At 38.9% G+C, this 144,179-nt stretch overlaps 1 protein-coding gene across 3 annotated transcripts; it reads right to left on the reverse strand.

The window, feature by feature from the left end:
* Window positions 1–772: 772 nt before the first annotated feature.
* Window positions 773–71,789, reverse strand: MAPK10 (mitogen-activated protein kinase 10). Of its 3 annotated transcripts, none has more exons than XM_058837881.1 (12): window positions 71,724–71,789; window positions 62,135–62,304; window positions 47,021–47,150; window positions 45,079–45,137; window positions 43,966–44,104; window positions 42,844–43,009; window positions 29,878–29,949; window positions 18,285–18,467; window positions 15,936–16,060; window positions 6,523–6,586; window positions 5,941–6,018; window positions 773–945 (listed from the first exon to the last, which is right to left on the reverse strand). In XM_058837881.1, the coding sequence occupies exons 1-12, from the start codon at window positions 71,787–71,789 to the stop codon at window positions 803–805; spliced, it is 1,395 nt and encodes a 464-aa protein (XP_058693864.1). In that variant the 3' UTR covers window positions 773–802. The 3 variants fall into 3 exon arrangements, with proteins under 3 accessions (XP_058693864.1, XP_058693863.1, XP_058693862.1); XM_058837880.1 differs by lacking the exon at window positions 29,878–29,949 and adding an exon at window positions 39,668–39,739; XM_058837879.1 differs by lacking the exon at window positions 29,878–29,949 and adding an exon at window positions 39,668–39,739 and having other exon boundaries at window positions 62,135–62,360; window positions 71,720–71,789.
* Between the last annotated feature and the right edge of the window lie 72,390 nt (window positions 71,790–144,179).

Raw genomic sequence — 144,179 nt, forward strand, 5'->3', positions numbered from 1 at the left:
AATAAAACTGGTTATTATTTCAAAAGATATATATACAACTCTCAGCAGAAATTTGGTGTTACATCTTCAAGTGTCTGAGGGAGCCACAGTTCTGTGTGGTTATTTACACTTCCACAAGTCCTCATACAGTATATGCAACCTCATCAATGAGCAAACAGATAGAATATGTACTGTAAGATCCCATATGTAGTTAAGCAGTTCACCTGGAATGGGCCATTTATAGCTGTGGAGTGCACACTAAGTGCCTGTGCAGAGGTGCAGGCACACACCTGCATGCACTGCCAGGATTCTGTTGGCACATGTGTGTGTATGTGCTGCTTGTGTGTGAGGAAAAATGCATGGAGATCCCTGCCTGCCTCACTGGGCAGATGGCAGAATAGAGAGTGAAGGCAGACACACACTCTATGGTGGAGCGTGGCTACTGCACACCTTGTCATGCCAGTGTGAAAAAGACAGTTGCAGGTTGCTGGTTTTGCAGCCATTCATTTTACATCTTGTGGGGAGGGGGATAGAAAAAGGATTTTTTCAGTTCCTTTTTTCCTTTTCCCCCCCAGTAAGCATCACTGGAAGAAGACCAAAGCAGAGCAAATATAAGTTAAATACACACTTGAGCTTAGCTGCATTACATAACTCTGTAGGAGAAGCAGGCTGAAAAGATTTTTGTTTGCTTGTTTCTTTGTTTGTTTCACTTAAATCTTTGTATTTTATTTCTCTTTCTTTTCATCTCTTAGCTCCCATAATTTTTTCCTCCTAGGTTCCATCATCCTCTGAAGAACGCTGGGTTTCGCAGGCAGGCGGCTAGTCACCTGCAACAACCGAGGGGTCCTGCAGAAGCTTCCAGGCTGCTGTCCGTGTCAGACGCCAGGGTTTGATCCGTGGACATGGATGAGATGTCGTTGACAGATGAGGATGGAGGGAGGCTCTCACTGCTGTTCACTGCTGCACCTGTGCTACGAAAACGAACACCAACGTGATTAAACCCGAAACCCCACAAGGTGTCATGCGTTAAAAAGCAAAGGGTTCTTACCTGGTGGTACACAGACTATTTCACCTAGTGGGAAACCTCAGCAGAAAATGGGCCATACGAACATTAGACATTGGACAATATTTAATATCTTACCAGGAAATTCTGTCCTTCACCAGGCTGCTTTGAAAAGTTATAGCTTATACAGTGTTTGTCACCCCACCTCATTCTAGCCTGCTTGGAGTTCCAAAACACACAAGAGCCAGAGACATGCCAGGATCATACAATGCTTGATCAGAACTGAAACAGACCCCACCTATTCCTCCATATTCTTCTCATAAAATTCCAGTTTCCATAGTGGCAGTCTAATGAGTGGGTGGGATCAAATCAACAGTAGAAATTGAAGAGTGGCTTCTTTCTCTTAGCTAAGGATTAGGTGACTAAGCCCAGGATTTCAGCTGTTGACTGCATTTTTGTGCATCCAAGTTTATCTTGCCTCTCTAAAATTATGACAGTACCAGATATTACACAAAAAGATTTATTTTGACCTTATGAAATGAAGAACCTTCCTGAGATTATCATTAATGCGACTGAACATTCATCAGCCTGAATATTATCAGAAGTTATCTGTCTGATAAATTCAGACAACCAAATGACAAATACAGAGCCATGTAAAGAATGTATTTATTGTGCACCTGTGACTGCTCAACTGTTACTGCTTATTAACCTCAGCTCAAACTAAAGTTCTCAGAGTAGCAAAAATCTGTTTGATTGGTATTTTTTTTCCACTAAACTTTCAGGTGATTTTTTTTTGCTCTTTATACCAAAATTATCACTGTCTTCAGTTTGAGAGGGATACGTTAATTTGCATTAAATATTCATCACAATAAAATGTGTGACTTTGTATGATCTTGCATAGCTAGAAATTACAGGTGGCAATTGACACAGGTCTTTGTTCTGCAGATAGGTGCCATTTCATTCTTCTGTCAGAAAAATGTGCTCAGCCAGCACAGACTTTCATTTCCACTAAATGGCTAGAAATGAACATCTATTACCTAGTAAAACTACGCAACTCATATTCCTAATACAGAGATTAAAAGTTATCTCTACAGCCTAGGCAAAATATATGCTGCTATGGGCTAAAGGAATGGATTTTTGTCACTTTCCAGTTTGCAATAAAAACATTACTTTGAGTAAACAAGCCACCATACCATACCTCCAACCACTATTCTATATTCCTCAGCTTTTTCTTCCCCTTATAGACATCCACTGTAAATATGCTCAAAACAGTTATAGACATGCTCACATTTAGAGCTCCAGATGGGAACAGCTTTCTGCTGTTCTAGTAGTACATTATGGCATCGGAACCAACCTCAAATTAATTTACTCTCCTGATACATTTGGAAAATAAAATAGTCAATTTTGTAAGTGCTGCAAAAAGAGCAATCTTAATGAAGTCTGACTGGTGACTGCAGACAGCAACCATCCATCCTCTTTGCCAGAAAACATGTTTTTCAAAGGGTTATTCACATGTACCTCATCATCCAGTACAATGCTGTTACTTCATGTTTACATGTTATTTAGTCATGTGGCATTTTATAAAAATACTTATCAGTCAAGACAAGTTCATTTATGTGTAGTCAAAATATGACTGAATTAATTTATATTAATGACTAAACAATATATTACCTTTCTAAATGTTTACCATGCTGGGCAGAAGCCTGCCATTAAGTCATGGATACTGTCCCAAGAATCAGATGGAAAGAATTCCAATAGGTTCAATCAACTTTTGATCAAACTATTTGTTTGTGCTTTCTTGGATGAATATGCTCTCAACTTAGCTAGGCAAAATATCTGAAGAAATAGGTGCAGAAATCATACAGGTGAAGATTTTATTACAGTCTGTCTGATTCCGCATCACTGAATTCAAGAGACCCTGCTGTGCTCTTCTCAGCAAGTATCAGTGCAGCCCATGAGTTTGTGGAAATTGCATTTTTTTGGTTATTCTTAGCTTTCAGCACAATTTCACGTGACACAACACACAGACATGATGCTGCAGCCCCAAAGCACCCAAACTCAGAGAGTATCCACAAAAACAAATGAAACCACATTAAATCTCAATGACAGAATTAAAGAGCTCAGCAGCACAAAGCAGGACTTGGGCAGTAACACTCAGAAGCCCAAACAAATGTGTCCCAGTCAGTGAGGAATGCTCCATTTGCTGTGCTCAGCACCTGCCTGGTGCTACAGCAGCTTGCTCCTGGAGGGATGTGTTCCAGGTGAGTGCAGATATGACAGTGGCACACTCGAAAGAGAAAAAGAGCTGCATTTGTGAAGTTGCTGTTAGACAGAAAGCTTCTCACTGGCTGCAGGACTGAGGAAAAGTGCTGAAGGTTAGAGCAGGTGAGAAACAGCTCCTGGGATCTGTTCCTGGCTCTGCCATTGCCTTGACAGCTTCTCTTTTAAAGCACACGTCCGCTTGTGTGCTGTATAGAAGGGATGACTTCCTCAGAGAGCTCCTGGGAAGAGCTATTAAATAGCACCAGTGGACATGCCTCTGAGACTTCAGCTGTGAAGTGATACAGATTTTGGGGTAAAAATCTGAAAGGAGAACTGCAGCTTTTGCAGTTTTAAAAAAGCCCAGTGTCTGTCTTGGGGATCTGCTCAGCTTCTCATAAATTGTGTAAATAACAACTCTTGGTATCGAGTGTTGCAGTGCTTGGCAAGATCATCAGCTGCTTAATTTAGAATCTGCACATGACAAAGAGGGCTGGTAAAAGTGTCCAGTAGTTCCTGGGTCATGGCACCAAAACTGTCCAAATCAGACAGCAAGTAAAAGCCAGGAAAGGAAGAATAAAAAATCCATTTTCATCTAGAAAGGGAATGCTAAAAATAAACTGCACTAAGACCTGTGCTATTTACTATATTCCATACCCAGAAAGACAATTGAAAATGTTATGTATGAAACTACAGCTGGGTAGTAAAGGCTAGGGGAGAGTGTGAGAGAAGGTTAGATAGCATGGACAGAACTTAAGTTTAATTCCATGCTATCTAACCTTCTATACAGCCTTGTATTATTTTTTTTTCTTTTTTAAATTGAAAATTCTGCTGTTTGATAATAACAGAAACACTTTTTTTGGGACAGGCAGAAGTAGCCTCTGCTGGAAACAATTTTTGACACTGTTGATTTTGTTCACTGAACATAAGCGTGAGGGGCAGGTACGTGAATTTCCAAGCTGATATGTTGTACTAACCAATTCTTCACAGAGCAGGAGATTGACATCCTGATACACAGGCACTCTAAGTGGCTCTATCAATGGGCAATTATTATCCCTGGTGCTGTCAACTTCAGCAGTCTGAAGAACTCTGATCAAGTAATCAAGGAAACTAATCTCCAGCTTGCTTGCCATGATTATTGATAGAGCACTAAATCTCAGCTTTCTGAATTCTTTCCAAGAACACCAGCCAACGAGTAAAGTCTCTCTTATTTTCCTTATGCTCAGGACTGATGTTTTACCTCTTTCTTCCATTATTTCATTCAGCTGAAAATTTAAGTCAGGCACACAAAGTGAAGAAAAACAGGAAATCTACTGTTTAATGAAACAGCTTCATCTGAGAGCAGTTTTAAAATACCTTCTGAACTTGTTGGTGCCTAACATTCAAAAAACAGCCAAAGGGAAACAGCAGAAGAAATACTAGGTTAAAAAATGACATTTTGGTATGTCTGAAAATGTTTTATATAAACAATAAAAACCTTCCACACAGCAAAACCAGAATATGAAATAGATAAAGAAATCCTTGGGTAGTTAATTCCTGAAACAAGCAACTACAGTGTTTCTTGATTATAAATCAACCTGCAACCACAAGGGAGAAAAATTTAAGAATGGGGATTTATCAGATAATTTTTAGGGCCACAGATTTCTTTTCAGTGGTGGCACTGTAGTTCGGTTAATTAAATCAGCAAGTTCTGTTCTTTGTTTGCTACTTGGCAAGAATGCAGTGGATTTCTTCCAATATATTACTTCATCCATGTCAAAATCCAGGTGCAGGGCTTGTGCTCCAGCATCACCACCCAGCACTTTATTAACTCCCTCCATTATTGCCAGGTTTCCTCTTTTCCTGTCAATTACTTGTGATACATTCTTGTTCTAACATTACTTTGGCTCAGCAGCAAGCGAGAAATGAGAGTGCAAAAAAAGTATCTCTGAAAATATGCAGAGAACACTGAGTTAAATGATTATACTTTGAGGAAAGGCAGTTTTACTCGTAAATACTGCTGGAACACTGTGTTCAAAATCTGGGCACTTCAAGTTTGCCAGTGAAACTGTACCTTCACAAATATGTATTTCTGTGTACTGGCAGTAACAGTTTTCACTCCTGTGAAAAGACTGCTGCTGTGAATTTGACACAAAAAAAAATTAGTTGTGATTTTTTTGTGACAGGACTTCAGGAGTCAGTGGTTGAAGACAACTTTCCCTTCTCACTGAAGTATCATCAGCCAGCTATTCTAATGTGATTGGACTTTGGAGAGGATAGACTACCAGGTTAGTACCAGACACCTGCATGGGGCTGGTGTGGGGGTCAGGTGTGCAGTGTTGTGTGTCCAACAGATTGATGTGTGCTAACATCAGCAATTTTGCTTCTTCCAGCTAGCAAAGTATTGGTGCAGTTACCCACCCATAATCAGCATGAAAATACTGGTGTAAGAAAAACCTCCACACTCAGAGGAATATAATCTGTAACCACTGACAATACCAGCACAACTATCTCTCAAATTGCAAGAAGACCATTTTTAAATTATTATATTAACATGACACTGGGGTACAATTAATAAAGGTCATTAGAAGAACGGTATCTCATAAAAACTTCTTCACTGGCCTACATAACTGCAAGTGTAGCCCAAGTGCTTCAGCAATCTCCATTCTCTCTTTGCCAGTAGAGAACACACGTCAAAGTTATTCAATGGGGCTGAGTACCTGAAGGAGAAGGCTGTCCTTTTACTACGCCATTTTTAGTCTTTTCTTCAGAATTCATTACTTCTTTGTAGATGAGTTCTGGAAGAGAGAATTGTGACAGTTACTGACAGAGGCCAGTGCCTGTGATCAGGAACAAAACAACTCCCACACCGTGCTGTAGCCCTGAGCTCCCTAAGTCAGCCCTGCCGTGTCTTCCCAAGTCTGACAGCTCTACTCACCTAAGACCTCTCTCTTCCACTCCCCTCCTCTCCTCTCATCTCCTTTTGGAGCTGAATTGAGACAAATGGGATTCAGCCAGAGCAGGAGAATTGTTTGATGCTGCACTATCTAGCATAGAAGCAGCACAAAAATACAGCACCTTTTACTGTGGCTAAAATGCTGATGCATTGCTCTGCTGAACAGTATTCTGTTCTCCAGATGATATCCTCAGATTTCAGTAAAGCACTGGAATCCACACCTCCTGTGTTAACATCAGCCTATGTAGATAATGATAGCCCTCAGAACATTTTCCATATTTTTGCTATGTTTTTGCCATTTTGCCACTAAAATACCCCTTCCCATGTAATTCTAAACTGCAATTACCTTTCCATTCCTCAATTGTATGTTCCCTTTCATCCAGCTGTTTATCATATATCTGAGGAGGAGGCTGCAGGAAAGATACACAGCTGTTTAGACAATTGTCTGTATATTGTAAATAATTAGGAGTAATTACTTAATTAGAGATAATTTCTCCTCTCTCTCTTACAATCCATCCCATACATGCAAAAATATCTGAAACACAACTGAATATTAAGAGGATTAACACTTCTGGAAGTCAACTGTTGTAGAAGAAATCAACATACTTTTCTGTTCTCCTTTCTTTAAAAGGACACATAACTGCAGCTGAAATAAAACCAGGTCAACAGTGTCATTGTGCTTGTACTGAGCCCAGAAACTCCACACCCAAATTGTTTGTACCTTGCAGAGAGGTACTGTCAGAATACCAAACAAATACCCATCTTGATTAATTAATAGTAACATTAACATATTAATTTTAAAGTTGTTCTTTAGATTTGCTGCTATACAGACTTCCCAAAATAACTCAAATTTTTAACTAAGTCTCCCTGCCACAGTTTCTAATCCATATTCCAAATAACCAAAATTTCCAGTACATGTATTTTTAAGTAACTTTACTTTGGGCAGAAAGACTTGTTTATTTGTTTCTTTCTTTCTTTTAGTTGTTGGGAATGTCAGAGATCCTGGAATTTAGTGAGACAAAGGCAGCTCAAAAAAAGTTTCAAGGAGCCTGAACACCTGCTTTCATTGGGCAACTAAGCCATGTGTTAATTGCCTCTCCTGATGTTGGCTGCCAAGTACAGCAGCCAAGGAAGGCAGAAGACTCTCCCTGCTCCTTCCTTCTACCAAGAAGGTAGAAGATATTTCACATCTGAGATAAGAGTACCTAATGAAGTTGGAAACAAGATCCACAGCACTTTCCTTGCTCATATTTATTTCCTCTGACTTCTATCTTGGGCATTTGCCGTTGTGTCCCCTTCAAAACATCTTCCTATTAAATGCGTATTTACCAAGCTGTTTTCTTGAATCACTAAGAATTTAGAATTTTTCTCTCAGGACTCCTACTCCTTCTGTCCATTAAGCCATTTGCATGCTACAAATACAGCTGAAAAAATAATAGCTCAGTGACTTGATTCGAACAAGGATAATTATATGATAGTTGAACTGGACAAATCCACTGAAAAAAGGGAAGTTTCCCCAGAGTGATATTTGTATCAGGGCTGAAGATAAGGGAATTAGGTGAAGTCATGGATTGCCAGTCTCATACCTGAGAAGGTGCTGAGGAAACATGTAATGAATTAAAGTGAGTTCCAGGCCTCAGCATGGGTACCCAAGATTTTGTTATATCAGCAAAGACATGACCCTGTAAGGGTCTGAGTCCCAGACCAATGCAGCTGTTCTCTTATTTGGCATAACAACCCTTCTCATTCCTTTCCAATGAGTCCTGATGCCACCAAGATTGCACAACCTCTCTGGGGATGCTGTGTTCCTGCTGATGGTGCTGTCAGAGAGCTGGATGTTACAAGAGTACAGGTGATCCTCAGCACTGACCACTGGGGTGTGATAAGTGAGCTCCACTCCTGGGCTCCTGTTCAGATGCTCAGCCAGCCGTGGAGCATGCACTTCCTACTGGGCAAAGCAGAGAAAGCTGGCCAGCCCAAGAAAATTGAGGGGCTAGGAATTTACTGGAGCAGCAGGGGAGGTGCTTGGCTGAGCTGCAGCTGAACCACAGTGACAGAACCACCTCTTCTCTGCCAGTTGCAAAGGGGACAGGCAGACCAAGTTGGAGAAGAATGTCCTGAAAGTAGCTCTCTAAAAGCTTCAGGGAGAAGCCTACAAAAAGCATAGGTGAGGGAAAAATTGCTTCAACCAAGTATAAACACTCTTTTTACAACTTCCATAAAAAAACTTGTATTTCTCACCCAGACAGAAATAAGAGAATATTCCGTCACTACTTTAATTCCCAAACACCAGAAGAATTCCAGAATTAAAAGGTACAAGTGATCAGACGCACATACCTGTTCTCAATTCACAAAACCACAGAATCTTTGGCTAATTTCTCTTCTAATTTATTTCAGCTACATCTTCAGGTGGGGTAATTGGTTAATAAAAAATAAGAAAATAATTTCCTAGATAATACACTCTGGAAACAAAGGTGTTTTCCAGGGAGAGAGCCCAGAATAATCTCAGCCATTACTGAGCTGCTATTTTTCTATGGAGTCAAACAAGGGAGAGCAACCAAACTCTCCTTCACACGCTGCAGGATGCCAGAAGCTGCACCTGCACAGCGTTCTACTGCTCTGCCAGTGCTTACATTGCAGATTTTTACTTGTGAGTTAGCAGAACCCACAGCTATGAAACACGGCTCTCGGCAGGGCAGGCATGAGGGAGCCAAGGGTAGCAAATATTCAGGACAGTAGCATGAATAAATCCCTGCTCTTCACAGAGGCAGGGTCTGGAACCTCTGAAGCCTGTGCAGAGCATAGTTGAATGGAGCTCTGCTGAGAGGCCAAGCCAGCACTTCACACTGGGAGAAGTGAAGCTTTCCCATCAAAATTCCCTGAGTCCTCATCTTTTATTGATTCAAGGTGCAGAGATGAGCTGAGAATACTAAAAAGATTTTGAGAATTTATTTTCCCACAATTCTCATTAATTCTTATGTGAACCACAAAGCTTAATACACTGTTATCAGTAGACTGTTATCTCCTCCAGGCCAACCACCCCTTTCCTCCTAACTGGTTTGTTTTGTGGCTTTTTTAAAAACCAATTTCTAAAATTAGAGGGAAGATGGGAGGTTTTTGAAGATAACATGCAAGTATTGCCACAGCAATGGAACAATCAGAGCAGCTGCCATGCCCACGTCCTCCTGGACGCTTGATTTTAGTCTTAGTGCGAAGTTTTGCCTAAAACTGACTTTGCTACCTAAATCAAACATCTTAGAAAATTACTGAGTTCATAATCATTAACATTCCATGTGGATGCAGCTACAGTGTTATAGGCATTGTTATGAATCCTTCATCCTACATGTGCCAACTGAGAGTTACATAGTTTACTCTGTTTAGGTGTTTAAAAAGGGACTGGATGTGGCCCTCAGTGACATGGTTTAGTTGATAAGGTGGTATTAGGGTCATAGGTTAGAGTTGATGAGGTCTTTTCCAGCCTAGTTGGTACTGTGATTCTCTAAGTCTCAGAAGTACAGAGTTCAATTAGCATTTTATCAAGGCAGGGTATGGAACAATCCTATGGGTGGCAGCATCTAGCTTCATTTTAAGGTAGCCATTTTCTCCCCAAAACAGATTGATTTGCAAGCAGTTGCATTGGCAACAATAACAAAGAATAGAATCTATTTTTGGATGTGGAAGCAAAGGAATGAATTATATTTTTCTTGTAGATACTAAAAAAACCCCCTGTTGTTTCAAGGGGTCTTGGCTTTTCCATTTTACATATTGATTTTCAAAATATTTTTGCATCAAATGTAATATTCATTGGACATAATAAAAATTACCAAAAAAACCAACATAAAATATCCACATGGGTCTCTTTTGGGCCAAAAAAACCCCAAACCCAAAAACAAACACACAAACAAACAAAAAAACCCAAAAAACAAATAAGCAAAACCAATCAAAAAACAAACTACAAAGCAAAATACACAAAAGACACAAAATAAACAGCAGTAGACTACTGGATTTGTTAAATACCATTCTAATATCCAGAGAGGGGAAGCTTTTCACTAGAGAAAAAAGCAAAACATATGTTGAAACTGACGTATTCTCACTTTCCCAAAGCAACACAGACTGGTTTGTGTGCCACTGCTAGAAAGCAAAGGGAATGGGCTGAAGCTCACACTCGAGCAAATCCTGCCATCTCTGTCCCTGCCTCTGCAGTGCTAGTGCCAGCACAGTGGAGACCTTGGGATGAGCTGTTTTTAGAGACTTGGCAGAGCAAGGCCTGAGTCTGCATCTGTTCCCAGAATTGCAGGGTCTGGGGCAGTAGTTGTGGAGTGGCACAAGGCAGTGATGGAATTAACAAGATAATGAAGATAAAAGAGGGACTGGAGGATGTAAAAATTAGTAGTATGAGATTAAACATTTTGTTAAAAGCTTAGATACTCATAACAAGTTAATATAAAAATTCCTTGGTCCTTTGCTACATCTAAATTGTGTTATTGATACCATTCATATATTTATTTCTGCAGTGCAAGCCCAAATACACCAGTGTGCTTGTCACAAGAAGTCTGGCATCTCTTTATCTACAAAGTGCTTGGGATTTCACCCTGTATTGCCAAGGGGTTCCACAGAGGGCTAGAGATGGTCTCAGCTATGGATATGGAAGAAGAGATGACTCTGGGCCCATTTGTTCCTTTGAGTTTCTGGAGAGGCTTTTGGAAAACTCCACACATAATGTGCATCAGTGAAATTGTAGCCTGAGCTATTTCTGAGCAGCTGGACTGCAAGGATCCCATGCAGCCGGAGTCAGGATTACTCGGCTACAAACAGACGATTGAACAGCTTGAAGGTACAACAAGCAAGCTGGAAAAAGATTAAGTTTAGTTCAAACAAGAAAAAGAAGAAATGCCTCTTTCTTCTCTAACCACTCCTCTTCATTGACAGTAACAAAGATTTTTGTGGAAGCTGTGTTCAGCTTTCGTAATCAATCAGCTATGAATGGATAGATGTTGTTGACTAGAGGAAATATCTGTGCTTGTGCACAAAGCAGAGCTGCACACTTCTTTTGTGAGACAACAGATGCACACCATCAATCTACAAGCAGAAAACCAAGCCCTATAACTGAGTGCTAAAAACTGTGGCAGCTCATGGAAGACTTTCTATACATCATCTATACACACAGAGCTGAGCAAGACAAAAGAACAGCAGAAAAGATGCACAACCTGACAGCCTTGCTTTTGTCACGTAGTGAAGGTGATACCTTCTTTGAAGCGTGTTTGTCAAGGCCACAGATTTCTCCAAAGTGCTTCTCCATCATAAAGGATGCTTAGCACTCATAGGTAAAATAATAAGAGATGGGTGATTTTTTTTGTTTTTTTTTATTCTGATGAAGTATGGACCTTGAAGTTAATTAAAAAAAATTGTATTTAACACAGATAGTTTATATAGGGCTAAGACAATACAGCAGCAGTTTCTGAGTCCCTGACCTGAGATTGAGAACCATGAACCTAGTTGTTTTCATTATCAACATTGGAAACAGCATCACATTAATAAAAGGTAAAGCACGGATTGGCATGCACAGCAAAATGAATGATAATTCACAACTCAGCCCCCTGTGGATGGTCCTTAGATGAAGAAATACTCCTGTGAAATATAAATCCTATGAAAATAAAACCAGGAATGAAAGCCGTGTGAGTTAAAGGGAATAAAACCCCACAAAATCTATCACAGCTATAAAATACTGTCAACATAGAGGAATGCCTGAAAGGAATATTTTTAATACCTGACTTTTCTATTTCATAGAAATCTCTCTTCTAATGAGTGGCACATATCAGATAACAAACAATAACTGCAGGTAAAGGAAAGTTCAAGACCAATTTTGAAACCAGTTAACAGAAAACATCACATAATGATCTACAGCAAATTTTGCTACTAGATTTGTTCCCATGAAATGGATGAAGTTTTCCCAAGTAGGAATCAATATGACATCATACATACATTCAAAAGGTTCCCAAATGGAATCTAATAATACATGAATGGTTTCTTTGATCAATAACAAAGAAAGGACTTAACTGTGTAAAAGCAATGTGTAGGAATCCATTTTTTTCAAAATTTGATCATTTTGGGATAAAACCCAATGAGCTGCAAATAGGCATAAACATTAGGGTGGTGTAGTGTACAAAACCAACACAGGTAGATATGAAAAATTAAATACCAGATTTGAGATTTATTCACAAATCATCTCGATGAAGAGTGAGAATGTATAGCAGCTTCCAAAACAAAAGGTAGCTGCATAATTGAAAACAGTCTCAAGTACAGCATTTTCAGACTGAAAAATAGAGAAGTTAATATGTCATCAGGGAGATACCAAGATTATCTACAATAAACAGAAGAGTCTGCATGTAGAGGCAAGAGATATTGGAAACCTCTTCTTTCCTAGAAATAGAACAAGAGCAATTTGAGGGAGAAAAGGTACTGTGTCTGTCATTTATTCATATAATAGTCCAAATGCTGTTATATAAGTAAATATCCTAACATGAAAGTAACAAACATAGTATTTGTTCAAAAGTGGATCTGGGACAGTCTGTGACTTCCAGGAGAGTCTTGAACTGAAGAACAGAACAGAGAAGGTCTATAAGTTTCTATTCTGATTTTACAGTAGATTTCCTGCATAAGATTAGTAAATAATATTTTTTCCCTGTGAACTCTTGTTTCCCTGCATTTAAATTAGGTGTGAAGACCAATAACAGATTTCAACATCTGGGAATTCTACACAACTCCAGCCATACATTATCTGCATGTTTTCTTATTTTTTAAAACCACATATTTTAGTTGTCATTGGCTGAATACAGAAATTATCTTAACTGTAATGCTATTCAAAATAACTTCAGAACAATGGTGCATCCTCTGGAGAACCTAACACTGTGACTTTCTTATCAGAGATACTATGGCAAGCTGTGTGCTTAAACGAACCTGGCAAACTACCTATGTTAGACATAAGAATTCCCTGTAAATCTAAAATCCACAGGTAAACTCAAAGGCTGTGCAAGGCCTGTTTCTAGCTGTGAGTATGATGCTGTTTCAGAGCTGTTGAGGGCTTTGGCTGTGCTTTGTTTCATGCAGAAGTTTTGTGGGAGAACCACAGCACTGTTTGAGTAACCTCATGTGACTGGTGAATAGCAAGTCCCACATCTAGTAACAGCTCATCTTCCTCTCTGTGTCACAGAATCACACTTGGCATTTAGGGCCACCCAGAAGAGTTTAATGCTGTGACACATTGCAGGGGAAAGGGTATTGCACTCCTAGCACTTCTCATTTGTGCACAGTGTTTGCCCATTCGAATGAGACATAATGGTTTTATAGCCCCCACACAGTCTCTGAAAGACCATAAACTTATAATAGACTTGTAAAAAGGGACTGCCTCACTAGTCTGCTTTTTAACTGTGTAGGGCTGGTTTATCTGTTTCCCTCACATTAACAATGCTGTAAATCTGAACAGACACAGAAGGTTGTTACCTGCAGGTTAAACTTTGACACCAAATTCTCTGCTTATTCCTTGAGCTGGCTTCAGTGCTCTGCATTGTCTACTCCAGCACATGCTGACATTTAACGACATTGCAACAGCTCACTTCAAAATTCCTGTCACATTAAATGCTTTCAGTTACCTGTCCTCTCATGCTTCCAAATGAAATGGACACTGTACAACAGATTCCTGGCTGCTTTTGATGAAGCCATTTACTGGGGGAAGGAGGAATCTAACTAGACAGCAGAAGTTACCTAACTCCCCCTCCCCAGTACTGTACTGGCTAAAAATGTCATCTTGTTTAGTACCTCTGTATCCTAATTTCTGTTATCCCTACTGTACAGGCTTATTGATAGTGGAAGGAATCCTGTCTCATGTTATACTGTGGGAGGAGAACTTTAAAAAACCCCAAAAATATCTCACTACCAAACCTTTAGCTGTATGATGAAAGACTTCTGTATAAAAGTGCTTATCAAGTACTACCTAAAAAAAAGAGTGCAGTGAACATGGTTAGATGCAACACACTGCAGGCTTCTAAATCCCAGTGGGGAAACCAGGAAAAATAGTGGGAAGTTAAGCAGTGTGCAAGTGACCAAGCACTAATTTTCCCATTGCTTTCTTGTCAGGCTCCCTGGTTGCACATTTGTAGGGCAGTCTGTGAGAAAGAAGGGTTGCCTCACAGAGTCTCATCATGCTGCAAATCCAACATTAACGAGCCACATGGCCATTTTTAGGCTTTGAAATGTCATTCAAATACTACTTCTTTGTTCAGTTGTACCCTATTATAACTTCTGTGGTTTTGTTCAGTATAGTCAAATTCACAGAGTCAGATTATTAAGTGAATGAGCAAAAGCATCTACGTCTCAAACAGCTAATTTGTTGGATGTTTTAGATGTCTTCTAAGTCTCACCCCTGCTATAAATTTTGCAAGATCTAACAAAAATACTTGAGACGAGTCATTTCCCCATTGCCCATATCATGCTTAATGCATGGCATTAGGAAATATCTACTGAATTTGATCCTAACTCTTCTGCAACTCTAGCAGGGCCAATATCTCAGCGGAGTACTTGCTGGAGAACACCCTTCTGAGCAAGAACAGAAAAACACCAATATCTTACAAATATTTTTTTTTAAATTTTTCTCCAGAAAATAATTAGCAAATGACTTATAGCTAACCACTGAAGGTATGTCAGCATGAACAGATGGATATTTATAATTTAATAAACTATTCATTGCAAAAAGAAAGTCTTCCAATTTAACTTCCCCTCTGAAAAAGAGATTGGCAAAATGAAGCCCTATAAAGTACTTCTAAATAACATCCTCTGAAAAAATCCCATGTGCTGGGAATTTGATGGGGGTTTGAACATTCCATTCACTTTTGAAGTGTACTGCACTTTCAAGAGCTCAGACTGAATTGGAGCATATTGCTAAACACTACTGATATAATTTTACAAGGTCTTCATTTCCTATGGTGGATAAATAAGATTTCTAAACCTGGTTTCATACATTTCATACAGAGCACCTCTCTGAATTTATAGCTATACCCATTATACCATACCTTTTATACCATGTCACTGAAGTGCTGACAGATTGCACTTATCTGTGTTAACACCAGCCTCACCAAGGCTTACAGAGAGGTGTCTAGGGCATGACAAGATTATTATAAAAGATCCATTTTTGTTTGCACACAGTGTACATGATACTGTACATTGAACCTTAGCCTAGGAAAACATGTGAGCCCCTGCTTCATTTTATGGAAGAATATAAGTCCTGCTAAGATTTTTCTGAATTCTGACTTCAGGATTTTTATTCTTTTTTTCAGATTCACAACCTTTTTTTTTTTTTTGCTTAATTCTCCTCCTCTCCACATATATCCTTGAACACAAACACAAAAAGTGATGTTTCCTGTCTTCCACAAGGAAAGGTTTGGAAAGAAAGATAGTATATTTTGCCAGATTGAGTTCTATAGCTAAAAAGGTGAGCTAGTGGATTCAAAATCCTTTCTAGAAGAAAGCAGAAAATGGCTTCGTATGCTTGAAGTGTTTTTGTTCCTCCCACCTATTATCAGTTAATCTAATAAAGAGAGCTATCCTGTGCCTACAGACCTCATTTCACGTCAGTCCCCAGACCATGACAGTCCCAGTATTGTTTCTTTACAGCATGCTCATTATTGTGCTGCTGTGTAGCAGCAGGAATCCCTGAATCACATTTGTGTTTGGCATTCTGAAGGAAGGAGTGCTGCATCAACTTACCGCCTCCACCTCTGCTGGGTCGTACCAGACATTAATGTATGGATGCTGTAAGGCTTCATCTACTGATATCCTCTTGGCCGGATCAATGACCAGCATCTTTGATAAGAGGTCCCTGGCTTGGCTGGCTGGAACAAGCAAAGCAGAGAAACACAGTGTTAGTACAGAGCAACCACTGCCTCCAGAGGAGGGTGGGAAAAGAGCAGTAGCACAGCCCTTTTAGAGATTGGTTGTGTATGTACTTCTGCTCCCTTGCCTCCTCGTAGCTAGACCTCTTCACCAGACATTTTAGGTCTGATTCATTAGAAAGGTGCCAAAAGCAGGGCTGACACCATAAGTTACCTAACAAGCCTTAGTGACATTTTACATACGTGCAGATTCCACACAGAGGGATGAATAATATCCCCAAGAAAAATGTGCTTGATGTATCTGTGATTATTACCAGGATTAGAGTACAAAAGTTCACATAAGAAAAGTCTAAAATCATGCCATTACTAAATCAAAGTCTGAAACTTACAGGCACTCTTAGACTGGCTCAGAAAAACATCCACACTTCTCTGGATGTTTTAAAGTTTCTCACCTAGCCTGCTGTGAGGCATTAAATATTTTAATGAGGCATAGAGACTAGGGAAGTCATAAGGCATCCCCTTAGAGGCAATAATTTCAAATCTGTAGCCTTGGCACCATAGTAATACGGAAGTGTTTTGGAACTGCTTGAGTCTTGTTTGTCTTGCATAATGAAGTTTAAATCAGTGGGGCACATCATCCTCCACTACACACACACACACACACACACACACACACACACACACACATTGAATTTTACTTTGCAGCACTGATTTTTAACCTGATAATTATTATATTCCATTGTGCCTATCAGGCAAACAAAGCCACAACAAAGCCACAAACTCGGCTTTATATTACCCAAATGGATTTTCCTAGTTGGAGTTTGTAAAAAATATAACACCATCTCAACCCACATGAAAAAAACTATAACAACATATATTTCTATTATTATTATTATTATTATTATTATTATTATTATTATTATTAACCAGGTAGTGTTCTAAGCTCTTGGGTGCTGAAAATTATTTGCTGTGTGACTGAAAATGACAATGAAAGTAAAAAAGTCGCAAAGAGCAGTAAGTGCAAAAATATTATTAGGTATCTCATCATACATGGGTGAGTATCTAATTAAACCATTAACATTATATTATGGTGTATATTATATACATGTTTATATTTAGGTAGGGCATGGGATGATACAATGCCTCACAAATAGGGGTTTCTGAATGCACTCTTTCTTGCTTCATGGCTGTATTTTCAAAACTAGCATTCAGGATGCTCAAATGTATGTGCTTTCTGTATTGTAAAGATAAAAGCACTGTTTGAAAGGCATTTCTATTCATTAGCTGCAAATGCAGGAAAATTCCATTATTCAGTTGTGTCCTGGTAGGAGTATAAAATTCTGTGTATCTGAAAGCATCTGCTCAGATCTTTCTCTTTACTCCCAGGGCCAGGACAGCAGCTTGGCTATGAAGCAGCTGTTAATGAAGAAAATTCTGGGTCGTGTAATGACATGCAAATTGCAAGCAATTGAAAACCATTAGACACCACTGTGGTGAGTGGACTGGAATGGTGCAGAGCCAATACACAGCACAGGTCTGCAGGGGCTCCAGGGCTGTGTACTAAACACACAATAATCACTCTTTCCCATTGAAGGTCAATGCCCCGTTCAAGTGAAAAAATACTTCAATATATGATTAAAATCATGGCAATTTTTCTTCTACAGGGGAATATCTAGTCACACTGTAATTTAGTTTTCTCCTTCACATATCTTAAGTGACCCACAGGATTTTTCAAAAGAAGAAATCCACCCCAGTGGATATTAAACCTTGGATACTTAATTTTAGCTGATGTTGATAATATATTTGTATTTACTAGAAAAGGTATGAGGCAGGCATTTGGCTGAACTGGTATTTTTCATCTAAAAATACCAGTGCAAGTGCTGAGATCTCCCAATCGAAGTTCCATTGTTCCTTTGTGTTACAAGTTCAAGAATAAGAGCAAGGGAACACCTCAATTCCTTGTGGTACAGGATCATCGCATGGAACACCACGGGAATATTCTCAATGTATCAGTGGTTACATTCCCTTGGCTGCCCAAGCACCAGAATCTCCAAAAACCATGTCCAAATGTTGTTCAGCTACCTCTCAGCTGAACAAAACCATGCAGTTACTGGTCTGCAGCTAACTGCATTAAATGGAGTGCAGCTAGAGAGAAGAAAAACTGGAATAGCCTTCATGCCACTGAAGCTTTTGCACATGAACCACGTCCCTTTGCCAGACATACCTTTGAGTTTGTTGTGTTCCGAGTCTGCTGGGAAGAGAGAGTCTGGAAAAAGTTTGGGGAAAGTGAGGCCAGCATACTTGGGTCTGTTCTCAACGTAGTTCCGTACTGTGGGCTGCAGCTTCTTCATGAATTCTGGACAGGGTGTTCCCAGCTGCTCAATAACTTTATTCCACTGATCAATATCTGAACACCAGTAGTTAAGGGAAACAAAATTCAAACCCCCATGTAGACTCCTGACATTTCTGCTTGTGTTCTCTGAGAATCCTCAGAGGTATTTAGCTCCCTTCATAACACCTTTACAGCCACTATTGCTCCTTCTCTTCTCACTATTCCTCCAGGTCCTACAGCCTACAAAGGGAAAAACTCTCTCACACAACTTCAGGACATTGTGCAGTTCTAAAACCATGACCACCATAGAACAATACACAGATTCTTCTCTTTGGGTCAACACTTGTTACTTTTTTTTTTTTTTAATCCAGTGACTTAGACTCCCATTTTTTAACATGCAGTTAATTTTCACTATGTCAGCTTGAAAGAACAACGTGTGCATCTGCCTTCTATTCAGTCTGTGGAGAGGAGACCTAGCTGGCTTAAAGAGGTTCTGCACAGGACAAAAAATCTTCTTCCACTCATCTGCTTTGCACTTTACTCTCTCCAGTACCTTCATCGATGCTAATACCATACAACCAGCAACCCCTCAAAAACAATTTGTTTGAAAACAAAAATAAAATAAGAATGCACCGGGACTCATTTTCTATAGATAAATGATGCACAGGTGTAGACAGATGTTTCTCTTTAACTGAAAAAGTGACAGCTACATTGCTAAACTGATACTGAATAATGAGAAACAAGTTCTAATACTTAAAAAGAAAGTTTATTACAGGTATTTTTAACTGAGCTTTTAATTTGCTGAGATGTTATTTTAGTTTTTTTGTGCTAACATTTAGGCATCTAATACATGTTATGTAGCTCTTTCAGCCACGTTCAGAACAAGATTTACTGCACCAACAGAAAAGCAAAATATCAGTAGGATCTCTACATCACACTAATTCACAGAGCTAAGAAACTGATTACTACATGGGGGGGAAAAAAAAAGGAGGATTACATGCAGCCATGGATAGATTGATACTAAGAAATATGATGAAGGGAATTTTGTTAAGAACACACTGGAAAGAAAAGGCTTTTAAAAGACAAACATTCAAAGCATTTCAGCAGAGATTTCTTTTTAAAAAATTTTCCCTTAAAGTTATTATTGTCATAAGTGTCATAAGTGTGGAGGAGTGTTCCAAATATTAAGACAGATAACAGAAGAAAAATAGTCAAGCAAAAACCAGTTCTTGGTTGCAGTAGCAATTTCAGATTTTAAAAAAAGTATTTTATTTAAGAGGAATGGAAACAGTCTTTTCACCTACCTTGGAAAGTAAAGACAGATTAAATTTGGATTTACCTGATCTTATTTGAACAAAAAAAGGCAAATAATTCATTTAAAGATTGCAGGTTTACTAATCAAAAGTGCTTAAAGGAGTGAAAATCATTTAAACATATGCTTTAAGAATTCTAAAATAGCGTTTTGAATGCTATTTTGAACGATTTTATTCTTAGCTGAAAAAAGGTTGCTAGAAATAGCAGAAGACTGGAAAGATATTTCTGAATACCACTTATTTTTTAAACTAAAGTGAAGATTTATGTAGAAAAGCCCCTCCCACACACACCCCCTGTAGGTTGTATGTAGCTTGTGTTGTTCATGAAAAATATCTTTTTCTCAACAGAAAACCAAACAATTGCAACAACAGTAAAGTTATCTAAGACCACAGTTGCTTGGAGCGAAGCCTGAATATTTCAATAAATATTTCATTAGAAAATAAAGTGGTTTGACATTTTAAACTTGTGTTCAAATCAAGACACTTCGTGGCTGCTGGCTGGACTGCTTCAGATGTAGGTCTCTCTGAGGAACTTGCAAATACAGCGTGTGTAAATGCTTTGCCGAGAAGAACACAGAATACAGAAATGAAGATGCTGTTAGTTGCGCCAAGAGAAGCTAAATCGTCACTGGCAGCATCACCTGTGCATGCTGAGTGAAATGTTTGATAAACAGGGAGGGCCAAACACAGGACTTGTTTCAAAGAAGGCCACCCCTGCACAGAGCAGAGGAACCACCTCCCAGGCATTTAGTGAAGGCCAAAGGAAAAATGATCTTTGGGATTACAGGATTATGTGGGGCTCGGACACACTGAGAGGGAAGATGTAGCAAGATGCCCTAGACATGAGCAATAAGGGAAAAGGGGTACAAGAAGTTCCCAAAATAGAGTCTATGTGATGGGAACCATTGTCAGCGGTGATGGAAAAGGGAGAAGGAAAATTCACAGACAACAGGTCAGCTCCTACTGGACACATTTCTTCTAGGCTGACAGACAAGCTCTCACTAAGAAACAACACAAAAGCAGACCACCACTCACGACTGGGACATTTTGAGATGGAGTCATCAGTGCAAAAATGAGAGCCAAATGCAACAGAACTGGCAGAGCCACCATGTTCTGCTCCTTGATTTGCAGGACTTTCAGGACTTGATTTGCAGGACAGCACTGGACCCTTTGCAAGGTCTTACCAAGAGCCAAAAGGTCAGGCTTTATGTCACAGCAAACTCAAGGACTGGTTTTGAGTAATGAATGATCTGGATGGGTAATTGTGCTTCTTAAATGTATTTTTTTCTAACTTATGTTGTTGCTATACTGCCAAGACCCTTGAATAAAATACATTCATTTGCTTTTTAGATACATTTACACACACGCACACACACAAACTGATATGATGGAGCACTCAGGACTGTTTTTGTCCTGGTAAGTGCAATAACAAAACAATATTAAGTGAAAGTAGATAGATAATGTTTTGGATGGACACACACATTTTCTCTCTAGTAATGGTTCTCCCCTTACCTAGACCTTAAAACCACTGGATTATATTCTGAGGTCCAATATATGAAAATGTGCAAGAATGTAATAAAGTTCTTGCAGAATACCGGTCCAGCTCTATTTCACTGTAATGTTTTATGGAGTCACCACGTGTGATGCATCTGTGATACAGCTGGTGATGAGGAGTTGTACCTGTCATGGTGTGAGATTAAAAAAACAGTCTTGGAAAAAATCTGAGGTCTACATGTCAAAGCAAAGAAACAGCTTTCTCTAGCTGCCAGTCAGCATTAGCTTCAGCAATTCTGCAGGAAACAAATGGTACTACAGGACAGTCCTAATGTGAATCAAAACCTACAGTTTTGTAGATAATGATCACATAACTGACAGAAGATTTCCAGGAAAAAAAGAGAGAAAGTCCCTTAAAGAAGAATTAAAAAAGAGGATCCTGCTTTCCCCCTTGAAATTAAGCAAATGTTAGACAGACTGAGAGTTGGAAAGAATTCCAACCCAGAGCTCTGGATTTGAATTAGTTCAGCTGTCCATTGCCCCAAGCAGGATCAAGGAAAACATGTCAACTACTCACAACAGCATCTGTATGATTTAAGACAGAAGAAGGGATCTAACCTGGATTTATTAGCTTGCCTCTGGCTCTAACAATATGGAATTTAGTAACATTAAGATGGCCATAAACAGTTACAGAAAATATTTAAGAAAATAGATCTAAAATGTGTGTCTTCTGAATGAAGATTTATCACTGAGGCCTCAGGTTGCCTCAAGCTCACCCATCACCTTTTCTCTTTGATGCTTTATACTCTCCGAAGGATTGTTCTCCTTTGCTTTCTAAATATTTAGTTGTTTGTTTGGAAAATAACATGAAGCTGAAGTGCAGATTAAGTGGCATACCCTTCTAAAGCAAAGGCATAAAAATTCTAATGGGAAAATAATATTGTGAATGAACAATAAAGTGTTTCTTTTGAAAAAAAATCAGAATCACAGTAAAGTCATCTATTTAGAGGCACAGGTTGAAAGTGTACCTGTATTTATTTTTTTTCTGTATGCACTGATGCAATATAGTTCAAAAGTGTAGATTAAGAACCAGTGTTTTTTCATTCAGTTGGCCTATAAACCTCAGATAAATTCCTGCAAGTTTCCAAACAGCTATAAGGAAGCTGAGTTTGGCTGTAAGAGATAATTTACAGTACTTCTCTGTCTCAATCAGAAAATATTGAAAACATTTCTACAGTTTACAAAGTAGTAGCTTATAATTAAGAAAACAATTTAGACAACAAATAATTGTCTTCCTATCTAGCCTTAAAATCACAGCAATTTTTCTTTTTCCTTCTCATGACACGTCTGTGTAAATCACACTCTTTTTTGAGTGAAGAATTGCATTTTTTTAAGTTCAAGAGCAAGGTGTTGCAGGAGGAGATTCTGTTTGCCTTAGGATGTTTCAGTTGTACTGAAATATAAAAAACTTAATCTTTCATGCTTGTTCACCTGGAAGAGGAGCCTTTTTCTAAAATCCTCCTCAAGCAGTATCTATACTGTGATGTGGGAAACACGAGTAATTCTGCCAGAATGCCTGATTATAAGAGAGCTGTTGGAATTGTGCTGGACAGTGGTGGTGCTGGTGGGAATCATGCTTCCCTGCCCAGCACACTGGACTGCTCTTTCTGCACCTATCAAACACCCCCTCTGGATAAATGTGCTGCTTCTGGAGATAATTAAACATCAAATCTTGTTTTTCTTAAGGTAGGCACAACAAAAACAAAACAGACACAGGATGTTTTGTTTGTAACAGGCAGACAGGGGAAGACCATCTCTTTTCAATCTCAGATCTTGAGGGAACCACCTTGCTAATTGTTTTCTCCTTAAATCTGCATATTCCACCAACAAAAAACAAACTGCTCCACTTCAGGCAGGTTTTTTTAATGCTCGTAACTTGTCAAATTTAAAATAATTACTATGAACAGCTCTGCAGTTCCCTCCCCAACACCAAATTGTGGCAACAACTGGAAAGTTGTTGAAAGATAGGCCCATGTTTTTAATTATTTTTTAGTTGGACCTTTCTTTTTAAAAAAAATCTGCTAAAAACAACACTAACCAGCTTCACTGTGGGAGACATCAGCATCACATTCATATTTTTTTCACAGTCCCCCAATTTACATATTGATGCCAAGACCGTTTAAAAAAAAAACCCAAAAAAACCCACACAACAGGAATAAAAAATGCTACCATCTGACAAGACAGTAACTATGAAGCATTTTCTGTTCCAAGGTGAACACCTTGAGAAGAATGTGGCATTTGTAAAAACTAAACTGCAACAGAAAACACTGTGCAATGTTCAGAATAATAATTGCTATTTATACAGAATAACAGAATGTGGTGATAACAGAAACCAACATGTAGTACAAATAAATTACTTCAGAAGACTACCATTGATCATTCAGGAGTTAGAATATAGCAATGTTCATTGTGCAGATGTCATTAACATTTTGGATGCCCATCTATGACTCCTTAACCAAAAATTTCAAATACTATTTTCCAGCTGGTATTTCATTCAGTTGCTGAACATCTGTGCTTACACAGCAGCAAGCAAATCATAAAATCATAGAATGGTTTGGGTTAAAAGGGACCTTAAAGATCATCTCATTCCAAGTCCCCTGCCATGAGTAGGGACAGCTTTCACTAGACCAGGTTGCTCATAGCCCCATCCAACCTGGCCTTTAGCACTTCCAGGGATGAGGCATCCACAGGTGTTACACCACAAACATGTTACAAGTGTTTACAAAAGCTACCTAGGAGTCTGCAGAGGAAGTAGGATCTTAGTGATAGAGCACAATCCAAAAATGTTTCTGTTTTCACTGTGAAGCTGGTATGGGCTCAGCTTGCTTCTGTATCTCAGGTGTACCTGCAACAACTTGGATAAGAAATCAAGAATAGACTCCTCAAGCTCAAAACATAGAAAACAAGGTCCTGGAAACTGTAGGGTTGCTCCTCTTCCTGAATCAGGAGAAAACAGAACCATTCTGTTTTCATCTGTGTAATTATTCAAAAGCTCCTTTTGCCCTTTACAAGTGAGTTTTTACAACAATTAACAGCTACTCAACTTCCCAGTGTGTTTAAGGAAAGACAAATTTTGGCCTTGAATTCAAGAGTATTCAACAATATACACCATTCTATATATTCATGTATCTATCAGTCTATATCAGCTGAGCCACCTCCAGCAACCCTCAGCTCACTAATACTTCACGAATCTTTTGCATCAGTTCTTTCTCTTATATTTCCTCTGACTTCCAGGAAGTGGAAGCTGTACACATCACTCAAAGGATGGGAAGTCAGCAAAGAGAAAAGTCTGAATAAAGAGTGAAATAAAAAATCTTCCTGGGAAAATATAATAAATATGCAATAGAGCAGTTGTCAAAATGTATGAACGGAGTTGTATTATTGGATAGGAGCAAGTGTTCTCCTTTTCCTTGTATTTACATACAGGTGACAGGTTTCCCAAGATAAAATTACAAGCTGTTAGCACACTGTCAAAGTTCAAACAATTTGTGTTTAATACAAACATTTCTAAAAGAGTTACATTGTTGTATTGAAAATAATTGTTAGTGATGGATAACCTTTCATCCATTTAATAGTGCTGAGTGAGAGTGGTTTTTCACAGCCTAGACATTTCTTTGGTGGCTTATCCACAAACATCACTGTTTCCATGGAACTACTGCTCATTCAGTATTGATGCTCACAGAAAAACTACACCAAAAAATTACTTTTCAAACAGAGTATAATTCTCATCTTAGATTTAAAGCAGAAATAATTTATTTTGCAAATACACGAAGCTGTTTTTCCTAAGGAGTTTATGATTTCTAACTGCCAATAATACCCTGAAAAATCACAAAGTGCTGTTTCACTTACTGTTGTAACCATTAAATCTGTACTTAACAGGTAAGACCACAGTAGACTTCTGTGCAAAACTTCTGCACAGACTCTGTGTCTTTTTCCATCAGTTCAGATTTTCTGACAAAGAAAAGGTACAAAAAATTAGTTCTTAGAAGGTTTGCTGGAGCAGTTTCCAATAATCTGTTATCTTATGTTGTCAGAACAATCCCTGCATCTTCTGCATAAAGCAGAGAAAGCCTTAGGGCAGTTATTGAGATCTCTGTTGCCTGCAAAAATATTTTTGCCACTAATCCTAGAAAGTACAAACCCATCTTCTAAAAAAAAATTATGGCCAGTACTATAATGACTTGTGTACAGATATTGCTGGACTTTGTAGATCATTCTGACTCAATACATCAGCATTTGTTTACGGAATCTAGACAAAGTTATTAGGCAAAATATGTATATTGAAAAGTATTTTCAGAAACTACCTTAATTTTTCTGCATTTCACCAGCAATTCAGATCAATTTGATGTGAAGTTTGTATGTAAATTAACTCTATAACTGAAAACAATCTATCAAAAGGCGAAACTATTGTTTCAGAACATGAGTTTTGAAAAACATAGTTTTGTTTTTGTTGATATGAAATGGCCTGAAATGTGGATTTTAAAAAGAGGTCTTTAAAGGGCATTGATGGCTTACATGTATTTCTGTCTATTTTCTTCCTCTCACTCTGGTTATGTTCTTCACTTTCTGAGCACAAGGTCTGAAGGAGTGTTTTAACTCTATGAGACTCTTTAATGATCTTGGTTATCTTCTGAAATTCAGTTGTCCTTCCTGAGCTCAAAAAGGCCCTGTATATCTCCTGAATTCCACAATATGGCTTTGAAGCTCTGCCCAGCATTTTTTCAGCAGCTCAGCTGAAGTATAAGCTCATCAAATCTGTTGCTGGCTGGAGAACTTCCTCTACAAACACATCTGCCGCTGCACCTGGCACTGCCTGAAGATTTCAGGAGATCTGATAAAACTGATGCCTAACAACTTCAGGGAGAAATTTCATATAATCATAGAACATTTTAGGTTGGAAAAGGCCTTCAGGATCATTGAGCCCAGCTGTTAACCCAGTCCTGACAAGACACTACTAAAGCCACTGAAGGCTGCCTGGGCTGCAGCGACCATGCACTGGTGGAGTTTGCAGTCCTGAGGGATATGGGTCAGGTGAAGAGTCAAGTCAGGACCCTGAAGTTTTGGAAAGCAAAGTTCCAGCTGTTCAAGGAGTCAGGCAATAGGACCCCCTGGGAAACTGCCCTCAGGAACAAGGCAGCAGAACAGAGCTGGCATGTATTTAAGGACGCTTTCCACAGAGCACAACAGCCAGCAAGCCCCTTATACTCCAATCCCTACAACATGCGTGGCATGATTGCAGTTGTAGAATGAGGCTGCATAAGCTTGTGCTGGCATATACTAAGAGCAGAAGACATCACGTCTCTCTACTGAATATGTACTTGTCTCCCTGAGCTTGTCCAAGTACAGGATTTAAAGGCACATTCATCCTTGTCTGCCCAAAATGCCTGCAGTGGCTAAAAAAATGTGTAACTACACTTTCACAGCTCACCAGAGGACTAAGGGACCTTCCTCACTCCTCCAGATTATTTATGCAGCAATGAGAAAAAGTTAACAGTCCTCCTCATAAAATCTTGAGGAGGATGTGGAACAAGAGTCAGACTCATAGGTACAGCCTGCTTGTCCCATTGCTTCTGAAGCAACACAACACACCATGTCCCTCCTCGAGGCACAATTAGGTGCAAGCTTCATGCTAATTGATTTTTGAAAACAGTACTGCTGTCAACATTGAAATGAAGTTTTCACATGAAATGAAAAAAGGAAAAAGAGAAAGCTTTAGTACACAAGTAAGTGCATCACATGCATACTCAAAAATGGCAGAGAAATAGTAAAATTCCAAGGATCAGTAAAGACCGTGAGGATTTTGGACACTACAAATCATTCTTCACAACTGGGAGTTTAAAAGAGAATAGAGGTGGGCTCTGTTCTCAGCTTCACCCCAGTGATTCCAGTGAATTCAAATGGATTACAGCAGTGGGTCAAAGCAGCATCTGAGCTAAGCACTCCACTTTGCACTTACTCAGAGGCATTTTCTGCTTTTCTGCTTCTGAATTTTGCTACCGAAATTTTTAGTTAGCTGACTGGACTACTTAGTTGTGTAAACAGTAACAGCATCAAATGACCTACACTCCTTAACCACTGGAAAATAGCAAACTGTAAATTTTGCAGTCAAATATATGACTGAAAGCGCATTTCTCATGAATATTCAATCTTTCAGCTTAAAAACTGCTTTTCAGGGTTATTTATGCATAAAAATTGACACAAATTAGTATTAAATACTCTTCAAATCACAGTGTGGATGTGAAATGAAGCACTGCCTGTTAAGAAAAAATTGCTGATAGCAGATTCTGGTACATTGCCAGGCTTAACCCATTTTATGTCAAAGAGGAAACTTTTTAAAAGAAGCGGACATTTAATTATTCTTACTCCTGCACTTAAACACATCCTTAAGTATTCTGCCCTGGAGCTCTGAGGGTTTATATTCCCTGCTGATGGAATTATCCAGCTGCCCAACTCCATCACTCGTCTGAAGGAATAATCTTTTTTGCAGCAGTGCTAAGCATTTTCTGTGCAGGTTTAAGGCAGAGGATGACATGGGGTGATGAATCTCAACAGGCTGGGTTGGAGCTCGCAGCTTCCCGACTGCTTTTCAGCTGCACAGATGGGCAGGGGAGCCAGAAGTGCTGAGACCCTGCTTGTGGCTGCTCAGCAGCAGGGAAGGGGTGTAGGGGTTGGATTTGGAGAAGAGGTGGCTTTGAGGTGCAGCCTGAAAGACAGCAACATCATCGTTCTCTGTCCATGGAACAGGCACCCATGGAACAGCAGAAGAAAAACAAAGAGGTACAGAAAACACAGAGCAAGTTTAGCAACGTAGCGTAAATAAAAATGAAGAACATGAACTCAATTACAGGCGGATCCCAAAGAAATCAGCAGCTGGTAATGACAATTTCTGTGGAGTTATTGCAATAATAGAAGCCACACAATGGTTTAATTATAGAGGCTTTGCGCAAGTTCTTTTTAACAATCATGCAGCTGTGTCAAAGAGACCAGTTTTTGAAATCCTATTTAAGATGTATTCAATTATTTTCAGATTTATTTGGGGATATCTTTGAATGTTAGCTTGTAAAATGTAGGTCTATGAACATAAAACAAGTTCTGGCTACAACACTGAGGGATGCTCACCCCTACACTCACATCTGACTCCACATTGACAGGAAACAGAAGCACAGCAAATCTGGAGCACAAATTGGTGTTAATGATTTCCATTAATACACAGAAGGGAAACATTTACTTTCACATAAGCAGAGGAGATGTGCCCCAGATCATACACAGGGACAAGGAAAGTATATTGCTCATTCCAGTATGGGTATGGTCACCTAGCATTTTGGATGAAACACAAATTAGAATCTTACAAGGCAAGGCTGTGAAAATATTAATGATATAATTAACTACTTTCATTTCTTTAATGCTCTTCAGATGATACTTTTTCCACATTTTGATCAAAATAATGAACCCTTTAAAATGTAAATGAGGTCAGAAATGCTGAAGTGAGCTGGTGAGTACGTGTAAATACACACACAAGTTTACATACACACCTACTGAGAGAAAGTTACATAAAAATTAATAATGCTTGGAAACTCCTCTGCCATCTAAGTACAGAATTTAAAATAGAAGGGAAACTTGTACACAGGCCATGCCCATTTCTCATATTCATGATCCTATGGACAGTGAAAGACTGGAGTTCGATAAAGAATGTACTGATCTCAGTTATTGTTATACACAAAAAGTGTTCCACAATCTGATAAATACTAAAGTGCTGTAATAAAGCATGGAACAAAATAAGAAATATGTCTGACTCAGCCCTGAGCGTAGGATGGTCTCTCAGGAAAATAAATATATTCCTAGTCTGCTTGTCCACTGACTTAGTGTGTTTATCTGTAAATCTCTTCTTTTTGATGTCAAGAAAATATTCTGCTTTCACATAACAGTTCCATGTACTTAAATAAAAGATGGCAGATCCAAGTCCATTAGAACAGTTTCCCAATAAACATCCAGACTTCTGAGCCATTAAACTACTACCAAGTGATCATTCTAGTCTTGGGAAGAAGTTGTGCTCAAACTGAAACCATTTCCTACTTTTGTACTTTAATACCACATGAAGAGCAACCAAACAAAGCAAATAAGCAATTCTATGAGTCTATAACCAATAACCATTTCTGTGACTCATGTCTGAGTTAATCAGAGATGCAGAAATGCATGTGAAATGCAGAACCTCTTACATCTCATCCTGAAGTAAGCAGTGACTTGGGCCTACCCTTCTACCACCTTTAAAAAAACCTTTCATTTGTGAAATACACCCCTCCCACACACCACCAAATTAATAAAGAGACATTCATAACAAAACTGTGGTCACTGGCTGCAGAAAGCAATTCTGATGAACCGTGTGGGATGTTGTTTTCCATCTCCTCATGCTGTACTTACTGCGGTTTCCACCTAAGGCTTTTGATGAGAGGCAGTAATGGGTTGTTGACATTTTGGTTTGCAGGGATTTTGCAGTGGGCCTTAACCCAGCTCTTTAGGTACAGAACAGAGGTATGTCAGCACTAGTCTAGTGGGAAGGGGCTGGAAGGGAAAGGGTTGGAAGTACCTACTGGGGCCAGAATGGCTGCTAGGAAGGATACGATCAGTGCCAGGAAACAACACAGCACCTTTAATCATTTCTCCCATGATGCACCCTACTGACCACATGTCAACTGAAAACAAAAATGAAATGAAGGTAAACAAGAAAACAGGAACAGAACAACAAATAAATGAGAAGACTTATCCAATCATGCTATAGCACAGCTCCTGCAGACACAGACCTGCCTCTTGCTCTCGGCGGCTGCTTTTCTGCCTGAGCACACAAGTTTCATGACAACAGAGCAGGTCTGAGAAAAATCGACTCCAACAGTTTCCTTTAACCCAGTGTGGATGAAAGACAATGCTATTAAATACAGAAACCCAACTGAGACCCACGGCTGGCTACTGTGTCATAATACAACTTTGTAATTAAAATTTACCAATTAATTTTGTCTTTTTCAAGTTTTCATTTGTATTCATTACCTAGGTTTATGATGCTTTGTCTTGTAAATGGATGCTGGTCTCTGTATTCAATAAGGATATGCAAATTGCTATTCCTTTATCATTCCAGCTACCAGAGATCCATGCATATTTTCACAAGCTGAACTGCCAGAAGCCACAAAAGGAACTTGGGTCCTTGTGAAAACATATCCACCGCTGATTTGGGGTTATGAATAGAATTTTTGAGATCATTCAACTCCAACAATGCTTGCTTTAGGGCTTGTTGGCTCACTTCCATCGAATCTCAGTGAAGCCAGCAGTCCATCACAGGGATCTTGAGAATCTCATAAGATTTCCATTTGCCATGATAGGAAATTGTGATTTCCAAATAGGACAATTGAGACACAGAAGTGCTAAGCTGTACCTTAATTCAAAGAAAATTCAAAGAAAATATTCAAAGAAAAGTGGGGGCCTATTTACCTCCAACAGGGAAGAGCAGTTCAGCTGGGTCAAACAAAGCCCATGACAATTTACACTGGAGCACAAGATGAAAATCAGACTCCTTATATCCAGCACAGGATTAAGGTGGCATTTTTCCCCCATACTGATTCCATGGAACCACATTACCTCTGCTGTCCTTGCTATATGATAAGTCATAGGGCACGAAAGCAAGCACAGGGACAGACCGGTCTCAGGGCCAGAAACGGGGGAAAAAATATGAAAGCATCATGCTGCTTGGTTAAATTTACTCTTACAACTTCATATTTGGCAACAGTTTAAAGTGCATTTGACTTTGAAGGCAAATGTCATATCTGTGGAAATCTTAACATGCCTGGGTCTAAGGTTCCCTTGTTGCTTTATTTAGAATATGAAAAGCTTCAACACTACACAATAAATAAAGCAATAAACAAAAAATAAAGAACTAAAGGAAAGGCTACTTGATTGGAAGCAACAAGCAGATCTAGAGATGCAAATTATTGCTGCTTTCATCACAAGCTAAATGGCATGCAAAATATCAGGAAAAGATAGAGCAAGCAGTTGTTTGTTCGTCTGTTATTAATTCCTTTTTATTTTCAGAGGCTGCCTCCTGACATCACTGCTCTATGCTATGCTCCAGAGGGCACACACAAGTTGAACTAGTGCCTTACTAAACTGCCAACTGTGTAAAATCAGAGATGATTATTCCCCTTGATGCCTGAGGTTTTAGGAAGGAAGCTCTTTGAAAATTTCCAAATCAGAAGGAGCAAAGATAAACGCCTAAATATAACCAATGTCCCAAGAGCCTTCTTGACTGCTGCCTCTTTTTCACCTCCTGAGGCAATTAGAAATAAATCAAAGTACAACCAGGATTTAGCTGCTTGTTAGAAGTAGTTAGTTAGAGGTTAAGAATTTCAGCACACACAGCAGCAGCTGTCAGAAGCCCCAGTCGAGGAACTGAGACTTGTGCAAAGCTCCAGAAAGGACTGAAGAACAGAGATCTAGGCGTTGATCCTCTGCATCATTTAGTCCAACATCAATCCAGATGTTGCAGTCCAACTAATTTCACTCATACAAGCATCAGGAAAAAAAAAAAAAAACAAGCACACCACAATCTCTAAATACCTGCATTCACCTCCAAAGCACTGAAAATTGACACCTGGTAAAAGATTTTTTTTTCGAATGCGAGATAATCACAAATGCTGGCAATGCTACATCTACACATGTAACATTCCTAAGCTTTAATCAAGGGCAGGCTAACTTCTAGTAACAGACCTCTGCATGATTCAAGGTAAAGCTTCAGTTTAGCAACTATTTGCCTTGATGTTTTTAAGATCAAGTTAAACAGCTTTGAGAAGTTTAACCTACGGCTTTTCAAGACTCTCTGAAGTGAAATTGCTGAGATTTGGGTAGCCCTTGATGGGAAACCCGCTCACCATTGGAATATCCAGGTCCTGGATTACTAGGAGTAATACTAAGAGGGCATTTTTAATGTGTTCAGAATCTCTACAAGCCAGATTATTGTACACTCTGGAACACATTCTTGAATGTGTACACACACTTCAGAATATGAGTAAATTGCCAAGGACATCAAATGCCACCCTGGCATAGCCAGCTTGAACAAAAGCTCACCAGAAACCACATGCACGTGTCTTCCTGGACAAGGAAAACATCTTAACCCTACAGAAAATCTTCTTTGGGCTACCTCCTGGTTCTGATTCCCCAGAAAACAGGTACTTCTTGACCCAAATGGGTGCTTGCTCATCCTTCCAGATTTCAGATTCCCTCCAGCAGAGATGCAGAAGAGTCAGGAATTGTAGAACTACCCAAAGATGTTTCTATATGGAGATGACCCAAGCCAACCTTTTGTAGACACCTCCCTGGTAAATCTACATTCTCCTGCAAAACTGCAGGTTCTCTGGGGCTTCACAAAACAATGAGAGGGAGCCCATAGGGAGAATCTGTAACTGCCCTTGCTCAAACTCCCACTGAGGTGGCTTTTCAGTCTTGCACTCTGTAAGATCCAGCTGTCATTCAATGAAAAATGTGACATTCAAATTAATATTCATTAAATGCAAGCCACAGGATGCTCCAGAGACCAGAGATGCAGGCACAGCTGAATGAGCTTTGCTATCTTTTCCAACCTCATGGGCTGGTTCACACTTTCTTCCCAGAGCACTAGTGAGAATACCAAACATTCACATTTGTGATTGCTCCTGTTTCAGTGATGCAGAAATCACCCCTGTGACAGCTGAAAAGAGATGTTCACCTCCTCAACACTAACTGAAGAAGATAATGTCAGACATATTAATGAAGCAAATCATGATACCTGATTTTACTTGTGTAACTGTAGGCCAAAATATTCAGTGTTGTTTAGCACAACACTGCTTGCCAATGGCTACGGTGCAAATTCCAGTGAAATGTCAAGGCAGCTGAGTATGCCTGTGATAACAGTGAGCTTCTCTTTCTAAATTCTCCTAAAATGGACAGATGCCTTACTGGGCAGGACCTCTCTTTACTTCCAACTCTGTTTTGAGAGTACTGATCTGCAGATCTGTACTGATGTCTGCTCTGAAGAACCATTTCTAGGCCCTTACATGAATTTTCAAAATGAAAAATACGGCAGGCTGTATTGGATGCTGTACTTTTTAAAAAAGGTTTTTCAGTTATTTCTATGCAATTAAAAAAAAAAAAAAAGGAATGGTTTATAAAAATATGTGGTAATTCTCAGTAATACATGGGCAAATCTGCATTATTTCATGTACTCCAGATACGACAGCTACAAAGGCTCCAGACCTGCCAGTGCCAAGGAAAGTCTGTGATGTGTGGCACTCCTGTTGACCATTGTGGAGATGGTTCAAACACTTGAAAAGGATTAAAACCCTCCCCAAACCACCAAACCCTTATCTCCCTCAATTCTGGCTAAGTCATGGTAAACTCCTAGTTTTGTGACATTCCAATCTCCTTGCTGAGACACCAAAACCCTTCCCTTTGTGCTTGTATTTTTTATATACATATATTTTAACATGTTTTAACAACTGCTTGCTCAGCACAGTATCAGCTCAATCCATTAAGATTTCCTGAGAAAGTTTTTCCTTTCTAATTTGATACACTACTTTCCACATGATGCCATGAAAACCTTAATATTTCTCAATAACAGTAATAAGGTTCTTAAGTGTTTGAATAATTGCCTTAGTGACTTCTAATTTTCTTCTGGCTGAACACCATGGAATACAGGTGCTCTCCTGGCAGATGCTATATGGAATCAAAAGGGAATTGCCACCATTTTACAAGGGTGAGGTTTCAGAACAACCTGTGAATTTCTGTCTTTTTTTAAACTTTTTGTGACCCAGTGGGAAGCCTGCACTGGAGAAGGCTCCTGCCTCTTAGCCTGCAGTGCCAAATAAGTGCTAAAAAATGACTGTTAAAAATGACTGAAAAAGCCATGGGAATCCTGAGCAGCAAGCTCAAGAATGAATGGAGGCACAAGGGATGACTCATGCCTTTCCCTTTTTCCCTGTTTTTTTTTTTATATAACTATATAAAAAAAACCCATGACAGTAAGAGAGACCTACAGATAATCTTGCCAAGGAATGTGAAACACACTACACTGTGTCTAACAAACCATAGCACTGAAATCCTGCATTTCCTAGGTCCTCTTTTTAGCTTCTTTTACATTTTGATTTTGAAGTATCTCTTCTTAGGTCTCAAAGAGTGTTCAAGTACACTTGTGTTACCTCTTCCAGTAGGAAAACCACAGGTGGTCTCTCTTGCTTCAATACAAACAAACTAGCAGATAATTTGAGGATACTTGTATGTTTTCATATCTGGAACAGGAATCACAGAACATGCTGAGTTGGAAGGGACCCATCAGGCTCACCAAGTCCACCTCCTGCTCCTGCTCAGCACACTCCAGGAGTCACACCATGTGCCTGAGAGCTTTGTCCAAACACTCCTTGAACTCCTTCAGGTTGGTGCTGTGACCACTGCCCTGTTCTGGTGCCCAGTCATCCTCTAGGTGAAAAACCTTTACCTGATATCCAACCTAAACCTCTCCTGACTCAGCTTCATGTGATTTTGAATGTGTTCCAGTTCTTTATTTTGATCCTGTCCAAATAGCCACATGCTCTTGAGAAAAGGCATTTCAGTACTGTTTTGTCCACAAGTTCTAAATTCTCTGCTCAACTGTTTCAGTCTGTCTCAGCTCAGTTTAGCACAGCTGCCATCAAGAAAAAAACTGATTAATGCCACAGGAAAAAAAAAAACCAAAACATTTGAGACCATCCAGTTCTACAGGTGCCAGAAAACACAATTAAAACTTGCCTTGGTTGAAATTCATACAAGGCAGCAGCGTGTCCTGAAAATCTTTAAGGTGAATGATGGGAAACAAGCAGTGGATCATCTTCACTGCAGCACCTGGGATGCAGTCCAAGAGCCACACAGATGACAGACAGCATGGGGGTTTCATGCTAAGTGAAAAGTACACTCTCAACTGTTGGAATATGATTATCTGAATTTAAAAAAAGGAGAAAAATGGCAACAGCCAAATCATCCTCACATCTACTCTGAGAGCTCTTTGAAACAGGCCCCACCTCACATGAGCAAACTTTAAGACAAATCCTGAGTCCAAAACCAAATACTCGGGGAATTAAAATCCAGGTCAACAAAATCCAAACTTAGCCATCAATGCCATCATAGCTAACACACACTTAAGCAGCAGGCTAGCATGGACCAGCTGATCCTACCTGGAAAGCCAGGCCAGTCACACTTAACTGGTCCTTTTAAATAATCCTGATGCTAGCTGCTGGTTTTGGTTTTAAGACAAAACAAGCCTTAAGAAAATACTACCCGGAAAAAGAAAAACAGCAGGCTGCACTTAACAAAAGTGCAGAAGTTTTTATTGTCCTGTAGTTTAAGAAGCATCCAAAAATGCTCTCAAAACACTAAAATTACACCTATTAATCAATGCAAATCAAATGCAAAGATAAATTCTGCTTATGAGTGGTGGAAAGGCATCACTTTTTCCTAAAAGACTTTCTTGATGCAACCTTTGTTTTCTAAGGCAACAGAGCATTTTTTGTCAGATGTCAGAGAGCATCTTTTAAACCCACCAATCTCAAAGGCAGCTGGTGGGAAAGTGAGTTTTTGAAAATCTGGCCACAGAAACATTAACTGTATCTTTTAATGCTGACTTCTCTTCACAATTAATTTTGGATGTTTATAATTACGCAGAAGAAAGTTGGAACTTTTCTCTCTTCCTATTTTAATGGTATTTTCTCTTTTGACTGTCTTAGAATTTAAGCTACTTGCAGTAGGAATTCTGTTCTCTATATTTACAGTGGAAATTCAGGCCTTGCAAAATTTCGGACTCTTGGCTATTATCACAATATATTTCTATGGCTAAATCACTGTTTTCCTTTGATCTGCTGAAGTACTCATACCTGAAATTACTATAGTACCATCCTCTACATTCCTCCTTCTTTTCAGTACTGAAAATACATGCTCTGATCACTTTATTTTCCCCACTAAGTCACGTGTGCCTGTAGGACATCACTGTGGACTTGGCAGCTCAGATCTTAATCAAACTATCTCACCTGAAAGCATTCCTTTTAAGTTTCCCCTTCTCTTCAAATAAAAAGCCAGAAATACATTTCCAATCCTTAAACTGAAATCTTATTAGATTTTGAAGACGTTATTACCTAGAGCTGAATCAGCTTTGGGGAAAGCCCTGGAATTTTCTAATGTATTTCCAATGGCATCCAAGAGTTCAGGCAGTTTTTAGCTGCTCACATTCTTTCTGGTTTTACAAAAGCAGAATAAGCATCAAAGAAACTGAGCAAGAAACTCAGAAGTGGACTACAAAAGCTTACCAGAAGTTGTCAGGAATATTTTGGTTTGGAAATCCATCTGGAAATGGATTGATAGGTGGATTTCTTCTTGAGAGTCTGATTTCTTACAGGGAAGTTTCCCTGACAGTATTTTGAAATGTCTGCCTTAGCTGAATAACAATGAATGAGGGTACCTGCCAGGTAATTTCTACCCAGTACTCTGCAGGACACTGGAGGCTGTTCTTAACTTGTCTGAAAAACAGCTGTAGTCTATCCAGATTCCAGAGCTTTCTCATAGCAGCTTAAAAGAGAATTTCTTGTTGACATAGATGAGAGGTTCTGAAACTAATCTCCTCCATGTTTTAATTTCCACAAAGACTTTAAAAATTAAATTTCATTTCATGTCAGCAGCACCTGAGTGCAGTGGTAACACAATGGGATGAGTTTAGATGAGATTAACTTTTAAAATATTTTCTTTCCATAAAACACGGCAGCAGCTGTGAATTTTTCTTAGACGTATACTGTGCCATACGCAAATGTTCCTAAGCCAGACTAGTAATGAGTAAGCTTATATTGATAGTGAGTGCACACAGTAGACAGTTTTTGAATGATTTAAAAAATGATATTTTTTAGTTTTATACAGACTTGCCTCTTTCAGCTAGAAAACTCCCTGCTGGAAAGTGTTAAGTAGCCCAAGGGAAGTATGTAATGTGCTTCTGTGAAGTTTACCTGCAGCTGCACAAATGCTTCTCCAGCTCTTCCTGCACCTGGGAGGGAAACTAGATCTGCTCATCAACAGCCATGGAGGGGTGGGAAATCATATGGACCCAAACACAGACCAGTCTTTCCAACACTGACAACTCATTCATGGGGTCAAACTGGTTAACAAATGAGTTCTGACTTGGAAATTAATGTACAGATGTTTTTGGGTTTTTTTCTTTCTCTTCTTTATTCTTTTTTTAAAGTTTTTTTGTTTTAAACTTCCCACTCACCTGAATAAACTCGCCATGAAAGCACAGTAGTAATTGTGACCTGGCCCATATACATTCTACTTCAGGATACAGGATTTCCAATTATTCAAAAAGTAGGACTATCCCACAACTTACACAATGTTTGCTGCATTTGTTAAAAAAATTCAGTTGTTATTCTCAGCTGATGCTGAAATGTTAAAAGATATTTTAAAAATATTTTACTGCTATCCCTGAATACAACAGTCATAAGAGACTGTTTCCACAGCCAGCCAGAAACAAAGTCATTCTCATGTCTGAATAATTTTTTTTAAAGCTACATTGCTTAAATTATATAGCATTAACCTTTTTTCTAGACATGGGAAAAATAACATATCTCCTAATTTGTTGTTGAAAAAGAAGAGCAAACCCATTAACCATGCTATTATGCTTTTACCCTGAAACCATTCTTTGTATGAATTCTAGCTGCTTATCAACGAAAATCTCAGACATCTCCCAGAAAAGATTAAACAGAAATATCCTCAGTATTTACAGCTGAATCTCAAGTGTATTATAGATAGTTTAGGTTGGGGTTTTTTGGGGGGCATGGGGTTTTTTGTTTTGGTTGTTTTTTTGTTTGTTTTTGTTTTTAAGAGGGAAAGAGTGTATTGTTTGGAGGAAGAGTTTTGATGGTGTTTTTGGGGTGGTGTTACCACTGAAACACAGCATAACTATCACACTGAATTCCAGGTCTTGGGAATGCTGGGAGCTGCTCTGCACTTCGAGGTTGCAGCTGAAAGTGTGTGTGCAGCCTGTTCTTCCTGCTGCAGGGACGGCTCAGCACCTTTAAGCATCTCAAAGCTACCTACTAAAAAAAATAAAATCACCATTTTAACCTCCCTGCCTTGTTTTGCATCCAATAACTTTCCATCCCCTCTTCCTGTAAGACTGGAAGCAGTACAGTGCTGCTGTCACCCCCTGAGCAAACAGGAGGTACCTGCTGTCCCTCCACCTCCCTGTTAGAGAAGTACAGCTGCATCTTCACTGCAGCACCAGGCAGAGCTCAGCTTTCAGGGAGCATTGTCAGAGCTGTGAAAACAGGACACAACTTTGACAAACATGGCAGGAATTACTCAAAAGTCGGCAAAAAATTAATTGCTTTCATGGCTACATGTCTGTGAAAGCTGGGTTTTCTTCACACCAAATGCCAGTGGCTGCTGATGCCAGACTTTCATGGTGCCTTTCTGCCAACTAGCTGAAACTAATATGCCTTTTTGTTTCTGAAAGTGAAGATTTCATTATATTCTGATGGGCAAAACACACATTTCCAAGCCAGCACAGGCAGGTTTAGCCTGTGATAAACAGGAGGTTAAGCAGACGCCTCCTCTTTTGTTTTCATTTTCTAATATTGCTTTCACCACCTTGGAAGGGGCAAAAATAATATCACCCAAGACAAGAAGAACAAGATGGGAGGGAAATATAGTTTAATTGACAACACAGACCTCATGCAAGTAAAGGGAAGTTCATTTTTAAATCAAGAGAATCTGATTTCAGGCCAATTTGGAAACCACAGAAGATAAACGGTTGCCTTAAACTGGGTGAGTCAAATTCTTCATTTTGTTTTAAAGAAAAAAAATGTTGTATTGACCCAACACTGAGCCCATACAGCATTGAGATGAATCCAAAACCATGATGCATTAGCAAGCAAAAGATTATGATGTCACCACAAATGTTATGAAGTCAATATTTCCAAAACATAAAAGCAGAAAAACAGATTTACAGGAACGAGATGGGCCAAGTTAGGACTTCTTTCTTTTTTTCTTATTTTTCCCTTGAAGAATAGTAAATAAAGCTGTCCAATTTGCCATCATAATGCTTGTTTTCTATACGCTTATTGACATGATGTAAATAGTATATAAAATGGAATGATTACAGGTTTTAGAGTAACTTAATTGACTGAAATAATTCTGTGCATCTGTTTTTCATTTTCAATTTGTTGCAATATCAGTAGCGCACTATTTTCATTTAGCCATACCTCTGGGATTCAACTTTCTGCTTCTATCTTTACAGTCCTGGTATAGTCATTTTATGGTAACAGGGATGGGGTGGAGGAGAGGAACAAATAATAGGTGAAGCTGCAGCAAATGGCACAAGGATACAGTCCCTTCCTGGAAAGAGGATTTTGTGGCGAACCATTTCTCCCATAATGCATCCCACAGACCATATATCCACTAGAACAGCAGAGACAGGGAAGTGAAGAAGGAGGAAAAAAAAGCAAAGTTAACTACGACATTTCACTCCTAAAGGAGGGGAAAAAGAGCAGGTTGATCAGAACAGTACAGTTTGTTTTGTGGTTTTGTTGGGTTTCCTTTTCATGTCTCACCAAAAGCTAAAATAAGTAACTAAATTTAAAAAAGCTGTGTCAGTCAGCTCAACAGCAGTTAGTAACAACAGTGAAAAAAGTTTAAAATCAACATTTTGGGTAAAGGTTCAGAGCTAGCAAGTAAAGATCAAGTGCACAGACCCATGGTATATACTGAATTTACGGCTAAAAAACAACTCCTTTTATTTTTTTAGGGAAAAATCAAAAAGAACCAGATCATGATAATCTGTAATAAATCCCACCTGCAGAGTTTCTAGGCTTTGTTCTCCAGCATTGAGTCTCCGTGCAGCAGCTGACTAGAGATTCCAAATGGAACTGCTCACACAAGTAAGGGCCATATGGAGGAATGCCACCCTTAAAGGTTATTTAAAACTCCTCTTTCAGGATCTATACCTGTGTCCTATCTATGTGTATGTCTGTACCTCCATTCCCAGAGAGCGTGACCTGAGTGGACTCTGTTTTGTACTGTGTAGGTACTCAAAATAAAAGCTTTTATTAAAAGCTCCAAAGGACAACTATCAATAAGACTACAAGCATTTCCTATTCCCAATCCTGCTTTCAGCTTTTAGATGAAATATGCAGTTACTTTAGCTGCTTGACTTGAATAGGGGTGGTTTTTTGCCCTTTAGAGAAAAAATGCTGGATAGATAGCTACACAGTACTTGCAGAAAAAACCCAAACAAATCTGTCTTCCACGTGAAGAGGAAAAAACTGCTTTGAAATGCTTTAAAAGGCTATGTTGTTTCTGAGCCTGAAATCCTCGTTTTCTGGTCATATCTGACCTACACAACCAGTTTTCTCCTCTTTTTCTTCCCCTTTCTTAACCTTCAAAAGCAATCCAAAACAAACCAAGGAAACAAACAAACAACTCATTTCTTGGTAAAACGAAATAAAGGTGAAATGTTCCATTTGGGAAAAGGAAGGTACAGGTATCAGGGGCATGGGACAGCAAAAGCATGCCTGAGGCAGTGGCAGAGTTTTCTTCCTAGTGACAGTTTTGGGACCTTCCATAGAAGTGCAGCAAACTGGTGATAATTATGCATCTTTAGCCAACCAAGTGCAGAAAGAAAATGAAAGCAGTGAACAGTCCTTATACAGGCAGTGTACGTAGTCAGAGGGGAAAAAAGTCAGGGAGCTTCAGTAATGTGGCAGCATAGGCCAGAGCAGGGAAGCAAAGAATAACCCTTTCTGTTGACTTCCTTGAGAGCTGGTCCGGTTCCTTGGACAGCTGAGCTTCATTTTCAAACATTTTGTTTTCTTCCTTTCCTTATTTTGGCTTTGTAAGACAAGATAATTAATTTTAAGCCAGATTCATTGCCCAGGGAAGTCAAAGGAAGTCTCTGTGTTAACTTCAATGGGCATTTGATCAGGACCCTTGGATGATGCAAACATTAGAGCTTTCCTAATCACTTCATCACAAAAGTGTGTCTAACTTTTTCTTGGTGCAGTTTTAATCACGTGAAAAGCAAATGCTCTCTCTGTCCTTTCACAGACAATAACAACAACAATAACCCTAATCATCTACTAAATGTCTGGAGGAGAAAAAAACCAACAAATGAACTCATTTGACAATAGAAGAACTCTGGATATTGACTAAAGAACTATCTAAAGTGTGTTAGCGCAAATTTCTAATGGCACTTAGCAAAAATTTCAAACGAAATACTTTAAGAAATATTACTCCTTTATTTTCAGAAATTATTCTCTAAGCTAAGACTCTGTGTAATAATAATAATTTCTCTACTTTTTAGACTTTTGTATTAAAATTTATACTTTAAACTCATAAACATTACACATAATTCTTACAGGGACTTGCTAATTTCAGAAGAGATTGTGTAATTCTATTTTCAGTAGTGCTGAAGTCATGGAATCAGCTCCCAAAATCAGTTTCACTGCCCTTTACAGTATGCAGTTGGCTGTTAGTAAAAGTTCTTCAGGCTAGCTAACCTCCTCAACTTAAATAAAGAAGGACACTTTGTAATAAATTCTTGGTCTTGTCATATTTGCTGTATTTGCTGTCAAAAAGCCTCCGCAAACACACAAATTATACCTTTGACAGCAAAATCTGAGCAAAATAGAATATTCTCTCCTTTCCTGCCTGCTCTACCTGGCACTCAGATGCAATTCACAGTTTTGTTACAAAATGAGAACAGCTTTAAAAGTTTTCCCTTCATTTTCTGCAAAATTTGAGTTCTTCCTTACCCGCTTCTCCATGGGAAGCACCCCCACCTGCTTTTCACAGTATTTCCAAGAACCAAGATCTCTCTCAGACTATTCAGTGGAATATCCTATTTACTTCTAGGGAGATTATATACAAATTATACATTTTGTTTTGGTGGTTTTTTTTAGTTTCAGCTTTTTCCTCTTCTTTGCAATTCTACTTTCCATTAAAAAAACAAAGTCAAACTGCAAGATTTATCCATAGATCTTGACGAGATGAAACCTGTCAGCAGAACCTGGGACTTCGTTAAATTTATCATGAAGAAGAAATTAATTTCTGAAATTCAGATCTAGCTCTGGATTTACAGAAATTCTGGAAGGGCTAGGATTTGCTATTTCAGTTTGTACTTTTAGTCCCTCAAGCAATTCAGAGATCCAGACTCAAATTTAGAAGATGTCACTCATCCAAGAGTTCCAGTGGTTCCCACATTTTTTCACGGCCAAAGAAGACAAAGATATTCTGGTCAAAACGAGCTGACTGTAGTTGTAACTTCAAGCATAACTAAGAATAAGCTTCCTGTTACTCTGCAATCCCACACTGGTAAATTCACCAGCAGTGCATCCCAAACACATTCTGCAGCTGCAGTTCACAACACTGAGGAACTGCTCTAATTCCAGGTGTCATTTCCCATCATTTCCCATCACATTTCCTGTCCCTCCTTTGGGTCTCCCCTACGATGGTGGAAGCAGAGCTTGCCCTTGAGGAGCCCTGGTGCAGAGACACTGCAGCCCTACCGTTCTCCTTGTAGCCCATTCCCAGGATGACCTCCGGTGCTCTGTAGTAACGTGTCACCACATACGGGGTCATCATGAAGCTAGTGCCTGCAGTCCTGGCCAGCCCAAAATCCAGAATCTTCAACGTGCAGTCAGATTTTACTACAATGTTACTTGGTTTTAAATCCTGCAAAAGACAGTGAAAAAAGACATGTGACTGTCCTTTATAAAGCCAGGCACAGCTGTGATATGGACAGGTACTTTAGGTCATCTTTCAAATGGTCTTTCCCTCTTCTGACCCAGGTACTTTTAGAAATACTTGTAAATATACAGCAAAACCTTCCTATTGTTTCTCTAGCTGTTCTGGAAGTTGTTCTACCTCAGCATAATGTGGGGTTTACCTGAATAACAGGAGCCTACTAGCATTAAATTAATTGCATTTAGCAGATGCAGAAACTAGGATTAGTATCTGAGTGCTGTTTGGATTAGATTATTTTCTCTTAATGCTGTGAACCTGATAGAGACATTCCAACTGCTCATGTTATGCTTCCTTTATAATAATTCAACTCATCCTGAACTGATGACTATCTGGCAGCCAAATCTATAACCCTCTGCTAAACATATGACATGCCAAGAAAGAAGAATTTGTTAAAAAACATCCACTTTGTAACCCACTTCATCAGCCTTTCTTTTCTTTAGGGAAACGTTTTTTGATTTTTTTTTTTTTTTAATGAGGAAATCCCAAATTAGTAAAAGCACTTTTCAATAAAGAAATTAAGTCAGGGTATTTTCAATGCATTTCAAATTCCCTCCTACTCACAGTGACATGACCTGATCCACCCTGCTATCAACACATCCATAGCTAGGTACCGCATCCTTACCAGGCACACCACTGATGTGGAAAAGCAAAATGAGAAGATGCATTTAACATAGACTCAGCAGTTTTTCCATTTGTTTCAGCACATGTAAATGATGACAAATGCCAATTCCATATCCCCTGACCTCTGACTGTGGCTTTTATGTTTACATTCATTGTACTGGGAGACAGGGCTTTGATCCACAGTACACAAGAGTCAAGTGGCATTTATAATCTTCGTGACCATTTAATATGCTGCCTTGAGTTTTAAACCAAAGGCCCCTTACCCTGTGAATAATCCCTGCAGAGTGAAGATGCTTGATTCCACAGAGCATTTGGTACAGAAGGTAAGACATTCGCTCATGGTCCAGCTCCATCTGAATGACCTGACACAGGTTGGCATCCATTAACTCCATTACCAGGTAGCTGAATGGAAAAGCAAAGCCACAGGGTTATTTTTTTTTTATGTGTTGAAGGCAAATCACAGCATCATCTCAAATAAGTAACAATGCCTTTTCTTGCTTCATAATTCACTTTATTTCTGATGACTGGGAGTAACACAGCTGGAGACTGCTCCCACTAACCACAGCATCATGGTGCTGTTTGTATCTCACTGCAGAGACACCACTCTTTTAGCATACCAGGAAAACTGGTGGATTATTTGCCCTTTGGTGCATTCCCCATGCCAGAGACTATACCCTACATGGGTAATTAGACAGCACCACACAGAAATGCACAAAAGCCAAAAGACCCACAAGCGCCAAATGATGTGACTGCTCAGCCTTTGACCACTGCAAGGATGTCTACCACAGTACACATAGGAGTCTGAGAGAAACAGAAGTGTCTGAGAGGTAAAATATACATCCCCATGCAAAATGCCTCCAAAAATCCTCCTAAGCTTGCATGACTTCACGAAATTCTCATTACAATGAATTGGTTACTGCTGGTATCAGACTACAGAATAGGAACACATTTCCATTCAGTGTGTACAGAATACAGGAAAGACAGGAAGATAAAAGGAGAGCAACAATATAAAACAGAGAATTCTTAAAATTTCATTCACATCAGGTTCATACTAGGTACAGTAGTGATTGTCCAGCAGGGCAAAGTTCCAGCAGAGATGTTGATTGTCTTCTACACCTCCCCCTAGTTCCCCAGGCAAATAACATTACACAAAGGTCATATCACAAAATATATGAAACCCACTGTTTTTCACCTTAAATTGTCAAAAGACCTCTCAATATGGGAATTCAGAATATTTTTCTACCCACTAGACTCACACTATCTTTCTAAGAGGGGGCTATAACCTTTGTATTTTGCTGAATTATTGCAATCGAGGTACACCATAATGCCTCCCACACCCCTAAAGCTTTAGCTTAATTACCACCCCTGTTACTTACACATCCTGGAACTCCTCCAGAGATTTCTGTGGTGTGAAGACATTTAATAAACTTATAATCTGAAAAGCAAAATAAGACAAAAGAATAAAGAGAAGTGGTATACATAATCAGTTGAACCCATTTTGAACTGTGTTAAAGAATAAACTGTTTTTCACTGCTCTCTATATATTAACACTTCTCACTTTATGGATCAGTAAAAAATCAGCACCATTCAAAATAAAATACCACAAATCTCTCAGATTTCTTCTAAGTGACTTTGAAATCATCTGAAAGAAGGATGACCAGTGACAAAACAAAGTGCTAAAGGTGAGACACCTTTCTGAATTCTGAAGTTGCAGGTTCAAAGACCAAATTCAGCTCAATCTAGCACAGCAGTCTTTGTGCTGCAGACAGAATTTTCTTATTTATGAGGAATGCTATTATGATGCAAAAAATCAAGGACCATCTTATTAAACAGTAGTCCTTCCATTTCTCTGACACGGCCTCAATTCCTTTGAGGACACATACATGCACATGCTGGCTGATACAAATCTCATCCATCCATGTACCTCCCTGTCAGAAGTACAACTTTTCAGTAGAAGCACTTTGACACAGAGACACCCTGAGCAAAGGCATCTTGCATACTTCAACTCCTTTTTGCCTTTCTCTTGTTTGGTTTGCATTATTGTTTGTTTGTTTTTAAATGGGCTGGGCTGTTGAAAAACACTGATAAGAATGTGTGAAAAAGAATAGAGGAAACAACGCGACCTCACAGATCTGGATTTCCTGTTTTCCCTCTGTGCAGGTAACAGGGGTAAATGACAGCAGCACTGCTGCCACGAAGGCAGCACCTGAATGTCTCCCTTCCCACCCTCCATCACCTCTTTAGGTTTTCTAACAGAAATTGTTCAACATTCTTTCTCTTTACTCCACATATTCAGACTGAATGCTACCTCTGCAAAGGTGCCTTTACAATCCTCTCCTTCATTTGCACTTCACTGTACAGACAGATTAAAACTCTGACCCAACCCATGGGGTGCTGTTAGCAGCTCTCAGGCACCATCTTTAAAATTACGCATTTAAAATTAGTGCTGCTCCTGCTGCCCCTCTGCTCTTTCCAGTCCATTAAAAAACTTCTTGCTCATCCCTGCTTTTTCAAATCCCAGTGCATTGGGCTGGCTGAGGGTAGCTTCCATCAAGTCAAGAGGGAAGAGACAGGAACAGTCCTGATCAACACAGTGGGAATGTAAGGATAAACCACTGCCCAGAAGAAAGGGAGAGGACACTGTAGTGTCAAGTCCTGCAAATTGCCATTTTTGAGTCAGTCCTTTCTCTTTCCATGTGAACTTGTGATTGAGAAGAAGTGCAAAATCTCCCCTTACATCACATTTATTTTTAATAGCTCATTTATGCTTTGCTTAAGGAGGAAGAGTCATTGCAACATCTGAGGGACGGGTAAACTCTGTAAACTGAAATATTCACTCCTAATGAAAAGGAAGGGCCACACAGATATGGCAGCAGGAAATCTAGGAGCTGGAGGAAAATTAAATCCATGGGACATCCCTTTACAATGCAGTGTGGCAATTCTACGTATTTCACTACAAAGAAGCAAATTGATACAGTGTCAGGCAGATAGTTCTAACAGATAATGGTTAAAATTAACATACAGCCCTGGAATAACACTCCTGGTGCAGCACAGGATTATTTTCCTTCATAATGGATACTAAATGATATACAGTAGATGGTGCAAGAAGCAGGAAAATCTAGAACTATCCCAGTTTGGCACAGCCTTTAAATAAGCATGTAGAATGCCTTCAGTCTCTCCTGTGGGCGTGTAGTACCAAAGTGTGGCCCTCGAGCATAATTTACCTCTAATTTCCTTCATTTAAAAAAGGAACCAAACAAAACAATTTCCTTTCTAACACAGCAATGCACATACCATTTCCCCCCACTGAAAACTTACATTTTTATGATTCACACACTTCATGAGGACCAGCTCCCTGTAAGCTCGCTTGGCATGGGTTTGGTTCTGAAATGGTCTGCTGAGCTTCTTAATGGCCACGTTTCTGTCAAGGACGGCATCATATGCAGCACTGTAGTGATGACAAACACAGGGGTTATGCTTCTTGGAGGGTATCCAGCACCTCTCATGGCAAGTTCCTGAACCTCAGACCTACCACTTCCTTTTGTTTTTTTTTCCATTGAGAAAAATACTGTGACAAAAGGAGAGAGTTTCTAGTAGGAAAAAAAAAAAAAGTAACAGACCAAAAAGAAACCTGTAGCACCACATCAGCAGAAGACAGCATACACCACTACTTCACTACCAGTGAACTCCAGTTCCACTGGAAATTAACAGGTATTTTTAAGGGGTGGGGAAAAAAATTAAGTAACTTCAGATAAAAATACAATAAAAACTGGATGAGAAAGAAGTTGTTTCATAAAGCAACTCTCTGTGCACGGCTACAGCAGAAAAGGCTTTTGCTCTTTCTGTCACAGTTAAGAGCACTTTCACAACGTGCATCAACGACCAAGTGCCCACTTATCCAAAGTGAAGTTTGTGTTTTCTTTATCATATTTCTAATGGAATGAAGTTATTTAGCCATTCTTTGAGACCATATTCCATATGACCATATTTGAGTCCATATTCATCCAGTTCCAATAACATACCTAGAAACAGAACCATTTCACGAGGTTTTTTTACTGATTCCTGATAAGAAAAAAATTTGTTGCATATGCACAGTTACAACTTTGGAAAATGAAGAAATACATTGTTTGCAAAGTGAACTTTTAAAGCTGAGCCCTAAAACACTCCTTAAACTTTTAAATGTTTTTCACAACCTTCAGCTATTTTTATAAATGTTACCTCCTGTGTATTTGAAACACTTATTCTGGTGGTTCAAATCTGACTACATAAATTCTGACTTCTAAATACCTCAAAGCACACTAAGTTCTAGAAGCATTGCCAAATGGACAGCATCCTCAGGCCCTCCTCCTGACTTTTCCTTTTACCAAGAAGAGGAAAGTCATGACATGAGTTTTCTACTAATCCATGAAAAGCAACGGTGTATTTCCCAGGAGATAAATCAACCAAACCACCCATTATTCTAAAAATTTCTTTCTTAAGCATGAAATAAATATTTGTAATCCTTCAAATTTTTTTCTCATTAACTCTTGCTTACTGCAGACATTCAGTGAAAGAGGCTAAATAACAAAGTTGAGCAGAAAGCATGCAAGCAACAGAAGCTTACTCACAAAGCCAACAAAAATGTACAGCTGTTCAAAATAGGTAAGAAAATGCTGGCAATGTTTGTCTCAGAAACCACACAAGAAGAGAAGAATCAGAAATATTGAATTTGCACTACATCTGCAAAAATAACACAAAAAATGCATCCCCCAAATAAGAACAAATGTTTGTTAAAGGTGATGAGTTTTGCAAAGATTACTTTTAGGACTCATTTAGGAAGTCTCTTGAGAGTAGGTCTAGGGTAGTGATCTTTCCACAGCCACATTTGGAATTCTGGGTTGTACTCCAGGCTCCCCAGTAAGAGAAAGACAGACTGGAGCAATTCCACTGATGAGCCATGGAGATTATTAGGGAGTGGAACACCTGTCATACAGGGTGCAGCTGAATGAACTGGAGTTGTTTAGCTTGGAGAAGGCTTAGGGTGGTATCAGTTTTCTTAAGTATCAATTCTTCATCAATTTTCTTAAGTATCTGCCGGGAGGAATGAAGAGGATGGAGCCAAACTCTTCCAGTGGTCCTGAGCAATCTGCCCCAGTTGACTCTGCCTTGAACAGGTGGGTTAGATTAGGTGTACTCCAAGAGCAAGCCTATGTAAGACTCATCTGAGCTGTGTAAGAGTAATGTGAATAATTTTAATAATAATTTTTCATAGTTTAATCTCATTAGACATACCATAAAATTACTGACTAGGAGTTAGTTTGTTAGACAACAAAATTTTGTCTGGGCAAACATTATCCTCAACTTCTGATCTCTGTTTGCTTTTCTGAATTTTCTCTCTCTGTCAAAGCAATGGACAAAACCACCAATCCAAAATCAGAAAACTAAAGACTTCTTAAACACTTGGCTCTTATGATCAATTCCTGGTCCTTTGCATACCACAGAAGAACTAAAGCAATCCTTTTAAGAGGGATATTTACTTTGAGACACAAGGATCTTGACTGGAATTTTATCATCGTCTTCTATCAAATGGAAGGTGTCCAACTACTTGAAGAAGTCAATGAATAAATTCATTGCACTGGGTAAATCCACAGCCCTGACATTTTTTTTCTGGTAGGTCCTCTCTCTGCTGCTTGCTACACAAAGTCCTTACCTTGGAACACCAAGGTTAGTATTGATGATAAGCCTTCTTAAGACAAACTTCAATCACTGGCAGAAGAGTGTCTGTATGAGCACATGGCTCCAGGGATCAGGAATAAGTGAGAGAATAATGAGTGTCTGTGAACTGAGACAAAAAGGCTGAGTATGAAAGTCACTCCAAATCTCAAATAACAGACTGGACTCGCATCTAAATGAGTTTCTCTGGAAACTCTATATGTATATAACACTTCTTGCTCAACTGTGAATTTATTTTCTTAATTTATACAGTTTCTTGATTTTATTGCAAAGACTCTAAATTACCCTGGTCTTGTAATAAAATGATAGCTTTACTGCAAAATGAGCTCAGAAAAATCCTCAAAGTTTACTACCATGTCTCTGGCAGCTCTACAGACAGAAAAGGTAGTAAATAGACTCTTTCCCTATAAATCCTCCTTGCACTTAGTTTGACATGTTAAATGTTAGTGTTAAAAATGCCTTTTTAAACTGTAAATAATTTGAAACAAACCTATTTAACAGAGTTAAAAAAAAATAGTGTCTATAAATTCATGATTACCAAGAGATATAAGTAATTACAGGTATTTAATAAGGCTTTTGCTGACTTTGGCAGGAAAAAATTGAAACTCCTCCTAGTTGGATTTACACAAACCCGGGTCGTCATTTACCACTAATATTCTGTGTGAGCTCAGACTGTAATGATCAGTGAGAAATGATTAGTTGTCATGCACTTGGAGGACCAGACATTCATTTATATACCTGTTTTGAAAAGAAATGGAAAGCATTCTAGTTTCATGTACAAGTTTCTATTTCAATAGACACTCAACAAATAAATACTTAAAATGATTCCTCCCATCTTTTCATCAACAAGTAAACATCAATTCCATTGTAGTCTACCCCAGAACAGACTACTAAACCCACAGAAAACATATATATTTTTAAGGTAAACTTTTAGAGCTGGGTTCTTAGGAAAATAAATGTCAACCTGAAAATCACATTTAACAAGAATGCTAATGATAGCTCATCCTCAACCACCTATCACCACCAATATATGGAGTGGAACACCTTCTGTAGAAATACTCAGATACACATCTAAATGTATATGCATAGATAGATAAAAAGAAAAATGTAGGTGGATGCCTATATAAATATTTTTCACAGCAATTTCTGTGTCTTCAAAGCCCTTGGTTTCAGATAACTATCACTATTGCAGTTTCTGAAGAAGTCATTTATAGAAACAACCAGAGCCAAATCCTTTTCCTATCAAGCAAAATTTCTGTAATCGTGGTTTATGAAGCTTTAACCATAAAATGTTTCAAGTGCCTTACCTTCTCTCTACTTGCAGTCCTCTTTCATCCAAGTATTCCAACAAAAAGGAGTGAAAATGTTATTTTGCTTTAAGCAAACTTTTCTAAGTGTACTCTGGTAGGGGTTTTTTGGTGGGTTTGGTTTGTTTGCCCCTTACATTGCCCTCATTCCAAATTTAAGAATTAAATTAGACTTTCTTATTCTTAACTCTGTTTTTTTTCCTCTTGACATATAACTTCCGAGATTCTGAAGGCAGACATTCATACAAACAGAGAATATTCTGCTCTTCAATAATTACTTTTAAACAGAAAAAAGTTATTAGAATAAAAACATCTCTCCAGAAGGTATATTTAAATATAATGAATGTTTTCCATTAAACTTAAAATAACGAATTCCATCCATGCACCAGGGTGCAGAAAGTTTGCCCCAAGAAGTACAAGTCAAAGGCCACTATAACGAAAAGCCTTTAAATGTCCTTATTAGGTTTGGAAGCAACCCTTTGTGCTGAAAAATCCCCCCAAAAATCCAGTATGACCACATTGAAGAGTTGCAGACCTGTTGTCAGGAATGGCTACTATACTCTCTGGATCATCTCTATTCCCTCTGAAAATGCAGAGGAATTGAGGCAATATTTAGAGCTGATGCTAAAGAAGACCAATGCAGCTTCATAATGGATGACTGCTGCACTTTTCTTGTTGCCAGTTATGTCTCCATCTTGGTTTTTATGTGTTTCCATCAGCTCACAGCTTCTTGCAAACCAGTGGAAACAGCTAGATTAGAAAACATAACCTAGCTGCCTCCCCAGCTGAAACACAAGTCATCATTTTTTTACTATCACCAGATTCCAGTTTCACAGAATAAATAAACCAGTTGCCAAGGTTCTCCATGATGTTCCTCATCACTGCAGAGATTACTGATTGGGCTCAAAATGTTCTTTCCTGCATTGCACAGAAACGTGATCTGTTATCCCCTGTTGGAATGAAGTAACATGAGAAAGGACTAAAGAAGTGCCTAAATTGTTTGGGATTATCATCCCAGTCCTTGAATGAAAATTCAGCATTGCTGTCAAGATTAATAGTAAATTGTAGTGCTTAAACTTCACCAAAATTGGAGAATTTAAAGGAAAATGTTAAAAATGTGTGGCTCTATTTTTACATTTCAGTGTTTCATCAGGAAAGACAGCTGGTCTCACTCATCCCCTCCCTCACCCTGCTGCCCACACTGCTTTGGATGGAGCCCAGCATGTTTGGCTTTCTGGGCTGCCAGTGCACTTAGCTGGGTGATGCCCAGCCTCTCATTCACCAGATCTTCTGGGCAGGGCTGCTTCAGATCTGCTCATCCCCCAGCCTGTGCTGATCCCAGGGCTGCCCCAACCCACGTGCAGTACCTCATATTTGGTCTTGTTAAAGGTCACAAACCTGCAAATTTTCTGAGGTGCCCTTGATCTCTTTGTCTGTCATTAATGAATATATCAAACTAGTTCCAATAGGGACCTCTGAGGGGGACCACTTGTCACTGGTGTCCAACAGGACTCTGACCTGTTGACCACAACCCTCTGGATGCATGTGTCCTCCCCTCAAATCTATCTCTTGCCATTTTAGAGAGAGGGATGCTATGGGGGTCTATGTCAAAGGCTTTCCAGAAGTCCAGATAAATTTACATGTGAAATGCTTCCCTTGCCCACTGAAGGAGCCACTGCATCACAGAAGGCCACAGGGCTGGCCAAGCAGGACTTGCCCTTGGTGAAGCTGTGCTAGATGTCCTGAGTCTCCTCGTTCTGTTCTCCATGTGCCTTAGCACAGCTTCTAGGGGGATCTGTTCCATGACCTTCCCAGGCACAGAGGTGAGGCTGACACGTCAGTAGTTCCCAGGGTCCTGCTTTCTATCATTTTTAAAGACAGGTACAAAGTTTCCCCTTTTCCAGTCACCTGGGATTTCACCTGACTGACAAGGATTTTCAAATATCATGAAGAGTGGCTTGGCAAGTGCACCTGCCAATTCCCTCAGCACTTTGGGATGGCTCTCATTGGGTCCCATAGACACAGGTTCCTCAGTGGTCATAAACCTGATCTTTATTTACAGTGGGAGGGACTTTGCTCCCCCTCTTCCTCAGTCCTCATGCTGCTGTCTCTCCACTGGAGAGGTGTGGGAAGAGGGGTTGCCACTGAAGACTGAAGGAAAAAGTTGAGCAAAGCTCAGTTGTCTTCTCACTGGTAGGTGTGTCTATTACCTGGCTCAGCAGCTTACATGCTTACCTGCAAGCACAAAGTCCAAGCCCACAATTCATCCAGTCCCTTTACTGCCACCCATAAAGGATTAAACATTGTCATTGTCATATCCATAATGGTCCAATTTTGAATCTGTATTGCTCATTCTTTTTCAACTACTACAGTCATTGCCTAAAATGTTGAAGCCAAGCAGCCCTTTACAGCAAGGATAAACTTGGAAGCAGAATTCATTCATAATTCTAAGGACAACTAGATCTAAAAAGTTCTCTGTGGAATCTATTTCACAATTCAGTCATGCTGAGAGAGCTCTTATCTGCCAAAATTTCAGACAGGAGGGTCTGAAGAAAGGTGTTTGAGCCATCACATATCAGACAATGTAAAACAAGCTGCAGGGATCAAAAAGGATGGAACACTAACTTTTAATAAACATGTTTACAATGGAATTTAGTTATCTTCCTAATTGCATGAGCTGGTGGTGCCCCTAACAAGAATCATTTTGTAACCCATCAGTTACAGTTGTGCATACTGATGCAAGATAAAACTCTTGCCATAGTCATTTTCTCTCCCAAAGACAGTAGGGATACAGGGATACAGTGGGAAAGGCACTGTGGAGGCAGCTATAAAGTTCACACATTGCCTGGCACACCACTCAATGGGCTCTGGTTCAGTTTGCCAGGAGATTAAAATATTCATGAGGATGCTGAGTATGGAGCATGTTTACATACTTCTCATCTGCATGTGCTCTGCTAATTCTTTGCACTTGGCTCTGAAAGCCACTCTGTTGTTTAATACTTTTCTGAAAAATCAGTACTTTCTGGTCCTGAATGTCTCATGTCACTAACTCACTACACAGCTTGCTAGCTGCCAGTAGCTTTTGTTAGCTGCCAGCCTAGGAAATTCAACCTGGGCAGAGAAAGGAGCCAAGTTTCTTTTCTATTCTGCTTTAAAAGGGTTCTAGACCAATATGCTTTCTTTCACACGTGAATCATGTAAGAGATGACAACCTTATGGTTTCCAGAGTATCCTACACTACTCACTCTTGGCATGCTCAAGGATTTACCAAAGCCAGACCAAAGTAAAAAACTGAAAAATGGACCAGAGCTTGGGGTGCCTATCAATATTCAGTGGCAGAAAATGCATGGGCAAAAGATGCTTAAGTGTGATTTGAAGGTAAACCTTATTAAGTAGATGTTTACACCACATCTGGAGAAAGGGCATTAGACACTGAATTTGGCAAAAAGATCTGACATTTACTGCTCTGAGCTCACCAGGGAATGTAAAATTGGACAGTTTTCAAGCAGCACAGCCAGAAAAAGTCCAGTTTCCTTGTTTAACAGGCATTCAGAAGACATGGGAAATCGTGGCACTGAGGCAGAGTCTGTGCACCTGGCAGAAACTGAGTACCTACCACATGTCATTCATGTGACAAACCTGCTATTTTTTGGACCTACAAACTGGAATAGAAACCAGCTACTATCTTACTACTACCCCCTCACAACCATAATTTAAAAGAGTTGCTGGCTTGCCTGACAAACAGAACAAAAGCTGTCACTTGGGTGAATAAAAAACGCAATTTCATGTTTCTTGCTGCATTTCTCAAATGAATAAACCCCAAAATTCAAGCGTGGAATAAAAGTGCACTGATACCAAGCCATCACCATGTGATGGTGCACATCACCAAGCCATGTGATAATCATGGGAGAAAAAAAGTAAGAATTTTAACCCTAAAAGGCAACTCAAATTCTAGTTTCCCCAAACTAACGCTGCATTACCTCCCTGATTCCATGTGGGCACAGCCATCCTCCTGTCACAGGAGAAGCCCCTTGGTCCTAAGAGGGGGCAGAAGTGTTTTGTGCAATTGGTCTCATGTGAAGCACACAGTGATCAGTGATGATGACACAATGGTGTTCATTTCAGTGGGGACAGGATTGCAGGTGAACGACATGGAAGGATATGCCTGAAGTCTGTTAAAGAGCAGCTACACTGCACTGACAGTAGTTAATGCCAAACCCGGTTTTCCAGGAGGAGCAAAGAGAGTCTTGAAAAAAATCTGTCCAGTAAGTTGCATCATAGTAGTGACCCAAAAGAAATGTGAGAAAAGGGAGATCTATCAGTGACCAAAAGGAAGCTTTTGACAGTGTAGGAACAGATAAGTACCTGCCATCTGTCAAGAGGGTTTGAAAACATCACTGTCTGGCAGCAAAAAGTGTAAATTAAATGTAGTTTCCAGCCAACCAATGCAAAAAGCGCTTAAGTTTCACAATCATCAGTTACTTCCCTGCAGACATAGAATTTACAAACTGTTGATATATTTTTTAATGGCTCCAAGGGGACCACAGATCCAGCCACAGCTATGAACAAACCTGCTCTATGCCTAAGAGTTGTACCAATCCAGCTGAAAACTCTGGCTGCCAGCGCTCTCAAATGAGCCTGACCCTGCCTTTACAGCACTGAATTTCTGACCAGGTAAAGGGAGCATCACTGCCAGGGTTCACAAAAACAGATTGCAGAGATGATTCCCTCACAAACTTATTTACTTTTTTCCTCCATAAACTTGCAGAATATAAATATGGAATAGATTTTGCCTGCGTAACTGTTGTAGTCATGGAAACCATATGGGTTCTTTAAGGAGAAAGGAATCAAAAAAGGACGTAGAAATATAGGCAGTGTATTTCAGAGACAGAGGACATGATTCCTTTGTTAGAAAAGAATACTGTGGCACATTCTATTACATACCATCTGTGATTACCATTACATTTTAAATATTAGATTTGTCTGTACAAGCAAAGTGAAATGGTGAAATGAAACAAAAGAAGAAAAACATGAAATACATGGTGACTCCCTGCCTACCAGGAATCTCTGCATTCTGATAGAAAAAGGACATTACAAAACAAAAAAAAAAAAAAAAAAGGAAGACATGGAGAAATGTTTTTTGATATGTCCCTTTTTTTTTTTCTTGTTTCTCACTTACAGATAGTCGTAGTAGTTAGAAGAAGCTGCAAGAATCAAAGCAAACAATGACTCAAACACAATCCATCTGTCCTATTTTTCAGATGTTATGTATAGTTTGTCACATGGCAACAGTTCTCTGTGATCCTAACAGCAGTTCCTTCCATATCCAAGCTCAGTTCTTTGCTGCAAGAGCACTCCAAGACATGGCCTCTTCCTCTCACTCCATATGCAGGCAAACTGTCTCTGGGTATGTGTTAATATGCAAACTCTAATAAATCAGCTTAAGAAACACAAATCTGACCAACTTAAATAAATACTTCCACTCAATATTCTGGAGGTCACATACAGAGAGATACTCAGCCTTTGCTGTACCCACTGGGAATCTCTCAGCACCTTAAAATTCACATGCTGATCCAGATTCCTAATACAAGTGGGAAATTTGCAGTCTTTCTCAAGAATCAAGGCATAGATACATCAGAACCACAAAGCAGAATGTGCTGTTTTAGATGTGCACCGGACCAATGGGAAACCAAATTCACACAGTTTTTGGTGCTTCAGAGCAACGACCTGCAAGAAAATCCAAAGAATACCACAGTGTAACTGCAAACTGGGAGCTGGGGAAAAATCCTGCAATGTACAAATGAATGAGTGAGGTTTGAAGCTTACTGTGAGTTTAACTTCTGGTATTCCAACAACAACTGCTCAAAGTATAAAAAGAAAGATTAAAAACATCTGGAAATAGCTTAACCTACTTGTTCCCAGAAGAAAAAAATTTAAAATCGCCACGTGTTGCCATTGTATGGGATGATATTAGCACTGGGAAATATGGCAGAATTTGTTTATACTGGCATGTTTATTTCTCTGTCAGTACAGCAACAGTTCCCAGTGCAAAGTGACAGTATTTGAAAGAATTTCCTACATTTGCAGAACACACTTGTAAAACTCTCTAAAAGTTGTCTTCAAAAGCCTCCTCAGAAGCAGGATGTCAGAGCACATCAGCAAAGCACACAACAGCGGGAGAAGGAGAACGCTGGCTGAACTAATGGACACAATTTGAAGAATCTGCAACAGAATGGGATCAATCTCAGTGCCAGCCAATGGAATGTGAAGCACATGAAGCCTGCAAGGCATAACTGGAATGGAAGTAACCAAACTCACAACATATGCTCTGTTCTGACTCACACGAGGGGCTGACAAAATTAATGCTGCCACTCCCTTCAGGGCCACTGAAATTCTAGGCATATCCAAACACATTGTTCCCCATTTTGTCTCTGAACGAAGTATATTCTTTGTTCTCCCTTTCTGAGGAAAATTAGTGCTTAACCCCACAAAGAGAACATCTCTGAACTTCAACAGAACTATGCCAGTTTATACATGCACAAATGATGATCTCTGCCAGGGAATACAGTGTTTCAATTCAGTGACACCAAGAAATCAAAACAGTATTAGTGGGATAGCAGGACCATGATGGAGAAAATATTCATGTCTCAGGAATTTGAATACACCAGTGTCCAGCTAAACATTACAAATAAAATTGCGTATTAGCTGTAGGATATGACACTGATATGATATATGATATGATATTATATATGATATGATATATGATATGATACGATATGACCGCTATTCTCTGTGTTCTTCCCACTGCACAATAGCAAAAGCATGAGCTTAGAATTGATTATGGTCTTTTCTATGGCTTTTACCATTATTCCCATTGCAATATCTCTTGAGATCCTCATACCCAGCCCAGGAGTCAATGGTGCTACATAAATCAGAACCAAAAGATAATCTTTGTACAAAAGAGCTCAAATGTAATGGGAAATACCTGTCACATTTCTCCTCCAGCCTTTGAACACCCTGGGAAGTGTTGAGTCACCGTCCCTGGAGGTATTGTAAAAGATGTGCAGATGGGGGAACTGGGGACATGGTTTAGTGATGGACAGTGCTGGGGGTATGGTTGGACTCTGTGGTCTTAAGGGTCTTTTCCAACCTAAATGATTCTATGGTGCTGTGATTACTTTAGGGAAAGAATCAGCAGATTCATAAGCTAAAACGAGCACCACCATCACCACAGGCTGATCTGAAAGAACTCTGCACTCTATAAGCTTCAACCACCAAATTACAATTAAATCAGCAAAAGAGAACCTATGGTAATATTAGGCAAGCTATTTATTGTCTTGCTGGGTCTACCTATTACAGGGAACACTAAAAGACTCTGCTACCTTCTTTAGGCTCAGGCTTAAAAGTATTATCAAACCACTAATTCAAAGAAATATATTTGCAGCACATTTCCCAATTTACTACTTCAGGAATATATTTACAGGCTCCTCTATATCTGCAGATAAGGTGTCTTTCTAAATCTATAATGCATTCACTGAAAAGCTCTCATAAAAGCATAATTCCTGCTCCCATATCCCCCACTCAAACATTACTCACACAAACTTCCTGCATCAATGAGAATAAAGCCCTTCCCAGTCAACCCCCCAGTCCAGCTGACACACCATTAGATCACATCTCAGCATCATGCAGCATGAAACTTGTGCTCACGTTTAAGAAAAGACCAGATAAAGGATTTCAGCTGAAAGGCATCATCAGATCCATTTATTTGATGTTCCCCCGGATAACTTTGTTTTTAAAGCTATCACTTTCTCCTGAAAATACACACAGATATAGCCACTGTGTGGTCATAAACCAGGCCAAATGTCTTCATAAGATACTGCTTAGATTTTAATTACTTCTCAAGCTTGTAAGTGATGTCTTCCCTATCTGCCTTGGAAACCTGGACTTCACCCTTGCTTCTACCATAAATTCAAAAACTGTCAGAGACCCTTCAAATTGCTTTTGAAATATTTCTGCACAGCACCATTTTTCTAGACATCACAGACAGTATCAAAAATATCCCAGGCAACATAAAAATGATAGCTTGCAAGCCACAACAGAAAACCTACAGATCAATTACCTTGCTTCCAGGCAAAAAAGCATTCATCTAAAACATAAAGAAACACCCACTCCAACATCAGCATATTTCTGTTGATTTTATGGAACATGAGAGTTCCTCTCTATCCGCCATCATTCACCATGCACAAACCCAAGCTGAAAGTGACCTGTCTCTCTTTCTCAGCCCCTTGCAAAATAAGGTAGGTGTCAACTCCCTTCTAACATTGAAGAAGGGTATCAGCTATGTCCTCTCTCAGCAGTTTAAGTGGCACACATCTAATTAAACTCAGAAAACTGTTTTCTGTTTCTATGACAGACTCAAAGATCAACGAGTGTGGTTGCAAGCCTGTGCATTTTTTTACAACTACAGCTTGGTCTAATAAACTCCAAGTTGTGTTTCAGCGATGCCCCATCATCATCATGCCTGTAATAACATGATAATGATATGCAAACACACCCTTTATAGGCTTTCTCACAGATGTAAGTGTGATGTACAGCAAGGAAACAGCCTACACTTTCATAAAGAATAATGTTTGCAGGGTGAAGAGGAGCTTCCCTGCTCAAGATATTTCAAGCAGCTTGTTTTCTTTCCTTCTTTCGGCTGCTAAAATAATTTTGTGAACATAGTTAACACAAAACCCATTGAAAGAGCCCAAAGATTAATTTCTGAAGATTCTGTATGAACTATGTCTGTAGAAATACCATTTTCTTACTGGGTTTATAATTATTTCACATGGGCACAATTATAACAGTCACACCATATGGTTTTCTCTTTTTCATTTACCAAATTATCATCTCCTGAAGACTTAATATCCTTATTGCTTCCATATCAAGAAAATAATATTTTCTTTGATGAAATTTTCAGCACAATCGAGTGAAATCAAGTCCCTACTCCTTTCATAACCACATTCCCTGCTTCCTGTGCCTGTTTCTGTTCCATGACATAAGTTGTTTTCCATTCTCCTGTTTATCTTGAAACCTATTCCTAGAACTGTATGAGAAAGATTTCAGCATTCTGTGGCTTTGCCTAGGAAATCTGCAGCACCTTTCAGGGCCTGAAAGACATCTCCTCCTAAAAGGAGTTAGTATTCAGCAGCCATGCTCCATCACTCCATAAAACCAAGTGTCACTATGCACCAAAGCTGTCTCCAGCAGCTGGGCAGCCAGTTGTTCCACTCAATAACAGGTAGTGTCCTTACCTACAATTATCCTGAGGGAAAATCCTGTGCATGCTCTGAGAAGGCTGATCCTAAAACCCTCCGTGCCATCCTACCTGTGCCTGCCCTTGGCACTTCTCCTACTTCTGGAAGCAAGGGACAGAATTGCATCCCAGATCTGTGACACTTCTTGAAGAAGCCATCAAGAATAAACACAGCCAGTGGATCTGAAAGAAACGATGGCCTAGATGTTTCCTACTTTTTTCACAGAGGCACTCCTCATGGCTACTCTTTGCAAAGGAACAAGACAAGCAGGGCAAATTCCCCCACCAGAGCAAGCTGTGCTGCATAAATAGGCAGGTTCTCAGTGTTTTTTTAACTTAATCAGCTTTTCCTAGATGTAACTCTATTTCCATCAAAATACTTCTAAATAGAGTAAGTTTCTATAATAGAAACTTATTCTAATAAAGTTTACCGTGTAAACTTATTGTTAATATTAGGTAAGGAGAAACTTACACAACTGAAGCTGTTTCTCATCATGTATTGTTTTCTCTTAGGTAAACTACAAATATTTATCTCCCAATTATTTTTTTCATTAATTAATCACTTCACCATTAATTCTTCATGCTTTGCTGATGGATGGTTTGTTGTATTTCTGCTAAATTATGCCTTATGACAGGCAGTTTACTATGTAACACAATCTAAGAAAAAAATGCTCATTATCTTCCCCATCTATTGTGTAACACTTCTGTATCTATATCATCAAAAAGGTCTTTTATGGCCTCTCCATGCTACTCACCATTTCAGGGAATTTGTGTTAACTTTTATCTGACCTTGCTTGTTTTCTGATTTGATTTTCTTTCCTAAGAAATTCTTAATTTTTGCTGTCAACTCTTAGTGTGAAAGCAAAATTCACAGGATGCTTTTGATTTTATTTAGCTTAATTCCTCTATTTTTTGCTGCTCACAATTGATCATTACAGCAATTCAGTTGCAGAGAAGTCCAACAAAACCTGATTTTCCTCTGAAACAAATAGAGGATAGTAAGGAGGAAGAAAAACCATCTTTGTTTTATATGGAATTGAACAAATAGTGCAAAATTAATTTCAGTAGTACTGAACCCAAAATATGCCTCTTTCCCAAAGCTGATTTAAAAGCAACCTTGAGTTCTTTTGTGTTTAAAATGAGGAATATGGTGCTTGGCCATTTAGGTCAGTCTTTGGACTTGCATGGTCTCCATAGTATATTAAACACAGGAAGTGATGGACTGACACCTAAGGATGTGTTGTCAGAGTTGTTACACAATCAATTATGGTGCCAATGCCAACAATCCATGGAAAAACCATTTGCCACTGGCTTCAAGGAATTTATTGCTTTACCACTGCCTCCACCTGTAAAGTGACACACATTGGATCAAATTCTGAAAAAGAAACAGTGTCAGAAGTGAAAGATGAAGTTAAGACTTCATCTCTGATCAAGTTATAGATAAAATATTTTTTTAGTTACCCAAATGCCTCATAATTAAACAGGTTACAAATGCCTACACAGAGACATTTAAACACAAGTCACAGAAATTTAAAAGTCAAGTCTAAAACTGCAGAGGCAAAAGCTTTCCAGGATTCCACAACTTTTGAACATGCTAAATTAAAATTACGTTGTTTAGGAGAGCTACTGAATTTATCTTTTGTTCACATTATCCACATCACTGAAACATCACTTTTAAAAAACAAAGGAGACATTAGTAGTTACATCAATTTGAAAGGATTCCACCCTGAATATTTGAGAATGCTATGGGATGTGACAAGCTTCTGTGCTGCTCTCAGTGACTTTTACTGTACAAAGACCAAAATTACAGGGTTTACTTGGGATATTATTTGCACTGCCTCTGGAAATAGTGCCACAGTTGTCAATTATGATAAGATCTCTCTCCCACTTTCTTGCTAGTTCCATTTTGCTGTGTGGAGGAACAAACCCGGTGCTATCGCTCTCACCAGCCAGGGAATTTATTAGCAAACCACTGGGCTCCTTCTGCCTCAGGATGTCTGTTGCCTGACTGCTATTTTTGCAATTTTAGACAACGTCTTTGGCTGGCAAACTGTGAAGAGATGCAAAATGCCAATTCTGTTTCCAAGCATCGTAAGAGAAACTGCTGATACTCACCAAACTATTCCCTGAGCCCCAGAGCCAATAGGTTTCAAGTTCTGGTAGCGTTTGAGGACTGTGAAGGTCGAGTCACCTACTTCCACGCTGTAGAACTGGTTGTCAACTTTGCTTTTGCTCATGTTGTAATGTTTGGCAATATACGACACATCCACTTGTTTCCCAAATCCCTGTTGTACAGAGGAAGGGAAGGGGAGAGGGATTGGTGAAAACAGAGAAACCATGGCTGGTAAAACATTAGAATACTGATAAAACACTGTCAGTCTAATTTTTCAATAGAAATTATTGTCATTTTTGGCTCATTTTCATAAAGACTTTATCAAACCTCCTTTCATGCAGGAAGTCACCATAAAAAGGCACTGATTAAAGAAAACCAGCTAATTCTCCAGCTGATGTTTGTGACACAGTTACTGCCAATTTCTGGTCTCTGCCTGCCATCACTCCTGCTTCATGACTACTGGATTATGTGCTCGTGCCAATTCTGCCCTTGTTTGTTTAGCAATTAATTTAAAATAAGATAACTTTCATCAGTGTGGAGGTGGGGCAAGAGACACAGGAGTCAGGCACTTCATTCTGGATCAGACAGAGCAAGCAAATGCATTCCACTGAGTGCTAAAACTTTCCCTGAGCACGTGATGAAGGCCTTCAGAACCTTTCAACAGGGGTTGCAAAAGAAACAGAGCAGTTAATGAGATAAACTTCCACCCAAGATGATCATGGACACTTCTTCAGAAGCTCTGGAGGTCTTCAAGAGTTCTGGGCTCCTAAGGACAGGAGGGAGAGTTGCTCTCAAGACCTAATAAATGCAGGAAACACCAGTTTTTGTGACACAAAACCAAGCATTGTAGCTAGAACTGCACAGCAGTGTTCCTCCCCAAAACTGTAAAATTAAAACCCAATAATTTTTACAAGACTTTAAAAACTCTCCCTCAAATTTGTACAATTACCATGCAGGAAGTTACATTATAAGCACTTTATTATGACTACTGCTGAGCTCAGCTCCCTATAGATTAAAGAGCAAATTTATAGTAATTTGCGATAAAAATCAGAAGTAAGTGCTTGTAATTTAGAATTCTATAGTACATGATTCTGAGCACAGGATGCAAAAGCTCAACATATTACAACAGATCTGCCCTTAAAGAGTTGACAGTTCAATTATGGCAGTCAAGACATGCCCAAATGCCTTCCATAAAGGAAAAACAAAAACCAGCTATGCCTCTGTCTATGCATATTTTTCTTTCAGTGCTCCCAAATACAGCTTATAAATTTTCTTATTTGCTCTGTTATAAACTTCTTTCCCCCAAAAATTTGAATGATCAAATATATTATGTGTTTATGGACTACTAAGTTGAAATTTGATGGAGGTGGGGAAAAAGTAAAGTTGATTTCAGTTACATTAGTCTTTCAATTAAAAAGGACATCATTCCAGAGTTCCAAAAATCTGGCCATTAAAAACAGATTACTGACCTTGCAAATAACTTGGATGTTAAGGTTTGCCTTGAAAAAATTATTATTATTTTTCTGCCTGCTATCTGACTGGACAGCATCATCCTGAACACCTCATTTAGAGATTTTGAAACATTTTAATGAATGCAGCTCTTCATTCAAACACAAGGTCTTATCTCAGAAGACCAAGTGGAAACTTTTCATTAACTTGTTCATCAAACATTGTGAGGGGGAGAGCAGGGGAGGCCTTGCCCTAACACAAAAAATGAGAGATTTATGGACACTGATACAGTGCAAAACTGAAGATTCCAGAGAGTGAAATGATTCCAAAAGAGGTTTGAAATTTTCTCTTTGGAAAACAAACAGGCTGCATCTGATTCACACTGTGTAGCCTTAGTCTTGAAAGGTCTTCCATACAGTGAAGAGGGATGCATAAATTTGGCTATTCAGCTCAGGTATTCAGACCTGGAATTGAGAGGTTTTCTGGTTTTTTTAATACCATGCTCTTGATTGACAAGAATTTCACAGTTCCCTCTGCCTAGACAAACACATTTGGAGTGTGTTTTTTCCTGATGTCATTATCAGAATAATGCAGGACATATTCAGCATTAACACCCATTACTCTGAAATCAATGTTTATGTATAAAGTGTCAGCATAAAAATTGCATTCCTGAGTGAGCCTGACTCATAGCCAGCTCCTCTGGAAGTACAGATAGAGTGAATTTTTTAAAAAAATTGGATGACTGTGTTAAGGCTTGGATGAGCCAGGCCTGCCATAACTTGTTTGTGTCCTCACTCCTAAGCTACCTGACAGCTCCTTGTGTGGTATGCAGCTACATGAGAACACATATTTTATCACTCTATGTCTAGAATAAAAATTACTTGCTTTTAAGTTACCCTGACCATGTGAACTACTAGCCTCGGGAAACTCATGCTGCATACAGTGGGATTTCTGAACTGCTGCAGTTCCAGCAGCTGGTTCTTTTAAATCCAGAAATAACTTAAAAATCAATTAAAACAGTTCAGAAGAACCACTCTGGCATACCTTAGTTATATGGGTAATTAACATATCCAATTGCTTCAGTCAACAGCAATTAAAGTTGTGGACCCAGAAGACCACAACTGATAAGAAAACACAAATGTCCTGATGAGCAGCTCTCCTCTGCATAACACAGATGACTCCTATGACAGTCTGCTCCTAACTGTGTGTGAGGGGGAAAGGTAAAGAATGTTTTATTTTTCATGGAATAATTTTTTTTTTTTTAGATTAGTATCTTTTTCCCGACTTAAACATTTGTGCCACATAAGAACTTCGATAGAAAACAAACACCAAGTATTACTTCTAAAATACAAGGCAGACTGATATAGTTTGAAGTTTACTTCATGCAGAATGCCTCCTCTGAGTGACAAAAATTTCATCTTTGTGGACTGGCCAAGGTCCAGGTCATCTACTAAGTTGCCTCCCAGCTTTAAACCCATACTGCTAAAAAACTACAAAAGAACCCTACTCTATAGTTCCCAGTTTTTACCAAAGCCTAAATAAGCAAAACAAAAGCACAGTAAAGTTATTAAAGCCCAGTTCACTGCTTACTTTCATACCAACAGGAGATGAATGATATAACTTGTCATGATGCTGACTTAAATCAAATCCCTAAGTCAATGAATTAACAGCGTTATTGGATTAATCACATTTGATCAGATCCCCAAGCCAAGCTGACACATAATCAAGAACCATCTCTGGTTGATTCAACAGCCACTTCCTAATAAGGACAAGGAAATAGCAGCTTTGTTTCATTCCAAAATTCAGCTAAAAAATCTCTTCCCTTTAGCAAGGAAATTCATATTCTGTATAGAGCATGTCAATGTTAGTTTTAGTTTCAAACCCTGATGAAAAGGTTCTTCTCCAAATCCTCAAATTTGCATAGCTCATCTTAAAGAAGCCTACACCCTACATTTTGCTCTTCTCCTGTTACATCTTCAGGGCTCATTTAAACCCCACCCAGAAGCCTTGGTGTTGTTACAGATATTAATATTCTCCCAGATGCCCCCGTGTACACCACTAAGCTATTTCAGATTCAGGATTTATTGCACAATGGTTGCAAGTTCTGTTCAGGCAGCTTAAGTTAAAGCTTTGATTATGTGGTGTCAGAAAGGCACCCAGGGCTAGGAATTTCCTTCTGTAAATGCACCTAACCATAAACTCCTTTCAAATGTGATTGAGACCAACATCATAAGAAACCAGGAATTGGCACTTCATAAAGAAATAGATGGGGGAAGGAAGTTTATATATATATCTATGTTGCAATCAGGATATCACAGTAAAAATGCATAGGTCTCATATAGTAAAGTGAATTCCAGTGAGTGAATAAATTTTCAGGTGAACTTCAAATTAACTGAGGCCCCAAATTAACAATAAACATTGCAGGTGTGAAACTTCGAACAAAACATATCTAAGTTTTTTAGACCTCTGTGTAAGATGAAAATTTATTCCTCAAAGTATGCATGGAAATGCCATTTGCTCTTGGTTTCCAGAAACATTTGGACAATGAAATTACATTACTTCAACACTGATAGGAACTTAGCTTTCATTTGATGTGTACAGAAATTCATGAACCATTATTTTCTCCTTTCAGTACCTAATTGAAAACTTCTAATACACACACACACACATTCCCCAATGCCAGTCTTTTTCCTCCATACTGAGAAATTTAAGAGTACTAGAAATGAAAGTTTCTCAGCCCTGGAAACCTAACTATCCTTGTTAGCTCACTTGAGCATGTAGCCACATTTGCAATGATGTTTGTTTAGTAACCTGACAAGTGAGAAAGAGGAAAGAAAAGAAACTGTCAAGACTCAAGCATTTGAGAGGAAGGAAAAAGACACTCTCACCATTACTAACTGTTTAGAGAGCATATATTTTGCTTTCAAAGGACAGGTATTTAAAAATTCAGTGGAACTCAAATAACTTGCTGCCTCACACAGAGCTACAAACTATTCTTTTCCTTTCTTTCAGAATACAGAGAGCAAGAGTTTAAAAGCCCAATAGAAATAAAATTATGTTATTTTCTCTATTATAAGGTGAATTTCTTCCTGATATCCCATTTCATTTGTCCATTTCTATCCTACAAATAACTATACTTATTATATTTTACTGACAGACCTTTGTTTCTGAACACCACTCCTATTATTGACGAGCCTAAAATATGGCAATTTCTTGCAGCTCAGCATCTCATACATTTCAGCTTTTATAAATACAAACCATGCTAGTAGCAATTTAAGGCAAATTGCTCTCCTTTGCATCTCCAAGACAGCGAGCACTGTCACAGATTCTGCTGGCAGCATCAGCAGAGGGGAAATTTTACCTCAGTGTTCATCTCCTTCCCTGTGAAGATGAACACAGAGATCCTGGCAGGAGCACCCGTTCGAGGGTGCCATGATGCAGGGCCACTGAAATCAATTAAAGCCCTCCACATGTGTGTAAATGCAGGTGAGTGAAGGAATCAGATGGAAGGCTGAAAGGCTGACTCCCAATTTGCAGCTGGCACAGAGCCCAGAGATGAGCAGGACGGAGGAGAGAGGATGTTCTGAGCCAGACACCAGGATGGCTCCCCAGTGGCCCCCACATCTTCACCGCGCCGCAGACAAAGAGACTGCTGCGGAGCACAGCCCATCTCAGAGGTGGATGCCTTTGGTTCCCTCAGGATACAAAAGGATAATATTGTAAAGCTACAATTTAACCTTAGAAGTCAAATGCCGAGTTTGTACAGACTGGAATTCACGGGTATGGTAAAACTCTCAGTCTTCTGCCTGCTCTGAAAATGCAAACCCTGCTCACCTAGGTGCATCTGCTAAGCCAACAACACTGTGAATTTAATGGCTATCCTCCCACTTGCACAGCTCTAATTCTCACAGAAGATTCAAGTGCCAGAATTCTGGCATGAATATGAATTTGCTGAGCCTTCTGCTTCAAATTTAATGGTCACAGGTTTTGCTGTGTAAATTTGAATGGCCACAGAAGCTATCGCTTGGGAAATACAGAGTATCTTTGCATAGAAAAATCTACTAAATTATTTCAAATTGTGTATTTTTTATATGACAAATTTATGGCAGACATTTTATCTCTTTTTTTCTCCATAAAGCCAGACTTCTCACTTATTCTGGCTCTCCCTGAACTCAAAAGCCTATAAACAGTGATCCAATCTCCTACACAGGGTTTCATCTTTTGTGTGCGTGGTTGTATGTAATATTACAGATTGTGGTGTCACCAACCACATCACACCACAGTTCTCCATTCTTCCACCTCATTCTCCTCCTGTGAGGCCTGTATTAGTCACCCAGTCTTCCTGATTTTAGTGTGTTTTGAGTGGGATTTAAAAGCCAATTTCCGGCCTTATCATCTCTCTCCAGCTGCCTTGCCTCCCAGACAGAGGGCTTTCTGCATTTAGCCTTTCAAGTAGACAACTGACACCTGCAAACAACTCAGCCTTGATTGATCAGTGATTGATCTTTTTACATTTGCTTTATTCACTTTATTTCAACACTTCATATTAAAGCATTTTATTAAATGTAGTACAATATTTCTAAGTGCTGTTTGGGTATTTTTTTTTTTTTTTGTTAGTTTGGGGGGGTTTTGTAGCTGTAGTTTCTTGTTTATTTGTTTAAGCACTGTACTTTTTCAACCTCTTCTAACTGAGATATCAAAAACCCATCAGCTTTCTTAGCTCTTACCTAGTTCTGATTACACACAAAGCAGCAAGTCTGCATTCTCCTTTTCAGTTGTATCTACTCAGAACACAAAGCAAAGCATTATTTACTTATTCTTTTCTTGTCCTCCACATGTTCACTGAGCTCTCAGTACTTTTAATTCCTTCCTTCTTACAGGCACCAAATTTTCATAGCTCATTTACAGCTGTGCTATCATGTATTGCCCAGAAGCCACTGATGTCCCAGAGGTGTGTCCTTAATTCCAGGCCAGACTTCTAAAAGATGAGCAACCTGTGAGGATCTGCACAAGAAAACATTATTTCAAATGATTCCTCATCCCCCTGATGCCTGAAGAGCTCGATGCTGACACACAGGTCCACATCCACATGTGGACACACATCCAGCTCTGGTCATCACACCAAAGAAGGTTGAAAGGACTGATAAGAAACACTGAAAGAAAAGGTTCCTTGAGATTGAGGTTTCGTTATGGAGAAGAGCTAAATCAGTGATCCAAATGGAAAATGTAGCCAAAGATACAGGAGAGAAAGTAGGTTACTCAATAGAACTGTGTAATTACAGTATTTGATGTGAAGACAATAGCTAATGAAAGAATTCTTCCTTTTACAAATAAGGACTGTACGGAGTTAATAATCACACCTTTAGCTAGAAATAGACAGCTCTTGACCCTATAAAGTATCATTTTATTAATAGAAATTTAATATATCAACTGTTGATAGCTTTTGAGTACCAATTAATCTCCCATTGGATAGAAGGCATAATCATAGGACACACTACATTTAGAATTGTATTCTAAATAAAGGTATCCCTACAGCTTAGGGAACATGTAAATTCTGACAGGCTATACATGTCTTGATATTGATTTTAAAAGAATACTGAAAGACCAAATGGAGAAAAATATGGATGAAGAAGTCAGTGGTCTTCTGGAATTGTTAGATATTGTTAATATATTTGTATTAATATTTAACGTCCTATTCTACTCATGATACATTACTTTGCATGACCTAGTGCTACTGTAAAAATGTGTGGGATCCTACAGAAAAAAGCCTGTTGGTGATACCAGCCTTACAGAAGTCTAATTAAATTCTATAGGCCTTCTTGTCCTACTTTTCAATCATGATAGAAAAGCAGATGTCCTTTTCCTCCACACCTTAAAAAAGGTGGCTGTTTCAGAACATGAATTGGCTATCCATGTCCAGTAATTCCAGACTTAGGTGTTTTCACACTGCAAACAGGGTGAAGGGGTGGGGAGCTTTATATTTACCCTACTTATGCTACTGAATGTTTCTCAGGAAGAGCTGGTTTTTTTATTTTCCTGAAGTTGGAAATCCTCAAAACTCTATTCCTGCTGAATTAGCATTTAATTGCACAAAACTATTATGCCCAGTGACATAAGCTCTATGTCAAAGAGAAGAGCCTGTAATTATGTATATGTCACTTGCCTTCAGAGCACATAAATCTATGCCTTTTAGGCCACAAATACATGTTAAAGAAAAGTACAACCCCAGTACTTAAAATAATCTTCAATATTGGAGCTTTAAGAAAGGCAATTCAGCACAAACACTCTGGAGAAAGTCTGCAGTGAGGCATAAATTTCAAATGGAAGCAGGAACAAGAATGGAATAAACAATATTGCCAACTGGACACTATTCCTAGTCTCTAAATAAATATCTGGATGCTTGGACCAAGGACAGAGATATAACCCCCATCCCACTCTAAACAATACAAATGAACAGCATCCAAGACAGGTCTTAATGCAACCAGACATTTAGTTTAGAGACTGTTCTTGCACATAGTTCTAGCTGTTATTTGGATCAGGGCCTATCTTTATGGAGGGAATAAATTAACCTGAAGCTTAAACCAGCTTTTATCCTCAAGAGAATCGATCTGAAGGTCTGAAGAATTTGAAAAGGTATCTGTGTGGTGAGTGCTTGAAGGATGGACTTCTGCTCCCTACAGTGTCAGGACAGTATCTCTTTGTACTGTATTTAGTGGGTGATGCTGTTCTGGGTACCTGCTGCAGCCATTAAATAGGAATTAATCTCTCTCAGTGATAAAAATGCATCCAAAATGGTCTAAGTAAAAAAGTAGAACTGTGCAAAAAAAACCCCTTATTCTGCACAGTGAAAGTATTTTTTCATGAATGACACTTTTCTCATACAATCTGAGAAAAAAAAAAAATTCAATTTTTTGCAATTTTTTTTCTTTTCTTTTTTTAACGAACTCTGTCAAAACATTACAAAAATACTACACTTGACAAAGTTGCCAGTGGAAGAATTAAGCCAGTTAAACACATGCACATGAAGAAGGGATGATAAAAAAAAAAGACAGTTAAGCAGATTATCAAAATGAATTTCCAAGCCCCATACTAGAGCTGATGATTCCCAAGTCCAGATTCAACCTTCTCAGCAGAATTAATATTTAGTGTCCCTGAGTTAAAAAACACAAAGCAAACTTTCCAACACCTGTCACTGCTTAGTGTTAAATGCTTACACACAACTAATAGCCCTTTCTTTTTTACAACTGTGCTTTCACTTGGACTCCACATGTAATATAATAGAAAAAAATAGTGTTTATCATAAATTCATTTCTAAGAATGCAGCATTGTTTTCAGCCTCAAAAAGTGAAGAATGTCCCTAGTATCTCTCCAGTTAGTTAGATTACTGATGTCCCACAAAAAACCATAAAGCTATGAAGAGACAGAATTCAAGCACAAAACACTGTTCAGAAGTAAGCAAAAAGTCATCTTTCATTCACAAGGGAAAATGATGCACACAGATTTGCAACTAAATATGTTAATTAAATTAACCAAGAGAATCAAAAACTGGATAAATCAATGATCTTCCCCTTTGCAGCAAAGATGTAGTTTCAGCTTTGTGGGCTTCCATACATTGTGACCAAACAATTTCAAGGGTGATATAGAAATACAGAATTGGCTTTAGTGGAGCCTCATGGCTCCAGGACCTCAACACCACATGGTGTTCAATGTGAGACAAGACAAACACCACAATTTTAATTATGCTTCCTTCACTTCCAGTACAGGTAAACAAAAAAATTATAGTCACAGGCTACAATGTAAAAGATTCTGTCTCAGAAGAACAATAAAATAGTTGCAGTTTTTCTGTTTGAAAACCATGCCATTACTTTTCACTAAAAAACCTCAGAATATTAACTGACAGTTTATCAAAACAAAATCAAAAATCATTAAGAACAAATTACAAAATAAACTTGAAGGTAAATAGAAAACTAATTTTTGTGCTGCATTTCTCTATTTTTTTGGGTATTTTTTCTCATTTTTATAACCAGTTGCTTGCATTAAGTGGCTGAAACTGATTTCTGTTTTTCTCTTATTGTAGCATGTATTGCAAAAATGAAGTACAAGTATATACTGTACCTTGTTTTACCTGTAAGGAACACACACCTGACAAAAGGCAATCTTCACATCCAGAATAGGTTCACCACAATAATACAAGAAATGGCGGCTCATAAATACCTGCAATTAAAGAAAAGTGGACATAGAAATCGTGTCTGGCTGCTGATGTGCAAGTATAATGCAGCTCTAGCTTCATTTGGATTTTAAAACCAACTTGATTTGTCACCTAGCTTGTGAAAAACAGAATTGTCGTAACACTGAATTGTAAGAAAGCTTTAAATTATTTCCAGTGCCTGTCGAGGTTATGGCCCCAAATCTGACTTGGTTACATCTGGAAAGCTTTACAATAACTGATGCCATTAATTCAAAGTTTATCATGTCACTTGCATATTCCTACATCTACAACAACAAAAATCAGGTCAATAATGCTCTAAACAATGTGGGAATAGGAGACATTTATTATTGTGGGGAGGAAAAAACAAGTCCTAAGTTGACAACTATTAGGAAAGTTACAGAAGTGGAAAGACTTGGTACATCACTGTGTAAATTCATCCACTTTGTGAACATCCCATGTAGTTCTGCTCCTAACATTCTACCACTAGAAAAGCTACAGAAAAGGGCAGTAAGAAGGGTCCAAAGCACAAACAGATTCCTTACACAAAACAACTGCACAGACTGGGGAGAAATTTTTGAGCCTAGAAAAGAACTGAGTGAAAATATGCTGGACATCCACATGAGTGGCATACTGAAAAATGAAAAGGAAAACACCCTCCCCCTTTTTTTTCCAAATAAAAGAAAAGACGTGGCATCAAATTACATTATCAGAGTTAGAACCAACAACAGGAAATAATTCTTCATACACTGTTTTGTCACAGTGAAACTCTCTGTCTCATGTTGCTGTGGAAGCCAGAAGTCAACATAAGCACTAATATGATTAGGCAAATTCACATAAGAAGAAATCTGCTGAAGGCTACTAACCTCAAAAATATCACCCCTGACTCAAGACACCCCTGAGTCACAGTCTTCCACTCCATGCTCAGCCTATTTCTGGATTTCCCAGGCATCTGATACTGGCCCAGGGAGCCATAGACTACACTAGACAGGGCAGGCCTCCCTGTGCACCCTATTACAGCTGTCTTAATTCAGTTCCACAGCACCACATCCAGCTCTGCCTAGCCAGTCCTGTCCTAGCCACATTCCAGCATGGCACCTCAATGACAAACACCCACAGCAATGTTTTCAGGCTGAGATAGGCAGCTATGTCACAAGACTTTGAAGCTCATAGTTTCTTCTGCATCAGTCCAAAAACCCCAGCCAAACATTAAACAACGATAAAAACTTGTTAACAGCACAACGAAAAAAACTAGCAAATTTTAGCTAAAATTGGATAAATTATATAGAACTTCATGTTTTTCTGTTAAATATGAAATCACTGTAAGGACTTAAAAATGAAAAGAGAACAACCATCCAACCATCACTCCATAAAGATAGTTATGATTCTGAAAAACTATGTAGCTACTTATGGCGCTTGTCTTCAGTAGGAACAACTAACAGTATAAATATCATATATAATTATATATATTATATATATTACATATATAAAATTATAAAATATAATATATAATATAATAACTAAGTATAAATAGCATTAAATAAGACAATATTTAATTTGGAGTAATTTCAACTCACACCAATTGATCAATAATACAAGAAAGTATTCACCAATGCTTGCCAGCTTCAATGCATCATGCTCCCACATGTGTTTAATTTTTAATGAATGAATACATGAATAATCCTGTTTTGAAAGCAAGTTTATGACCTTTTCTGCATCACATTACAGTGTCTGAGATTCCTGTCTCACTGCCCACTGAGTCATTACCAGAGTCTCATATTCCACAGAGGATTTATAATAGTTTATATTAAAACAAAAAAGAAGAAAGGACATTTTGGGTTATTTTGTTGGCTTTGATTTTTTTGTTGGGTTAAAAAAAAAAAAGGAACTGAAAAAAAAATAGCAGCTTTTAACATTAGCCATATTGCCAATGATTTCTGTAAAGCCAGCAGGTAATTACACTGTCATGCTGCAGATATACTCACTGGCTGTATGCTTAACATTGCTATAATAATCAATGACTGAAACGGAAACATCAATAGCTACAACATACCACGTTCAAGACAGAGTTTAATTGTGGAAAGTGAAGAGAGGGAAGAAAATTGTGGGAATTTGGTTTCTCCCTGAATATGCTGTGACAGCATTGAGAAGACATACTTTGTATTATGTATGCATTACTAGTCATACCCAGCTCCTCAGCTGCCCACAGGAATTACTGTGACTGGTAATAGTCACCCTGGGCAGAACAATAGACTGGTGAGTTTTATGAACTGGAATACATCATAGAATTTATGATGTTGTCCTTGCATGCAGTTAATGCTTATAAAATAATAGAGGCATGATATGTTTTAATGGCCTAGATCAATACTTATAATCCTCTGTACATGAGATACACCGAATATAATCTCTACAGAGCTGAGTTCCTCCAGTTGTACAATGAAAATGAATGCCACCTTTCCATGGCACAGAAAGGTGCACCCAGGACAAAACAGACTTGGGTTCATGTTTTAAAGTGTTTATTGAATTCATACAAGGTTCCCTTCACTGCCCTGTAAGTAATCACACATGTATGTAACTTCTAATTCCTCCAGGCAGAAAATAGATTTGTACTCAGCTGCGCAGATCTCCTTGATCACGTCTCCTCTGGTGCGAGCTGACACAACATCACTAGAGATGTTTAAGAAGTGTCAGAATAAAGAACTGGCCTGATGCTGAGATAATTGTGTTACAACATAAAGCAGTTATAAAACAAGAAGCTACTGAGACAAACAGCATCACTCACCAGGGACTGGAGCTTTACGTGAGAGCCTAAGCATCCAATATTTCTTTTCCCCACTTCTGATACTTTACCTTTTCAATACTGAGTGAAATCACTCAAGGGGGGATAAAGTGGGAGAACAGAACATTGCTGATAGAATAAAATACTCTGGGAAGCCAGAGACTGCAGTAGCAACACAGGGAGAAAACGTGTCTGTGAAACACCAAAAGCCACAACTGGATCCCAAATCTTCATCAGGATCAAGGCATCTCTGTGCCAGAACCCATAAAAACATACAAGACTCAGCAGCAAACACGTGATCTACTTTCAGAAAAAACCAGGAGGCACTAAAATCAGAAGGAGGAAAGCAGCCATGAAGACAAGATAAAGAAAATCCTGAAAATCCTCTGAACTGTGCAGTGGCACAGCCCACAAGTGAACTGCTGGCTGGATCCACTCTGGCTTGGCCTCTACCTTCTGCTTTGCCATCCTCTTCTTCACTCCACTCTTCCCTCCTTATGGAAAGCTGCTCTTCAAAACAGGATGTGGACTAAAGACATGCTCAAATTTCAGGCATGAACTTCTCTTTACCTGCAGTGCTCCTATCAAATCTTCCTTTTCTGTACAAGGACTTTATACTTTTAATAATGGTTATCTGTCTCTCCAGGGGTCAGGAGGATTATCTAATTATTATTCAAACAGCCCTTTGAAGACTGAAAGGATTAAATCAATACTATTAATATAATTACTGAGAGCAGAGGAGAAACCATGCAATGAGAGCAGTTAAAACAGACTACAAAACCAACAGTAGCTGCAGATCTCAAATATAGCCTCCCACAGTAAACCTTTCTGCTCATCCATGAATTCTTTCCTCACCCTCAGTGCTGTATGATATTGGTGCCCAGGGAATGTCTGGGCAATTTGGCCCAGTCAGATTAAATCTTTTGGCCTAGGAGTGCTGTTTTCTACCCAGGCTGCACTATCCTTCACATAAGTGGCTCTTGGATCATGGACAGGGAGATTGTGTTTGCTTTAAGCCTAAGAGATGCAAACCTCAAGTCTGAGGGGTCTGGGCTGTTGCTGTGCTGGTCCAAGGAGAGCCTAAGCACTTGCACCCACTGTGTTGAGCTCTTTAGTCTGGGAAAAGCATCATAGTCACTTTTTTTTGAGAAAGTACCTTCATGAGGGCTTCTCATTCCTGCATCCCCTAATTGCCAGGTAAGTCCCTCATGCCCAATGGATAGTGCCTCAGCCTGTCCCAGCGTGTTTAAAACCTTTTGTGAAAGTTCAGAAGGCTGATGTCAATCCTGAAGAAAGTTCCATGCAATTTTTTTATTCAAAGAGATGAAGGAGCCAGCTGCCCTGCTGCAATATTGCTTTCTTCATCACAGTCCAGGCAGGCAGGGCTGCTCCTCTCACCCCACAGCACAACCATCTGTGTCAAATGCACTGATCCAGGGCTGAAACAAGGTTTTTCATGAGGAAAATCTGCAGCAGCTGTTTGATCTGTATTTAAATCAGTGTTGCTGTGCTTGAAATTAATATCCCAAACTAGCCCTGGTGCTGTTCTCACCACCTCCCATGCTCCCAAGACTACACTCTGAGAGGTATTTACATGCCCCACAACAAAACAAAATGGAAACAAATGCTTAAATTCCTAATTTAAAAAGTAGCCCTACATGGAATTTATATATACATATATATGTGCAAGTTCCAGTTTAAACAGGAAGCAAATGGCATCTGGAGATAAATTAGAAATAACTACCTGTATTCAAAACTTCACTAGATTTAAGCCTGGTATAGTGTGGCTGCAAACTGGAAGGTTGTAAAAGAATCACAGGACATCCACCAATATCTGTGCCAAGTCCCATCAATTGTAACAATCTCAGTAATAAGGGGAAGCAATATATATTCATATCAAGTAATCAAATCCAGCATTTCTGGGTGTTTGATATTACCACACTAATACATGGCATGTGCACATTGGGTACAGTGAATGTGCTCCTTATCTTCACCAACTTGTCATTCTCTACTTGTTCTACAAAGGAGAATTAAAGTATTTATTACTACCTCATTACATTTCATTTGTGAACATAAAGATTCAGGGCATGAAAAAAATTAAATTAAATTGCACCATCAGTTAAAGTTATTTAAAAAACCCATCCTGTCCTAATTCAATGAGAGGGGGCAATTGATCAATTCAGTTGTCACTCTAAAAACCTTTAAAAAAATGTTCAAAGATTAACATTAATAAATTATTAATGCTTCCTCTTTTGAAAATGTGTTTGAATAATTTCAGGCATTTCCAGTACTGGAATTTGTCTCTCCTTCATCTGAAAATACATACTGTCACCACAGTATAAGTTCCCTGAAGCTTCCAGTAATGTTCTAATTCCTGTAACTATATTTTTCCTTTACTGAAACTTGGCTATTCTGCCCTGTGTAAACAAGAGTGTAGGAAATAACGAAGACCTGAACAAATTCACCCAGCATGACAAAGTGTACCAGCAGAGAACGGCAATGTCTGATCCCCAAACTCCTACAGAGTTTCAAACGTGGGCTCTGACATCTTTAAGATGCTGGATCAAGAAAGAAGTCCTGCAATTCGCCCACATTTTTCGTATAATTGCTGCCAGTTATAACAGGGATATACAAGTTCATATATCCTATCAAATTGGTCTTCACTTCAGATACCAAACCTTTAGGTTTGTCAGCTTTTTTTTATATAACTTTTTTCTTTCAGATCTAATGTACAGCGCTGCAACAGGACACCCACTGCCTAACAAGAAGCTTCAAGATACCTCAGAGGATAAATATGAACTGAAATTTGTAAGTGGATTAATAATAGTCAAAGAGAGTGTTTCTACTGCAAAATACTGCTTTTCTGTTGTGCCTACACTCCCATTTTTAATTATTCTTAGAATAACCAGGGAAAGCAGTAGTGTGAACAATGTAATTATTAAGGTTATATCCCAGTAGAAGCAGATCATCTTCCACTGGGAGGAGAAGGGATGGCATGTTAAAATTCACAAGAATCATGCAGGTAGCTCTAAAACAGCTGGAAGAGAAAAGACAGTGAAAAGGAAAGAAAAAAATCTGAAATAGCACTGAAAAGTAAATATATACGAAAAAAAAAAAACAACAAACAAACCAAAAAGACAAGGGACTGATAAGCAGATATTCAGAATGATCTCAGCTCACATGCAGAAGACAGGAACAAATGAGCTCTAAGTCTGGTCTTGCTACCAGCTTCTCATCTTTTCTCCAGCCAGTTAAGAGACAGAATTTCTCACCTGAGTATATTTTGTCTAAATGCCCAAGCTATACAGCCCAAGATAACCCATCCAGAGGTAATACTTACTGTTATCAACAGGTATTATGAGGAAAAGAGCCTACTCCTGCAAGATGCTGCAGCAGATTAATTAGTCAAAGTTTTTGATGATCTTGTCATAGTCTCTCATACCATCTTTTCATTTGCAGCTGAACATCTTCACTCCCTGAATAAATCCTAGCCACTTCCTAGAGTCTTCAAATTAAACTTTGATGTTGGAAGCGGCTCTGAATTTGCATAGGACGAACCTGGAGTAAGTGTGTGAGACCTCAGCTACTATTATCAGCAAAAAAAAAGAAGAATAGTTAATTAGAAAGAGATGAGCACAGTAAAACACTGCCTGCCTCACATAAGATAACCTTTATCACAATGGTGAAAGCAAGGTGGTTTTTTGATTTGTTTTTGTTTGGTTTCTTTAATGCATTTTTCCTGTTTTGGCAGGAAAAAGAAAAAGATAAAAAATTGAGGTAACTGTCTCAGCATAGCTGAATGAAAAATTCTGCCCTCTTGGAATTTTTTTTTCTCTATTAAAAAAATAAAATCAATATAAAGCTGTTCCTTAGATAAATGTCAGTGGCAAAACTGCCTGAAGGTATGTACTGAATCACATCAAAACTATTTTTAATACACTCCCAAGTCAACCTGCAAACCCAATTCAAATTCAGTTACATTTGCCTTCTACACAGATGTCCGTAGCACTTTATGACTGGTGAAAATGACCTATATTTTATGGAATACATAAAAAAAAATACTTAATTACCGTCTGCATCAGGCAGCATTGAGAAAATTATTAGATTTTAATAAAACCTTGAATTTTAAAAGGTTTTAAAACATTATTTTAAAAACTTATTAAGTCTCAGTACTTTGGGATTAATTTCTGATTAGCTGAACTGTTGGCCACTGGATCTCATTCTTAAAAGCTGCTCTGTTACACATGTCAACCACCCCATTAATGAAGCATGCTTGTAAAAAGAATTAATATCCCAGCCAGAAGCAAAGTTCTAACTTTAGGACAACCATATGAAAGGGCAGGGCACTTACATCCTGTTATAGGTCCCGTTTCAGGGTATTTTAATTACGTGGCACTGTAGTAAACAGCAATTTCTGTCAGTTTCATTCAATTTAGGGGAAAAATTGACAGGTTTAGTCACTTAAGAGGAAAAAATTATGTAACCAAAATCATATTTAGCCATGCTTTTACTTATTTGATAAAAATTTTATTACATTCTACCAATGCTCATCTTTGCTGCATCGAAGTATGCATGATGGAGATATGAAAAGTTGTTCAGGACTGCGGAATAACTTGCTCAGCTAGAACATCTGTATTTATCATCACGACTTTAAAAGGACTGTGTAATTGGCCACTGAACTGAGCCAGCTAATTCACACTTCAAGGTGATTCAGGAACCCAGCCAAAAAAATCGATCACCTTGGAAGGGACCTTAGGACACCTATAATCCTAATTTTCTAATCAAAACAAGAACTGTTGCTTCAGTCATTTGCAAAGTTTGGGTGCTCAATCCCTGCCTTGGTCCGTATTTACATTTTAATACAGTAGCCACACAACTAAAAACATGCTTACTCTAAAAAATGTAAGAAGCTTAGTTATGGAGTGCAGGGCTGTGGCCATGAGCAGATTACACTGTAAATTCTGCAGCTACAAAACAGCTTATTTCTCAAACAACTAAAATACTGATTCATTTGCCTCTGAAAAGCTTTTCCCCCTTCTAAGCTTTAACATTTGCAAATTTTAATTACTCACATAACAAAACACTGCTAGAACAACTCATCTCCAGGATGCAAGCAGGGTTTATTGCAAATTCTCTGAAAGCTGTTAATATCAAATGGCAGTTACATATTGTTTAACAAAACACAGAAAATATGTTGATACTTTATGGCTTCTTTTGATTAAAACTCTAAATATATGAGGGGGGGAAAAAATCTTAATGGAGTAAGAAAATACCCTGTGTTTCTGACGATCAATGACTGACTGGAAAGAACAGCTTGCCTACTTCTGGACTGTAGCCATTCACTTATGCTGCTGCTGTTTAGAATGTGTCATGCCAATGCAGAATGGCTAAAGAAAGACCCCTTCGATTTAGGCAGATACAAACCCAGCAGAAGTGGGTGTTTCCTTGCTCCAGTCAAGCTGTACATGATGCTGGGTAAAAGTTCTTCAAAGCAAAAGGGGTAATAATGATAATTACTTATGCACTGAACATGGTTAAAGTTCCAGAGTATCACAAAACAATGGGAGATGAACTATTTAAAGAGAACATATCTGCTGCTGCCTAGGGGTGTTGCTGCAAGTGCCATTTGCTTTTCTGTATGCAAAACCAGAAATACAGTAGGTGATTAATGCATAAATACAGAATCATGAAGGCTATTGTTAGTTTCCTATTATACAGATAACTGCAAACTAGCACATTAGGAAAAAAATTGCAGTTTTGTGAACTTAGACTGGACAAGCAAGGAGTGATCAAAACCAAGTCATGCTCCTTTTAGGTTCTTATATTAATGTAAAACAAGGAAAAGCATTTTAAAACACAAAAGGTAATTGCCACAAGAAAGTAATTTCTTCTCTTCGATTCTCTTTGTTCTGTAGCATTGGAACAAAGTGACTTTGATAAAGTCAGGGGATAGGAATTTCTTCGGTGAGAAAAAAAAGGAGCCAAAGAGGCAAAGTCTGCAATTTTCTAGACAAACCATTTGGGAAAAGAAAAAACAGAAACCAAAACAGGCTATTGCATAATTCCTCCCTCCTCATTGCCTCTAAGACACAGAGACACTAGCTCATACATCTTTCTGACTGCAGGGAAAGTTTCCCTGTTATGGGTAAACAACAATTTGGAATTGATTTTTCCAGGCAGAGGCCCATAGCACCACTTCAAAGCATGGGTGCCCTCAGAGTTACATAGACATGCAGGAACTGATTAAAGCAGAGCTGAAGCGCAGACATTTTAGACAAACAGGTGACTCTGCCTCTCCCATTCTTGTGTTGCTGAGGAAAGTCAGAAATATTTGACTCTTCCGAGGAGCAAAGGTTCAGAGACAAAGATAAAAGGCTTTCAAAATTTCCACAAACACGCAAGGTCTAACACCTCATATGAAATCAAGATTTTTACAGGTACTGAATGGAACTCAAATGTGACATGGCGTTAGAAACTCTCTTATTTCATGAATCCCAGCTCCCCTCACAGCTGGGAAAAGGGGCAAACAGCAACAACTATGTGTGTCTGGCCCAGCAAGGCAAGGGGGCTATGGACAATAAAGGAACAAGCTTAATTTACCTGGGCACAGCAGATGGATTGAGGAACTCTCCCCTCTCCCCCAAAACACTACCATTAATAAGGTGAGGTATACCCCAGCAAGAACAAGCTGAGCATCCTTGAGACAGTCTTTGCCACCAGAACTCTGTGGTGAGTAATGCAAGGAAATGCCATGGAAAGAAAGACCAAAGGAAAACTTAAATGAGAATTTCATGTATTACTTTGAAAGAATTTGGACTGGACTACCCAAGATGAATACCACAAAGTACATTGACATGAAAAGGGTAAACACATATTTCACATGAATACTTATACTAAAGAATTTAAGAAGTACAGGGACACAAATGTATCCTACTTTTGACTCCCTAAATGTAAGTGCAAGAGTAATTCTCAGGCTCTTCCTTTTAGAACCTTCTTACGTAATTTTTAAAATGCTACAATCCATAGCTTGCTCTTGCTATGATTTAGGCTTCTTTTTCAGCTGTGACGCAATCACCAGAGGTCTTCCACAGCTAGAAACCTTCTGATATCCAAAGTGCCAAGCTTTCTTTAGGCTCACAAGAAAAGAGCAAGATAAATATTCTTCATTTTGTCCAGCCCTTCACACTTGATCAGTTCTATTCCCTATAAATCATTAATCGATCTGCCTAATATCCATCCCAGTCAGACTACAAGCCTGGAGTGGACAAACACTGCACATTCTTCAAAGCTTTGTGCACACAAGCTATCAGATCAGCAGCAATCATAGTCACACCCCTTACATGTGTTCATAATGCTCATGGTCATCTGAAGAAGAGAAAGCTCTTAAGGGAGATATAAACCCAAATGCCCTTTTTGTTCTAGGAAAATCCCAACCATTTAGTGTGTGTGCCCAGGGCATAAATGCTTCCTAGAGCTCCCATGGGGACGGTGCAGCTTTGCATTAGTCTCAGTGGAGGCCTCTGCTCATAAAGCATAGCACAGCCCTTGCACAATCCCACTGGAGCACTGGCACTCACTGTCCTAAACTAGAAATGTAAACATGAATGAAAAAAAAAGTAGAACTCGGTCATATGCCAGAGCTCTAGAGTTTGGGATTAAGGTTTCAGGGCTTTACCATGGGTATTTTTTGGGGTGGCAGACTTTATCAAGGGCTCAGCAGGGGATCATTTTCTGTCTCTGAAACATCTGTTGGACACTAAAATCCCAATTACTCTTAGCTCTTTTCTTGCAGGATGCAAGGAATTATGCACTAGAAGAAGGCAATTGCCATTTGAGCAAGGGACAGACCAGCAAATGTGAAGGCAGCTGGAGTCACCTCCTAGTGCTTTTTTATACTCCAACTACAAATGTAAACTCTCCTGAGGTAGGCAGGAGCTACAGAACCTTGCTTTCTTTACCTCTGTTGCTGTCTTCTAGACTTTTGCACAGATATGAAATATTATTAAAAACATGTATATATAAAATACATGAGTATATAAAATATGTTCATACATTTCCTTGTTCTCTTGAACCTCTCAAAGGCCACATGTCCAGAAAGCACAACCGGAAAGCTCTGTTGCCTGCTTTCCAGTGCCAAGCTGCAAACACTGCACTGAAAGACACCAATTCCCTGTGCCATAAGTTAGTTTGATCCTGCCTCCTAAACAAGAACAGATGCTCAGAGAATCAGATATGACTGACCCTAACTATTTTCCACCATCATTTCCTTCTCCCATAGACACTAAAAATAAGATAAATCAACTTAAATCCAACTGACCTGACATCATTTGCAAGGAATTATCCCACTGTGAAACAGCTGATTGATTCCTCTTCTCCATTTCAAAATGGTAGAGTGAGCTACTGCAACATGCAATGAATGCCACAGAGCTGCTGTGCACAAAAATTACTCAAGCCATGAAAAACAGACAGATTTAGACATGAAATTTTCTTCAAATGGTTTCCAGCCTCCTGTAGACTACAGGATAGTTTTCACACCCTATGCTACATAAACCCCTTGAAATAATGTGCACAGTAAATGTATTTCCAAGGTAGTTGACTGCTTATTGCAAACCTGGTGATAAAACCACACATTTTAGACCTCTCCCCTCTCCAGTGCACCAGGCAAAAGTAGGATCTAGATGCTCTATAAAAACAGGGTTTTTTTGTAAAGACCTCAGGAGTTCCTCCATACACATTTGAGAGATAAAAAAAAACCCAAAGGCACTAGAAAATAAATTTTATGTTCACTCAGGAATAGTGCCTTGGATGCCTGGCCTTAATCCACCTGCTGAAAATTAATATAAACAGGAAAGGTCAAATTCCTAAAAAAACCCAGAAGTTAAGAAAGATCGTATTTCTGCTAAGGAAGGCTTCAGAGAAACCCACTCTTGTTTCCCAGAAACAAAGGAACAAAATCCAATTTTGCTTGCATAGCCAAGTGCTTTCTTTTTGCATTTCCTTTTTGAATCCAAACATATTGGAGTAAAAATGAGCAGCTGAATAAACTGATATATTTCTTTGTGAAATCTTGTATTTTTATAATATTTTCTGCCTAACTTTTCTTTTTCCTACAACACATTTCTGGGTTTTGGTGTGAAATCAAATGGATACATGAATAATAACAGATTTCATGTTCTTTTGAATGACAGGGAGTTTTAACTTAGGCTGGGTAGAAATTTGTGAATGATGATGTGATACAGGAAAAGGAACATGACATTTCTGAAGCAGGATGAGCCTTTAAAGCCCTTTGTATGTGTGGCTATAAAAGTAACCATGCCCCTGCCTCTTTTCATGAGTACAAAGACTTTCTATCAGTCATTCTGTGTCCCCCCTGATCATCTTTGTCCTCAGTACTCTGTTCCTTAGGGCATGACAAAGAAGAAGGCTTAGATTTTGTGTCATTTAATTACCTACAACTACCAATACACAAGTTGGAGCCTTACAACAAGCAAAAGATAAAATCTTACATCAGATTCGGACCTCACAAGAAGGTGTTTTATAATACTGTATTTTTAAAATTTTTTTTTTTTAAAAATCTCAATAGCCCGTCAGCTTGAATAACAATCTTGCAAAATGTATTGTTTATCAAAGCAGATGCTACTTTCACAATATATTTTGTTTGTATATCTTTCCTTTGGTTTTTGTTTGAGGTCTGAGGGTTTTGTTTAGGTTTTAGTTGTGGCTAACACTAAAAGGGTCTTCTGGCTTTTTTTGGCCCAAGCTGACCACCATAACTAAATCTAAATCATGACTAAAAAAGCAGAGTTCTAAATGTATGCCACAGCTTTACATAGCAGTAATGCATCCACTGAAGAAAAATTCAACTTTTATTAGGCTTGTTTGCATTATGAAAAGATATTCAATATAATAACACTTCGAGATACAACAATAAATAAGGACTGGTCACCATGAGATGCTTGCAATTTGGTTAACTATCACTGCTATTTTCTTGTTCCAAACTTTATATTGGGCTGACATTTGTTACCTAACAAACCCTTTTGTGAGTGGTGCCGGCGCAGTTCCAGCCCTCCTGCCTTACAAGAGAGCACATCTGAAAGGTGCCACATTGGACCACTGCAATTTCAGTGAAGGGTACCTGTAGGTGACTGTCAGTGCACTGGAAACTGGACAGGCTGAGACAGCTCCTGTCCTGCAGCATCTCAGGGTAAACTCTGCCATTTTTGCAGACACTGCTAAACAGGATGAAAGTTTTAGTGCTTTTCCCCACCCCTCCCCGCCCCCCTCCCCCTGGAATAAAGCTTGTCTGTTCGTCCTTCAACATTGAATCACTTTTGGAAGGGTAATTAATCAGGAGAAAGAAACACAGAGAAAATCGGGTTTTAGTGGTTTAACTGTTCATTAATTCATTTGAGTGAATTTATGGGCATCTTGTTCTCTGTGATATTTAATGAGTCCAACAAATTCACTGCAGCAGACGTCTGGTGAGACACAATGTTGTAAAAACATTTCACCCCTGATTTACAGAACAGGAGTGAAAACTGAAGGCAGGCATTTTATACCATTATTGATTTTCTACAAATATACATAGATATGTACATTATACACAATATAAACAAAACTGTTGAGATGCTTTCCAAAACTGGAACTCAATCAGCAGAAATGCCACTTATTGACCTCAACAGAACAGCAGGGAAAATGCTGCCCTGTTCTTCTTCTCATGACTCTGGCCTGTTTCTCTAAATTGCAGGGCCAAACCTCTGCAATAAAGAAGCATCACTATTAATCCCTTGTGCCAGCTGTCTTTGCTTTGCTCACTCAGGGGCTCAGTGCCCCATGCTATGTAATTTAAATGAAACACATTATTTGAAAGAACAAGAGGGAATCATTTCAGCAGATTGCTCTGAGTTGCAACTTGTCCTACCTCAGTCCTACCCCAAAACTGTGTTCCTTTTCAATTTCCTCTCACAATCCCTCAGGCAATCAGACTAACAGCAACATTTTATCTGCAGGTAGCATTTAGTCATAATTTAAAACTGAAGATACTAACTTTGAAAAAAAGAAGATTCAAGAATTTTGTTATATTCTGACCATGTAAATTTGTGTCTCAAGGAACACCAAAAAATTCTAAACTGAATGGAACAGGTTTGGCAGACTAGATATGTGAAATAGATACATTTTGTGAATGACAGGATTTCAGTATCCAGTATAGCATATTGAAAAAGTTCCTGTGCTGAAGTGTGCTGTCTGTCCTCAGTTCTAAGACATAAAGAATTTGTACAGCTTCTTCACACTTTAAAATATTTTGAGAGATGTATGGTAAGAACTTCAGTGGTTTATTACACCTAAGCTATGTAAATACTGACTTCCTTGGAAAGGTAAGCCCTGTACATCTAGCCAACAGAGACTATGATCTCAGAGAAGAGGACTCATTTTGTTTCCTACCAAGCACATAGAAACAACCGAAAATGTACAATAAATTACTTCTGGGGAGGCATGGAGGCTGCATGCTTCAGCCTTAACCCTCCTGTCTTTAGCCATAAACTGCTGACTCCACCACTCCAGTGACTTCTTGCTGTTGGTTTGTTGCTGGGAATGTTAGAGAACCCTGGTACTGAGCAAGGTTTCACTAGAAACAAAGTAAAAAGAGAACAAAGTTTTTTTCTTGTACTAATCTAGTCAGAGCATGGAAGTCTTAATAAGCTCAGCTTGGGTCTGTCTTACATTTTGAGTTGCCATTAACTCTTCCAGAACACAGATTCATGAGTAGTTCTGTCTCTTCTCTAACCTCTCTAGACAGGTATGAACAGACCTCAACATTATCATGACAGTGCTGTTCCCATCAAAATTAATGGCTCTGCACTGGTGATCCCAAGCTGACCTGAGAGGGCTGGCAGGCAGAACAGCTGGAGCAGCGTCAACACCCCCTTTCCAGCAACAGCCAAGCATTGCTTAATGGCAGGTCATCTTAACATGGCATACTGGGGACCCAGAAATGGAAATAGAGTCTTTAAAGAGAATCTTTAAGGTTGGAAAAGAGCTTTAAGCTCAAACATTGAAATCCTCATTTTTTCCAAGTTCCCGTGCATTCACTTAACATGCAGCCAACAGTTGTACCTCCAGTAGGATCAGTTCCTAGGAAACTGGCTTTACCCAGTCACATCCTATCATGAATTCAATTGACTATGTTTATCAAACTAAAAGGATCACAAAGAAAAAACCAACTTAAACTAAGTAAACCATTCACCAAGGGGAGGAAAAAAAAAAGTAGGCTACATAAGATAAAAGAATGCTTTGTGATTTTCTGCAGCTGCTCTCAGCATTGCTTAGCAAATTAACACAGAATGTCATTCAGAACTATCTTGAGTCCTTCTTACTATTTTAGCACATTATAACAATTAATAATCTTTTATTAATTCATGGGCACTCAAAGGTGACCTAAGAACAGTCACATTATATGGGGTACTGCTAACTTATCTTTTATATTACCATTTACACTATTATTCTACTTAATACCACACATCCATACTACACAGAGAATTTTACAAGTGTATTGAGACTTTGATTTTGGAAAAAAAAATTAAATACAGGCCTAAATGGAATATGACTATGTGTAATATTCTCTAGACCACAGAGATAAATATGTGCATAAGGCTTTGCATAGGATCCACAGCTGCACAGTCATTCTTTCAGAAGAGAAATAATATTAGAATTAGATTTAATGGTAAAACTTCACTGTAAAATATGCAGCTAAATAGGTCAGGTCTACCTCCCCATGCTGTCCAGGCTTAGAGCTGTCATCTATACCTCATTTTCATTCAAAATTTTTTCCAGGATTCATTGACTCTGCAAATCAAAACCTGCTCTGTCATGACACATACAGGAATTTTTCATAAATGAATCTACGGTCAAACAACCAGTTCTTCCCCAGAGAAGGAAGACTAAAAACAATATTGAAAACCAACAAACATCTTTAGAAAGCATTTATTTTCCTGGACTAGTTTTCTTCCTATTACTTTGCATGCAATTTTTACAGTAGGCTCATCACAGCCTAATGCAAACATTTCACAAACACATAACATCTCCTAGTAGTCCCCTTATTTTACAGGTTACTTTCCTTTTTATTAAGCTTGTTTTCATCAGAAATTAGGTGGCCTTAGATGCCTTACCAGGGATAGGATAGTCTGACAGCGAAGTTTTACATTTTGTCCAGGTGACACACTTGTAATTGTTCTGAGGTCTTCCTGGGGAGAGCTGCAAATCTGGGGACCACTGCTCAACAAACGCGGTCTGTCGAAGTTTCACCTCTGTCCCAGTGGAAGACAGCTGTCAAAGGAGTTAAAGACAGGCAGGGTTAAGGAAGCCTGAGCTGGTCTGATTTTGGGACAGTTAGCTCATTTTGGGACTGTTTGCTCCATTTTACCACACTCCAAGTCAAAACAGCACAGATTTTCTCTCATTAGAGCAGCTGGGGTTTTTTAAACCCTCTGCAGCTTTTCTATGGCCAGTCCTTTCATGCACTGCCATAGTCTGTCGGATTAAAAAAGCCTGGAGGGCACTATGATGCCTTGTGATAGTCAGATACTGCGACACCTGTCAGTGGCAGAGAACATTTCTGTTGCTATGGTCCTTTAGGTATCGAGAACTCTTCAAAGGGCAAACAAAAAAGAAATACATTACTCCTTAAGTGTGCCATTAGACAAGTTTAAGGAGTCCACGTCCTGGGTCTTCTTTCTGCACAGACTTGAAGACTTATGTGAAAAGAACAACTCCTGATCTAGAGAAATAAATAAACTTTTTGAGGAGAGGTAAATGAAAAGCACTGAAACATTAGTGTTGAAGTAATCAGGAGTAGAAATTTAAGGGAGAAAATCAATAAAATCTTATCAGCTGCATATCCGTAAGGAGAGGGTATATTAGAAAGATGTATTGCTGTCCACTCTTCAAGAATAACAGCGACACTTCATTTTCTATCAAACTCATGAAATTACAAGAGCTGTTTACCAGCCCACCTGCCAACTATATATTTCCATCTTTCTCTTTTACCTTGCTGTTCTGAACAACTGTAGCAGGTCTCATAATCTATAGAATGGGGGAGGGAGGACAAGGGCAATCAATAGCCTTGCAGCTTCTCCCATTTACTTATTCTATAGGATGCGTAAATGTCACTTTCATGGACGACTTGGCAAAATACACACTTCAGACCATCACAGGGCACATTTACCTCCAGGTGTCCTTAGGTTCCTACAAAGGCTTGTACTATGTGCCACATCTGATTTAGGACACAAACTTCAAAAGGAGCAAACAGCTGTTTGAGGCCTTTAAGACACCCTTAAATGACAGCGAAAAAAACCAGGATTTGTACATTCGAGAATCTCTGCATCTTTAAAAAACTGTATCAGTGATCATACTCTGCTTTCTACACCATCATGCACAAGTAAGCCTGTGCCACAAACCACTGTGTAAAGTCAAGAGTAGAAGATCAACAACCTTTCCTTTCCTTTTTTTTTCCCTTTACAAGTGACTTCACCACTATTTTAGTTAGATTCTGATATTCCTGATAACAGCGCTATAAAAAACACTGCTGAGGAAGACACCAGTAAATTATCCAATCTATATTCCTGCCTGACAGCAGGATCAACTGTAATTATTTCTGACAGATATTTTCATAACTTGTTCTTCACAATGAAACATGCCCTTGTAATTTACATTACAGTCAGTGGAGAATTCCTGTTTACAGAGAATAAAATCTGTAGCATCAGAAGAAGAGTGCTCAACACTATGCAAGGCTCACAAAGATATGCAAGAGTTCACTGCAAATTTATATACCAATTTAATTGCTGGTAGAAAGGTTAATCAGGGTCATGTCCACTCCCATGATGTTTTCCTCCAGAAAGTTTGAGAGTTTTATCTGTTAACGAAGAGTCTGTGTGTTTAGTATCCTCTTGTGTCAGTTGCTTTATACATGCCAAATATCATCTTAAAGAGCCACTGCATTTGAATTACCATAATCTGATGAAACAGGTCTAATCAACCTGACCAGAAGAGCTCAATGAAGTTTTATCATTTGCCTTTGTTTCTTTCACAGTGTGTGTTATTATAATTGTAACTCCTTTTTCTCTGTATAATCCAAACAATGCCCAAAAGCTGCTCAATTAAAATGGTGGTGGTTGACTTTAAACAGAAGTTCCTACCTCAAAAACACACCAAAAGACAAATACATTCATATTTGTGGGTAACTATTCCCACATTATTGCAGAACAACCTTGCCTGTAAGCTGTAAAATGGCCCGCTCTTCTATGAGACATACATCCATCTGCCATATAGTAGAACATACTTCCCCCCAAATTAACAGCCATGTGCTACTAATCAAACAGTTTTACTGGGTTGTAGAAAAGGCATAGGCCCTGGACTAATCTTAACATTTCAATGAAGTTTAGAAATTAAGCCTATCTCATTTAGTAAAATCATCTTCAGACATAAAGAACCAGGCAGCATTTGCTGTCAAACTGACGTCTGAAGGTGAAACTCTGAGCACATAGTGCAATGTTTGGGGTTTTGGGGGGCTAGGTTTTTTGGTACACACAGCTTACCTGCAGTCCTTGAATGTTTAGAGAAGATCATCAGATCTTTTTCCAGTCTAGCCAGCATGTGCTGTTCAATAGCTAATCACTCTTGAACAACATTCAACCATGATGCAAAAAATAAATCTCTACCCTCTTGTTAAGCAGGATGCAGTTTATCAGTCCATATGTTGAAAGAGATGTACAAATGAAATTCACAGCAGCAGCAATAATGAATTGGATGTTTAAAAAGCAAGATGGATTCCTCCAATTCTCAATCAGAAAGGCACATTATACCAGTCACAGAAAGATGTTTCCATTTCCAAGACCTTTCAGTGCATTCATGCCTAGTCCCAGCTGCATTTCAATGAAGATAAAAATAAAATGACTTGTATACTACACCATCTCCACAGTAGAGGCACTTCCATGCCTGGGAACGGAAGAGCCAACTCCTGAAGCAGAACTTCTCAAAGACATACAGAGTCAGCAGGGCACAGAGCAGCTGTCACTGCTGACAGGATGGAAACTGAATGTGCAGGAATTCTGCTTTGAGTTGGAAGAGGAGAAAGGAAAAAAGGAGAAAAGGTATGTGGCCTGTGCAAGTCCACAAAACTTATCACAAGTCTTCCTTAGATAAACTTCAAAGCTCTAATGGGAAGGCCAACACAACCAGCAAAGAAGCAGAGTTCTGTTGCAATTATAAATAATCCTCAGCAAAAGAAATGTTTTGATTATTTGCTCAAATCCATAGCACGTTGTAGCTATGTAGCTACCAACCTCAGGTGTGTAGTGTCCTCCAAAAGACATGATCCACTGCCCAGCATGACCAGCCTTTGCTCACTTCTCCTATGCCTACTACAGCAATTGCTGACAGGTCTTACCATAGTATCACAAAGTCCAATGTTATTTGTTGCTTTTCTCAAAGCTTCAGATTAAGAATTTTATCTTTCATTTAAAAGAGGTTTCTCTCCCTCATAGTTGCAGAAAGGCAACAAAGAACATATTCAATAACCTCAGAAGGTCCAAAAAGAAAGATCATACAAAGATTTTTCACTTAAATACAAAATGACCCAGTAATTTCTTGTGAATTCAACTCATGATTCCTGAGTACATGGAGACAAAATCCCACTTTGCAAATGAAAGGCAGACCTAGGAATGAGCTTATTTAACCAACATGCAGCCATAAATTCAAATTGTTTCTTGTCTTGAAAAGATGCCTTCCTCTAACAGCAGTCTTTAAAAGAAACTCTATCAAATTCCTGCAGCGGGAGGAAAAGCAGGTTCATTGGTGACTGTGTCAGTCACTGCTAATGAATTCTGAATCACTATACAAGAGTTAAGAGTCCAAGCAAAGGCATGCCAGCAGGATGGACAATTAATCTGCTGAGAGAAATTACCACTGACATAAAATTCTGCAGCATTAACTAAGGGTCAGCTTGGTGTAATGCAGAGCCAAAACACAGACAATATCTCATCTGCACTGTGACCATGAGCACTGCACAGCAAACATTTTTTTAAAATCTTGTCAGTGTATAAATCTACTGCAACCCTTATGAATGCATACAAGACAAGTGTGTTGGAGGTTTTGTGCTACTGAAATCTTCTTGGCTTAATTGGAGAAAAAATTGCACCTGTGAAGGAACAACTTCAGGGCACTGGCTTACAGGAGAGGATTTTATTCACCAGAAATTGACCCAGTGTATCAGAGATACTCTGTAATAAGAGATTTCAGTGTATTTGTTTTTATGCAAACATGGCCAAATGACATACAACACCGAAAAAGTGCAAAGAAAAGGCCTGCATAAAAAGTGTAAACCATTCTCAATAGTAAGAATTGACATCCAGTTTCTCTAGCCAGCTTTTCAGTTGATGCTGCAACAACTGACTAGAATACAACTTGTACACTGTCCGTCTAATTGTCCTCCTGAATGCTGACACCAGTCAAGTGTCCAGGTAGCTAATGATGTGAAACTTGATGATTAGAAAGTCTGCTAAACATTTGAGTATGAACCATAAAATCCTCAAATGGTTTGGGTTGAAGGGAATCACCAAAAATCATCTAGCCCATTCCCCCTCCTGTGGGCCAGGACATCTTTCATTACATCAGGTTGCCCAAATTCCCATTCAGGAGCAGCCTATGTACACTTCATTTGAGCCACAGTTCAACATGAACACAGGCTGCCTTTTACAAAGATGATTTCAGTGATGTGTTGAGTTTATATTTTCACTGTCCTTCTCTACTGAGATCACACGGGAGCTTTCTCTGTGCAGTAGATATTATCCAATCCTTCTGAGTGCAAAATCCCAGTGCCTAAAGGAACATAAGTTATGTTTTGAACCGGAGTAGCAAGACAGACAAAAGAATCCCTCACTAGCCAACATATTTCTCATCAGCCAAGGCACATGGGTGGAAAACAAACCAGTGGGTCCAACCATGCAGAGTGAGCTATGAATAGATGCGGAAACTTAACACCACTGAGGGAAATAAGCTCATTATTGTTTCACTGTTTAATTATAATGTATTTTCCTCATTGTGCTATAGGTATGAATCCAGGCTGCCACACTTGCACCTATTATCTCTCATGTGTACAATAATGTAAACCCTCTGCACAAAGCTGCTTCTAATGAATCCAAATCAATCACTGCTCACTGAGGAAACAGAATGGCACTTCCTTAAGATGAAGACTGGAACAGTTTTAACAACTTAAACCTGGGGCAGAAGGACAAAAGGGAGACAGACAAAGAGAGAGAGATGGACTCTTTTTGCTTTCTTTCTGTGGCATTGGCCAAACCAGCCTATTTTGAAACACAGTGCTGTGAAGCAGTTAGGTACTTTTATCACTATGCAGAGTTTCACAGTAGAATTCTTTTTGTCACAACCATTACATCTGGCAAAATTACTGCAAAGTGGGTGTCAGATATAATGCTGAATTGCTCTGACCTAGAGAAACTATGAAGCACCTGGTAGTGCAGATTATACAAGAGCTATTAAGAATAAAGATTGGACAAAATGTTTGGAAGACATTCTTGACAACATCAATAGGTCATGTTTATAAACCAGTAGAAGATTTGAATGCAGTAAAAAATAGAGCTGTAAAAGCTCATTAGGGATTGCATTTGGTTTGATTTCCAAGAGGCAATCACACACCTTAGTTTTGGGCTGAGAATATGTGGTCTGGTTTTGGACAGACAAATCTTTCCCTTAAAAATAATTTGATCACTTTTCACCAAGGAGAAAAAATAAGGGAAACTGTGGTGGAAAGGTTAATTTCTGAAAACAAAAAATATTTTATTACATTTTTTATTTGGTTGGTTTGTTTGAGGTTTTTAAATAAACTTAAACAGCATAAACCTTGGATTTCTACATGTGTTTTTGAAAAGAATGGCCTGACAGACTGAAGGACCTCACCAGAACTGAGGGCAGAAATAAAGAATTGTTTCTGGTACTGCCTGTCAGCTTCAGCAGGAAGGAAGGGAACCAAGGTCTAAGTACAAAGGACTTAGTATCAGAAAAAATATACATAATCCAAAAATTTGAAATAGCTTCAGTGTTCAAGCTGCCTGAAGTCCTATAGGTCATGTCATTGTCATAGCATAGCATAAGTTGTGAGGGTGACAAAACTTTCTAAGCTTTCCTATACTCACACACCTGCAAGGCATGCAATTATCTGCTGAGGAAGGAATATGTTTCCTTTCTGAGTACCAAAATCCACTCTGTTTTGCTACTAAGCCCCTCCTACAGCTGTATTCACAGTCCTAGTGATAGACCACACTGAGTATGGACCACTGTGCCTTTGCACTTCAGGAACATCCCCCCTTATATTTATAGAGATGTCACAAGTATACAATCTGGGATAAGGTACAATTCTCTCCAGTTCCATCCGGTTTTTTTCTCTTACAACATTCACAGCCCAATCAGTGATGGTCTTATCTTGGAGGAAAACATCTGTTTAAGTATCTTGACGGTACTGAGATTCCTTCATTTCGCACTAAATGAGTTACAAACAAGCAAACTGTTCCTCTACATCAGATGTATGTAAGAAAATACCGTGAAAATACTTTCTTCTTCAAGAAAGATGATGCCTTAAGGGGAGAGAGCCACCTGACGTATTTAATTACAAATGTGAATGTGGCTTTATATCATGAAAACACCATGCTAATGCCCTGTTTCTCATTTCATGTCAAGTCTAGCTAAGTGTCTACCACTGTGACAGGCTTCAGAAATGCCACCCCACAGACCTGTAGGTTTCACTGCCAAACAGACAGATGTTGTCTCTACCTAGAGCACCTGGAGTTCTCTTACATCCTTCATCTGAAAAGATTTCAGCTCACATGTGCCCATGTGTTGATTTCTTGTCCCTCCTGAAACCCATACTGGCATAAAGCAGCAGCACTGCTTGCCAGCAATGCAACATCTGGGATTCCCTAGGCTGGCAAAATGCACCATAAATTCTAAGCACTATTCACGTAAAGAAAACTCAGACTAGTAGGTGTGTATAGATCCACTAACATGCCTGCTGCAAGTATGTGTCTTTGTATAGTCACTCAAATTTCTGTAACTGTGACAAGTGTATGTAATCCCATGTTTGATTCCACTGACCTTGTGTTGTTCAGCACTGGTTTTCAGACAAGGTATATATTCAAGGAGCTCACAGAATGAACAGCCAGGAGATACTGATGTCTTTGCAAGAACCTCCAACATCCAGTTATCACCAGCTGCAGATAGGGAAGGCTAAAAATGGCAGCATTCTGGATTCATATGTTGCTGTTTCCTGAAGTAAAGTTCAGAGGCACCACCAGCTCTGGAACACCACCACTCTCAGCAACATGGAGATGGTAAGTTGAAAAATGTATCCATGAAATTCTCATTTCTTTACCTACTGTGCAAAATTAAGTATAAGGAGGTCTATAGGCAGGCTGGAATAACTACTGCAATTGGCTCAATGGCCTTTCCATACACAAACATGTTAGAAAGGCACTCTGAAAATTTGCTGAGGTGTACAGGAAGAATTCAGTTAGCATTTTTCTCAAATTTGAAGGGATAGTTATTTCAATATCTTTCCCAGATTTGAAGCTACTCCTCTCTACATACTGCTAGATCACTCATGCTGAAATGGAATCTACAGCTTCTCTACATCCTCTACAGTGCAATGAAGCACATCAAACAGTAAGATATTAAAAAACCTCTCTGATAGAGAGCAAGCATGGGTCTGTGTCCTGCATCACTTTGTACTGTCCAATATGACCCTTCTCGATGCATTTGTGCTCATCAGAAAGTTCAAAACAAAACATTCCCCTTCATTAAAGTCCTATCTGAAAACTGTCAGTGCTGTACAATTGTGTATGTCACGCTGGAGGACACTGTGAAGTTTAGGGACCGGTTAACAAGGATGTGAGCCAACCCCCTCTGAAAAGGAAAGTCTTTGATGGCTTGGCTCTTTTCTTTGTCTTGTACTGGGCTTGGACACAAAATCCAAATGCCTTCAGGTCTCAGAGAACAGCAAATTTTTGTTATGAATCCCGTGTCTAAAGTCAGGTCTCACACTATCTGTTGCAATATTGAAAGCAAGCTTCACACCCACAACAGGTTTAGCATTCCCCCATAAAATTATAAAGTAATTTCACAGCACTGCAGGTTCAGCTTTGAAAAAGCCACCCTTGAACACTGCTAATAAATCATGGAATCACAGAATATCCTGATGTGGAAGTGACCCACCAGGATCATCACAAGTTCAACTCCTAAAATAGCCATGGTAGCATGCAACAGGAGCAGCACCAGCTGGGCATCAGCCCATTTTTAGTGCAGTTCACAGAGAGTTCCACATTGCTGGGACTCTGCTCAACACCCAGATTAGCTGGTTTAGGACCAGTTGCACATGCACTATAAACCTGCACTGACTACAATGAAAACATACAATTAACAAATAATAAATAAAGGAAATAGCCAGTTCAGAACATCACACAGTCTACCTAAAGTTTGTAGATACTTCACAATAATTTGGTTTTCCCTTCACTTCACATATGGATAAATAGTTTACATAACTGGCAAGTGTGTAAAAAAAAAGGGGGGGCGAAAGGCAAATGTTAAAAATATTAAATATTAAAAAACAGTACAAGAAAAAATAAAATAGGCAAAGTAAGATCAACAAAATCACTGTACCTACAAATTTTGAAAATTAAATGGTATCTGCAATGACTAGGCATAGAAGATTATGAAAGAATAGAAATAATAGAAGAAAATGTGGAAAAAAATTGTTTTAATATTTTACTCTTATCAACATCTAACAAGCTTTTCTAGTCAACAAAAACAGACAGTAATGCTGCAACATTAAAACATAAACTATCTAATTAGATATAATATTAGTTAATATTAGATAAAATATTTGCACAAAGTGCTGGATGGAATCTCTAAGGATACAAATGTAAGGCAATATTTATTGCAATCAAAAAAAACCACACAATAAGCAAGACCAGCACAACAACTGACTCTGTAAGAATGAAAAGAATGCAACTAAACACAGACAAAGAGAATCAGTAGAAGTACGAGGCTGCTGTCAAAAGGAAATTTCCTTTGGATTTCCTTTCCAAAAGGAAAATGCTCTACAAATTCTTCAGGTTTGCATAGAGGCTACAGTTCAGCATGTTTAGTAAAGAAAGTGCAAAATGTGTCACCATGAAACTAAGTTTCCAAACAAAGAACAGCCAAATGGTTACTAAATAAAAGGCAAGAAATGAATTCCCACAGTCTGAGGCTGGAGAAGACAGAATAACTCCCAAAAGGCATTCACACTCAGAAAAAATTAGCTAGCAGTGGCTCAAAATAAGATACATCTTCCTGTACAGATACTGACAACATTTGTTGACCCCTATTTCCTGAATATCAGTGGCATCTTGTCTTTAGATTACGTTATTTATAAAAACCACAGGATTCCTTACTCTCATAACAGAAAAGCTTTCAATGATTGATATAGACGTTTCAATCTTAGGAGTAATTTTTTGTGCCACTTCAGTAACTTCATTTCTGATTATGCATATGCAATCTCAAAAACATTGCTGCAGTTGACATTTTGTCTGGTAGTGAGTTATTGTAGTCAATAGATAACTTTCCACTGATTTCATTGGGCTTTGGATTATTTCATTTAGAAGTGTTCTACTTTGCAATAAAGTTCTCATATTTATGGTGCCAACCTAATAGCTTTTGGTTATGTTTTACAGTCCAGATTCAGCAAAGTAATTAATCTGGTCTATTCTACTTCCCTGATTGATATACAAAATCCAAGATAACAAATCCAAGTTATCAAACTGAAAATTGTTTAATTGATAAACTGAAATTTAAGCTAAAGCATCCTTATTTCACTACCTCAAAAACGTTGTCATTTTAAGAGGAACTTATCCTCACTTAAATATTACATAAGATCCAAGACCAACCAACATATTTTAGTCAAAGCTGTGTAAGATGAAGCAAAAGTAAAATAAATTAGAAACTTCGGGTTATTAACATGTTAACATAAATCAGTGTGGCATTACTGAGTAAGCTACAGCACTAGGTCATTGTCCCAGTTAATCACCAGAGGAAAGAAGGAATGCCATAGAGGAATGGAAAATGTTTTTCAACCCTGGCACTCCCCATTGCTTTGTGATATTGTGAATAGATGGAGACTGAGCCCTACTGCTGTGGGAGCAGCCAGCATGCTTCTCTAGGCAGCAAGAGCAAAGGCAAAGCCACCTGGTGAGCCTCTGTCCTCCTGCACTGATTGCAAGCTGCTGCTGGAAACAGGTAGCTAGTGGTCATGTTTCTGTGGTGAACTATTTGTTATTTGCTTATTTATTTCTTCTAGGCCCTTAACTGTCATGTCAGGATCACAATCTCATCTTTCATTAACTATATATAATCACAATAAAGTCATATAATGAAATATGCAATCTATTCTTATTAAGTATATTTATATACACCTTTATTGATATTTATATAGACCTTTGACAATATCACAGATTTGGATTATTATGCTCTATTTAATTTTTCTTTCACCAGGGTTCTAGATTTTAAAATGTGAAATAAAACAGTTTAAAACAAATACTGAGAGCAGATGGTGCACAGCAGCCATGAGATTATAAGAAACAGCAGCAGATCCAGTTGCCTTGGATGTCCCCAAACCAAGACACTAAGTTAGGTTCACCAAGCAGGTTTTTACTGCTGGACATGTGAAGCAAAGCCCAATTCCACGTCACTGACCTAGCATCTCCAAAAAAGCCCTAAGACACCACAAACAAATCACATACAAGTCAAATAAAAATGTCTGCCACTGATGGTTTTTCAAAGCTTCATTTCTAAGCCACTTTTGTAATCTCAAAGGAGTCTTTCCTAAGTGTTTTTTGGTTTTTTTTTAAATTGAGAGTCTAATAATGTAACTGTGCACAGTTATATATTAGGTCAGCCTCCTGTTGCCAGTGTCTGCATGAAGCATAGGTGGGGAAATGTGAATGAATAATAGTGGCTCCTGAAGATCTGTGTCCTCTTCCACACTTTGAAAAGTTAATTTGCATAAGAAAAGCAGCAGGATATCCAAAAAGCTGATGCATCAAAGTGAATTTAATGGCTCACATTTCATTTAGCTTTGGTCATAATTCTAGCCTCCTCTCAGTTCATTTCACTGTCTGACTCTCATCTCTCCTTGATGTAGTTTCCTTTGCCAGTTTGTGATCTGGGGTGACACATGAAGACTGACTGACTGACTGAGAAGCTGCTTTTGTAGATATGCTGTGACTTTGTACATGCTCAAAAAGGTTTAATTCTCACATTCTTATTACTTAGAACAATGAGTGAATTTTGGGTATAATTCAAAGGAAAGCACTACAGAGCAAGGTTGTATTTCCATGTAGTTGCTCTTTGTTTGAGGGCCCCTCTAGGTCAGTACATGAACTGCCTTAGAACTCACAAGTCACAATCATAGAATGGCTTGGGTTGGGGGGGACCTTAAAGATTATCTTGTTCCAACCCCCAAGCCATGGGCAGGGACACCTTTCACAAGACCAGGTTGTTCAGAGACCCCTCCAGCCTGGCCTTGAACACTTCCAGGGATGGGGCAGCCACAGCTTCTCTGGGCAACCTCTTCTGGTGTCTCTCCAATGTCACAGTAAAGGACCAATTGTGCACCTGATCCCATTTCCCCATCCATTTCTCATCCACAGATGAATTGCAGGCAAACAAGACATCATGAAATTTGTGTTAGCTACCTACCTCCCCCATTACCTGCCATTTTCAAAGGCCATCCCACTACATTCAACTGTGCCACTTGGATAGGACCTCTCTATATGCACCAGTGTAACCAAGATCAGAAGAAATGAAGGCCTGAAGGACAAGACTGCCAGCTGTAAGGCTATAATCAGATTGTTTTCTTCAGCCAAGAAATTTTACATTGCATTCAGTAAAAAAAGGCAGGTCATTCAAAAATATAACTGGTTGACCTAGAAACCACGTACCATAGTCTGTTATTTTTACATCTCTTTCCATGGGTTTATGTTCCTGGACAAAACTTAACTCATAAGTGTTCTTACAGTTGACATATTTAGACAAAAATCCCTATATATGAAACATTCAATGGGCAGTGTTTATAGTATTTGCAGCATCTTTTGCCTCAAAGTACATAAAGATGCATTTTCACTAGCTTAAAAAAAATAAAAAGCTTTTTATTTTCAGTTCAGAAATCACAGGTTACAATGATTGAAGAGAGTTCTGTCTCAGTAATTCCAGTTGGCTCCTCCATCAGCACAACACAACATGACAGCTTTCACAATGCATCACCTTCCTTAAATATAAACACTATCTTTCTGAAGTACTGCCAAGAAGTTTGGCACAGTTGCCAGCCTGGATTACAAGAAGAAGACCACTACAGCACTGACGTGCTCAGAACAGAACAGTTTCTGGGGAAATGTAACAATTCTTTTGCAAAAATCAAAGACAATGGGTAAAGTACCAGTCACAACCACGGGAGTCACTTAATTACAATACATACCACAGATAACCTTTGGTGGAAAAACTGTGAGCATCAGCAGTTGATGCTCCAACCTCACTGCCACCACTGGCAAAGAACTACAAAGAACTACACCAGCAGTTCTTTCTAGAGCCACCACAACCAAAAAGGATCTGTGCCCTACAGTGCTCTTACCCAAACTGGCATTAAGTTGTACAGCAGTAAAGAGCAAACATGAATCAGACAATGACAATAGCAAAAAGCTGAACTGCAACCCAGTTGAATCAACAATATATAAATATACTTTGTTTTTAATGCTTAATTATTGTACAATTGTTATTGCTGTTAATGATACTGATTCCTACTTTTGCCATGATGATCAAGAGGACAGGACAGTGCTTTCCTGAGAAAACATGGGACCTTTCAGATGTTGTTTGGAGCTGGAAATCTCACTCCCATTTCTCCTCACCCCACAAGCTTGTACAAATTCACTGTCAGAGCTCCCAACTTAGTAAGCCAACTGGTTTAAAAATCTGAAGGTAACTAGAAGCAAGATCTCCCCAGCTGCTGCCTTCATATCAGACACTTTGGTTGATACGAGTTGCTCTTCAGCCAGAGCTATAGCCTGTAACACCAAAACACACCCATAAACCACAAATACAGTGAAATATAAGATAAATTATGAGCGTTTCCATACTGAGTAGTGTTAAGCTCTCAATGAACTGTCAGACAAGAAAAAAAGATTTTTTTTTTAAACAACTCTTCCATGAAACAACAGAAAAAGTAAATAATTCTGTGTTTGGTTTTTGCTTTTTTTTTCAAGAGAAAGTCTCTTCAAGGTCCACTATCAATGAAGAAAATAAATCTTCTAAAATTAAAGAAACCAAGTAGAAGAATTATTTAGAGCTGTATCCCCCTCCCCACCTCTCAAACCTGACTATTTACCAAACCCTGAGAAAATATTTGTCTCCTTCAAGATATAAGCACGTTTTCCAGAAATAACATCTTTGCGTTGCCTGCATCCTCAGTTCCCAAATTCTGCATTTATTTTCTTTCAATGTTTCTTATTGTGCTTCTTTTAACATAATTTTGTGTATGTGTTTCTATTAAAGTCAGTGATACAGCATTTTTTATTTTAAGCAGTTTTCCACCCTCTTGCATGTTTCTGTGAACTATAAAGGAACTTTTGGAGCCACACGGTGTGAAACTGCTAAAATTACCTATTTTGGGCATGCTGATGTGTCAACAAATTTATGTACATCAGAAAACTTCCTGGAAAATGGCTCCATAATCTTTGGGAGAAAAAATACTATCCTTTCATCTAACTACTGTATGCTTTGGTGTTCTAGGTATATGCAGATGACTATAATCCTCTTTCTGAATAAAGCTTTTCTTAATTCTGCTTAAGGGTCACTTTCTTGTCTCCATGTTGGCTGCAGCTTTTTCTAGCCTGTTAGCTCTTTTCAGAGCACCTAATTTCTGATCATTTCAGTTTGCTGCAGCACAGGAGACTGAGGAATATTTGTTCAAATTACAAGTAAACCCCTACTGTTCCCACGCAGGCTTTCTTTTTAGATCCTATCTCTGCTCCTCTATGATTAGAAACTTCCAGCAACAGTCACATTCAACAAGCACCAGTGTGCTCACTCAATTTTGCCAGTTTTCTGCCCATCAATGAGCCCCATTAACATCCCAAGACCTTCATGAGTGAAACGTAAAACAATCAAGGTTTTATTTAATGACTCACTTCAATAACGCCTGCTGTAAAATGTAGATTTTAACTCACAAAATCCGTTTTAATAATTTTGTACACAATAAAAACCTTAGAGAAAAAGTGGTACTTCCTGACCCTTCCTGACCTATCCTATCCATCCCTCTCCAGAGAAACTTGGTATACCCATTTCACAGGCTTTTTACCCTAGAGCTCATTTTTATGAAGCTGCATTACTTTTTACCAGCAATCTAGACAGATAACCAATGTTCATTTCATGCTGGGTGTTGCACATCTTTGTCCTTCGAGCTTATATTTATCTCCCATTGTTCCTACCACAAACCCTAGAGCAAACAGTAGTCACAAGCCTGCAGTTGTCACAATCCTATAATTTGTCAAAAGCAGTGAAGGCACAATTCTGTACAAGTAGAAAAAAATGAACTGGACTTCTTTCAGTGAACTGTTTGTCCTTCAACTTTCCAACAATCTGGGCACTGAATTGAAAGATATCTTCAACAGCTTGAAGAACTGACACTAGAGTAAAAAAATCTGAGTCACCAGGCAAGGAAAGCCACACTTCGACATGACTATTAGAAGTAAGAAACGATCAAAAGTAAGAAGCTATAAACTTGTTAAAAAAAATAAAAGTGAATTCTCTTCTGCTCCCAGCCAGAGGTTATCAAAACCACTTTGAAAAGCTCTCAGCTGTTGCCAAGTAAATTTGTAAATTGCAGCTGCCAACCCAAATCACTAAAAACTAAAAGCAGTAAGGGAAGCTTTCCAGAAATTATTTAATGACATGGAATTATATCTACAATCACCTCCTTTCTCTGGGATGCACAGCAAGTTGAGTCTTCCTTTGTGTCTGCTTTCTGGAATAGGAGTTCACTGGAGCAGAAATTCCCTTTATATTTGTGTCTTGTGCAGCAGATAATGTCACCAGTATTCTGCAAATACAGCACTGCAGCAGAACCTCAGCATTAAGCAGCTGATTGTCAAAGTGACTTTATAAACTTAAAACTTTGCCTCTAGAACATGGGACTTTTTTCAGTGCCTCAAGCTGATAAAAACTTAAAACAGCACTTCTCTACCTCTTCTTGAGGGAAACAATACATCTGACAAAAACAAGCTTTTTTTTGGCCCTCTCCCCAGTGTTTAGGAATTTTAGGAAAGTTCAAGGCTGTTTGATTTGCTCTTCCACTCTTTTACCATATTACATGTAGCTACTCAAAAGCAATCTAATTAGGAGAAAAATAAAAAGAGCAACTCAACTGCCCTTCTCAATACCTCATACATGCTAGAACACCAATGGGTTTTACTGGCATACCAAACCAATGTATGTCACCAGACTGCATTGATAAGATCAATCTTTTAGGTTCCCTAAGGAGAAAAAAGACCACTTGCTATGAAAAAAACATCAGGAAGGAAGAAGTTTTAATATCTATGTCTGTAATACCCGTTATCCCATGTTAGTAATTTAATGGAGGTGAGGATAGTAAAGGGAGACAATTCCTTTGCTAAACAAAATGCCAAAGACCTTGTGTAAAGTACAAATTCACCAGTTTCATAAGAGGGCTGCACAACTTTTTGCATGCTACTTTGTTTTAAATGAAATGAACTCTCCTGGGTGTCATAATCTGTTAGTTAATTCTGGAAGGGGCCTGAAGGCCCCGTAACAAATGCGACCTTCAAAAATGGCAGCTCAGATAGCCGAAATGCACATCAAACCAACCAAAGTGGTCATCATTCCGTAATCCCTTAAAGATGAGCTTTGACACAGAACAAATTACCACTTTGAGCCTTGGGACGGAAACTTAAACTTGGACTTTTTCAGCTCCCTCCTTCTTTGAGATGGTTGTTACTCATCAGTGAAAGCATTTAATAAGCCATGGTTTAGGGAATTGACTGTGAACTGCAGATACTCTTGTACCAGAAACCAGACCAGAGATGCAACACAAAAATATATTTTTCTATTTTTGCACATCACTCTGGTCTACAAAGTCCCAGAGTGAGCTTATCAGCGTTCCATACCAGGGAGTCAGATCTATAACTATAGCACACTTATTGGACAGAAAACAGCAAACTGTAAAAAGTCATAGGAATACAACAGAAAGAGTTTTCCACTGTAGTAAAGCAGCCTGATACATTGGGAAAGAAATATCTGTAAAAAGCCATAACAAGAAGGGAATAGGAATAGAAGGAGAAGGATATTATTTGCAGTATATTACTACTGAAACTGCTTCTTACCACCCCCATAATTGTATTCATCAAAAAACACATCAAATGTCTAAACTGCAGAATGAATGAGAAATGCACAAATAGAGGGTCTTCCTTCAAATAAGTTATTTTGGTTTTTGTTTTTTTTTCTTCTTGTCATTCAAGTGTTCATATATAGTTTCAGTTTAAAGTATTAAAAAATAGGTGTCAATATATTTTCCATTTCTCAGACAATTGCCCAGCTTGTAACCTTTGATGTGCCTTGGTAGAAACTTTAAAGAATTAATTGGCCGGACTTTACTACAGAGCTGTATTCCTGTAGCTGAGGTAGTTTGTGCAACAGTTCCTCCTCCCTGGCATTCTTCCTAGATTCTCTTAAGTCCATTACAAAAGTCGGCAGATGTCCTTTCTTAATGACATTTCTACTTGCGTAGAAATATTTAAAGCTTGTCAACCTTTCTCCTAGTCCCAGACAAAGATATCCTACCACATCCTTAATGAGTCCATCTTTATTGCAATGAATTTACAGGAGTTGCTAGTTCTTTCTCTTTAATTGAATTCCAGAAGCAAGCCTTCATACTCAAATTACAGGGAGTCACAATAATGCTATGGAAATGGTTTTTCACTATTATTAAAATGCAAGGATGTTTTCAATGTATCAAAAAGTAAGTTCTTCTTTGTTAACAGGAACAGAAACAGAAATTGTCTGCTTTTCATGTTATTAAAGGATTTGAAGAAAGGATACTAATTATTTTCAGAACATTCTTTCAAAATGATCCTTTCACGATTTCAGCAGTTATCCTAAGATGATAAATTCTAGCCTGAAAAAAATTAATTCTTCATATAAGAAAATTTTATTCACTAGCCTAAACAAAAGTAGAGCTCTGCTTCTAGTCCTCTGCCACCTTACCACTGTTCTTCCTTCCCTATTGCCCATTTTTTTTTTTATTACCATTTTTGTCCCATAGTAACCTCCGTGGTCCCAAAATGTGGAATCTTACTAAATGGTAATAATCTTCTTAATAACTGGATGAAGTTCACAGAATATAAGTTTCTGCATCTCACATTTAAGAAAAAGGAATGAGGTGTTAAGTTTAGGCATGACCTTTGGCAAATGCAAAATAAGCAACTACTTATATTAGCAAGGCTTTGGTCACAGTACATTCCCATTGACTCCTCTGCCTAATATGCTTGTGCTCAAATGCTGGAGAGATTTGTTGTTCCAAACTCCAAAGTTTAAAATATCCAAGTTAAAATTAACAGAATTTAACAAACTCCAAAGCTGTAACTCCCAAGTTAGCATATATGGAGTGAGGGCTACGATGGAAATGGTTTCTAGAGTGCCAGCACTCCATGCTCCCCTTCCTCAGCCTGACACCATCAGCTGCAAGAACAACAATCCTGGTTTTTCAGAAATCTTGTCCCATCGGTCAGGTCCCATCCCACAGAATTTGTCAATTCTGGTGACAAAACTTATGTTGGTAACAAACCTACATCTACCTTTGACTAAATATTTCAAGTGACTCAACTTTGAGACATTATTTGCATCTCCTTCCAAACATATCAACCACAGGAACATCACACAGCCTTACATCCTCTCCTATACAGTCCTGTGGAGACAAACCAGACTGTTTCAGGATGAAGTGGTTCCCTACTGAAGTCAGTACCTGTAGATTTCTAATAAAACTTGAATGCTGTTTTGGTGGTAATCTCTACTGAAGAGATAATCTCAGATCCTGGAGTCACTAAAATAAAACGTGTTAACAGTTTAAGGCAACTACTTTGCCTTATATACAAGGAAATGTTTGGAATAAAATGGTTTCAAATCTCTGATCTTATACCACAAAACTTTCTGTTTTCAAAAAGAATACTTAGGACATATTAACAGAGCATTTTAAGCATTAAAAGCAATGAGACCATGAGATACATTTGATAAGTTTTCTAAAAGACTGCAATACTTAAGTAGCAACAAACAACTTGGTGATTCTGGTTTAAATTACATTTACCTCCTTACAAAAAGACCAATTTCAGTCATTTCTGTTTCTATAGTCAAAATTCTTGATGCTACTATTACTACCCTCCTTTTTCTTGTTTCCTAATAGGAAACTACCAAAGCCACCTGCTGTATGCTACTAAAGCTGATAATGTAATACCCATCATAGAAAACATATTCCTTATTCCAAAGATGCTTTTCTTTGTCTGCATTGTCTTGATCCAGAAGATTAATATATGCCTCACTTCAAAGACAACAGTCATTACATTAATTTCCAAGGCATTCCTTACATGCTTAGGAACTTGCTAGTGTGCACTGATCAATGAGAGCAGCACGCTAAAAATAGAGCTACAGTGCATTCCTGACCTGAAATTACTCACCTTGTATGGAGTTTTGAATTTAAAATTAGTTAGTTAAAATGCCATGGCAAAAAGCACACTGTAGGAGAGGAGATTCAGCGGATAACCTGAAGCACCACCTGGATATGACAGACTGCAGTGTGATTTTGGAATCAAGTCCTGCTGTTTTGTGACTGTCCTGTGTGGTAGAATTACAGGCACAGCATACCCTAGCTAGGAGAATCCAGCCTCTGTTCTTTGTCTGGCCCCTTGTCAATCATTATTTGAGAAGCTATGGCTTACTTGCAGTACTGCTACTTTCATGATCACTTGGTTTATTTTACTAATTGCTCTCCTTTTTGGGAGTGATGTCTTAACATCCAGTGAAAAGTTTCTTCCACCTTTAGCTTCAGGCCATACATCTTGCCCTAGAATCAACACAAGCATTTGCAAAAGCAAACAGGGAACAAAAATCCCAGGCTGGTCTCATTTCATTATTTTTCAGTCTGTTTTTTGTAAAATGGATAGCAGTACTTTGTTGGTACTACACAGAAAGTCTCATTTGGAAGGGCCGTAGGCAACCACAGTTCTGACTGTCTTTAAAATATCATCAGCTGTTCCAAGGGGGGAAACAAAACAGCATATGAATAATATTCATATCCAATAGCATGCTGTATATCTGACTTATCCAGGATAAAACTGACCCATCTATATGAAACATTTAACCAGCCAACTGCCAAGGAGTTTTTATTACAATACCTGTAATCTTCCTCCTTGCTGCTGTTGACAAAAGCAAAATGCCTAATTCTCAGCTCTAAATGTAAAGCCATCACTCCTGATATCTTGGAATTCTAGTCACTTTTAAGGTTTATGACTACAGAAAAGCAATTTTGAATCAAAGCCACTGATGACAAATATAGATGCAAATTTGTTTATTTGGCTAGTCTATGATACCTTTGTATTGCCAGGACAGAATAATGTGAGCAGAGCATAGCTTTAATCTGGATAAAGAAATATGAAACCATTACAAATATAGGAAAATCTCTAAATAAAAGCAGAGCTTACAGATGAATGAGTATATTAAAATCTGCAGTAAATTTACCCAAATTTATCATAGTAAGATTTGCCACAAATTCCACTGTATTAAAAAAACCAAAAAGCACAGATAGCAAAATAAATCAAAAATATTTAAATTAATACAGACCCTATGACATTTTCCATTTCATCTTCCTATGGGCATTATCCTGCAAAATATTATTTCCAAAAAATTAGCTAATATCTACATCTAGTACTGAGAGTTAGGAATTGGAAGAATTAGGGGAGTCAGAAATAATTTCTCAGCATAGGAACGTATAAAAATGCAGATGTCAGATAAGGTAGATCTGACAAGTACGATGTGAGTGATTTAACATGTTAAGGAAAATGCAAATAGAGCTTCAAAAAGCAATTACACCTTCAATCACTTCTTATGTGTGAAATGCACTCTACGACAAAGACCTTCTACAAAGAGATGCATTTTGAAAAGATGACATACTGGAGGAAATAAAGAACAGTAGGACAAACAGCTTGAAACATAATTGACCCAGCCTTAACAGAACTCAACACGTTCAGAGATTAAATGATCCAACAATCCAGGTGAGGCTGCTTTTACCTGCATGTGCAGTGTAAAAATTCTAATCATCTGGGACTACTCAGATCATTGGTTTAAGTTATTATTTTACAAGCATTTCTCAAACAGGCTATTCTACCCACAGTAAATGAGGCTGGAACTCTTAAACATAATTCACAATATCCACAAGGACAGACATTGAGAACAGTCAGATAAAACAATCATAATGAAATCAAATAAGCCATACCCTGCTACAGAAAACACACTGAGAAAATGGCACAGGAGAGCTCTCTGCTCACTGAGTGGGCTGACACTGATGCCACCCTCTGCCTACCTGCTCAACTCCTCCAGGGCTGAGAGGTTTCCCAACACCTCAAATTCCAGGCAACAAAACCATTTCTGTTGCTATCTAAGCAATTCTGATGGTATAAAAATGGATAGGCACTTACAATTCACAGGGGACATTTAATTTCAGTAATTCTCTTTATCCTGTGTCAAGCTCTGACTATGTGCACTGCCTGCAAGAGCAGAAATCTAGAAATAGTAAGAGACTCACAAATCCAGTGACATTCCATAGGAGTCTGAGCACATTCAGCTCCAAAGTATTCTTTCTGTGGGAACTCAAAAGTGAGAAATACTCCAAATCAGTGGAAGCCTTCAGAATCTTGATTTAATTTCTGCATCTGTTTCAATAATAAAGGTAGCTTTATGTCTTTCTCATTAAGTTGCTGTGAGGCTTCTTAAATGCCTGCATGCAAACACTGTTTTTTCAAGAAGATAGGAAAAAGAAAAATTATTTGATTTTTAAAAAGTGCTTTGACCACTGTGTGTTAAAGTAGAAAATAAAGATACTCCTTCTTCTTTCCATTTTTCTTTTCATCCAAAACACAAACAAACTAGCCAGTGAGCTGAAGCTGATGAAAAACAAAATTGGACTATTAAAACCCCAGAAAGATTGAGAGCTAATTCTTATTTATTTTCCTCCAAGAACAGCTCCGTAAACTCTTAGCTTTCATTACACTAAATAAGACCAGATATACAACCATGTAAAAGAAACCACAACATGGACCATGTGTCCTGTTCATATTAATGTTATTTACATTTCCTAAATCAAGAGCACATACACCAGCAGCTATCTGTATACCATGTACATTTATCTAGTCAGACTTAGTGAACATATGTGGTTCTTTGAACATAGAAGCCTTTTAACTTGGCAGCCAAAGCAACATTTCTTGTCCCTTCTGTCCCTCCCAGTGAACAGCAACACTGCTCATCTTTACCCAAAAATGGCCAGTGTGTTCCACAAGAAATTTACTCACTGATGCCTCTGCAGAATGCAGTTTTGCTTTGTTACAAAGAGTGGGCACTGTACGATCTTGTCGATATCCCGGCTATTACAGCTTTTAAACTGACGTTAGACATAATTTTAGCTTAAGGTGTAACACCTGCTCAGTTTTGGGTGCCTTTTGGAGTGGGGGTTGGAAGGGGGAATAATCACAGTTAATGTTTCATATTCCAATCCTGAACAGCAGGTGTTCAGATGAAAGCTCTGAGATATCAATTTGAAATTAACTCCGAATATTTTCCACCACTGACAGTGCAACAGTTGCTGATCATTTTAATAGTATTGGCAAATCTTCCCACGTCAATAACCACTTATCTTCAGCATAAGTGGAGTTATTTGCTTCAGCTTAGATCCTGAACTCTCTAAACTGCTGATAAATGACAGTTCTCATCTGTGACAAGGGACTGAGCAGGCTGTGATTCAGTTTCAGTTCAGCAGGACATTTGACATGCCAAAATTATTTCAAGCAGAAATGGAAGATCGGTTCTGCTTCACATCCCAGACGTTTTCCATACACAACGACATCACATGTTGAAGCACCACCAAAGTTGATTCCACCCAGAAAACAGGAGTATCCCTTCAGGACATGTGGAGAGCCTCAGCACCTTTCACTGTGTCAAGGTTGCACTGCTCAGCAAACAAACAAAAAGTTTCTTTGGCTGAGCTAAATGTTTTCCATTGCTTGCTAATATGGGTTTCTGAGATGCAAATTTATCGTCAAATCACAACAGAACACAAAGACCAGCATGCTCTGAACTCTGAGATTTCCAGTCCTTCCATGCATTACCCCTTGCAAAAAGTTATTAGTACAAGCTGTGTCTATTTTGTTCTCAGAACAGTGCAATGAAGCCCAAAGTAGGCATGCATGCTGCTGAAATGCAGAAATGTTGCTGATGAGTGAAATGACCAGTAGAGTGGTCAAGTATCCAACTTGTAATTCTGTTACTGTCACCTGGTCCAGCTCCATTCACAGTCTCAAAAGGAATTAGTCTTTAACAGAGCAGTTACATTTTTGTCCTTCCTATACTCATCAGGAATATTAGAATTTATTGATCAAACTATTAATTCACGGCTAAAGACCCCACACAAACATAACAGTTTGAATCATTTGCAAGTTGTATTTTGGACATCCAAGTACAGGTCATGCTTGGGAAGTTAGGGAAGGCATTCATCCCTTGGCAGAGATGTACAAAGAGTGGTGTAAGCTGCTGTTTCCTCCCTTTTAATGACCCAAACTAGCACCTCCCAGCAGACTTTATAATGGGACAGAGTCTGGAAGTCACCATCTTACCAATGCCATTAACAACAGCACTAATACAGGCAGTGAACAGCAGCCACTGCTAAAAACCAACAGAGCTTGCATTATTTATCACTCTAGCACTCCATCTATCAACTGCCTTTACTGAGAGTCACCACCAGCCATGTCACAAAAAAGGGCACAAAGTCTTGCAAAAATTTTACAGAAGACCCTGGAATTAAGGTCTAACTTTCTCATGGAGAAAAAAGATTTATGTCCAGAAGCTAAATTAAAAATTCTTCAGATCTTTTGGTCATGTTTGTCTTATATATTAATTTAAGACTATTCTTATTTCATTTTTGTTTGATCTCAAGACACTGAATTCTGAAACAAATGCACCTCACACAATAATATTTTTTATATTACTTCCACATTTAGTTTCATTGACTTCTGTCTCTGGAGCCAAGAAACAAACAAACACACATGACAGCAGGTGTAAATACATAAAACCCAGGTGTATGTCTAACTACTTCATCATCTGCTCATTATTAAACCTTGCAGAGGCAAACAGTGCTCGGATGCACTGTACTGAGCATAATAATCAGCATCAGGCCAAGAGGTCAGGTCTCACTCAGCAGCATTTCACAACATTTGAACGTTACACCCATGACAAGAATATGAATGAGTTCTGTGCAACAAACACAGTTTCAGAGGGACAGGCAAAACACTTTTGTGTCACCTGTGCTGTCAGTCACTGCCTCAAAGCAGCATGTCTCTTGACAGATGCCAAAAAGGGGATGAAAAAGTGCAAAGATAAAAAGAGACACAAAGCAGGAATTTTGGACTGCACAGTTTTCACATGTTTACCTTTACAAAAGCCGAAGATAAAATCACTGCTGTGGACTGGTCTCATAAAAACATGTTTCTCCAACAGCAAGTGGTGACTGCCTTGGGAGTTACAGCAGTAGCCAGCAGAGCTCATTTCTACCCTCATCAACAGGGGTTTAATTCTTGTGAGGTACAAGGAGAAAATCCATAAAATTACCAGCCCTTTTGCTCACACAAAACAACCACAGACCCACTTCAAGTGCTGGCAACAGCTGCCATTCCTCTGGAGGGACTGTAAACCACCAGAGTGAGGAATTAGTGCATAGAACACAAATAGAGGCTGAAGATGCCACAGGAAGACAGAGGAAACAAAGGGGATCATCCATCTGAAATGCTTGCAGGGAAAGGCTTTGTGAGGAAGCACAGAATTCAGACAGGGGATGGTATCTTTCTTCACCAATTTCAGTCTTTCTTAATTCCATTCCTGAACTTGCTTACTGCCTCACAATTCAATGCATTCCTTCTTTCAAGTATATTTTTTAATCTCTGCACCTAACTTTTTTTCTTTTTCTTGTTGTTTTTTTTTTTTTACTACGCCTTTACGATTTCATTTTTTTGCTTTTTCTACCCATATTGCCTACCCCTTTTCTACTCTGTTTGATTTCTTGGTGATGTGTCCCATGCTGTTACCCTGGAAACAGGGATTTGTGTATTTAAATTACAGATAACTCTATGTGAAATTCCTAATATTGCTGAGTATGTCTGTGAACTCCACACAAAATTTGAGGCACAACCTCAGCAGGCAAATAAACCCAAAAGAATACAAAAAAAAAAGATAAGTTTACATACATAGGTAAAATCAACAAATGGTAAAGTCATCCCAAAGTAAATTAGTGCCTCTAAACCTGAAATAGCTCCACACAACTATTTCCAGAAACCCCAAGACCGGCTTTTTGTGTTTAATTATGATACTGATTAAGGCTTCATTAGTGTCCCTGATCCTCCGAGTTTAATAATGACAAACAGCTTCTTAAAATTTACTCCAGTGGAACAGCCAGCTGCCAGAAAACATGGACAAGCTCTCTCAGTGTAGAAGCAAATGGTGCTCCTTGGGAAACTGTGGCTTTGTCTCAGATTTGTGAGGAAATTTATAAGAATACAATCACACAACCCCCTGAACTCAGAAAGGCCATATTAACAGCTTTTCATCCTGCCAGGGTAAACTTCATTAAACTCTTTTCATACACAGCAGATGAAGCACTATTGATCACTTATAGAGTCAGACGGAAACACAAAATTAGCTGGTTTGGAGATGCAGGGACAGTTAAAGGCAGATGAGATTTTTCATTCCATTTCCTTAATAAAGAGCAGCAATGACTAAATGTAGTTTTACTTCTCGATAAAAAAAAACAACAAAAAACAACAGGTGCAAAATCAATTAGGACCTGCTAACATTCTATATTCATTCCAGAAATTACCACACACCAAACAACCTGATAACATTTCCATTTTGGTCAGGGACACACAGGATTTTAAAATCCATGACACATGACAGCCGTCACCCTTCCACATCCTTAAGCAACTCATCTATTCCTCAGTTGTCTCCCATTAGAGAGTTCATTTCTACATCTCCAGCTGCCCCAAAAGGAAAGCAAAATGTTTCTGAATGCCTTAGCATCTAGATTCTCCACCTTTGCCTAAGATAGATCTAGGAGACAGGGAACAGAACAGTGCAGATTTCAGCTTCCCACCAGATTCCTAAGGCTGGGGGAATAAGCGTGGTCCGCCTCTGCCATTGTCTCTTTGCTCCTCAAGTTTCCAATTTAGGATGACAGAAGAACAGACCCAGATAAAGACAAGGCACAAGATAAGCCAGACCACATAAAGGAGGTGAAACAGAACACAGTGCTGAGGGAACAAGGCCATGTGAATTTATGCCTTATGAAACAAAAAAAAAAGGATATTGAGAGGGTTGAGACTCAGGAAAAGCATTGTAAATAGGAAACATTTTAGATACTCGCAAGGAGATTTTCCTCTTTCACTGTAGACACAGTCAAAATATATCCCTGCAGTTTATACCTGAATGTAAAAAATAAAAAGTATCAGTTAATTCTCTGCCTGTTTGAGCTTTTCTTTAGAAAACTGTGATTTTAAATTTAGAACAGTTCACACTACTGATAAGGCAGATTTAAAAGCAAAATATTTCCTAAGATTAGAAACTGCCTAACAGTACTTAATCCTGGAGAACAGTACAGCAGAAAAAGGTTGTTGACTGTTCATGGAAACAAGTCCAAATTTTCTTTTCTAACATTCCATCACAGATGAGCTCCTATAAAGGTCCCTCTTACCTGCCTCAGTTCCTCTTAAAATTTCCCATCGAGTGTGGTATCAAAGGAGTAGTCCTCACATCAGGCCAGTGTCCATCATCCTGTAATCCTCATGCTCACTCTGATGTTAACTGCACATGTAGGAGCAATAACCTACAAATGTCTGCTGAACAACTTCAGCCCATTCCTTAAAACAGCAATTTTCTTGGACATATATAAAGAAAAGCAAGAAAGACCATAAAGCCATGGGAAGTGCCATCACTTTCACACTTTTTTCTTTTGTGTAGAAACCAGGAATACTGGTCAGATTTTAATTTAAACCAGATTATTTTTCCAGAGCTGTCAAAAAAAGATTACAGCAACTCCACCAGGCATGGGGAAAGGCCTTAACAAGTTGACAGGGCCCATGGAGAATTACAGAAGTACAGATGTAAAAGGGTGATGCCCAGTAGTGTCAACAGTAAAGAATTACTGCTAATTTGTGCTCTAATAATTCTTTACACACACAATGGTGAGGTTATTTTTTAACAGGTGTGATTACTTGGTTACTCATGTGTAAGGTAGATCCAATCTGAGCTAAGTCAGGGAGGCTTCTGGACAAAATGAGGGAGGAGGTACCTATGCTCTGTTCAATTTAGCAACTGTTGCCATGGAAATATCTTTTTTACTGACTGCTGATGATTATCTCATGTTTGAAATGTGATTTATGCACATTCTATGCAAGAGCAGAGAAGCATATTTATAAGTGAGCAAACCATGATTATTCCAAGATTAAAATGCAGTGTCCTTCATGTACTTTTCAGAAATACATAATTTGCCAAAACAGATTATTAATCATGAAAATATATTGGTCTTCTGCAGTATATAACCCAATTACCAGAGTAAAGCAGAAGCCCTTTCCAGATCCAAAATTAACTGGAACAGGAAACATAATGCAATTCCCATTTTCTTCCTCTTATCTTCTCACAGGAAAGGACAGGGAGTGAGCCAGAGAGACTATCTGGTGCAGCAGCTGCTATTGTTATGAATTTACAAATGCACAGGCGGCACAAAGACATATTCAGCTTCCTGCTGCAGGATTTTTGTCAGTTTTTTTCATATTGGCCTTTGTGTCTAAAACTAGTTTTTAGAATCAATGTTTCTCCGCAAGTTTAAACACATCTTTTTTAATCTGCTTTGTACTGATATTTGCCTGCCAATCATCTCTCATTCCACACACTTTTTTCAATTTCAGCTACATTAAACAGAGACTCCATGGGGATGATTCACTTATTTTTGTATGTGTAAAGCAAGCTGAGAGATGTCAAAAAATACCACCATTACTTCTGACAACCTTGTGAACTGGCCAGAAGGGAGGGTTTCTTTACCACTTGCAACAAAAGACAGTGAATGAAACTAGCAAGGAGGATCAAAATGGATGGTGGTGACCAAAATAGCTTCAAATGCAGGAAAAAAAGTGTTTCTAGCTGCAGACTGGCAGAACAAAACACCAGGTCCTGTGAGGAAGTCCCAGCTGTCCCAGCAATAGCTAACTAGACAAAAATTAGAGGTACTGAAATTCCCAGCTTTAAGGTGCAAAAAGCAACATATATTTGCAGAGCCTCAGAGAACTGAGATTTCTTGTATTAACCAGCCTGCACAAAAGTATTTTCAAGGTAAGGAAAGCAAGAACTGGACCAGCGAATGTAAACATAGAACAACAGGTCACACAAACTGAAAGGACTCTGTAATTTCACAAAGCCGTGCAAAATATGATCAGTACTTGAAGTACCAGCAAAAATGCAGAAAATTAAATGCCTCTTCTCCCATGCAAATAGACAAAAAATTACTCATTCAATATCTGCAAATGGTTTGCTTAAGCCAGATGTGATAAGGCTGGTTTTGTGTGTAAGACCTCACAGATGAAGAGTGAAAAGTCTTTGCGTGTGTCTTGGGTTGCAATGAAACCAGAAGGATGTAGTCTATTACTGGCTGTTAAAACCAGGTAGGGCAGTGTTCTTTGTCTCTTCCAGGACCCACCCTACCTCCAGGGGGATATCTGCGGTTAATGGGCCACTGAGTCTCACTGCATGACTGATAAAATGACATCATCCCATTGGGAGATGCTCCACCCAGGGGGAGGAGCCAAGCATTCCTACCTGGATATAATCTGAGACTTGGAACAGCACAGTCCTTCTCCACTAAATTCCCAGAGGAAAGACTGGACCCCTTTACACCACCGGACCTTCAGAGGAAAACTATGCCCTTCTACAAGATCACTGCCTCAACAAAACCACGTCTGTCACTCCAAAAAGACTGCAGCCACCATTTAATCAAACTGGTACAACACTGACCAACAGAGTGTGAGATTGATTCTGACTCTGTCAGTGGTTTGGGTTTTTTTTGTACTGCTGCACTTTTATTTTAATTTCCCTGGTGAAGAACTGTGATTCCCATTCCCATACTTTTGCCTGAAAACCCCTTAATTTCAAGATTATAATAATTCAGTGGGGAGGCCAGTTTACATTTTTCCATTTCAAGGAACGTTTCTGTCTTCTTTAGCAGACACCTGTCTTTTCAAACCAAGACAGTGTGAAAACACCCAAACTGCAGACATGTTGCACCAAGGCAATGCAAGTTATTAGTCAGGCTCTTTGTGTTTCTGAGCCATACTGGGAAAGGAGCCCTCCTAGTTCAGTGGGAGACTGGAGTTCAGCTGTGCTTCGTTCAGTGTGAAAGCAATATACCCACACGTTTCAACTTTAGTACTGCAGCTAAAGTTCATCTACTACCCTGCATTTGAAAAAGGTACTTTAAAAACCACCTGAATTTTAGTTTTACAAGATATGGCAATCAGAGAACAGCTGGTAGTGAAATCCTCCATTTCAAGACACTCCAATTCTCCACTTCTATTTTAGTGTCAACTGGATAAATATACAAGGTTACAGCTATGCATGCATTTAAATGTTATTATAAAGAGAGACAAAACACCAAAAAAGAGGTGCTTGCACAGTACCCAGAAATTTGATGAAGTACAGAAGTTCTTGAATAAGCCCAATTAATACATCAATTGCTGAGTGACAATCATCACATGTGGGTGCAGAAATAGGTTCTTTGCAATGACAGAGCTGGTAAATGGAGGGACTCACAGCTCAAGCCCACTCTCCATGAGCCTGGCCAAATTTAAGAGAGATATAGCAAGAATAGAATCCACCTCTATTTCACTTATCTTAGCAAGGCTATAGAGACACAGCATTCATTCCTCAGTTCCCATAGCAGACATTCAGTACAGCCACATTGCTAAAAACGTACTTAGTCATCCACACAGATACTGACAAATCAGATCAGAAAATCAGCTGTCTGAAGCTCATACTTTGAAGGAGCGGGGGAGAAGAAGGAAAAATAAAATGCTTTTGCATTCTTCTTATTTCTGGGAATTAAATTAAATAAGCTGACAAAGTATTTTTGCTAATGAACACAAAAAAACCTGAAGGTGTTGCCAGCACATAATAGCTAATGACAGCATAAGTGCATCAGTTGAGGCAGAGACTGAAGCCAGAGACAGCAAAGGCCCAAGCAGAAAAATTTAAGGTCAGTCCAGGTAAAATTCAGTTTGTAATGAAAGAAGACAAATGCTCTTAACTGACAGAACCCTGGCACTGAATTCAAAGTCACTGCTAAACCAGAAATTGTAAAGATTGTCTCAGAAGATCCAGTTGCAGAATATGCCAGATGAAACCTACCTTGCCCACTGCAGCAACAGCTACATGACAGCAAATCAGAAACCAGGAACAGCAGGACAAACACTCCTTGGAGTATTTGGGCCAGGTCACCTGCTCTGGTCAGGATTATGCCCACAGGATGACCAGTGGTGCCCAGGGCTGCAGCCACAGCAGACTGAGCCCTCAGCAGAGCATCAGGGCAGTGTGAATGGGAAGCACCTAACACTGCACAGTGTGCCATATCTACAGCACACTTCTTTATCCTTAAAGAACAGCAGCCACTACCACTGACATTTGCACCAGCAGTTAGAACTGCCACCACCATCTTTAGAGAGGCACTTCATACAAGACATGTCAGTAAACAAATTAATAAGTGAGAATGGGTTATGCATCCTTGCTTGACTGAGTGACATGTGTGACAGCTCCACTTGGGCTCTGCATGAAGAAACAGGCTCAGAGAGTAATAAAGATTGAGCTTTGACCAGTTAAGTGTTAATAATATCTGACACACATGGATGAGGATTAATCAGGGAGTTGTCAGGACTGTTATAATAATAGCTGCTTGAAATGCTGTTCAGTGGGAGGGATTCTAAAAATGAGAATACATTCACTTAATATATTGCAGAGCTTGCTTTAAAATTAATCATGAATAATCATTAGAAGGCTTCTGGTTGGAGGGAGGGAGTATTTCACATGACCCAGATGCTGGCTGTACATCTCCACAGATGGGATTATATCTGTCTGGTACCTTATAATGAGAGCTCTGTTTCAGCCTTGTGCCTTTTATTTCACTCTTGGTCTAACTGCAGTGGCAGGGAGAAAGTTCATCAATTTTAGCCAACAAACATGCTGATATTGCTGTGGTTCAATAAAACCGTGATGTACATGCAACTGTGCATGTGGGAGGCTGTCAAAGATGTACACTGGAGACAAAATTGACTTCTGCCTGTGGAAACTTTTTTCTGCTGTGTTGCAATTCTGTTTTCTGCATTCAAACATAATGCAGTAATGTTCTTAGTAGTGTGCTTAATTATAGGTACCTGGATAGTCTGATTAAGGCACTGTTCAACTGCTTAAATTTGGATTTGTTAGGATGATTCAGTTGCTTAAAATTAAGTTATGCATACAATTACCTTGATAAAGAGCTCTCTCTGTTTTTCTGTCCTGTGGGTAATACTGCATCCAGAAATGTTGTTGATAGTAACAATAAAGCATCCAAAAATGGGAGAATGCAGCTGAATACTTTTTTCATAACAAAAATTCAGCAGTCAATAAATGCTGTTACATCTCAAATCAAGGTTAAACAAAACTAGCTGCAGGCTAATAATGCAGAGAAGTATCCTAAATTTTTATTTTATTCCATTTGACTCCAGTACCCTGGTTACATTGCTTACTGGGTTCCTTACAAGACCTCCTAGAAACAGACTAGATTTACTTCTAGCCTACTACTAATACCAACAAGGCAGCGAAAGGATTTTATTCTTTCCTATTAGAAAATTAAACTTCCTTATCACAGTTGTTCACTCCTAAAAATGAACCAAGAGACAGCACTATTTCAATTTTTGCTCCTTCTGTTGTAGTCAGGTGGCAACTGACTCATTGCCCCTTTAATCTGTGGGTAAGAATCAATATTCATGAATGCAACTTCTATTTAATAATTAATTTAAGGACAAATACTGCTTAGATATGGTAAGTACTTGAACTTCTAATATGAATCAAGGTTAAATACTTGTCAGAAATACCTTATGCTCTCATATCTCAATTACCTCTCAGGAAATAGAAAGAAAAAAGATTTTTCAGTTATATCAAAACAATTTGTAATATTGAATTTACAATAGACAGATTTCTATGTGCTATACAACAATGTATATACATTGTTATACACAACATATGCTATATGGCCTTTTCAACCACAGGGATGTAAGTTTTTAATTCATGAAAATGGCATTAACTTCTGTATTTGTGAACTTTACTCATGCTACATAGGTACAGTGATGATATCTCCGAAAAATATCTGTAAACAACACCAGAGTGGAATTGAAGTTAGAAGCCAACAGCAGTCTTTGGCCACACTGAAATTCTCCATCTCCCTAAAAGGTGGGCTTTTAATTTCCAGGTGGCTTCATCAATATTTATGAATATTTATGATGGTTTGCTTCTATTTTTTTTTTATTTATTTTTTTTTCCCTGAAGGAAGGAAGAAAGGTTTTCTATTTCTAGCCTGCTGTGGTACGCCTTCCATTGAGGGATCTGTCATTATTTAGTCTGCATTTCCTGCTGTGGTGCAGGTAAGAATATATTTCTGGAAGTGTCAGCAAAGTCAGCTTTAATTCAGTCTAATTTTACTCCATTAGGTTTTTTATTCAGTAAATACATCTTGACGATCTCCCACCAATCAACTTCCCAAAAAAAAAGGGAAGTTTTTCCTATGTGAACATGCAATTGACCTTAGACTGCTTTCTTTTTCTGCTTGCACACATTATTGAGAGATTAAATACAAAGTCTTTGCTTGGGAGATACTGGAAAAACTTCAAAAAACTCAGGGAACACATGGGGTCCTTCAAATCCAGCTTGGGCTGGGAATTTTGTCAAGGGATGGATCAAAGTCCTATACCCCAGCCAAGATTCAGGATCTTCACGTTTGAACAAGTGAGCTGTGAAGTAACAGATTGACCACGATGCTTTGCTCAGAGGATGCTCATGGACTGCTTTTGTGGTTACCCCCTCCAGCACATGTTCCTTGGCTCCTCATCTCCACAGCAGCAGAGAGCTCAGAGATCTCCTGCCTTGCCCAGGCTGATGCATCACAGACCTCTCTTTTCCACCAGAATCTCAGACCCACATTTTCTGCCACCAAAAATTATTTACACAGTTTTCCACCTACATTAAGCATTGTTGAGGTCATTTTTTGTTACTAAGCCTCAATATTGAAGGATCTAGCCTGATATCTGCACTTTAGCACTGAGGTTCACAGAGCTGTAAGAGTATCCAGGAGGTGCCCTTTGCAGGATTTGTCACTTCAGACTAAATCACTTACCCTCAATTATGTTTACCCAACTATAAAAAAGCGACAATAATACTTATTTTTCGAAGATGATATGAGGCTTATTAATGCTTGTTTAAGTGCTTTGTTATGCTTGAATGAAAAAGGAAATTATTATTATAATTTTAAGTGAAGCTTAATTATAAAACTGTTAACATAAGCGTATTAGAAGAATGAATTCTGAATCATAAGCCAGCAATTTCTCACTCCTAAAACAGTGTGAGATGATTTTATATGCATCTTGCTATCACTAATCCCCTCTTCTCTAAATCCTACATTTGTTTTCCATATTACAGCTAAGAAGAGGCAACATGCAAATTAAATGTAGTGTCGAATCAATCAAGAAACAATACCTAGTAACATATTTGGTGATCTGTCATCACTAGAAGCCCAATTAAAAAATAAAAATAGCCTCCATACAAAGCCATTCTGTTTGCTATATACTAAAATAGGCTACACATATGACTGTCACTGGTACAATCTCTAACCTGGAAAACAGGCTGAATTACCTCTCCTTCAAAAGCAGGCTGAGAGTTGGGTATTTTCAGCCTGGAGAAGGGAAGGCTCCCTGGAGCATTCTGTACCTGAAGGGGCTACAGGGAAGTTGGAGCCTTTTGGAGCTGGAGTATACAACCTTTCTACATGGGTGAATAGTGATAAGACAAGGGGGAATTGCCTTAAACTGAAGAGGGTAGGTTTAGATTAGCTATCAGGAAAAAAATTCTTTATTGTGAGGGTAAGGCACTGGAACAGGCTGCCCATAGAATTTGTGGATGCCCCATCCCTGGAAGTCCCAGGCTGAATGGGGCCCCAGAGCAACCTGGTCTGCTGGAAGATGTCCCTGCCCATGGAAGGGAGGCTTGGAACTGGATGATCTTTAATGTCCCTTCCAACCCAAACCACTCTGTGATTTTACAAAGATCAAGTCACCAAATTACCAAGATAACATAAAATTTGCAATGAGATTCTCTCACAAATTTGCAAATCCTAGACAGCACAGTTCTTCCTTTAATCAAACAATAATATGAAATCCTTTAAGTGGCTTGCTTAGAAGACAACTCAGGACTTACAAAAAACTACATAAGACTGAAGATTATACAGTTATTATACAGAAAGAATTGAGCGAAATAATTTGCTTTTACCTGCCATAATGCATTTGTCAAAACAAATATCACTTCAAATCGTCAGTCCCAAATCTTCTGCAAATGTGTTCTATGAGCTTAAGCTCTGACACTTACACAATGTATACAAATAAAGGCAGAACTCCAGGATAATTTCCAGACAATAAACAGAAAAAAAAAAATAATCTCACCCCATTTCCTCCAACCCTGTCACAAATTTGTACTTCAGAGGCTCACCAGAGGAGGTAAATAAACATAAAATCTGCTTAGATAGGGTGCAGCTTATAAAGTTTTCAAAAAGATTATAAGTATTCAATGCTAAAATGAAGCCTTTAAAAAAGCTCCTCTAGAGCTGGGGGCTTGTGCTGCTCTCGGCCCAGAACTGACCTGTCTGGGGATACAATGGTAGTTTTCCAGAAAAAAAAAAAAAAAGAGACTTCATGAGGGGTGTGTGGGTAGGTGCTGTGTGAAGCAACAGCAACAAAAAAAGAAAGAAGGCAACAAAAAATCCCCAACAAAACAAAAACAACCCCAAAATGAACATCCAGCAAAAGCCAAGACTTGAGATGAAGAGAGGCATCCAATATTGTCTAATGTTGACCAATATTGACCCAAACCAAATGTCTGTATCAACAAACAGGATTTGAGCAGAACTGAAGGAGACATCAATTTTTCACTGATCACCAACAGGACTATTTAATCTAAATTAAGTTCTGTAAGGTTAAAAAAACAAGTCTTAAAGGAAACGGCTGCCCAGATTTTCAACAGGAGTTGAAAACTGTCAGTAAAATCAAGAGATTTCAGTCAGCTGTGGCCATCACCTGTGGCTGGACCTTGCCTGGAAGAAGGAGTGCCACCACTATTCCCTCCACATGCAGCACTCTTGGAGCATCACCTCATGTGCCACCCCCAGCAGCCCTCCCCAAGCACAAGATAAGAGAGGGAAAATGGAGAATTGGGAGAATAAATACACCAAAATTATTTCACAGAACAGGCTGTTTGATGCCTTCTAGACAAAGGGCAAATAAGAACAGTTGCAACAGTAAAGCCTCAATTCTGACAGGCCTCACACTGAACAATGTCACAGAGCCACAGCAGACGGCTGCTACTGAAGGGACCAGGAAATCTCAGTTAAGGACCCGCATGTTCCTGGTTCTCTCTGTACCTGTGGCTTGTCTCCTTCCCTTGATGATATTTCAGCCACAATTAATTCAGAAAGCCACAAGGTTTTCTACTGGGTTGCTGGGTCCTCCCTCCTGCATGCAGCTATGGTATCCTTAGAACAACTTGCCATCTTCAAGACAACTCAGCTGAAGGTAAAGTTTTTCGGATTTGGAACTACCACCAGTGTCAGACACTCACTTACTTATAATTTCCTACTCCTAATTTTATTAACAGACTGAACTACTAATTTGGATGAATAATTCAAATGCTGGTAACTAATTGCACTTGTTCCCCCGGCAGATTTTTCCCATGGCACTTGCTTGTCCTACCAACCAACTTCAATGACAAAGGCTTAATGTCATATTAGCAGTGGGCTTTTTCTGCCCTCTTATGCAAACACCCTTTGCATTGTCCTCCGTGTTTCTAGGCTGCAGGTTCTGCAAGCATAGCACACTTGTCAACTGGACTTATCGAATGTTTAACAAACCCTCACTGACTGTGTGAAAGTCTCCTGCAAAAAAATTGCAGGATGTCACGTACAGCATCCAAACCTGGGCTCCAGGAACAGCTGTGTCAAAGTTGCTGTCCTTTGTTCCACACCATCTTCACTTCCTCTTCTCCTTGTTTTTAATCCTTCAGTTACATCACAACAGCAAGCATGGCAGTCTGCAAACAAACATGCTTACCATATGCAAGGACAAATCAATTCATTCACTGACTTAATTTTAATTCCGAAAAGCCGGTTATGATTTTCTACATATTCTATTTATTTAAAAAAAAAGAAAAAAAAAAAAAAAAAAAAAAAAAAAAAAAAAAAAAAAAGACTGACAAGCCAATGCAAATATGCAATGCTGATGATGCACTTTGCTAGACAATTAAGCCATAAAATTCTATAGCACTGAAAATAGCACAAAATACCACATGCACAAAGGAGCCAAGTTCTGTATCCTGAGGAAATAGCTTTGTATTCCATAAATTTACAGCATTTTATGTTACCAAAAAAAATTGCAGTAAACCCCAGCATTAAAGGTTTCCACCCCCAATCACCATTATATGTGTTGTATGGAAGCCATCACTAAAAGAATGATATTTAGCATGAAAAAAATAACATAGTATAAAGACTAAGTGCCAAAACAGAAGTGCAATACCATTTTCTGATGGTAAATTTGAGCAATTTAATGGCAGCATCTGCTCTTTTTGATAGAGAGGCAGATGTATTTTGGGCCTCACCCTAAGTGAATGAAAATGAATACATCACTTACTAAAAAGCAGTATTTTACATAAACTCATAATACCAAACCTACAATGAAAATCTTATTAATTCTGATGACTTACTAGCCTAGCAGAAGCTTTGAGCCCAAATATTTCTTTTTACTATAGGAACAAAGTGATTCTCTGCATGAATTTCATGTTATCCATCTGCAGAATAACACAGTATTGGAGATGGAATACTAGCTTAAATTTCTCTTGACACCATGTTTTATTTTCCTGCATGATAATAAAAAGCAGAAAGTTTTATTAATGTAGAACCATGAAATGTACCAAGAGATACTCTAGTACTATTCACCATGAATATAGATTAACATATTAGGGTTTATGGCTAGTTATATATTCATTAAAGTTACTGTAAACAATATCAGATGGAGGTGAAATAAACATGATAAGGCCCTCCATGGGTTTAGGTATATTCAGCATCACAAAGCTCCTCATGTGCTCATTAAGTGCAATGATGTAACAGATATAAATCCAACATAATGACGCAGTTAAATATAAGTCTTCCTTTGTTTAAAACTCATTCTGCCTCTGTCTTGCTGCATCTATCCCTGTTCTGCCTCTGTCTGGCTGCTGAGCCAGTTATCTTTACACATGCTTGTCCTTCAGAGCAGTGATACACAGTCCTTCCAGACTGCAGCCCATTGCTCCAACACAGAACTCCTGGAGGACAGAAACATTCTTCTCACAGACAAACAGAAGGCACTCATAGCACTCTCTCTCTCACATATCTCTCAGCTCCAAGTGGAAGCTATGCACTAGAACATAAGGATCGAAAATAAATAACATAAATTTGAAGTGTCAAAAGCAAGTGCCTCACATGGGAAAAAAAATCAGCAAGATAAATCCGGCAGAACAAAGGTACACTGATTTTTTGCTGTCTGTTCTCCCTCTTCCTCATCCAAAGACAAGGTGCCCAGTGAAATAACTCAAACAGACACTGATTTCTGGTCTGGAGTTACTCATTAAATAAAGGAGTATCCCAGGCAAGGAAATGTATATAAACCAGCATGGCTATTAAACAGTCTCATCACAACCAAGCTTTTCCAGGTAGAGACTTGCTTGTCTGAACTTGTTCTATATGTTTAGGCTGAATTTTTCTTTCAAAGTTGAATTTTTATGGTATTGTCTTGATGACATCATTTAACCTTCTTTCAAGTTTTTAACATCACATTTACTTATCACCTTGAGCTGTACTAGACACAAAACAAGCCTGCAGATCTAACCCAAAATCACACAGTTGCTCTTCTGGGCATTCCATACAATATTACTTTCAGCATCTGTTTTGAGAAACATCCACCAAACCTTTTCAAGGACAGTTTCCAACACAGAGACTGCAAAAGATGAAACTACAAAGCAACGCACGTGAAGAAGACTGGACACTGAAAAGAAACAGGTGGTGGATTCAGAGGAGGTGCAACGGTTTTGTCAGAAAGGCACAGAAATAAGAATAACTTGATGCTGGAATCTGTTTTTATTACAAAGCAGGTTCTAAAGCAAAATACTGGCAAATCCTGATGGCTGAAATAAAGAGAGCAAACTTCCTTCTCTACATCCCTCCAAAAGTTCTGAATGGAATCCAAACCAGATTTCTGCTGACCTCTGCAGAAAGATCCAGCATGCTAACCGTGTTAGTTGTGAAAATGACATGTATTTTAACACAGTGCTTAAATCACAAGGTTAAAAAATAAGCAGTATTTCTCTAGAGCAGCAAGAAATGGAGTAGGTGGTGGAACAGAAGAAGCTCGCACCACAAGATCAAAGCAATTGGGCTTTGTAACCCAGCAGGATGTGTAGGAAAAACGTGAGGCTTGATGACCCCAAAGTCTGTATGAGGCGTCACTGGGGTAGGGTAGAAGTGTGCAGTGTTAGGTCAGGCTGCTCAATGAACACAGGCACTGTGAAATAGCATTGGGCCACTGCAGGGCTATTGGTTTATCTACTAAGCCAAGCTTTTATATTTTTTCTTTTTGATTGGAAGAGACCTTTTAAAGCTCATCTGGTCCAATCCCCTGCAATGAGCAAAGACATCTTCAACCAGATCAGGTTGCTCAGTCTCACATCCAGACTGATCCTGAATGTTTCCAGGGACAGGGCATCTACCACTTCTAGGCAATCTTTTTCAGTATCTCAACACCCTCATTATGAAACAACCCCCAAAACTTCCTCCTTCCATCTAAATTGACTCATCCTCCTGCTCTAAATTGACTCTCCTTCAGCTGAAAACCATTACCCCTTGTCCCGTTGCTACAGCCCCTACTATAAAGCATCCTCATCTTTCTTAGAAGTTCCTTTTCAGCACTGGAAAGCTCTTCCCTTGGAGCCTTCTTCCTCCAGGCTGAAGCACCAGTATCTCAGCCTTTCCTCACAGGAGAAGTGCTCCAGCCCTCTGATCATCCTTTTGGCCCTTCTCTGGGCCTGCCCCAACAGGTCCATGTCTGTCACGTACTGAGGACTCCAGAGCTGGGTGCAGTACTCCAGGTGAAGTCTCATCAGAGAGGGGTAGGCTTGCTAATTAAACTGATGTGTGCTTGCAGGTGATTAAAATTACATCACTGAGCAGTACAAAGTTTCTTTGCAATATTTCCAGGTGTGAGGTCAGAGGTCAAATTCATTTTAGTAATCACCATTACATTGGATTTTGTTGCTGGCAGTCAAATCCTGACAGAAGACTTAGAATATATTAAATGTTATCCTCTCTTTTATACTTAGAACCCAATAAAAATCATTGTAAGGTACAAGGGGCTACTGTTTGATTTGTGTGCTTTAGGGTCTCTAGGGAGTAATTTTATGTGTAATACTTTCTGTTGTTTTAAAAACTGCCCCCATTGCCTTCAGCCTGCTAAATAAGCATCTGCCTCCACCAGAATCTACCTTCACCTTGTTTCCATGACCCCACCCAGTTCTGCTTGGTTTTATATCATTTTGATTTTCAGAGTAAACCTTAACAGTGAGACACAGAGGTGGCCTACAAGCCCACAAAATCAAAATAAAACAGTTCAAAGCCTGAAGGTTTCACTGCAGGCTTTTGAACACTTCAGTTCTGACCATTCTGCTTCCCATGTGACAGTTTGAGCTTCATGCTCTGCTGACAGCCACACATGTAACCTCAACTAACAATCACCACAAAGAAGCCCAAAGAAACCAAAACCAAGCAGATATCCTTGTCTTTATTTTTCCCAAATTCTCAAAAGAAAAAGCAGAGAATTGTACTACTGGTTTGTTACATTGAGGACTCTCTCTCTCTCTCTCTATATATATATCACCTTCCAAACATTTAATGAAAGATAGATCATTGCTTTTTGTACAACCATGTGGGTATTTTTGACAGTGTTGTGTCATGGAAAATATCCATGAGATTCTCTTCACACAGCCTGGCAGATAAAAAAATTGATTTTAAGTACAACAGCAAATCAAGCATTCATAATGCCACAAAAACATTTATCTACATGCTGATGACTGAAATCTAACATAAAATTAATGCAGGCATTTAAGTAGTCTTATGATTCACAATTAAGCTATGCAGATCTTTTTCGGGAACAACTCAGAGAGAATTTTCTGTTTCAAGAAAGCCAGCATTAAAATGGAATTTTCTTTTGGACTTGCCCTTTAAGTTCCTGTTTCAAGAGTTGTAGTCAATTTTGAAACACTATCTCTGAATTTTCAGTGGTGAATTGTGTATATAGTGTTCATACTGATTTGAACTAGGTATGAAGTAGTGAAGTTAAAAATTATGATAACCACAAATGACAGTAACACTTATGCTCAGAGAAACAACTGCTTTGAGAATACAGGGACAGGAACATTTGGATACCATTTTAGGTCATTATTTCACCTGGATCTGTGACCAAGGTAAACCATCACGTCCTCTCTATGAAGCACAGGGTAATTAATTCCACCTTGCCTTCTCTTGTGTGCTCCATTTCATTCCCAACAGCCTATAAATCAAGAAAATCCTCCCATTCATGGCAGCTTTCATGCAGTATTAGCAGGCCAGAATGGAGAGCACTGACACCTGCTCCAAGGAAAGTAGCCCCACTAGCCAGATACCTAACTAGAGTTAGATTTTTTTAAACAAAGGCAGTAGGGGAGCAAATCAGAAAGTCTCTGTAACCCCAGTGAAAGAAAGCCCTGCCTTCCAAAGTCCCTTCAACCCAAACCACTGTATCACTCTACCTGCTGCACTGGTCTAGATAAACCAGCTTGGGATAGTAGTCATGCTAACACAAGGCTACACACAAAATAAATTACTGTTGTATAAATATTACCTTTAGCCACGATTTCATATCTGCTAGGAACAGAACATCTTATCAGGGTGCTATTATACATTTATAGTATTTTTAAAGCTCCTGCATTTTTACCAGTGGGTTCACACAAGAAATGTTCTTTGGTAGTTCTTTTTTCCCCCCCAGAATAGGGGTAATATATACACTCAAAATTACCTTTTAAAACAAATAAAATCCCAGCATTTTCAATGCAGCCAGAATTTGATCATCATATTGAATATCTAGAAAATATCTCAGAAAACCCATACTGGGCAGAAAATAGTGAATTAGGAAAGAGTATTTTTAAGAAAAAGAAATAACTTATATCCTTAAAAAAAGTCAGACTGATGGAATACAGGAGGACACAACAAGAGAATCATTGGTGATTGCTTATCTTGTTCTTGCTTTTCTTCTCCAAATATTTAGCTAATGGCCACTGAGGGCAGAAGCCTTTTATAGATTGATTTTTCCTGAGAGACTACTAGCTATTCTTATATTCTTACTCTTCTTTAAAGTGATTAAAAACTGTAAGCCTCAGCAACTCTTATTTTTATAAAACTAATCCAGAGCTGTTCAGCATCCAACAGCTCAGGAATGCCTATTTAATAATTACATCTCCTCAAACTCCTCACTGGCGAATTGCTTCTATTAATTCTACCAGGAATTTGAACATATTTAGAATGCACAGGTACTGCACCAGGCCTGCAGTGTTCCCTCTCTTCTTGCCAACCTTCAGTCTGCATCCAGTGCAGGAGGGATACCAAGTGCTGTACATGAGGCTGTGGATGTACAATGAGTCAGAATGACCTCTGGATAACCTCACTCTTCTGGACAATCTTCCACTGTGCATTCTTGCCTTTGTGCTCTCACTTGTCTGCCACTCTCCATCCCAACAACCATAGTTAAGAGAGAAGGAACACGACATTAATGTCATACTTGCTGCACTGCACTGATAACCCCATACACACCTTTGGCTTCTTTCACTCCCTTTTATAGCTGGGAAACGACTGCCCAAGAGCTTAAAGCGGCTCACCTAATGCCTGTACAGCAGCTGGCACACTGCAGCCATGAGCCAGCTCCACCTAAATCCTCGTGCAAGGAGCAGGGATGCAGTAGCTGATGCTGCCAGCACTGTGGGTGCTCCTCGGTGCTCCCCAGTCTTTCCAACACACACAACAGCAGAGGAAAAGCTGGCAGTACCACACGGCATATTCAGGTTTCTGCTCCTGTTGACAAACTGTGAGAAGGAAAGGCATTTTTGATAAGGACAGGCCACAAAGAAATAGGCACAGAGACTTAGCACGCTGACAAGCCTTGAAGAGGAAGCAGGCAAAACCTTTTGCCCTGTGGTCACAAAATATTTCCTACCACTTTATATAATATGGGTTTTCATGCCATGCCCATTAGCAGAGCTGAATTTACTGCTGTCTTGGTCTCTTTTCCACCTTTCTGCTGGCACCATTCCGGGTGTTTTTTGTTATTGATTTGGCATTTCCATTTATTCTTCTGGAGGCTATTAAAATTATCATAATACAGCTCATAAGAATCACACTGGAAAACTACTCAAAGGTTTAGAAGATATTTGTCTGACATTCTACTCCCATATTCCACAGCAATAGTCCTGGATATTCTCCATAAGGTTGGAAGAGGAGCCTGCCAAATACTGAACTAGCCTGGCAGGTGGTTCAGAGCTATTTTTTCCACCGGCAACTCAAAAAGTACAGCAGACACAAATATTTCATGGGATACATTCACAGGTCACACCTGACACAGGAAAGCATTAAGCTCACTCCTTTTCAGTAAGCTCAGGCTGACACATGGCAGAATAAAAGCATTTGGTCCAGCAGTATTCCAGAGCAAAACTAAACTGGAGATCCCTCAAAGACAGACACCAGGCACTTGAATTTTGTAGACAAATTTCATTTTCACTTTTTAAATATGCAAATAGATTGACCTTTGCTGGGCTAGTTCAGCTACTGGGGGAATACAGACATAGATACGACACAAGGTACGTCTGTGTCTTTACAAGCATTAGAAAAATAGCAAATATTCACTTTCCAAATAAATAAAAAATATATTTTTTAAGACTTTCTGTCCCAAATATCTAAAGACCCATGTTATATGATCTCAAAATTCCAATATACCACTAGGGAATAATCTTGGTGGAAGGACTGTGCATTTTTGAAGTCTCACTCTTTGACATACTCAAGCTTCCTTTTTTTTCAGTAATATAAACAAAAAGCCTACATTTTGTTAAAGGAAAGCTTGTAGTTTCTCACATGTATGTGATACTTAGCCCAGGGCATTACAAAAACCCAAATACTGCATGAGTTGACAATGCTCTATTTCAATATACTTTAATTAAAATACTAATCTTAGGGGCTGTAGGAATAACTAAAGACAAACCAAGGATGGAGGGAGAAGGGATATGAATCAGAGTAAGAACTAATAGCATAAACTCACATAGCATTATCTGAGTTTAAAGGACAGTGAAAACACTCTGCAAAACAATATCCTGGGGACACAAAAAAGAAATCCATACAAAGAAAAAATTATAATCAACAACAAAAAATGCAAAGACAGGAAAATTCCTTTTATGGGCATTTCCAGCAAGGTTTATTGAAATAAAAGGTTCCATTGCAAAGTCTAAAATCCAAAGTGAAGATCCCAGCATTTTCTGAAAAAAATCCGGTCTCCTTGAAAAGTAGAGAAGGTGGGCAGCTGAAGTGTTGAGTATTAGAGGTCACTTCTGGAAAACCTTTGTTTGCATGTAGCTGATCACATGACAAATAGCTTTTGGAAATAGGCTCAGGCAACAGTCCTCCAAGGGGAAATGTGCTGCACATTACATTACCATCATCAGTAACAGGTAATAGGTTTTTACATTTACCATACGCAGCAAATTTCATATAAACATGTTTTTTCTATTAGGCAGAGGAGCAGAACACAAGTTTCTCAGGGAAAACTGTGCTCTGAGTTCCTCTGATTTTTCCTCATGCACTTAACACCTGTGATGAACACAAGAGGAACCAACACAATGTTCCAAAATAAATGTGACTGTACTAGTAAGATACCAAGCCAAGACACAACAAAATAGATTCTCAGATGTTTTTTTCTAGCACTTAAAAAACCCCAAAATTCCTTTATCCCAAGTACTTTTGCTTCTCTGCATTGATGTATCAAAGCCTTTCTCTCACGTGATTTCTAATAAAATTACTAACTCAGCTTTAAAAAACACCCATTGCCCACAGCACTAACATTAGGTTTTCTGTTAAACAGAATATCCCAAGTTTTTTCCTTGCTTGTTCTTTTCTGTGATGAATATTGCTATGTACTTTTGTTCTCCAAATGATGCTTTTCCTGACCATTTTTAAAAGATTTTGACAGTTAATTCAACTTCACTAATTATATGCTAATTTTTGGATGTGGTTTCTGATTTCACATACAATTTCTACAGTTGCAAAGCTTGTGTTTTCATCAACAGAAATTGCTGAATGCAAAATAAACTATATGATCAAACTTTCTGCCTTAATGAGCAATATTAACTGGAGAGAGCCTGCACAGAGAGCATAAGCCCCAGATTTCAAACTGCATTTGCTACACACACATTTACAGAAGTGCATGCCTAATTCCTATACAAAGTTTTACATCCATGCTAAAGGGCTGTATTGAATGGCTGAAGACACCTACAGATGTTTTTTGTGGAGCTGTAGCCTCACAACAAGACTTCACAGTCCTTAATTTCTGTTAAACATATTTAACTAATTTTGCCTATTAATGCTGTGTCATCTGGGAGGCAACTCTCTCCCTATGACATCTCTGAGTTCTTTTGACACATTTCATATGCTGTTTCTGAAAACCTGGTATTTGCACTGATTACCCAAAGTCTAAATTGTGAAGAACAGAGCTGGAGGAGGCGACTTAGACATGCACTGAACTCGGAAAGTAACCTGAACAGAGCCATTGGTAAATGTCTGAAAAACCACACAGCAAACATCAATAGCTGCAGCATTAAGATAAAGACATCTTGGTGACCTGGGGACAAAGGATCAGGTCACACTGCTTGTAGACAGCAGTACCACTGTGTTCCAAAATTAGCACTACATATACTACTAAATGCAAAATCACCAGGAGTGGGGATTATCATCAGCCAGCTTCTTAAGATGAATTTTTCTACTTACACAGCAATTTTAATAATGTTAATGGTGAGAGGAACTGAGCTGCCATGACTATCAGCTAATTGCATTAACATGTACAAAACACCATAAAAAATTCATGCCATGTCTTTTTAGCAACCATTCAACATGGACATGTTAACAAAACCCTTTATTTGCACCAATCTATCAACTATCATAAATCATACATACTTTGCCATTGCCAGCTTATTTAAAATTCTCATTATGTACAGCTAGCAGGTTATCTGTATGCTCCTAAACACAGAATTAAAGCAAAATAATATTAATTTTAAAAAGTATGGCTTCAGGCTTCATTGTAAATTCAAAAGTCACCCAGACCTATTCATATGCAAAAAGCTCAGTGTCACAGACTCTAAAGCCCAGACAGCAAGCCAGGATGAAGGCTGTCTTGTTAACCAGAATTACCTTAGGACAATAGGCCCTAAAAGCCAAAAGAAGTTAAAAATATCATAGGAGAAAAAAAAAAGGGTTCATTAAGTGCTACATAAATGTACCGCTTCCACTGGATGTCCACAAGTCGAGGATGTGAGCACCCAGCTCCTCATGCCACAAATCACTGTCCATGTCCAGTGTATGTTTCTCCCCTTGGGAAACCCTCCAGAATCCAAGAGAACACAAATCTCTCAGTGGCACTCTGGTTGGCACTGCTTTCTGCCACTCATCTCACTTCAAAGCAGTCAAATAGATTGAACTGACACCTGTTTAATTTTTCTTCATCAGCTTCATCAAGGGTGAAAGCATCACCAGAGAGTTCATTTCATCACCCTTAATGCTACCCACGTGCCACATCTACAAGTAAGAGCTCCATTTCCCTACAAAAACATTTCAGTGACTGGGAGCTACACCTTATTGGAGCAACAGTTGCAGTTTTTGAGAACAATTCCATTGAGATTACATGAGAAATCTGAAAGAAATTCCTCATCTCCCAAAGGTACACCAAAACCATCCTAAAGAAATTATCAGAACCAAAATGATGCATTATGTATGAAATGTTCATTGAAATTATTAGCAAACTTAAGATAGTTAAAGCTACAAGGTATTTTTAAAAAGACTATTTGATTTTCATCGCTCTTCTCACTATTTTCCTGTCCAAGGATAAAGAGATATATGTCAAAAAAAATCTGTGAAGACTCCTCACAGTCTTCTTCAGCCATTTCAAAGAGAAAGAAAACAACCTTTCCTCTCCCCCCACAGCAAATCAAAAAGATGGAAAACATTAATTACAAAAATCAGTCCAAAATTGTGGATTTTGCAGGAGTGAAACAGATTTTGCCATTTTAAATAGTGCTCAGAACACTGCATGTGTAGGGTCTTTTTTTAAATTATTTGGCTATATTAACACTTCCTCTGAAACCACATTCTGAATGTGCTCCATCTGAGAACTGTGCAATGCAGAAATTATACACTTGGAAAACTCATTATAAGATAACAGCATTATGTTAATGTGTACTAAAAATTACTACAAGTTGTAACTTTAATTTTTCCTGCCTCCCCCCTAAAAAAATAAAAAAACAAAAAAGGAAAAAAAAAATCAGCATGCACTTTGGCATTAAGCATCTTTTGGCATTTGGATTTTTTTTATTTCTTTGCCAAGAAATATGATTTAATAAAATAATACATTGACTCACCACAGCATGTGCTATGTCTCATCTATAGGAAATAGTTCAAAGGCATCAACTTCATGCATGGGTTGCCATAGCTGATATTTGAGTCTGGCCTGCTGTTGGTACAGGTTTCTAATACTAGCCCTAAGCACAAAAAAAGAGAAAGAAATATTTGGGGTTTATTTTTCAAGTCTGATTGACACAGAAAATTTCAGAAAACTAAACTAACCTGGAATATCAATATCTGCACATCATATAACAAAGACTTTAGATTTTCCTCTGATAATACCATAATTCATCCTGTTCAGGCAGTATCTGTACTATAAATTTCCTTTCTTCCACACAAAGAAGAAAGGCAGGAGGCAGAAAATAATGCAGAATGAAGTGCTGTTTAAATGGGAGAAGCGTGTCACAGTTATTCCCCCACCAGCAAAAAAAATAAAAAAAAAAAAAATTAAAAAATAAATTAAGGCTTTAGTGCTCAAGAGCACATGTTCAAGAGCATTCAATTTGAAACAGATGGCACTAAAAAGGAAAAAAATATTACAGAACTGATCTAAGACAATTCTTTGTGTTTCTATACTATCTTTCTCAGGCCAGATCTTCAAATTTTTCTTTGGAATAAGGAAGAGCAGAAACTTTATCTATAACAAGCTGAGATATGGACACAGTCACCTGCCACCAATACCTGGGGGATGGAAATTAAATTTGACTCATGACATTATTAATATCTTTAAAAACTGTGTGATATGGATACATACAGGCATCAGGAAAGGCCTGTGAATTCCTGCTGTTTATCAAAGTAGCACGCTCTTACAAACAAAAAACAAAGCCTGTGACAAAAAAGTTCAACTGACAAAGCACATGTAGCCAAGAAACTTACAGACAACCTCAAGAACTGTAGGAAAAAGCAGATGCTGTGATATTAAGATAGTGAATAAGAGAATGAACAATCAAACATGGTGTTCTGGTACCTAACCACTGAACAAAAGTGATTACTAGTAAGTATAAGGTTTGAGCAACATTGTCTTACCCCTGCATCCTAACATGCTTTCAAGTATCTCAGAAGAGATACTTGATACTAAGTAAAAGAAAATGAAAAATTCTCATGAGAAAGTAACTACTTAACAAAAAAGGGCCCAACTCATGCCCCTGAAGTCCCACCCTCAAATTACAGCTCCTAAATTGCTGGGTTATTGACCTCTTAGTGTAGAATCCTGGTGAAGCAGCTATTGACTTTACTGCAAGGCTCTTCTGGACCTCTGACTTTTACTGATTATTATTTCACAAAAGTCCGGAGACAGTCCAACATACCCAAAGATTCCTGTTAGATCAGGTCCTAACACACCCCATATTTCACATGTCACTGCTGAGATGTGAGGAAGGGGCTGCACTCACAGGGTCATCAACATTGTCTTGTTCTTAGATGGGAGAAAAGTCCAGAACCTGCCTAAAAATACAACAGTTGCTTTTCCTTTTTCTTGCCATAAAAAGACATTGCCCTGCGCTCCAGGCTTAGTCAGGAAGAGCCTAGGGTACACTATAGCTCACGAATTCACATCCTTTGTGCAGAAATGAAACTGGGAACATACCACCACTAGTGAGTTTATACACTGAAACTTCTACCAAAAAACTCACTGTACAAAAAACCAGTAAGACTGGAAAGTTTCAGGACTTGAATTTCCTGCCCTTCTCTTCTAACAACTAGCCAAGACTGAATCTAAAGCTTGCTAACAAAGCTACAGCTATCAGGCTAAAACACAGTAGAGCAGCTCAAGGACAGCTGTGTAACTTTCATAAGCAGTGGACAGGGGACCAGGAAATTCCATCCCATCCCCTGTACTGTTTTTGACTTTTACTTTAATCACTGGTGGTCCTTTTATGAGGGTTGCAAGTAGCCTTCAAAACAGTAAGTGTGCAAGAATCACAGAAAAGGAACAGTAAGTGTACAAGAATCAAAAGCAGAATATGAGCGTTGAAGGCCAGAATTTTTTTATATCTATATTCAGTATTGTAGTCCAAAGAAGACTCTCTCCTTTACTCCTGATGACATAACAGAGCAATCTGTGGTGATAACATAACAACAAACTGTGGTGATTCTGCAATCATTAGGCTTTCAGGACATAATTTCTAGTGATGCTATTATAAGCTCAAAATGTAATCAGTGGAATGGGAGGGGCTATGGGTATAGAATGCTTGTAATAAAAAAATCCAAAAATCTACTTGAATTTGAAAATTTATCAACAAGCTGGTGGTATTTTCTGTGATTTGGAATTATCCAAATAACTGGGTAGTATCTAATGAACAACATTTCAAGAGACTGCCAATTTTAAAGCTGGAGGCCTTTCCTTAAATGCAGCTTTTTCTCTCTTCCAAGTCTTAAGAAAATTATGATGTCGTCTGCAAAAGCAATGCTAAAACCATCTTCCTTTGGGCCTGCTTTAGCCCTCCCTTAAACTGGATGAATTTTGCAATGAACTGTAAACTCCAAGTGAACTTTATGACCTTCTGCAATACCATGGCAGTGAAATTTTGATAACTCTCTCTTTGCTTTCCCAGATTTGGTACTCTAACACTGTTTGAAGGTATATTGATCCAGCACCGTTAAATCACTAAAAAAACACTGCAAACATGCCAGCCACTGACAGCAGGGAAAAAACACCCCAAACCTAGAAGGAAACACTCTTCCCTGTGGTCTGCTCATAGAAACATGTGTGTGCACTGAAGGGGCTTTTTGACAATGAGAAGGACATTTTCCAAGCAGGCAGATGGGCAGCTGAAGTTAACTTATTTTTCACGGCAAGTGATTTTTGTCCTTATCCTATTTAGGAACATCCTTGTAATCCTAATACTCCTCAACAAAACCATATTTACAAGAGGACCCTGAAAAATTATGCATACCCTGAAACAGCAGGAGAGAGCTATGAGCAAGAGCGCGGTTTATTGAGAGTCAGGGAAAAAGAATATTGTTTAATGGCTGAGGTCAAATCACCTTTGTCATTGACATCTGCATCCCTGTAAGACAAAGTCATTAGCTGAGCCAACTGAAAGGTATTCCTAGCAGGAAGAGAGCAGCCAGCCAGAGGACCACAGAAGAAAATATTGCTCCAGTGCTCCTGAGCAGTGATTACATAGCAATGTACTGAAAGAAGGTTAAAACAGCAGAGGTTTGGTGCACCCCATTTTCCCCAAGGCATGGGGACCGAGGACATGTTACATGTGTTCAAAGACAGACAGCTCTGTGCTGTACCCCCACCAGCCTGTTCCATCTTAAGCCTTCTCTTTTGCTGAAGCTGGGCTTGCAGGACAGCCTCCGTGTCCTCCACCAGGCTGATTTCAGACTCCTCTCATCACTTACAATATACTCATTTGCGTTTTCCTCCTAATAAATTTCTACTCCATGCCATTTATTTCCCACAGAATTTGTATTTTCACCTAGTGTCAGTTTGTCCCTATAGAAGCCTCTGGCAAAACTTACAGTGAGCATACCAGAGGAGGGGAAACTTGCACTGAGGATATCGGGAAGCTATGCAGCAAAAGGAACCCATGTAAACAAGCTCACAATCCCCCAGCACAGGAACGGTGTGAAACATGCTCATCATGGTTCACTGGGAGCACTGCCTGCTTATTAAACAACACTGTAACACTTAATTATCCAAGGCAAATTTCTATTATTTCTAATAATGTCACTCCGCTGTAAAAAAATCCACAATATTTCTTCCTGTAGCAGTAGCTTTTTTCTGCCAGAGGATTTCCCTGCAAAGCAACATTGATTTCACTGCAGCATCTACAGATTGTTAATTCTCTTTTGCAAAATAACTGGCCCGTGGCTTGCTGTAAACACCTCTCCTGAAAGCTCTTGTAGTTCTGTAAAACCCAGTGGGCTGAGTTGCTCACTAGAATCCAAGTAATGTGGAAGAGTGATGATTAAAGGCTACTTTCTTAAAAACACCCCCCACCCCCACATCCAACAAGGTCTGTCAAACACTTCCACATACACACTTTTTTTTTGGCATTCAGTCACTCTGCAAAAGGCCAAGACTTCTGTCCTCTGAATCTTCCAGCTCCTTGTCCTCTCTTTATTTTTCCACGTTCAAATTTTATACGGTCGCATATGGACCGTATAACCCCCACAACACCCTCATTTTTCTACTGAACTGCAAGCCAAGACACCTCCTTCCCCCCAAAGCCCCCAGGCAGCGTTAGAGGTGATGAGGCTGAGTAAAACCCCACTGTTTACATGAGCCAGCTGGTAAAGCACCACCACACTCCCATCCATGGTGTGCCCCTGCCCTGCTCTCACGGCCGCCGGTCACCTACAGTGCCCAAACATTAAAGCTCATACACACCCGAACACAGGAAAATGATGCTTCTCTGGCCACAAAATGGACAGGTGCAGCCTTCTTGCTTTGCTTAGCAGTTTACTTCATTAACCTCTCTCCCTCTCCCCTGCTTTAATATTTTATTTTTTTTTTTACTCAAGCAGCAATCAATATTCATCACCCCACCCTGCGAAAGCAGTTAGTCAAAGAATATTAGCATCAACCACCTACCATTCCTTGCTTGCGAGCTATTCTCCTCGTCCAGAAACCTTTTCCCCAAACTGCGACTTTAGGTGGTATTTTTAAATCACATTCCAAACAGTGCCGAAGGAAAAAAAAAAAGGGGGGGGGGGAAAAAAAGGGGGGGATTATTTATAATAATTGGGGGGGGAAAAAAAAGAAAAAAGGCAAAGAAAAAAGAAAAAAGATGGGCAGTTGGTTTCAAGGTAAATCACCGCTTTCCTTTAAAGAACAGAATAAAAGCCTAGGGGAGAGGGTAGAAGAGAACAGAAAAAGGGGAGGCAAAATGTCTGATAATAATGAAATAAAAGGGGAGGGGGGGGAAGAGTGGCTTGCTGAATCACGCTCTTTCACTGCCTGGAAACCATTGTGCAGCGTGATGCTGGCTGTACCATTGTGGAACCTACCAGAGGAGACAGGCAGAGAGCTTGGGGAATGGGGCTGCTATGGCAACTGAAAGGAGCACACATGACGTCAAAGCACACAGAGGTCTCGCAGGGGGAGGGAGAGAAAAATCTAATCTGCAGCCACAGCCACGGTATCTCCTGGAGAATCAGGAGATACAGCAGCCTGCAAAGGGAAGCTGAGCAGCTTCCTGTAGCACTTACCAGCAGCAGCAGCAGCAGCAGCAGCTCAGACATCTGCAGTACAGAGGGAAAGTGGAAATAGCAGTGTGGATCTGCTCTTTTGTTTACATTAGCTGCTATACAAAAGCATAAATTCCCACCACCCTAGAAAAATGTACACGTCTTTAAAATTCAATCAGGTTTCATGCTTGGGAGAAAGGGTCAAAAAACTAGTAAAATTACAATATATCTCCTCCACAACTACTGAACACAGCTACTACTCAAATGAACAAGCAGGGCAACTCTTGGAATCCCTCAGAAGCCCAGGGACCTGCTAAAGATCTCCCCACTAGCAGTATGTTGTGCCCACTGCTACACTGCCACAAATCCCACTTCTAAAAACTACCACTGCACAGAGGAACTACTGCATTATTTTGCTCACAGAACCAAGTAGAATTGGTGATGACTTCTGATGCCCTCAAGTTTAAAAATTGAGTAGATAACATTTCCTCTGCACATATCAAACTGCAGGATTTCTCCTCTCTTCTGACATTAAACAGCAAAGAAAGTACTACAGAAAAGTAGAAAGGCTACTACACTTCCGTGAGATTTAGGCTGGGAGAAGAGCTAGTCAGAAATACTATAGTAGAATCATAGAAGAGTTTGGGTTGGGAGCAACCTTAAAGATCATCCAGTTCCAATATCCCTGGGCAGGGATGTGATTCATTAGCCCAGGTTGCTCAGAGCCCCATCCAACCTGGCCTTGCACGTTGCCAGGGATGGGGCATCCACAGCTTCTCTGGGCAACCTGTGCCCATGTCCAACCACCCTCACAGTGAAGAATTTCTTCTTCATATCAAACCTAAACTTGCTCTCTTTCAGTTTGAAGCCATTCCCCCTTGTCCTGTCACTCCAGGCCTTGTAAAAAGTCCCTCTCCATCTTTCCTGTAGGCTCCCTTCAGGTTATAGAAGGCCACAGTTAGGTGACTCCAAAGACTCCTCCAGGCTGAACAACCCAAATCCTATTTGCCTTTCCATCTGTTATGGTGACATTCTATCTTGCCAAAATACCCTTTCAAAATCCAAACCATTCTCTTCAGTATATCAATTTCATTGGTCAAAAAGAACACCAAGGAACACCTTGCAGCTTTCCTGCCACTGGTCTGAAGATTCCACAGGTATGTTTTACCACACCTAGAGCCAAGCACAGTCCTGTGTGACCAGGAAGTGAAACACAGAGGTTATCCAAAAACAAGGTTGGGTAGCTCTTGCTTTTCTGAGGGCCACCCACGTGCTTTTAGCAGCCCATACATCAACACATGGCATGGCACATAAACATTTAAATCATTTCACCTAACCACAGACAAAGTCAATGGCTGTGATGGGCCCCTGAGCTATTGGTTGCCCATTCTTGTCTACATATACCAGTCTCCCTTCTCCATTAGCCTCCTCCTCCTGCATCTTCTTGTTCTTTGGCTGTGAAGGTTTTTGTTTTGATTCATGTATTGTTCCTGCATACATAAATACATGCATGAAGGTCTGAACACATTTAGTTGCAGCAAGAAAAATTCCATAGTTCCAACTTTCACACAGTTATGTTGGGGTTTTTTTTCCCCCCCATTTACTTAACAGTTCTACCACAAGCTAGCAATCACCAGAAAGTCCTCCCCACACTACATATTACTAAGAAGATGTGAAGGTGTCCTGCCTTTGTCACCAGTGCCCAAAGGACAGCAGGGCACAACTCCCACTGCAGTTTGCAAACACCTGAACAGTGGAAATAAGCAATAAGCCAGATACTTTTAATGTGTCAAGCTACTGGTGTCAATTCTGGTCTTCTTCAACAATTCACTATTGTTAAGCAAAATAGCAGAATGAAATTACGTCTCTGAAGGTTTTTTTCCTTAAAAATATACCCATACACATATTTTCCTGTATTACAAAAAAACATTCAGGATAAAATAAATTAAAGTTTTCTAGAAAAAAACCAACAATCCCACACTACTGTGTGAGTCGGGAAAATATCTTTGAAAATACCATTAACTGACCACTCACTGGTGCAGAAGGGATTAAGGGTGGCTGTTTCTGGCATAATTACAAGAGTGGGGTTGGAGAAACAGAGAGGAAACAAAGAGCTTAAGCTTCTGCAGAAGTGACAGAAGCTTTGGAGTATAATTAGGATTCTTGCCCTTGAAACAATGTATCTAATAGAAAACAGTGGCTTTTCAAATGCTTCTTTTCCCAATCAAGGGATGCTGCTTCCTCGAGCTCAGCACCAATTCTCTCTGCACTCACATGGGGTGATTACAGTGCCCTCCCAAGGTGCTTTACTGGCTGGGCCAAGACACACTGAGATGCCACAAAATGCATTCCACACTGGAGTCAGGCCTCAGCTAAACACTGTAATGGCCTGACACAGTGCATCACATTGGCATCAAACAATTCAAACAAATCACTTCTGGCACCAGTTTCCCAGAATAGCTGCTCCAGCTATAACTGGTGGATATACTTCCCTGTGAAGGTAAGGCCAGAAGTGGGTATGGTCTAAACTTAAGTTCGACTGGATGGAAGCAGATGTTTACAGCACAAAGTTGGCTAGAAAGGTCACAATGAGCCAAGAAAATTAATTTCAGCTAAGCTCTTGGACCTCCTCTTTGTGCCTCTAAAGCACTCAGTGTTGGTCCTCCTTAGCACAAAAATAATTCCATTTCAAATGCAAATTCCGCATACGATTTGTAGCCCAGAAGATGAAAGCTAGACTGTCCTCTGTCATTGATTTTCATGAGAGACACTGGGAGCACATTTCCCCCAGAGCCTGCTGCAAGCATGGCTGAATGTAGCAGCTCCTGAACTGCCACAGTTTGCAATCCAGTACATGAAAGCAATCTGAAGTTGGTGATGGCTTAATGCAGCAAGTTGCAAACTGTGATGTTTTAAGAGCTGCTACGTGCCCCCTTCAGCTCTGCCTGCCTTACAGGGGTCATATTGTTCTGAATCACATTAAATTAGGGCCACTAAAATAAAATCCTAGCGAGCAAGCATCTTTGTGTTTTAAGGCATGAAGCTACAAACCAATCTCCAAACAAAATTCTTCTATCCAAGTCGGTGCTAAAGCCGGAACTAAGGGATTTCTCAACAATGCTTTCAGCCACAGTTTTGCATGATTCCAGTCTGATGCAATGTTGCAGTCTCCAGTGGAAAAGTGAGGGTGTGTGCCGGGCTCTCCATGGAACCAGACACTGCTGTTCTCCCCAGGTATGTACCCACTGTACACGAAATCCAAGAGTTTCTTTGTTCCAAAGTTATTTTTCAAGCTTGAGGATGCAATATAACTCCTTTTTCACAGCTTTCATTTGTCTGCCATACTACCCTCCACTGTACTGGACTTTTCAGCTAGTTTTTAACAAAATCCAAAAATTTGCAATGCCTTCATTGCTCTAATTCAGTCTCATTCACAAGAATAAATTACTGATGAAGGTTGACCTGGAATTTATGCCAGACAAAAGTAGCAATAATCTTGGATTTTGTGTTCATCTCCATCAAGAGGCCTTTAAAGCCATTACATTTTCCACATTGTTATTCTGCCAGTGGTTGAGAAAGGCTCCTAAAAAAATGTAAGAAATCTACATATATGCCTATAACCCTTCTTTTACCCCCTTTCCTTCCACCAGTTCTTCACTGCCATAGCATAAGGAGTGTACATTTTAACCTCAGGATTTCTTTAACTTTGTTATACAGGTGGACAAATGTAACAAAACTAAACTAAGATGGAGAATTAACTTTGACCAGCATCATGTCAGCTTTCTATATAACTCTGAGGTGGAAGGGAGCAATCTAAACCTTCCTTTTACCTTCATGAGGCCTGAACAACACAGAGATGCTGCAAATACAAAGTGTAACTGGAGACAAAGCCAGGTAATTGAGAACAGGCAGTGACATCACAGGGCAGGGCATGGCTCTTCGACAAGTCCACTCGATTCATTTTTTCACAAGGGAGGTTTTAAATGAAATAAACAGTGAATTGGCACAACAGATGCACCAGAATAATTCTTAAAAGACAGACTGATTAACAATAAGCGATCCAAGGAGTTGCACTGATCACTTGTTGTACATTGCACAAACAAGAACAAAATCCAGCAGCTCTCTGGCCAAAATCCATTATTTTAGATATTGAAACCCTGGTTTAGATGTAGTAGAGGACAAGAGTAAATTCAGAAAAAATGGTTCTTCAAGTCAAGAATGCTTTTCATTACCATACATTTCTACATCAACATCTAAGATAGGACAAAACAAATCTTAGCAGATATGCATTGAGCAGCAACAACAGGAGAAATGGGCACACAAATGCATGCACATGAATTCAAAAACTTGAAGCCTTTACACTCATCATCATTAGAAAAAGGATGTCCTGATAGAAAGCCCATAAATATGAAACAGCAAGATGCACATATACCTCACTAGCAATGAACTAGACATACAAAACTGGACTGTTAAGTACTTACTTGAGTAAAGAGAATGAACTTAATGAATAACTTGAAGCATCCAAGTGTTAGAGAAACAGGACTGTCTCACTGTACATGAAACAATTTTATCTGTACCTTCATCATAGGTGAAAAATATTTTATTGCTTATTTGATGACACACATATCAAAAGAACAACTTCAGCACACACTAATACTACTGCCATTTTTCAAACTGCTTTGTCTGCTGTCAAGGGCTGCATGTCTTGTAAGACTCTACCAAATAAATATACCCTAAAATGCACCAATATAATTTTGAATAAATTTATCATGGGTGTTTTATTGTTCTAATGATATAAAACATTACATAAAATGTTAAAGGTGCCATAAACCAAATGCTTACTATGAAAAAGAAAACAACCTTAATTCTAAATTGCCATCTGAAGGTAATGCCATGAACTGCTCAAGTCTTATTTAATTTTAAAAACTGCCACTTCCTGTATTCAGTAATTCTTCCAGAGCA

The sequence above is a fragment of the Poecile atricapillus genome, chromosome 4 (genome assembly GCF_030490865.1).
Source record: "Poecile atricapillus isolate bPoeAtr1 chromosome 4, bPoeAtr1.hap1, whole genome shotgun sequence".
In the NCBI taxonomy this organism is placed as follows: domain Eukaryota; kingdom Metazoa; phylum Chordata; class Aves; order Passeriformes; family Paridae; genus Poecile; species Poecile atricapillus.

Excerpts from the sequence above, each read along its gene's own strand:
- MAPK10 (XM_058837879.1), bottom strand. The coding sequence starts at position 71,789 with ATGAGCCGCCATTTCTTGTATTATTGTGGTGAACCTATTCTGGATGTG. Across the intron at positions 62,361-71,719 it reads GATTGCCTTTTGTCAGGTGT|CCATGGTTTCTCTGTTTTCA; the intron begins GTGTTCCTTACA and ends ATGTTTTACCAG. Across the intron at positions 43,010-43,965 it reads CTGCAGGGATTATTCACAGG|GATTTAAAACCAAGTAACAT; the intron begins GTAAGGGGCCTT and ends TGTCTTTTGCAG.